Below are 144179 nucleotides of genomic sequence, written 5' to 3'. Positions count from 1 at the left end.
CAGTTTATTGCTGCACCACTAGAGATGTTTTTGTTGTCGTTGTTGTTGTTGTTTTCCTGTTGCTGCCTTTAAGATATCCTTTGTTTTTGCTTTTCAGCACAGTTTACCTCTGATTTGCTCATATACAATTTTTTTTTTACATTTATGGAGCTTGAGTTCATAGAGCATTTAGAATTTTTAGCTTGCCATGCCTCCTCAGTTTTGCATAGTGGACATTACACTCAATGAAAGTTTTTTTAAGGTGAGAATTATGGCAGACAACTTGATATTCCATAAAGCAACAAATGGAAGTCCTAGAAATAAAACCTCAATTACTCGATTAAATAACAAAAAGGGTAATTTAAAAGGAGATCAGACATGGAGACATTTAGTAAAGTGGATGATAGTTCAGAAGTTATTCAGAATGATGAAAGGAAAGTAAGATAAAAGAAAATACAGTAGATAAATAAATAGATGCAACGGGGACATTTAACATACATATATTTGGAGTCTCAGGAAAAAAAAAGAGGGTACTGGATACTGGATAGTATCAAAATCACAGCTAAGTCTCTAGATTCTCAGCTACCTCCCTCAGAAGACATACATCCTAAGGGAAATGCAACTTCCAAATGCCACTGACAGAATCCACTTTTACATAATTTTAATATAATAAACAAATTTTGCACCTTTCAGAAAAGCCAAGCCTTGAAGTTCAAAGTTTTCTGATAAGTAGAGCTATATAGGAGTGAGCCTGTAATTATATTAGGTTTTATCCTGGAGATATTTAATAATTATTTAAGCTGTGCAAAGTAGAAGCCAATAAGGTCAGCAGAAAATGGATGAAAAGCAATGCAGACTTTAGAAATCTCTCTGTGCTGGAGAGAGAGCAATTAGGCATGCCAAGAGAAAAGAATCCATTTTTTTTAAGGCAAAACGAGTAGACTGAACTTGACACAGCTCAAAACCTAATCTGGAATTAGTTTAGAATTTACGTGTATTAACGTGATCTACTCTAGCCGTAGCTCCCCAGAAAAAGGATATTGTTAATCACCTATGAAAAAAGACATATTCCAAAGTCTCAACAATTTTCATGAAAATGTCCAACATTTACTAAAACATTAGCTTGGGAAGGAAGGAAGGAAGGACAGACAGAAGGAAGGAAGGAAAGGGAAGGGAAGGAGAAGGGGAGGGGGAAGGGAGGAAGAAGAGAGGGAGGAGAGAGGGAGAGAGGGAGGGAGGAAGGAAGGAAGGAAGGAAGGAAGGAAGGAGGGAAGGAAGGAAGGAAGGGGAGGAAGGGAAGGAAGGGAAGGAAGGGAAGGAAGGGAAGGAAGGGAAGGAAGGGGGAAGGAAGGGAAGGAAGGGAAGGAGGAAGGAAGGAAAAGAGGAAGGAAGGGAGGAGAGGGGAGGGGAGGGAGGGAGAGAGGGAAAAAGAACCAAGAGGTGATCTGCATATTGAAGTTACTGGACAGGGGCATTAAAATGATTGTGATTAATGTGTTCACAATAGAAAACTTCACTAGAGAACTATAATCTATTTTTTAAAAGTTCAATAATTAAAGTCTCCATGTGCCAGCTGCTGTTGAAATGTAAAATGATGGGTAAAAATATCTCATAGCAATAAAACTAAAAAGAGAGATTGAGAAAACTCTAGGCCCATATTGTTTTACTGGGAAATTCTATTAAACATTTGAAAAGGAAATAGTACCAGTTCTACATGATTCATCCAGAAAATTGAGAAATACTTTCCAACTAATTCTATGAAGCTAGGATTAGTATGAAATCATGCCAAAGACATTATGAGTAAAGAAATTTACAGAACAACAGCTCTCATGAACATAGAAACAAATAAGCTTATTAAAATTATAGAAAATTCTGTTGAAAAATGTATAAAAATGATTATAACTCAATAAATTGGTGTTTATTTCAGAAATACAATATTGGTGTAACTAAGTTGAATCACATTATTCATTGTATTACAAACTAAAAACAAAAGGCATGTGCTCACCCCAATAGACACTGAAGGAATAATTGACAAAATTCAACATCCATTCTTGATACGAATTCTTAGCCAACTAAGGATAGAATTAAAGAATCTCAACTTGATGAATGGCATGCACAAAAATTTGCAGTATATATAATAATGAATAATGAAAGATTGAATGCTATAATGACAAAATAAGAAGGAAAGCAAACATAATCACTCTTTCTGCTTCTATTCAACGTTCAACTGAAGGTTCTGGCCAGCACAAGTAAATAAAGCAACTGGAATAAATTTGTTAAAAAAGTAAACTGAAAATAATAAATGAAAGTGGTTATCCTGGAGGCAGAAAGCATTGTCTGCCTCGAAAATGTGGTGAACTGTACAAGAGTTACCAGAATTTCTTTGTCACCAGATCAATATGCAAAAATCAATTTTATTTCTGTTCGAAAACAAATTATTTCTATGTTGTAGCCACAATGAGAACTTGAAACAGAAAGAGCCGTAACATTTACAATATGATCCAAAATTTGAAATACCTATTTATAAATTTGTCTGAAGATGTGTATGGCCTAAACACAGAAAGTGACAAAACATGACTGAAAAAAATTTTAAAAAGATATAAATAAATGGGGAGATACAGCGTGTTTTTGTATTAGAAAACCAATTTTAGAAAAAGTGTTAATTCTTCCCACATAAATCTACATATTCAATGTAATAGAAAATAAAAAATAAACCTACACATATAGGAAAACCTAATTATGAAGAAATGTCTACAGACAGTTCAGTTGAGAACTCATAATCTTAGTAAATGATCTTGGTAAAAGTGGATATGCCTGTGTCAATAAATAAATAAATACATAAACAAACTTCAATTCACACATTATACCTAAGGAAAATAGTGTATAATGTATTGCATTAGTCATTATTGTGTAATGAGTTATGTTCCAAATACAAAACAAAGAGACGATCAATTTTATTGAGGCAAATAACATTAAAATGGGCAACTATTTTTGAATAGACACTTCACTAACAAAAATACATTGGTTAAAACTCAGAACATACAAAGATGACCAACAGCATTAATTATTAGGGAAATGCAAATTGAAACCGCAATGAAATAGCATTGCATATCCATTAGAGTAGCTCTCTAAAAAGAAATAGATAAACTTAAATAAAAGTATGACTACTAAAGAAAACTTCAGGCCCAAGTGGTTTCACTGGTAAAGTATAATACATATTTAAGGGAGTAATAATGCCAATTCTATATAATATGTTCCAGAAAATAGAAGCGGGAACATTCTCAAATTCATTCTCTGATGATAGTATTACACTAATAGCCTAAACTGAAGTGTCTCTATAAGCCTAGGCATTAAAATACTCAATAAAATATTTATAAATATAATCCAGCAATAAATTTTTAAAAAATGATATGTTAAACCAAGTGAGGTTAATCTTAGGAATGCAAGGTTAGTTCAACATTTGAAAATCAATCACTTCACTACATTAACAGGCTAAATAAGAAATGCTTCATTATCTCAATAGATACAGAAGAAGCATTTTACAGAATTCAAAGAATTCTACATCCATTCATGGGAAACATGAAACACTCAGTAAAGTACAAATAGACAGATACTGCCTTAACCTAATAGAGGGCAATTGTATATAACTTACAGTTATCATCATACTTAATGGTGATAAACTGAATGTTTTTCCTGTAAGAACAAACAAGAAAGGTGTTTTCTCTTACTACTGCTATTCAACATTCTATTGAACTGACTATTAACTACAATATATCAAACAAAATAAATAAAGTCATACAGATTAAAAGCAAGAAAAAAACACTCTATGTTCACGGTGATAAAACTGTCTATATAGAATAATTAAACAAAACTTGAGCTTCTAGTAAGTGAGTTTACAAAGATCACAGTCATTCAAGTCAACATACCAAAGATAGTCATATTTCTATATGCCAGCAATAATATAATTGAAATATGAATTTAAAAAAATCTACTTATGTATTATCCCAAGAGAAATGGAAACTTTTATTCATACAAAGACTTGTGTGCAAATGTTCGTAACGGTTTTATTTCTAATAGCCAAAAGTAGAAAACAACCCCAATGTTCAAATGGTGAAAGAATTAACAAATTTTTTCCTACCAATAAAATAGAATACTATTCAACAAAAAAATAAAATGACTATTGATACATACAAAAATATAAATGAACCTCACAATAATTACAATATATTTAAAAAAACAAGCAAAACTGTTGATATAGTATGATTTAATTTACATAACATTTCAGAAAATATAGTGACAGGAAGAAAATCAGTGATTACTTAAAGGTAGAGGTGAGGGTTGGGTGGGGTGGAATAAAAGCAGGGAAGAGTGATCACAAAAGAGAACTAATTATATAGTTACATAGGAAATAATAAGTCTGTTTATCCTGAATGTTGTCAAGGTTTCTTGAGTGTATGCACACTAAACTTTAATACTTTATGGACATAAAATTTATTGTATTTATGTGAATTAACCTGCTATATAATTGTTAAAAATAAATAAAATATGCAAATGCCAGTAGCTGGTGAGAAATGTATTTGTATGCCAATGGGAATGAGCCAGTAGAGAATTAAATATTGATGATGGATTGCAGGGTTTAATATAAGGAGAGAAATGATAAACAAGGCAAAATAAAATTGAATTCAGAGCATAAGTAGAAGGATTATTATCAATTTAAAAAGCAATATTTCATTTTGAAGGAAGTGATGACAGAGATACATAGATATCAGTGGACTAAAAATTTAAGGGTGGCAAATGAGAGCATTCCCTTCTGCAGTGAAATCAAAGCTCGTGGAAAAATAATTCAGAGTTGAGGAAAAGTATAGCATTGTTTTCTTAGAAAGCAGGAAGGAAAATAACTGCACACTAATTGCAGTATTAATAGAGATTTATTAATCAGTATGCGGGAGGAGAAAACTGAAGGAAATGCTAAAGATTTCAGGATAGAAAAGACGCATAGCCTATAACAAGAAAAAAAATTTTGAAGCTACCAGCATATAACGAAGACCCTTACTTTAAATATTATTTAACATCAGCAGTAGTTTTGTCAAGATTAGAGTGTTGTTTTTCTTTTCCTTGTATTATTGGGGAGGAGTAGGACAGAAATGCTGATACATGAAATGGAGCTCATTAGGCCACATTTTCATCATTATTGTTAATAAGTATACCATACTTATTTTACTAGTGTAAATTCTGCTGTCAGAAGGTAAACTGGAATAAGATGCACAAGTGTTATAAGACTTTTTTATGAATGGTTAAGGCTACATATTTTCAGTCTGTCTTCCGTAACTGAAGTCAATATTCACAACCAAATGTCATAGGTAGCACTGCAGTAAATTCATAATGTTAATGATTATCCTAAGGCTATGACTATTACAGGAAGGAGAACACTGTAATCTTCAAGCCATAGTTTTTTATAGAGAATACTGAAAAAAAAAAAAGAAAATAGAACCAGAGAGAAACCAAGCTTAGTAGAGTGTTAATTATGTGGCAATATCCATTCTTCTCTTCTTTCTTAATAATAGAGTTTTAGATGGTCATGTGACCACCCATCTAAATGCTATATTTATTATTCTTCCTTGTTGCTAGGTGTAGGCATGTAAATAACTTTCAGCAAATCTGATATGTGTCATAGAATGGTTCCGATTCTACTTCATATTTGTAAGAGGATTAAATACTTCCTACTCCAATCCTTTTCCCCTTTTCTGGTAGAAAGATGACAGAAACTGGAATAGCATATTTGACCCAGAGAATGACAAGAATGCCAGAGTAGCCCAAATAGCCCTAAATACTTACCTTTCTACAGTTACTTACCTGTACTTTGTTGAAGCCATTGCATTTTGTAGTCTTCTTGTTAGAGTAATTCATCCAAATCCTCCCAGGTAACTCTCTAATATGTGAAAGTTGTAATGGCTGCTTATTAAGATTTCACAAGATGCCAAACATTCTCTTGTACTAAAGTTATGTGTTGCTTAATGACTAAGGTACATTCTAAGAAATGTGTCCTCAGGAGATTTTGTCATTGTGCAAACATAATGGAGTGTACTTATATAAACCTAGATGGAATAGCCTACTACACACCTGAGCCATATGGCATAGCCTATTGCTCCTAGGCTACAAACCTGCACAGCTGTAGATGTTACTAAAAGGAATACTGTAGACAATTACAATATAATGGTAAGCATTTGTGTAGCTAAACATATTAAACATATTAATAGAAATGGTAATAGTGAAAATACAGTATTGTAATCTTATGGGACCACTATTGTATATGCACTCCATCATTGGCTGAAGCATTGCTATGCGACACCTGACTATAGCTATATTCTTAAAATAACCCTCTAGGTTATTTATAGATAGAACAATAAAACTAGGAGAAAGTAGCAGACATAAATTCAAACACCTACCAGTTTGTAGGTGTGGAATGCAATTTGAACTCTAATCTCAGAGGTCCTAAAGTCCTTGTTTTTTCCATTATGTCTCAGAATCCTTTCAGGAGAAGAAAAGTCAACCTTTCTGAAGTGGTAAGCACTTAGTCTGGAATATGTAAAATTGAAGCCGAGGCCATGGCTTACTCATCTTTGCAATCTAAAATTCCTGAGACATTCAAGAAATGCTTTGTTGAAGATATGTTAATTTTTTAAAAGAAATACTTTACGTTGCTTTAAGTTATTCAAGAGAAATAAATTGCATCTTCTCTGTCTTTGTTAGAAAAGTAGTTGAGTGACTTTGTGGGACATTTTAATAGCAACATTAAAAAACAATTCTACAAGATTTATCATATAAGATATAAGAAAATAAAATTTGTGAAATATGGTCAAAATAATAAGCCTCTTCAGAATAGAAATTGGATCAGGAAGAAAGTCTGTTTCTTATAGGGCTTATTGTTGCTGTTGTTGTTTATTTAATTAAAAAAGTTTACTGATAATTTATAACCATTAACAACTACTGAATTAAGCATGTAACACAATTACAAAGTACCTCAGAAGCATTTGCCCTTCAGGGAGCATCTGAAGGCAGAGTGAACTGTTATTCTGTGAGACTGTATTTTAACACAGTCAGCTAAGGTAGCCACGTAAAAAGATCCAGTAGTTCACAAGCCAGGAAGCAACAGCAGCACATCCAGCCAGCCCTTTCAGAAGGGGTGTGACTTGTCAGTGACGAGATAGGTGTAGCACACTGAGTTATTTAGGAGCACTGGGCATAGTTAGGCTTCTAAGGGTCCACACCCCTTGGAGAAGGGGGAGATGAGAAAACCGAATTTGTCAAGTCATTGCTTGTGACCAATTGGTGACTTACTGATTACTGCCAGGACTCAGGAGAGCAATCCAGCAGCTGCTTCTATTCCCAAAGCACACGTCATGAAAGGACAGATTCTGTGTTGCAAAATGGGCCGATTCCCAGAATACCTGTAAAACTCAGATAAGCCTAACTTTTTCCTTTTAGCCTGAGAACACAAAATGGAGCAGATACAAGATTGCTTTCTTTCTTCAATTTTACTTTATTTTATGTGTCTGTTTTATTTTTCTGGTAAAAGTATACGGGATCAAGGAAGCCACAGACTAAACCAAATAATGACTTAGAGAGATGAAATTTCAAAATAAGTTATTGAAACCAGGCTTAATTATCTCATTAAAATATTGCTTTAAGAAAAAAAAAGAATGCTATAAATTCTTACCATTGCGTTTCCTTCATAGTAATATAATTTACTTCTCAGCTAGTTGTTTTTCCTGTAAGTTACATATTCCATTTTCCATCTAAAAATGGCTTTTTCTCACATGAACCTGGTGTTATCTCATACTGGAAACTGAATTCACCAAAAACATTAAATGAAGTAATAGCAATTATTAAAATATAATAAGAGATGTGTGTGGTTCCTTAAATTTTCAGCTGGTGTATTTACACAAATGCTGAGTTTCCAGCACTGTATGGCATTAGGAATCAGATTATTGCATCAGAATTCCTAATACATTCACCCCCAGACAAAAATACATACACCCACACTTATGTTCTTTTAGAATAGTGTCCTAGTCAGTTAAACTGTAAGTTCCAGCTCATGGGCAGGACCATATAATGTGGATGAGCACGTTCACTTTGAGTAAGGTGGATTTGTACCTCAAGAAATTTGCTCTTGGCCCACACAAGTATTACCCTATGTATGGTACCCTTTCAAGTATTTGTTTAAATAAGTGTATATTTAATTGTGTGCATTTATATAAACTCCCAAGAGAAAAAAGAAATCTTAGAAGCTGAAGCTTATCCATATTTTCAAAAGATTCTATAGACATCAACAAAAATCAGCAAATATTTATTGAGTGACTTCTTATGTGGTTAGTAAAGCAGGCATCATTTCTTTCCCTAGGGCTTAGAGTTTTAAAGACGGCTCTTAATCAATTGCTTAGTAGGACATAAATTACCAGAGTTCAAGAAGTGTCTGTTTTGTGTGCTGTATACACAGCAACCTAAAACAGTTCCTGACATGCAGTAAGCACTGAGTAAATTCTTTAAATCACTCCTAACTACATGAGATTTAAAAAATACTTCAGTTCAATACAACCAAGTCTGTGCAGTCAATAAAGATTTCCCCACAGAAATACCATTAAAATTTAGATTTAGAAGTTATGAGGAAGTTAGTTAGGTGGAGAAAATTTATAGACTGCCCAAACAGAAGAACATCAAGGGAAAGTTCCTAAGATGTTAGCAGGATGCTGTGCAAGAATTCTAACAGCAAGGGCAAAGAGGAACATATTGTGAGAAGATAAGTGGAGAAAGAAGATAAGTGGAGAATATATTAGGAAAAAAGTCTTTTAGGTCACCATAAATACAGAATATTTTATTCTAAAAACAATGGAAAGTTATTGATGTATTATAGACAGGGAAAAATGTTCCGTTTATCAATTTATAATTTTGAGTTCTTGCAGTGGTTGAATGTGCCCCCAAAGTTCATATGTTGGAAATCTGATGCAATGGGATTGGGAGGTAGGGTCATGTAAGAGGCAATTAGGTCATGAGGGTTGTCCCTGTTAACTCGAGTGGCTTCATTGTAAAAGCAAGAGTAGTGTCCCCTCTTGCTCTCTTTCTCTTGAGTGCTCCCTTGTCATATGTTGCCTTCTACCATGCTGTGTCTCTGCAAGAAGGCCCTCACCAGATATGGGCCCTTAAACCTTGAACTTCCTACTCTCAAGAACTATAAGACATTTATTTTCTTTACAAATTACCCAGATTATGGTATTCTATTATAGCAAAACAAAATAATATGACAGTTCTCAAAACTGGTTTAATACTAGAAGAAATAATACTGACTCACAGATCCAGTCTTCCATAGCTAATTCTGTCGTCTGCGACATGTCACTTAATTTTTTATTGTCTCAGTTATATCATTGATACATTTTTAAAGTTTTAATAGGTAAAAAGTTAATACCAATATTCTCTGGTCTAAAAGCCAATACCTCAGTAATGCTGTAAGTGCTTCCTTACAAATCCTTTATTTAAGCTTTGGCCAGCATCAGATACCTTCTTATGGTGAGCAGGATAATCAGAAAGGAGGAAGGAATGCTTACATGCTGATATTGGGACTGTGATTCAAGAGCAGAGCCTGAATCACAGAAGGAGAGGGCAGGCAGGCAGGCAGAAAGTTTATTTGCTGGGAAAATCCCAGAAAGTAGAGGAAATGAGCAGAATGAAGAGTGAAGAAAATTCAAGAAGGCCATTACTGAGCTGGTTACTACAGCAGACAACTGGGACTCAATTTTACTTATAACCCTCTAAAGATTTCTGTAGAATGTCCCTTAGAGTTATCCCTCCTGATTATACTAATGCAGACCAAATATCTACCAACATTTACTCTCATTAATTAAAGACTGAGGACTTTAACTTCCCACACTTTCAGGCTGCACCAATACGGGGGCTAAGGAGACTTTTCTTGCTTTGGAGATATCTTTGGAGCAGAAAAACAAAAAATTCTTAAATTGTGCCTGAAGGTTGTCATTGTGAGGAGTTAAAAGAACCACTGAAGATGTAAAGAGGGATCCTAGAGAACATGGAATAAGGAGTCATTATAGGGGTCTATGGTGATAAGTTATTGCCATATCTGTATTTTAGACTGAATAGTCTGGCTACAATGTGAAAGTGGATTCAAAAGTTCAGGGCATTAGAGACTGAATACCATGCAGGTACATTTCCACTTCCTATAGGAAAAAGTTCACATGACTTAATAGAGCAAGCAATGTTCTGTATATACTGGTCAGTTAAGGGTGTAAATTACTCTAAAAGTGTTACACATAACAGGTTAATAAGACGATAGAATGAATAGAAGATTAGAATAATTAAACATTCTGGAGGTAAAATTAATTGTATTTGAGGACTGAATAGAATATGAAAAAGGAAGAATTATCTAGAATGATTCTCAAGTCTCCAGGATGAGGGACCGGGTGTAAGTTAGCAACATTAATTAATATTGGAGGTATGAGTATACATAAAAGAAAGCATTTGTTGTTTTTGTTATAGTTATAATTTTGTGGGGATAAGAAGATCAGCTTTGAACATGCTGAGTTTGAAATACATGTGGGACATGTATCAATATTATGTGTTGTTTACAGTACTATGAGTCTAAGTTTCTAGCTTGGCCCAGCAATAGAGATTTGGAAGTCATTCAAATACCATGATATTTTTTACTCAAGGAAACTAATGCTTGTAAGAAAATGTTTGATTCCATGTTTTGGACATTTAATACATAGTATAAACCTGAAATATATTGTCAATTCAGAGAACAAAGAACTATCCAATTTCACTCTGGTTATGTCAAAAGGACTTACGAACTAACTAGAAAAGGTACCAAGCCCCAAAATGGGACCTTTGTAGTATCAATTTTAAAAACTATGATGAATTAAGCATATCAATATGTGTGTATTTCTGAGATCATAATGGGACAAAAACAATCTCGTCTATCATAACTGAAGATTGCAAGGGAATGACTCACTGTTTTCGAAAACTTGTAATTAAGGCTGGGCATGGTGGCTCACACCTGTAATCCCAGCACTTTGGGAGAATCACTTGAGCAGAGTTTGAGACCAGCCTGGGCAACATAGGTGACCCATCTTTACAAAAGTTTTTTTTTTTTTTTTAAACATTAGCTGGGCATGGTGGTGCACTCCTGTGATCCCAGCCACTCAGGAGGCTTACATGGGAGGATCACATGAGTCTGGGAGGATCACATGATTCCAGGAGGTCACGGCTGCAGTGAGCTGTATTCATGCCACTGCATATCAGCCTGGGCAACAGAGCAATACCCTGTCCTTAAAATTAAAAAAAAAATAGAAACTAGTAATTAATGGGAAATAATAAAGCACTTAATCCTGCTTTTCCTATACAAATTATACCACTGAGTAACAAACAGTAGACAAGAAATTCTTATTATATAAAAATCCAAGTAAAGGAATGAAAAATGAATGATAAAATTAAAGATTATCATTTTGTAACTCCAATAAACTAACAGAGCAAAGTAAAATCCAAGTGAGGAATTTATATTTTGGCTTATCTCCATAATAGGCATACAAGCCCTTAAACTTTAAAATGAAAGATAATATATATTTTTTCTTTCTTAAAACCCTATCTACCATTTGTGTTGAAACTCAGAGGGAACAGCCTTTGGCAAGAGATTGTAAAATAATCTTGCTTAGTTTTAAAGTGTTAATTCCTATAAAAACAGAATGAAAAGATAGAATCTAAAAACAAAGTAAATCAACCGAGTTAAATAAAAATTGGCTAGTAGTAAATTAAACAGCTGAGTGTTGCACACATACACAAGTCCAAAATCAAATCCATTTCTATCCTGTTAATTGGCTTCAAGTCCATCTTTATTCTGTTACTGTCAAATAAAATCCTTTATAGTGGGAACTTGCTTGCTAAATCCTAAAGTTTCTTGAAATAATACAAGCCTCTAACTATATTTTCACTATTAGTCTAAGAATAAGAGTTGTTTCAGTAAAACTTAAGGTTGACTGTTGATATGTGCCAGCCAACTATTTTGTAGCCAATTTCCAGCAAAACTGGTTGACAGAATGGCATATTTACAATAGCAGAGCATCCATGGATCACTTATGAACTGGAACAAGTTACTGTGGAAATGGCCTTTCATATGGTTAGTCAATAACCACTACATACTCATAATGCAAAACAGTGATATATTGTATACAGCAAAAAATCATGATATTTAGCTGCTTGACATTTTAAAGATATAATCGGGTTATTCATGTGACATTTCAAAAACAGAAATGGTTATCATAAAAAGTAAATTATCAGCTGGGAAAATGGGGAATTCAAAGAATGTTGGTACCTGCTAGAATATAGAGAAAATGCTATATATGACACATGAATTGCTTCAACTGACATATCTATGAAAAAGAACAGTGTGGCTTCTATAGCAGGAGGGAAAAAAATGATCTACTACGGGGTAGCCTTATTTTCAGACTCCATTATTTTCTCTCTTCATTCTGGAGATAAATGTTGATATCAATTGCTGTTGTATAACTACAGAAGAGTAAAGAAGAATGCTATATATTTGAATGGCAGTAATCACCTAGTGAGATTACTGAGTCAGATTTATTATCTTGTTACTATGACCTGTGTTTGCCAACAATAGTTTGGAAATAAATATTAGGTCTGATTGCTCATTTTGTGTATTATATGGATTAGGGTATCTGAAATTTTCTATAATACTTGATAGAAATCATGGATTTCTAATTTATTCTGTCAAAGAAGAATTATAGATGCTCATCTTCAGCTGGAAGATATCCACAAGAGAACTATAAACTCTCGATTTAAAAGATATATTTCTCTTCTCCTTGTATTTATAGGTGTTATGACATCATAATGCTGGGAACCATCATATTTATATGTTTTCTGTAAAGAGATCACTTACAGTAAGACTATTATACTGACTGAAATATGGTCACTGAAACTGAGACAATGAGGAGATTCATATATGAATAATTATTTATATTGGGGGGACATTTCTTTGGGATATTAAATATTAGTATGAGTTAATTAATATAAGTACATAGAGAAATGTGTCTATGCAATACACAGTAATTGAAATGAAGAAGGATATCGGGAGGAGTATTTTCCTAATGACATGATCGTATATGCTTACCTGATAAATTATTTGACCTCCTATCTGTTCTTCTGACACTTTTACTCATGACAGTATCTTATAAAGTTGCATGAATGAATTGAATTGATGCTTATCAAATGTGGGTCTACTCCATTCTCCTTGCTTGCAAATATCTATAATTTGTAAAAAAGTTTGTTTTTTCATGCATGTAATAAAATTTATGCCATGCACTGCAATTTTGAATAATGCTGTGCATATTCAACAGGGCACAGTAGTTTTGAATTGCAGAAATGAATAAAAGTGAATAAAATAATAATCTACATTTGTAGGAAATCAGATTTTAATGAAATTGTCATTTATATTTATGCTAAATGCTATCTAAATCTAAAGAGACATGTTAGCATCAGTGTCTGAATACCCTAAAATTGTCTGAAACTTCATTTCCATGGAAATATTTTGTTTTGTTTCACAAGCTGTCTGATTTGTGTTCAAATGTTTATTACTTTATTTGAAAATACTTTCTTATTTTTGTTCCAGATGTTCAAAGAACAAGCACAGAACATGGTGGATAAATAAGAATATACAGCTGTAAGCATAAGCTGAGAGTTAGTTATATTCACTAACAAGTTGGTCTGAAAAGGTCTTCTGATGACTGAAAAGCAAAATTTTCTTTTCTTTTTTTCTTTTTTTGAGATGGGAGTCTCGCTCTGTCGCCCAGGCTGGAGTGCAGTGGCGCAATCTCGGCTCATTGCAAGCTCTGCCTCCCGGGTTCACGCCATTCTCCTGCCTCAGCCTCCCGAGTAGCTGGGACTACAGGCGCCCGCCACCACGCCCAGCTAATTGTTTGTATTTTTAGTAGAGACTGGGTTTCACCATTTTAGCCAGGATGGTCTCGATCTGCTGACCTCGTGATCCGCTCGCCTCGGCCTCCCAAAGTGCTGGGATTACAGGCGTGAGCCACCGTGCCTGTCTCTAACAGCTTTCAATATCACATACTTGTTATGGAACACGTGACTTAAATTGTCTGATTTTTATACAATAAGCACAGCCTTTATATTTTTAATCCTAAGAGGTGATTTTGGTATTCATTACTTCCTATTTTAAGAAATTATGTTTTCGGAAAATATTATTGTTTTTAAATGGTAGTGTTTACAGAGTTGTGAAAAAGTCATTAAAATAGATAATCTTTCAAAGATGAGAAAATATGATTAAAAGCTCCTGGTGAATAGTGAACAGCAAATTACTTTAATCACGTACAATATTTGGGTAGGAATTTTTGTATATTATATATGCCACATAACTTAATTGATCACGCTTTTATATTAATCTCCTTCCACATAGTGATAATTAGTCAAAGTAATTAGCATGTTCATCAAACTGATCAAACAACTGTTAACTTTTGTTGTTTTTCCTAATTCCCTTGTCTCTCAATGTAATTTTTATCAAAGATGATAATAATCTCTGAGTTCTGAGAATGCCATTGTGGAAACTTTCTCACAATGCTAAAGAGTGGTTACTTTTTCAAATATGAAATGTAAATGGAAACAATGAGTCCCTACTCAAAAGTTAACAGGAGAACCAACCAACCGTTTTTCAAAGTATTCACTTTTAAAGTTTATACATTTACCTCAATAATGCCATTGCTCAAGTAATTTCAGAACCTATTTTAGTAACTGTCTTCAAAACAAGGCTACTAAACTCATAAGAAAATAGGTAGTCTTTATGTGGTTATGATTCTCTTACCAGTTTCTCCTAATAGATCATCATGATTTTTAAATAACTCAAACTTTATACTAGTTTGTAAAACATCAAGTATGGAAAGTTTTTCTTTCATAATCATATTACTGTGAGGAAGTGTGTTCACCAGGGCAGGTACATGAAATCAACCTTCAACAATTCCAGAGGTAGCTGATATTCTAAATGCTTCCTCAGCACACAATGTATGGAAGAATGCAAGTCTCAGTATTACTAAGTATAGCTTATATGATCCACTGACTCCCCAAAAAGCTTTAGACTATAAGTAAGAATAGATATGTTCCAAATTCTATTCTAACCTAAAAATGTAAGAACAAATATACTTACTCCACTCTATTTCACAGGACTATAAAATATACATATATTTAATATTATATATTATATAAAATATGTTATATAAAATATAATTTAATTATTAAATATAATTTTAATATATGATATATAAAATATACAAATGCATTATATATTAAGAATATCACATATAACACATATTAAACATATGTATATCATAGCCTGTAAATTAGAGTGAAATAATAAATATATATAAATACATCACAGCACTGTGTATATAGGTAGTAGAAATATACTTGTATATATTATATATATAAAAGAAATCTATAGTAAAAATAAATATGCAGTCTCATGTTGCTCCATATCATATAATAGACAGGTTAACTTTTAAGGAAGAACTCCCATTTTCCATATCACAGAGTTTTTTGTTTTTAGGTTTTTTATTTGTTTGTCTACCATTGAGTAACATAGCATTGTCATGTTGTACAGGCTTTTATCTCAAAATAAATAAAACAAAAATGCTGCTAAAATTTTTATCTGATTTGTAGATTATTTTAATTGTTTTGTACATTTCTTTAAAGATGAGATGTCCTCTATTTTATTTACTAGATTGGGGAAATATTTTAGAATACTTTGACTTCCATGTAGTGTGTCTTCAAAATGGCAGTGTCAGCCATTAACATTTTCCTTGTGTTTTGCCCTTCGGAGGGAAGATAGTTTACATTTTAGGTATGATGACAGGAGTTGAGGTAATGGGAAGAACGTAAACAATGATTTGTCCTGTTTCCCAAGGCAGGAATGCAATGTTTTTCCTCCTTTCTTTTTCCTTCTTCCTCCTCTTATTTTCTTCCCTCTCCTCCTACAACTTTTCTTTTTATTCTTTTAAAGTTTTCAGATGAAGTAAACTTGCAAGCTTCAATATCAACTTCTGAAAGTTATATAAAAATAACTAAGAATAAACTATAACCTTAATCAACAAATCTTCCTTTGAGCTGAATATAGGTGTGGCTATGAAAGAAAATCTATTATAGGCTAGGGAATTAGAAAGGAGGTCTTATCTACATTAAATACGAATGTATGTAGAGGAAGGATATTTATTTCCCTCTTTTCAGAGAATAATTATTGCTATTGTTTTTGTTAGTAACCCAAAGACAAAGTTGTTATTTTTAATATACTCACCTAGGTCTCTGTCTCTCTCTACACACACACACACACACGCACACACACAATTTACACATAGATATAAATCTGGAATATATCTTTTTATACATACATTTGAAATATAAATCACTATCTCTATATATATCCATATATACTTATACATATATGTTCATATTATTATTTATAGATTTAAGAAAACTACTTTGTTAAACAGATTGCCAAGATTCTTTGAGTAGGATGAAACTTCAAATTGCCTATAAAGTAAATGGTAGATAATACGAAGGTAAACCTGTTTTTTCATTATTAGACCCTTAATGTCTAGGTGTTCTATTTAATTGTCTTTTTGCTGAATTTGGTCTCTAATAGGATTATTATGTAATAAGAAAACCTTTCAGACATATTTTGTTATTCCCAAGTTGTTATTTTATCTGAGAATCTCTTTTCTGGTTAAGAGACATGACCTGATTCATCTTTTGCTCAACTTTTAAAAAGCAAAACTTCCAGAAACAATTCTTAAAAATATGATGGAGAGAACTGGGTTTCTGAGCACAGCCTTTAATAATTGTTACGGTGTACTTCTTAAGAGAGTTGCAGTTAACAATCCTACATGCTAAAGTATCTAGTCATTAGATAACTGACAACCTGAAATAAATTTCTCTTCAATATAATGACATTTCTCTCTATAGGCATATTATTAAATAAATGTCTGGACCCGGCGCGGTGGCTCACATCTGTAATCCCAGCACTGTGGGAGGCTGAGGTGGGCAGCTCATGAGGTCAGGAGTTCAAGACCAGCCTGGCCAACATGGTGAAACCCCGTCTCTACAAAAGATACAAAAAATTAGTTGGGCATGGTGGTGCACCCCTGTATTCCCAGCTACTCAGGAGTCTGAGACAGGAGAATTGCTTGAACTCAGAAGGAAGAGTCTGCAGTGAGCCGAGATCATGCCATTGCACTCCAGCAACAGGGCGAGACTCCATCTCAAAAAATAAATAAATAAATAAATATAAATAAATAGTTTGTAATCATATACTTACATAGTAGGTGATAGTAAGTATATATTAATCTAATGTTTCAATTTTTCTTACAAAAGTTTTCCTCTACCCAGATAACACAAATAAAAATATTTATTTACAATTTTCATACCATTTAAGTGGACAATTGTGTATAGCATCATACCTTTAATACACCAACAATTTTCAAGAAGAACCATATATTAATTGCTTTTGTTACCATATGTGTGTTTTACATAGCTCATTCACCTTTTAAGGATTTGAAGTAGCTTGAAGTAGATTTTTTTTCTTTGTTTTTTGAGACAGTCTCACTCTGTTACCCAGACTGGAGTGCAGTGGCACAATCTCAGCTCACTGCAATCTCTGCCTCCGGGGTTCAAGTGATTCTTGTGCCTCAGCCTCCCGAGTGGCTGGAATTACAAGTGCACACCACCATACCCTAATTTTTGTATTTTTATTAAAGGTAGGGTTTTGCCATGTTGGCCAGGCTGGTCTCGAACTCCGGACCTCAGATGATTCGCCCACCTCGGCCTCCTAAAGTGCTGGGATTACAGGCATAACCGTGCCCCCCTGCCTAAAATAGCTTTAAAAAGTTACAATTCATTTCCTTTTTTATGTATACTTCTCCTCCTCATACCCATGTTTATATGATTCATGACCATAATTGCATTGTTTAAAATTTGGGCCTCCCAACCATTTGGATAAGTTTTTAGGGGTAAAAATGTTGGTAATATTGAGAACAACGAGAACCTTTAAATAAAGAAGAAAGAGAATGGGAAAAAGGAGGAAGGGGAGAAGGAGGAGGAGAAGGAATAAAGAAAGGAAGAAAGAGGAGGTAGAAGGAAAAGAGGAAGGAAGAAAAGAATAAAGAAGGAAATCATTTCAGGCTTTAGTTGCTAGACCATTTTTGTTAGGTTTAGATGATGACATAACAATTATTTTGATGCAGAGTCTACCAATGTTGTCACAAAAAAATAATAATAAAATGATGCTATACCCTCAAAAAATATTATTTTTATTTAAAAATATTTTACTACATCCTAAAGTATACTAAATTTACTACACCTTATGGTCTTCACTTTTTCGATATCCCAAGGTTAACATTTGTGAATGAAATGGATAGTGGCCACCTTGCTGTAGTGTGTGTTTTATAAATAGTAGCATAAACAAGAGACATAATTTACATTCCTCATTAGTAGTATGGAATCCTCACTCCACAGAGAGTCAATGTAATCAATCATTAGAAATACTAAATTGAAGACTGAGTATGCTCTCACAAAACAAATGCTAAATGCATGACAAGTCAGGTATGGGCAGAGTAAGTACTGCTGTAGTCCTTTCCAGACAGCATCTTACCTTCCGGCTAATGGAACATTCCTTCGTCTGTGCACTCTGTTCAGGCATTTATGTGTAAGAGCCCTAGCATGTGTATTGTTTCAACTCATGGTGAATCTGCTTTCCCTAATGCTACTTTTTCACTAAGTCTGACAAACTAATGCTGTTATGTGTGTGTAGCTTGTGGGATCAACCATTTAAAATATTTATGGATGCAGGATTATTTATTTATTTATTTATAAACCTTCTAAAACACATTATAGAGCCACAACCATTATCTAGTATTAACTGTGTAACCTTTTAATTCTCAATTTTCCTAAAAAATACAAAATTTCAGAACTGTAAACCTTAGGGACTACCCTCAGGAAATAAGATATGTTTCAATTCTGTGGACCAAGGATGACACTCATTGCTTTGATTAGAGATCTCTAAGTTTATTTGCTTGTCTGAGGGCTAGCGCCTTAGTAAGACATATTATAACCAATTTCGTTACTATCTTGTAAGCAATAAATGGGAAAGATAAGTCGGAGAAAAATAATTTGAGTGCAATTCATTTTAGATTTCTTATTTACTCAAGTACCTTCTTATGAAAATACCTATCATATTATATAAAAATTGTAAATTACTTTAGCTCTGTGTGGCTCAGGACACTAAAATAGGACCAAAGTCCTTACCACTATTAATTCTGATAAAAATATTCAGTACATTACCAAAATATCAAAATGTATATATACATATGCTAAGATTATATATATATATATATATATATATATATATATGTCAAACCCATTTTCCTCATGGAAATTCTCTGATTTCAAATAGAATAACAAACAGAAGCTCATAACAATATAAGCTTCACTAACCAAATATTTAACAATATTTTAATAGAGAGGGGAAATAGCTAGAATGAGATGGCAAATAGTTTGCTGTACCTAAGCCGTGCAAATAGACACAGTTTACGCATATAACTGGCTTCCAGTTATGCAAACTATCATACGCCAGTATAGTTGGCACACCCGAGACTTATTTTTGCTTTGTTGATCCACATTATAAATTATAAATGTAATGAAAGGATGAAACCCATATCCCATAAATCATTAATTTTTAGCCATGTGACTAGAGGAGCGTTAGTAATCATAGTTGTTTTTCGGAAATGTGATGTATGAGAATGTTGTGGAACAATTTATCATTTAAGAAGATGCAGGATTTCTTTTGAATGGGGTAGGGGAAGGTGAAATTCGGTAATTATCATTAAATTATGAATCATTTATAAGAACTTGAATTTTAATGATTGCAGATCCCACATTCAGCATTCAGGTTGAAAATATTTTATTATTCAATTATTAAACATGTTATGCTGTATTGCATTCAAATTGAAAAATTATCCTGTGTAAACTATTATGCAAGTATATTAGTATGGTCTGTATGTGAGCATTTATGCTAGCTTATACAGTTTGAGGATTTATTTTTTTTAATATAAAAATTAATAGAGAATGCTTCACATTATAAAAATTTCTGCTGATTATCCAGCATATGCAGTCCTTGTGAATATACCCACTTCATAAAGATAAAATTTAATCATAACCTTCATTATTTTTGTAACTAGAGGAAGCATTGCTTGTCATTTCAGATTCTTACACTTTAAAATGGGGACTCCTACATGAAGCGGATCGTATTACCAGATTGTAACAAAATTATGGAGATGTACTTTTAAGTCATGAAATATTTTATAACATTGACGCAGTGATGACTTGGTCTTGAACTTGTACTTTGAAATGTGAGAATTTATTATCAGTTTACCCACGTAGTAGACAAAATAATGATCCCCGAAAGATATCCATGTTTTAATCCCAGAAATCTGTGATTGTGTTCCTTTTCGTGATGAAAGACCTTTACAGATATGATTAAGTTGACCATCTTGAGATAGGAAGGCTACTCTGGATTATCCAGATGGCCCCAAAGTGATCACAAGGGTCCTTAGAAAAGAGAGGTAGGAGGGTCAGAGTCAAATAAGGAGGTATGACAACAAAAGCAGAGGTTGGAAAATTATCATATCTGGAAGGAGACCATGCACCTAGGAATGAAAACAGCTTCTGGAAGGCTCTGGAAAAGGTAAATAATGGACCTTTCCTAGAGTCTCTAGAAGAAATGTAGCCCTGCTGACAGCTTAATTTTAGCCTACAAGACCCATTTCTGATCACCAGAATTGAAAGAAAACAAATTTGTGTTGTCGAAGCCATTAAGTTTGTGGTTATTTGTTATAGACATCAGCAATAGGAAATGAATACACACACACACACCCAGATACAATTGATAATTTGCTTTTCTTTCTTCTCATTTTAAAATTAAAGATCATTCTTACTAATTCAAAACATTTATAGTTTTAGATCACCCGGAACAAAAAGAAAATTACAAATGAGTCAGCAGTACAGTAACTCTGCACATGATGTTCAATGTCACACTTCCATGTTCTAATATGATTATGCATGGGAAAGAATACTTGCAGGCCTAACATTTTTCTGGGCTGTTATGCCTCTGTTTCCTTGACTATTGCACTTTTATAATTTTGTCTGTGTTTTCAATCAATTATAGGAATTCATAAAAAATAACATAAGCTCAGACAAATAACTAGTAATAATAACTTTTTTTCTCAATTTAAGTCATTGTTTGCCTTGGGCACTTGCTATTTTGAAGGGAACAGAGCCTCAGGCTAAGAGTGACAAAACGATTCTATTTCTTCCTTCATCCCTCAGCAGCTCTGTAAAAGTTGGCAAAGCCATGCACTTTATTCTTGCTGGCATTTGTGATGTAACTTTAGATTCCCATGCAAGTATAAAAAATAACACAGGGTAGTTATGTTAATCATCCATTGGCAGTATCTTGCCAGGAAATTTACATTAGCACAGTCCATCAATCTTACTACGATTTCACTAGTTTTACATATATTCATTTGTGTGTATGTGTGTATTTACTTCTGTGCAATTTTATCACATTTGTAAACTTCTATGACTGTCACCATAGTCAAGATACAGAAAAGTTCTGTGACAAGGATCCTTCTCGCTACCATTTAATAGCATTGATATTTCCACCACCCTTTTCTCGATCCCCATATTCCCCTGGCTATTACTATCTCTTCTCCATGTCTATAATCCTGTCATTTCATTAATGTTAATGTTAAATAAATAGAATCATTTATGTTAATGTTAAATAAATACATTAATGTTAAATAAATTAATGTTAAATAAATAGAATCATGTAGTATACAACCTTTTAAGATTATCGTTTTCACTCAGCATCACTTTGAACTTGTATCCTGCCAATTGAATCAGTTCAATTATTTCTAGAAATTATTTTGTAGATAGGTTGGAATTTTCTACATAAGCAAACATGTCATCTGTACATAAGATTTCTTCATTTCTTTTGTTATAATTTGTATGTGTTTTATTTTTTTCTTTTCTTATTGCATTGTCTAAAACTTCCAGTATTATGTAACATAAGCAAAGTGAGAGTAGACATCCTTGTCTTGTTTCCAATTTTAGTGAAAAAGCATTTAGTATTTTACCATTAAGCATGATGGTAGCTGTAGATACTATTTTGTAGATGCTATTCATTATCCCATCTATTCCTAATTTTTTGTGCTTTTTTCTATATTGAATATGTGTTGGATTTTGTCAAATGCCTTTTCTGCATCAATTTATAAGAATTCAGGATTGGTGCAGTGGCTCATGCCTGTAATTCCAACAGTTTGGAAGGAGGCCAAGGCAGGCAGATCAAGAGGCCAGGAGTTTCAAGACCAGCCTGACTAACATGGTGAAACCCCGTCTCTACTAAAAAATATAAAAATTAGCCAGGCATGGTGGCAGGTGCAAATAATCTCAGCTACTTGGGAGGCTGTGGCAGGAGAATTGCTTGAACCCAGGAGGCGGAGGTTGCAGTGAGCTGAGTTTACTCCTTACCTTGTTGATACATTAGATTACATTGATTTTCAAATGGTGAACCACTCATGCATACCTAGAATAAATCCCAGTTAGTCATCTTATATAATTATTTTTATTCTTTGTTGCATTCAGTTGGCTGGATATGATTGATGATTTTTTATATCTGTGTTCATGAGATATATTAGTCTGTAGTTTTTTTAAATTGTTTTTATCTGGTTATGGTTTCACAATAACATTAGTCTCATAAAAAGATTTGGAAAATATTTCGTCTTCTGTTGTTTGGAAAAGTGTGCATAAAACTGGTTTAAATTATTCTTTAAATATTTATCTGAACTGTTATGGAAACCATTTGAAATTTTGTAACTGTTTCTTTCAGGAGGTTTAAATTACAAATTAAATGTCTTCAATGGCTGTAGAACTATTCTGGTTGTCTGTTTCATTTTGGTTGAATGTTAATCGTTTGTGGTTTTTGAGAAATTCATTTTTGTCTTATTTATATGACAAAAGTTGTTTTTAATATTCTTTTATTATACTTTATTCTTTTTCAAAATCCATGGTGATATCCCTGTTTTATTATTGATATTCGTCATCTGTGTCTCTTAAAAATTTGTCATTCTTATTTTATCAATTTTATCAGTTATTGATTTTTTCCTGAAGACCAGCATTTTGTTTCATTGATTTTTTCTATTGTTTTTAGTCATTTCATGGATGTTTTCTAAATAGATGATATATAATGTGATTAATTTCTGCTCTTATTCATATTATTTTCTTCCTTTTATTTGCTTTAGGTCTATTTTCTCTTCTAGTTTTTTGAGGTGAGAACTTACATTTTTGAATTTAGACTCTGCCTGTTTTAAGGGTAAATATATGTGTTCCCCTCTGCACTGCTATAGTTGTAGCTCATGTATCTTGGCAGTATGTCACATGCATTGTATTCATTCCACTTAGGTCTCTGTATTTTATTGTTTATTTTTAAACTTCCCCTATGACCTATTTGGAAGTATGTTTTTTAATTTTCAAGAGTTTGAAGATATTTTGTAGCCTTGCTCTTGTTGATTTTTTCTTTTTATTCAGTTATTATCAGAGAAAACACTCTTCATGATTTCAATTATTTTAAATTTTATAAGATTTATTTTACGGCTTAGAATATTCTCAGTCTTAGCCACTACTCCATGAGGGCTTGAAAGACATGAATTTTGCAGTTGTTCAATGGAGTATTCTGTATCTGCCAACTTGTTGGCTGACTTTTTGTTCAACCATTTCCTTTTGAGCCTCAGTCTCACCAAGTATTTACTGATGATTTCTTCCACTATAAAATGAAAAGAAATACTTTCTTGTCTTTGGAGGATTTTTGAGGACCACATGAAATAACATGTAAAAGTTTTTTGCTATTATTAAGGTACCAAACATACAGATGCCCAGTATAATTTATCTGCAATGAATGTTATAAAATCAAGACCTTTACCTTTGGGTGATTGAAGTTGAATATTATTAAATATTTTGGCACAGTTTTCAATAGAGATAGGACTGTAAAAAATAAGTGACATATGCTCGGCTTCAGATCACTCATAATGTAAAAACATGTATTGGTGCCTCATCTACTTCTCATCTTTCATGAGTTCTACATACAAGCAAAATAGTCTTGCTCTCTATTCTGTATGAGCTTTAAATATAAGGATTCAGCAAGTATTTTTGCAGTTCCCTTTTGTGACATTAAAAAATCGAATAACTCTTCAACAAATGCCTGTTAAGGCAAACCATTTCTACCTGAATTTTACACATCATATTTGGATTTGGCTTACCTGTCTTCTCAAATTTCTCATATCCACATTTTTTACTCTTTTTAAACATTTATTTGGAAATAGAATTACATTATTTAAACACAAAATGCTGTGTTATTAATACATCTCCAAATCAACCACCTTAATGAGAGACAGTGCTTCTCAAACTGTCTATAGAGAAAGACTGATATTTCATTTTTCTGTTTCTATTGCCAACAAATAGGTGTTTTTACTGCCCGTGACTAGTAACTGCCGCCATATTTAACTGACCATGAAAGTTTTACAACACCTAATTTGTTTCCAACCTGTTTAACAATATGTCAAATACCGTTATAACTTTACCTATACCTCTCTAGTGTCCACTGGTAATAAACAATTAGCAAATAGTCATTGCAAAGACATAGTCCCCACTGAATATTTTATTTAACCTAACAAATTTCTTTCAGGCCAGGTGGCAAAAGCAGTAGATAAAAGATGTGATGAAATTAAAACATGTGCACATGGCAAACCTAAGAATCTTTCCAAACAGCATGGAGTTATTTCACAGACATATCACTGTTCGTATGTAGATAATCACTAGCACCCCCAAAAGGATTTTCAATTATTTTCTAGAGATCAGAGCTGTATCAGAGTTGGTAGTTCACCAGGCATTTTGGTATAAATATAGATTGGATTTGGGAAGCCTCAAGATCATGGTATGATTGTGGAACAGAAGATATAAAACAAATTTCAATGATTGTAGAATAAATAGTTATCTTGGGAATTATATGAGGAAAAAAAATCCCAGGTGTGAAGATACTGAAAACATGAATCGATGAGGCATATCCTAAATCTCTTACATAAACAAAAAGGAACCTTGTCAATTTCCACCAAGAAAGTTGTCAGAAACTACCTTAAAAATATCCAGAGGTGTCAGGTGTCCCACCCAGCAAGTCAGCAGAGCTCAGCCACCAGTGACTTCCTCAGTGGTATTCAGTTGTGTATTTCACAGAGGTGTCCAATTCATGTAAGTCAAAATAAACACACTGAGATAGATTAAATCTATTACTGCTCTTTGCGACTCCAAGGCTTTCTGCTAGGCTTTATATTTATAAACATAAAATAGGGTTTATATATCAAAAAAATTTACTGTTTCACTTCTTTCTAATTTTCTTATGATAGAAACTTACCTGGAATTATCTTTTTGTCTTTTTCTAGTATAAAAACTATATAGGTAAAGAGAAACTGCTACTCTAATTTAGACAGTGTCTAGATACCCACTGTCTTTTGTTTCTTTGTTTGTTTTGTTTAAGTGGCTGTTTTGACTTTGGGATCTCTCTCAATGGAAAGGTCCATTTTCCTAACGGGCTCCATCCTGTGTTCCTGGAGCGAACTCCCAGTGCAATCAGAAAACACAGTTAGAAACAGAACAAAGCAAAAATCCCCAACAACTTTAAAGGATTGGTTTTTGTTATCCCCCAGAGCCTGAAAATAGCCTTTGATGTCTACTACTTATCCTGGACACATGGCATGTCACGTGGCCACGCGCAAAGGTACGCCCTCCCTAACACCTGCTGCGGGTGGGCTCTGTGTTTTGTCATTCTCTGGTCAGCATGTGCAAGAGGTCTCCTCTGCATTATTTGATTCTTTTTCCACATCCTGCGCAAGTCGGCAGCTTTCTCGGGCATGTGACGTGATCCTTTTCATGAATACAGCATGTTTTCCTGGCGCTGTCTTGTGTGCATCATGCTCTTCAACTGAATCAAAAGGTTCAATGGGACAGGGGTCTTGATTTGCACTCTGTACCTGCATCTCCAGCATCATGGAAGGCTCACAGCAGGAGCTCAATGAGTATTTGTTGATTAATGGGACTTAAGCCATGAAAGACAGCCCTCTTTGGGGAGCTCAGTCCCTTAAGTGGGTCAATTAGCTTGTCTGCTCCCCTCATGACTGATGAAATATTGTGAATTACCCATGTCTACAATCAGCAGATTCAGGTACTCATCATTGTGAACAGCTTTCCACTATTTCAACAACCAAAAATAGCTGTACAGTAAACTCTCATTATGCAGAATGATGGTGAGATGGGATATTCTAATTAATTAGTCATTCTGGTCAGTGAGAAAAGAACATATATATGCAGAAGGCCAGCTGTAACGAAATGAGAATAGGGTAAAATACACTTATGATAAAATTAGGCCAAACATGATGTAATTGCACCATTCAAAAATGACCTGAAAGACTCATCTTAGACCCTGTGCGGTATGTGTAGGGCATCAATTTGGAGAGAAAAATTCAAGTTCTATAGACACATCAAGTTTAAGATTCAGGCTTGCATCTTTCCTGACCCCTAAAATATCCATGAAATCCCCTTTTCAAAATGTTATACTATCATCATCATCATTTTTTAAAAAATTTTCATAGGTTTTGGGGGAACAGGTGGTGTTTTGTTTCATGAATAAGTTCTTCTGTGGTGATTTCTGAAATTTTTGTGCACCCATCACCCAACCAGTATACACTGTACCCAATTTACAGTCTTTCACCCTCCTCCCACCCTTTCCTCCAAGTCTCCAAAGTCCATTGTATCATTCTTTTTTTATTTATTATTATACTTTAAGTTCTAGGGTACATGTGCACAACGTGCAGGTTTGTTACATAGGTATACATGTGCCATGTTGGTTTGCTGCATGCATTAATCCGTTATTTACATTAGGTATTACTCCTAATGCTATCCCTCCCCCATCCCCCCACCCAACGACACCTTGCATCATCATAGCTTAGCTCCCACTTATGAGTGAGAACACAGGATGTTTGCTTTTCAATTCCTGAGTTACTTCACTTGGAATAGTGGTCTCCAATTCCATCTACGTTGCTGCGAATGGCATCATTTCATTTCTTTTTATGGCTGAGTAATATTCCACAGTGCATATATATATACACGCATATATACACACATATATGTGTTTATATATACATTGTGATATGTATACATACACATATTGTGATATATATATACACATATATCACAATTTCCTTTATCATTCATTGATTAATGGGCACTTGGGCTGGTTCCATATTTTTGCAACAGCAAATTGTGCTGCTATAAACATGCTTGTGCAAGTATCTTTTTTGAATAATGACTTACTTTTCTCTGGGTAGATACCCAGTGGTGGGGTTGCTGGATCGAATGGTAGTTCTACTTTTAGTTCTTTAAGAAATCTCCACACTGTTTTCCATAGTGGTTGAACTAGTTTATGTTCCCACCAGCAGTGTAAAAGTGTTTACATCCCTGCCAAAATCTATTATTTTTTAATTTTTTGATTATGGCCATTCTCGCAGGGGTTAGGTGGTATCACATTGTGGTTTTTATTTGTATTTCCCTGATCATTAGTGATGTTGATCATTTTTTAATGTGTTTGTTGGCCACTTGTATGTCTTCTTTTGGGAATTGTCTATTCACATCCTTAGCCCATTGTCTTTTCTAGTAACAATCTCAGAATAGGTCCAGGAGTAGAAATGAGTCTGACATACTCCTCAATTATGATGCCTAATGCACATACACATGTTGATACAGCTAGGGTATTGGGGTAGAACACGGGGGCTTGTCAAAACACTGCTTATTCCCCAAAAGAGGGCAAAATGCTATAGCAGAAAACAAAGCTGTTAAATACAGAGAGACAGTGGGCATAGTCCGAAAATATCTGATTCTATTTCTTGGAGGTTTTGATAATATTTCATATAGTGAAGTTATATTAATGAATATTTTTGAGGCATTCCTCACTTCTCAAATTAGGTATATTTAAAAGTGTATTGTGTATTTAAATCTAGGGCTTGTTTTATTCACAAAGTTGTTTTTGAAGTGAACTAAAAGTTTATCTTAGGCAATTAATTCACCAGAATCTAATCAATCATAACTTTATGCCTTAACGTTATCTAAATAAACATAATGGGTGTTTACATTGTCTAAATCATAATAGTAGTTTCTCATTACCTCTGTAGTTTTTATACTAGAAAAAAAAGAGACAAAAATATAATTCCAGTTAAGTTTCCATGCCTAAGTCAAGAAATTTTTAAGTAGTAGAAACTACATAGGAGCTTCATTCTTTTAATTTCACTTTTTCTACATTTTATCACAACTTTGTTATTTGGACTTACCAATTTTCCATCTTCTCACTGTGAGACTTAATGACGTAATGCACACACATAAATATACATATTATATAGTTGTAAAACTAATTTTTATGCTTCTATTATCATTTTGTTATATCCCTTAGTATACAATCTTAATGTTTTACAGTAAAATGAAGATAAAAAATGCAAGAATATAGAAATTTTAGTATCCTTTCTTCAGGTGAAAAAATTTTCATATATATTTATATATTGATTGCTTTCTAACTCCACTAATAGATTTTTAAGCTTGATATAACATTTCCTTAGTTATTTTCACATATTTCATATTTTAAATATTTTTCTCCTTTTATAGTTGATGCTTTTGATAAGCAGCTTCCATTTATTGACTAGTGAGTGAGTGAACTCTCTCATTAATCTGTAAAGGCACTTTCTTAATTATGTTACCCTCTTTACACAGTATGCTAAAGATATTTCTGATTCATCTGTCTCTATTATGTACCAAATTAAAAACAATTCCTGACTCCCTCAAACATGACATATATTAATTTTCTGCCCAAATTGTAAACTCTGGTAGAGATATTAATGTCAAATCACCTAGGAAATGATATTAAATTCTTTTATTTTTATTTTTTGGGATGGAGTCTGGCTCGGCCCCCAGGCTGGAGTGCAGTGGCGCGATCTCGGCTCACTGCAAGCTCTGCCTCCCGGGTTCACGCCATTCTCCTGCCTCAGGCTCCCGAATAGCTGGGACTACAGGCGCCCGCCGCCACGCCCCGCTAATTTTTTGTATTTTTAGTAGAGACGGGGTTTCACCGTGTTAGCCAGGAAGGTCTCGATCTCCTGACCTCGTGATCCACCCGCCTCGGCCTCCCAAAGTGCTGGGATTGATATTAAATTCTATTTCTGAAGGCAATATCTATAGAACTGTGTAACATAAGAGAAGGGATTATTTTTAAAGTTTTGGTGGAGAGAAGAGAGCACTTCTTCAATCTCAGAAAGCATTTAAAATAGGGTTCATTTTAATGACAAACCAAAAATAAGCAAGTGCTCAAACGTACTGGAATGTTTAACAGAATAGGAGTAATAGAAAATAGCATTTGTTTCAGATTATCTATTTTAGCTCAACCAGTATAAAATATTAATTCTTAAGAGGACTTTAAAAATGATTATTACTTTCTAAACAGTTAATCATCTCTACATGATATTGGTTTAATAACAGATATACAATCTCAACCTTATTTGAATCATTGAGATAGTATAATTAATTACAAAAAAAATTTAAAATACAAGGAATCAAGAAATATGAGTTTCTTATGCTCTCTCTCTCTCTCTCACATTTGGAGATGATAAATGTAATCTCAGTTTTGTTTGATTTTATTTTTGAAGTAATTAGTAAATTTGGCCATGTACATTTAGGAAAAGCACATGTCGCAATATTTGTCTTTTTCTCTCAGTATCTTCTTGAATTTATTTATACACAGTTCTAATTTGGTCATTTAGTGACTGATTGTCTTTATAAGTATCAGCAAAATCTTGTGGCCTCTCTGTTCAAATTTTTATTATCTGTAGTCTGAGCAATGTGCTTTCAACCTCTCTATCTTCCATTCCAATATGTGTACTTTGCCCTGGGTTATCTTAAACATGAAGCTAATTGTGTCACTGCATGCTTGTAAAATGTTCAGAGCTCCTTGTTGCCTACACATAATATTCAAACTCTGGCTTTTTCATTAGCTTGTCCCATATCACCTGTGGAGCCTATTCTCCTCTTACTTCACAAGTGCCACTTTAGTTCCAGCAATTCAAAACTGGAGTAGCCATCAAATGCCTTCCTGTGTCACCCCACCGCACATGCTATTTGGTTTATATGGAATCTATGTTCCTTCTGAACTGGCTGCAGAACTCCTAGTCATGGTACCTTTTAAATATTCATTTCTCTATGAAGCTTTTTCCAAGTGATCTTTAATCTTCCGTTGCTCTTTACTTTTCCTGCTCCTTATTGTAGGTTCTATATCATATTTTAATTGTGTATTCAAATAATTTCTTCCACTTGAACAACTGAGCCATGAGCCCTTTTAACTCACTTATACAATTTTCATCATTTTTAACTTTACAACATTGGTAAGAAAAGGAACAAAAGGCAGCAGAAGAAGTGAAAAATCAAAAAATTCTGAATAATCGGATTAATACAAAGAATAGGAGCATCTTCTTGTAAAAGTAAATTGGAGCTTTTGGAGAAAGAAGCACCATCTAACCTGATCCACATTGTCTCATTTATTCACTTCATTCCACCTCATTTGTTCATTTATTCAGCAATACTCTTTGCCAGTCACAAGAAAATAGGTGTTGACAGAATAGAAGAACTATGTGACTGTTCCCTAACGAGAGCATTATGATTAGTGACATTTTATCGATAGGATTTGGTTATTACCAGGACCAGGACCTGTAATTGGACAGTATTTATTTCATTTCTTATGTGGGAGTTTAGCAATATATTGTATTATACATCTAAACAACCATATAAAGCAATGCAATATAAAGCAATGTCCTACCAAAACTTATTAAACATCCAAGGACCACAGAAATCTGAAGGCAATTAGCGTGTTCTAGAAGTGTGAGGGATATATAAATTATAGTAAGGCACTGTTCACAATTGCAAAACTACTTTGCAATCTAGATGAAGTGGTAAAGAGAAAAACTTAAAGCATGAAACTAGAGCAAAATTAGATCAATGTGTGGAATACACTGTGGTCATACGCATGTCTTTACAAGTATTGACAAAACCTTTTGAAAATATAGATATGTCCATAATATGGAGAATAAACTTCAGAAACACAAGTCTGAAGAGAAGAAAGCTCCTCATGTTTGCTGAACATAATTAGTGTTTTGATTTGTATGGGAGTAAATGTCAAGCTGAGCTTTGAAGTCTTGTTCATGGATCAAAAGACTTTGGGATCCATGTGGTATTTTTACCTCCTTTCTGGTTAATGTTTTTAGAAAGGAAAATGCCATAAATAGTGCATTAGATAGTATCATAAATAACATTGAATATATTCTGATATCAAAAAATTGAGATTCTGGCAAAACATGAATTGTGTAGTGTGAAGATAAGAAACATATTTGAGGGGAAAAGCGAGATGCACTCAGTTCAAGAAATTTTAATAAATACCACAAATACATGGCTGGAGAAGAAACACAATAATTCTAAGTAGAAAATAGCAGAAAAGAGGGACTAGGATTGGTAAAAAATGCATATTTTAAAATAAGAAGGTGAGTAGAATTTTTATAGATATCACCAAAATTTAGGGTAATAGTGTTCAATAATAAAGTATGACAAAGAAAAACATCTTGTTTAAAGAAATTAATCTGTTTGAGCCATATGCTCACATATGACATGCTTAGTATAAATGCATTGTAGAAAGCATTATATTAGTGTAAATTTAAGATTTAGCACAATTATTATGAGAGTACTATAGCCCGTAATTTGAGATAATATTTCAGATTTGATTTTAGAAGACATTATAGAAAAATTGAGGAAGGAAAGCCAACAGAACTTCATGCTTTTAATATGAAAAAATTAGTCACTTAAACAAGAAAACACAAGAGATTTCATAAAAGATTTTAAGAAATTGTGGTAATGGAAACAAAGAACTGGTAGTTTATTTTGTTTGTGGCTCAAGCAGTCAACATGTATTTTGTCAGAATCCAAGATTAAATAGTGGCTCTGGTCTATTGATAGTATATCTAATCAGTTAACCTTATCTTGCTTTGAAAATATGCTAAAAGTTAGTCACATTGGTAGAAAAAATGTTTTGAATGACCACGTTTTTACTTTGTGCCACGGTTTGCATAGTGATGAATAGAAATAAGGTGACATGCAACTATTTGGATCCAAGAAAAATAAATCTGAGTTAAAAGGAAAACAGAATACAGAAAATGGAATATGTATAAATAAAAAGTTATTCACACCATTGGTCAAAAATAATTAAATTAGAAGAGAAAATATTATTTGGGAGCGCTCACATTTTCCTATTAGGCCATTTAAAGGAATGTTCTATTTTTGTTTTTCTTTCTTTTGAGATGGAGTTTCACTCTTTTTGCCTAGGCTGGAGTACTATGGCGCGATCTCGGCTCACCGCAACCTCCGCCTTCTGGGTTCAAGCTATTCTCCTGCCTCAGCCTCCTGAGTAGCTGGAATTACAGGCACCCACCACCACACCCAGCTATTTTTTTTTTTTTTGTATTTTTAATAGAGACAGGGTTTCACCATTTTGGCCAGGCTGGTCTCGAACTCCTGAGCTCAGGTGATCCACTCGCCTTGGCCTCCCAAGGTGCTGGGATTACAGGCATGAGCCACCGCGCCTGGCCTGAAGAGTCACTTATTTTTATCAACTGTTGTTTACTCTCTGTTTATCTCCTTAAAGTATAAATTATTTCTCAAAAACGGTCTTTCTCAAAGTTTATGAATGTAAGCCGCCCTGGTATATCAGCCATTTGAAAATTAGCACACATTTTATTTTCTCTCCTGGTATTTTAAGTAGAAATTCAATAAAGACTTAAATTAAAAAATCTAAAGGAAAACAGAAAAGAGGATTTAATAACATTAACTATGTATACTCAAGGAGATGAAAAATCCTGAATTCAGAGGGAAATTACAAGAAATGTAAATTTGTCACAGAGCCTCAAATGATGAGTCAACTGTGGGAAAATATGATTAAAATTGGTAATGAAATTAGAGAATACTTTAAATTATATATACAAAGCAAGTTAGTGTAGTATGAAAATCTAAAACACAGATACATATGGAGGGGGAAGAACATAAAATATAACATTTAGAATTATTTTTAAAATTTATATTAAAAATTAGCTTTTTTCCCCTTGTTTCCCATTAAGTACAATCCTATTACCTTATTTCTCACTGGAAAAAATTATAACAATGAATTGGAAGTTATCTATTTAATCTATGCTGAATATATTTTTTTCTATGAATATGTATATATATATAAAATTTTAAAAATATTATCAGCATTTTAAAATGTGTATAATGGAAAAAATTATATGTCTTATTCTTCAATTTGCTTTTCTGACTCAATATTTGAGATTTAGAAAATGTATCCTCTATGATACATAAAAATATAATCTGTTTAAACATAGTGTATTCATTTTCACTATATTGCAATATGTACTATTGGGTGATTTTGACAAAAGATCAAACTAGCTACATTTCTTTAAGCCAAAGTATATGTGAATATATACTAGTTTTATATTATAATATTTATTCTGACATTAAAACACATATACCTGTTTCCTTAGTGCACGTAAAAATGTCTTCCTAGACGCATAATAGCTGAGTAAGTATACTTTAATTTTCTTCTAAATTTTGCAAAACTGTTCACCAAAGCAATTCTAATAACTTACAATAATACTGGAAGTGTATGTAAGGTGCAGTTTCGCCTAATCTTTTTCTTTTTCAATTTTTTTTTTTTTGGTTTAAGTTCCAGGATACATGTGCAGAATGTGCAGGTTTGTTACGTAGGTATACATGTTCCACAGTGGTTTGCTGCACCTATCAACCCATCATCTAGGTTTTAAGCCCCGTATGCATTAAGTATTTGTCCTAATGCTCTCCCGCCCCTTGCCCCCCACCTACCAACAAGACCCAATGTGTGATATTCTCCTCTCTGTGTCCATGTGTTCCCACTGTTCAACTCCCACTTATGAGTGAGAATATGCAGTGTTTGGTTTCCTGTTCCTGTGTTTGTTTGCTGAGAATGATGGCTTCCAGATTCATCCATGTTCCTGCAAAGGACATGATCTCATTCTTTTTTATGGCTGCATAATATTCCATAGTGTATATGTGCCACATTTTCTTATCCTGTCTATCATTGAAGGGCATTTGGGTTTGTTCCAAGTCTCTACTATTGTAAATAGTGCTGCAATAAACATACATGTGCATGTGTATTTATAGTAGAATGATTTATAATCCTTTGTGTATATACCCAGTAATGGGATTGTTGGGTCAAATAATATTTCTGGTTCTAGATCCTTAAGGAATTGCTATACTGTTTTCCACAATGGTTGAACTAATTTACATTCCCACCAACAGTTTAAAAGCATTCCTATTTCTCCACAGCTTCGTCAGAGTCTATTGTTTCCTGACTTAATAATTGTAATTCTGACTGGCATAAGATGGTATCTCATTGTGGTTTTGATCTGCATTTCTCTAATGATCAGTGATGATGAGCTTTTTTTCATATGTTTGTTGGACTCACAAATGTCTTCTTTTGAGAAGGGCCTGTTCATATCCTTGGAAAATTTTTGATGAGGTTGTTTGTTTTTTTTCTTGTAAATGCGATTAAGTTCTTTGTAGATTCGGGATATTCAACCTTTGTCAGATGGGTAGATTGCAAACATTTTCTCCCATTCTGTAGGTTGCCTGTTCACTCTGAGGCTAGTATCTTTTGCTCCTTTAATCTTTCTAAACAAGTGCAATAAGAAATTTAATTTTTCCCTATCTTCTTGGATGTAAAAAAAGATTCCTTTTAATTTGCATTCACTTCATTATTTATCAGGTGGAACATATTTTCATATATATTTTGGTCAAAAATTTGTCCACTTTAGTGAAATACTTGTTTGCTTTTTTCTTCTTGATTTGTAGAAGCTGTTCACATATCTGGATTCTACTATTTTCTCTGTTTTATACCATATAAATACCTTCTTGTAAGGTACTATTTGTCCTTTAATAGTGTTTATACAGGTTTTTAAATTTTTGATGTTAATTGTGGCTTATATTTCGAGGTAGTGTGACTCAGAAATTATTTTTCAATCATGTCTAATACATACTTATTCTGATATTCCAAAAATATTCTACTAGATATTTATGTTACTGATTATTCCTCTTTCTTTAATATGTTCAGTGTTTAATACAAACACATACTAATTATGTATGTGACATGAAGTAAATCTGGCTCAATGTCATATATTGATTAATCTGCCTTTTTCCTAATGACTTGCATTGCCATTTTTATCGTATACCAAGATCCTAGAAATGTTTCTGTGTCTCAACGATCTATTATCTTCCATTGAACTATATGTCTATATCTCTGTTAGTAAACACAGATATTTTAATTCATATACAGGCTCACCTAGTTTTATTATAATTTGCTTTATTGTACTTCACAAATATATATTTTTTCAGAAATTGAACGTTTGCTGCAACCCTGTATCAACCAAGTCTATCAGCACAATTTTCCAACAGCACGTGCTCACTTCATGTCTCTGTGTCACATTTTAGTAATTCTTGCAATATTTCCAACTTTATTATTACTATTATTATTGTTATTATTATTATATCTGTTATGGTAAACTGAGATCAGAGATCTTTGATGTTACTGTTATAATTGTTTTGGGGCTCCACAAACAACACCCACATAAGATAGCTCACTTAATCTATAAATATGTGTTCTGAATGCTCCAGCTGTCATCCCATCTCTCCCGCTCTCCTAAGGCCTCCCTATTCCCCGAGACACTACAATATTAAAATTAAGCTAAGTAATTACCCTGCAATGGTCTCCACATTTTCAAGTAAAAGAAGAGGTTGCACGTCTCTCACTTTAAATCAAAAGCTAGAAATGATTAACTTTAGTGATGAAAGCATGTCAAAAACTGAGAGAGGCCAAAAGCTAGGCCTCTTGTATCAAGTAGTTGGCCTAGTTGTGAAGGCAAATATATATATATATTTTGAGACGGAGTCTCACCCTGTCACCCAGGCTGGAGTGCAATGGTGGGATCTTGGCTCACTGCAAGCCCCGACTCCTGGGTTCAAACGATTCTCCTGCCTCAGCCTCCTGAGTAGCTGGGATTACAGGTGCCTGCTACCACACCCAGCTAATTTTTGTATTTTAAGTAGAGACGGGGTTTCACCACTTGGCCAGGCTGGTGTCAAACTCTTGACCTTGTGATCTGCCTGCCTCGGCCTCCCAAAATGCTGGGATTACAGACGTGAACCACCGCACCCGGCCCAAAAAACAAATATCCTTGAAGGAAGTGAAAAATGCCAGTCCAGTGAAGACACGCATTATAAGAAAGGAAAACAGACTTATTGCTGATATGGAGAAAGTCTGAGTGGTTTGAATAGAAGATCTAACCAGCCACAACATTTCCTTAAGCCAAAGCCTAATCCAGAGCAAGACCCTAACTCTTTTCAGTCCTGTGGAGGCTGAGAAAGGTGAGAAAGCTACAGAAGAAAAGTCCGAAGCTATCAGAGTTTGGTTTATCAGGTTTAAGGGAAGAAGCCATATTCATAGCATAAAAGGGCAGTGTTAGGGACCAAGTGCTGATGTAGAGGCTGCTGAAGTAGTAAAGTTACCGAAGATGACTACACTGAACAACAGGTTTTTCAATGTAGATGAAACAGTCTTCTATTGAAAGAAGATGCCATCTAGGACTTTCATAGCCATGGAGAAGAAGTCAATACCTGGCTTCAAAGCTTCAAATAATGACTGACTTTCTTGTTATGGGCTAATGCAGCTGATGTCTTTTAAGTTGAAGCCAATGCTCATTTACCATTCTGAAAATTCTAGGGCCCTTAACTATTATGCTAAATCTGCTCTGTCTGTTCTCTAGAAATGGTACAACAAAGCCTAGATGACAGCACATTTATTTCCAACATGTTTTAATCAATATTTTAAGCCCGTTGTTGGGAAATACTGCTCAGAAAAAAAAATCCTTTCAAAATATTACTGTTCATTGAGAATGCACCTAGTCACTCAATGTACAATGAGATTAATATTGTTTTCATGCCTAGTAACACAAAATTTTTTATACACTCTCTCGATCAAGGAATATAACTTCCAAATCTTGTTATTAAAGAAATACATTACACACAGCTATGGCTGCCGTACAGTGATTCCTGTGATGGATTTGGGCAAAATAAATGGAAAACTTTTTGTAAATAATTCACCATTCAAGATGCTGTGAAGGACAGGAGGTCAAAATGTCAACATTGAAAGGAATTTAGAAGTTGATTCCAACCGTCACAGATGACTCTGAGGGGTTCAAGACTGTAGTGGAAGAAGTAACTGCAGATGGGGTGGAAATAGCAACAGACCTAGAATTAGAAGTGGAGCCTGAGGATATGACTGAATTGCTACAATCTAAAACTTCAACAATGAGGAGCTGCTTCTCATGGATGAATAAAGAAAGTGGTTTCTTGAAACAAAATCTACTCGTGATGAAGATGTGAACATTGTTGAAATGACAGAACAAATTTAGAATATTACACAAACTTAGTTGATAAAGCAGCAGCAGAGTTTGAGAGGACTGACTTCAATTTCAAACAAAGTTCTGTTTTATGTAAAATGCTATCCAATAGCATGCCATGTTCTAGAGAAATCTTTTATGAAAAGAAGAGTCAATCAACGTGGCATACTTCATTGTTGTCTTATCTTAAGAAATTGCCAAAGCCACCCCAGCCTTCAGCAACCACCACTCTGATTAGTCAGCAGTCATCAACTAGGTAAGACCCTCCACTAACAAAGGGATTACAACTCACTGAAGTCTCAGATAATTGTTAGCCTTTTTAATCAATAAAGTATTTTTAAGTTAAGGTCTGTACATTTTTAGACATAATACTATTGCACACTTATTAGACTACAGTATAATATAAAAGAGTTCTATATGCACTAGGAAGCAAAAAAAAATTACGTGACTCACTTTTTTGCAATATCTTTATTGTAACAGTGGAGAACTGAACCCACAAAACATCTGTGGTATCAATCTTTGTCATATATGGCAGGAACAATTTGCCTCTCTTGCTCTTGTTTTTCAAAATCATTATTTTGTATTCCCATGTGAACTTAAAATAATTATTTTGCTTTCATTGAAAACTACTAATAATTATAGTTAAAATTGCATTGGTTTTATCAATGGCTTTATGAATCCATCACATTTATGGATTCATAAATCCATCACATTTATGGATTTATATTCCTTCTTATCTGCAAGAATCTAGAATTTCAGACTAGGTTCTCTTTTATGTACAATATTTTTAAACTTTTGCTATTCTTACACATTTCTTCAATTTACTCCAAGAAACTCTGCAAGTTTTTGGTTCCGGCTATTATAAATTATATCATTTAAAATATTTCACTTTCTGTGGTATATTTAGATGAATGATACTAATTTTTGTCCATCAAAATTATATTCAGCAATCTTGCTGAATGCTTTAATACTACAAGTAGATTCTCTCTAAATTCTTGAGAAGGCAATGTGAGAAATAATTTCACTCATTAAACAATCACCGTTGTTTGCAATAAGATAATTTTGTTGTTTTTTCTTCCAATTTATATATTCCCCATTTCTTTTCATAAACACTTTTTATTGTCATGGCATCTGATTTTTGAATAATAGTGAAATAAGGAAGTTTCCTGGTTTGTTCCTGGTGTTATTGACACTATTTTAAAGCTTCACTTAAAGTATTATGTTTACAAGAGTTTTTGGTAGATATAATTTATGAGGTTAAGATATTCCTGTAGTCTTATTTTGCTAATGGATTTCCTTTGCAAATCATGAATAAATGTTGAATTTTGTAAAATGCTTCTTCCAAATTTATTGAGATAACCATTTCAACTGTTCCTCTCAATTTGTCTTTGCAATGGACAATTTTATTTATATCTTTATGCCTCATTTCCATTTGGTCATGACGTTTTAAAATACGTAGTGAACTTAATTTGCTAATACCTCAAAAAAGGATTTTTTCATCTTGTATCATAAGTAAAATAAGCTTATACTTTTCTCATTCTAGTCTTACATTGGTTTAGAAGAATAGCCATGCTACCCTCTCCTGTTAGCTTCCTGTGACTACCGCAAAAAAAAATAACAATAATAATAATTACTACAAACTAGGTGGTTTAAAATAACAGAAATGGGCTGGGCATGGTGGCTTATGTCTGTAATCCCAGCACTTTGGGAGGTTGAGGTGGGCAGATCACCTGAGGTCAGGAGTTCGGGACCAGCCTGGCCAACACGGCAAAACCCCCTCTCTACTAAAAATACAAAAATTAGCTGGGTGTGGTGGCAGAATCCTATAATCCCAGCAACTCCTGAGGCTGAGAATAGCTTGAACCTGGGAGGCGGAGGTTGCAGTGAGCTAAGATCGCACCACTGCACTCCAGCCTGGGTAGCAGAGCGAGACTCTGTCTCAATAATAATAGTAATAGTAATAACATTCTATTATTTTTAAGAGAAATGTATTCCCTCATAGTTCTGGAGGTTAGAAATATGAAATCAAGGTGTCAGCAGGACTATGCTTCTTCTGAAGCATCTGCAGAAAAATCCTGCCATTTCCCTTCCTAGCTTCTGATAGTTGTCAGCAATTCTTAGTGTTGTTAGGTTTGTAGCTTCATCACCGTAATCTCTGCCTCTGTCTTCATGTGGCCTTCTTTGCTGTGTGTCAGTGTTGACCATCTGATTGAGTCTTCTTCTTTCTCTTAAAAGACATCAGTCCCTTGAATTTAGGATCCATCCTAACCCAATATGACCTAATTTTAACTAGTTACATCTGCAATGACCCTGTTTCCAAATAAGGTCACATTCGGAGGTATGGATCGGTGTGAATTTTTGGAGGACAGTATTCACCACACTATAATTCATAAAATGAGTTGTATAAACATCTCACATTTTTTCTATTGATTAAGGTTTTTGAATGTTTATAAAGCTTCAGTAAAATCACTTGATTTTGAAGTTTTTCTTGGACAGAGGGAATTTTTTTACTCCAATTTTTTAATAATATAATTTTAATAGTTATTTCAATGTTTATTCTTCTTAGACAATTTCAAGTTATATTTTTTCTTCAGAATTTGACTATCTCATCTACAATTTCAGAATAAGTGACATTTATGATGATTGCTTTGATGATTTTTAGATTTATTTTGTTTGCTGATGTTTGAGTTTTTGTTCAAATATTGTTTACTTGAATAATATGTTTTCCTCTTAGTTAGTCTTTTGGTAAGTGTGTCTAAACAATTACTCTTAAAAGAAACTAGCTTTTAATTTTGTTGGCCCATACCTGCTAAGGGTCTTATATGTTTTTAATATGTCTTACTTGTTAAAATATTGCTTTCCATAATCCCAAATACAATTCAAAATTTGGTTTTCTTAAAACACAAATACTTCTGAGACTAGTATATTAAAAGCTTCTATGTGGTTATAAATTTTAAATATTTTTGTTATAATTTTGTCATTTGTACTTTGTATCTAACAAATTTATGTTGTTTGATGTTATAGTTAGAGGTTTTTTTACATGTTTAAGAATTCATAACCTTATTAGCATGATTGACACCATTTTTTTATTGGTGGCCTTTGTATTATACTCTGTTTTATATACTAACATGACTATATTATCTTTATAGTACATAATATTTCCCTGATATATCATTGTTTATTTTAATATATGCAACTTTTCTGGTTTCTGCAGTAAGCCTGGCTTGGATTCTTTCACCTGAAATATACACATTTTAAATGCTTGCTCTATAAACCCTGTAGATTTATGTCTTTAGCCTGTTTACCACATGGCCTTTCAATTTCATTTTGGTCCACATAGGTGTGTATTTTGTTTTTAAGTATCCTATATCATGTTTTAAAATATACTTTATCATTGTTATATGTTTTGTGTACTTTGCTTGTAATGTCTTGTATACCCGCTTGTGACAGAATACCTGATGAGGACATAATTGAAGTATTGAAGCTATAAACTTTCTTCAAAATGTTAAATGTATGCTCTGTCTTCTAAAAGAGAATGCATACTACTTTGTCTTTAGGTAGGTTTGATCCCCAATAATTTTTTTTACGAACAAACCGTGTTCTAAATCTCTGTTCTCAAGAAAGACTTAGGTACTTTGAAGCAACCCAATTCTTTTTTTTTTTTTTTTTTTGGAGCAGTCAAAACACACACAGCATTTATTAAATTCATTTTACAATAGCAACATCAAAGGTCACTGATGAAAATGTCACCATAACAGATATAATAATATTCAAAAAGCTTGAAATATTGCAAGAATTACCAAAATGTGACACAGAGACATGAAGTGAGTAGTACCAATAGCCTTAATGCAGAATTGCCACAAACTTTCAATTTGTAAAAAACACAATGACGCAAAGTGCAATAAAATGAGATATCATATATATATATTTGTTTAAAAATAGTTAGTTTTTGTTTTTGCTATATAATAACGGTGTAAACTGTATCAGTAGAAGACGACTTGGGGACTTTCTGTGAAGGGCCAGATATATATTACAGGCTTTGTGTCCCCATCATAACTACTCATTTCTACCTTTGAGCACAAAAGCAGCCACACCCAATGAATCAACGAACAGGTGTGGCACGAGTTCAACTAAGCTTAATTAACAAAAAATAGGCAGCAGACCGGATTGGTCCTTTATCGTTATCCATATTTATAACTCAAATTCATTTTTTAAAAATTGTGTACATATATATATGTATATACAATTTATATATATATATAAATAAAAGCAAACCCTACTGAGGGATTCTTAAGATGTTTCTAATTTTTACTCTTATACACAATGCTACAGTAAATACCCTTTTAACTTGTTGATTATTTCTTTATAATAAATTTCTAGAATTTGTGGTTTTAAGTCAGAGTGTGCATACTTAAATATTTGAATCATTACATAGTTGTTCACCAGAAGAGGTGGGCCAATTTATACTAATGTGTACTGGGTATAAGAGTGCTTGTTTCCCCATATCCTCTCCAATATTTGATACTATTTATCTTTTCATTCTTTCTCAACCTACCTGGGGAAGCATTGATCACTCATAGTTGTTTCTTTTTTTTTATTCATTGATTTTTAACAATCTGGAGCATCGTTCCATTTGTTTATTGGTCATTTATTTGTGAGTTCTCTGTATATGTAATTTGCCCATTGTTATACTGGGTTGTTAATGTTTTTCTTATTGATTTATAAGGACGGTTCATATAATAAGGACATTAACATTTTGAGCCTTATATGTGCTACAAAAAGAATTCACCAGTTTGCTGTTTGCTTGTTTTTTTTTTATTTTATTATTATTATACTTTAAGTTTTAGGGTACATGTGCACAATGTGCAGGTTAGTTACATATGTATACATGTGACATGCTGGTGTGCTGCACCCATTAACTCTTCATTTAGCATTAGGTATATCTCCTAATGCTATCCCTTCCCCCTCCCCCCCACCCCACAACAGTCCCCAGAGTGTCATGTTCCCCTTCCTGTGTCCATGTGTTCTCATTGTTCAATTCCCACCTATGAGTGAGGATATGCGGTGTCTGGTTTTTTGTCCTTGCGATAGTTTACTGAGAATGATGATTTCCAATTTCATCCATGTCCCTACAAAGGACATGAACTCATCATTTTTTATGGCTGCATAGTATTCCATGGTGTATATGCGCCACATTTTCTTAATCCAGTCTATCATTGTTGGACATTTGGGTTGGTTCCAAGTCTTTGCTATTGTGAATAGTGCCGCAATAAACATACGTGTGCATGTGTCTTTATAGCATCATGATTTATAGTCCTTTGGGTATATACCCAGTAATGGGATAGCTGGGTCAAATGGTATTTCTAGTTCTAGATCCCTGAGGAATCGCCACACTGACTTCCACAATGGTTGAACTAGTTTAGAGTCCCACCAACAGTGTAAAAGTGTTCCTATTTCTCCACATCCTCTCCAGCACCTGTTGTTTCCTGACTTTTTAATGATTGCCGTTATACGAAAACACTTGAAAATGTTCCTGTTAATCTATTGTTTAGCTGAAAGGAAGAAAAAAGGAAATAAGACAAAACATAAAGAAAGAAAACAGGCCAATATATTAATTTCACATGGTTCAATCTAGTAAATATTTTTGTTTGTTTGTTTTTCTTCTTTTCATAGAGACAGGATCTTGCTATTTGTATAGGCTTGTCTAGAACTCTTGACATCAACTGATTCTTCCACCTCAGCCTCCATAGTGCTGGGATTACAGACATGAGCCATCACACCCCTAATAAATATTTATACTTCAAGCTGAGTAATTCAACATTCTATTTGGAAAATAAACTCCACCAATATTTTGGTTTAGAGAATATTTTGCCTAAAATATATTATTTTATTTAGTTTTTTCCACTGTCTTGGTATATGTGAATGCATGTTTGTGACTTTCTTGGGTTTCTGTGTTTTGATCAGTATCTGCAAGAAAGATATTGGTAAAGAAAAACTGAACTAAAAACAGTTAAGACATGGAGACAATCTTCATTTCATTTTTATTAGAGGAAAGATGGCAATATATCAAATATAGTATTATTTAAAATTGAATAATTCAAAATCTCAGTCACATATAGTTTTATTATGAATATTTAGGCCATATGTCAGGCTAGTTGGAGACAGACACATTACTGGGGGAGTTGAATGGAAGTATCTACTGAAGGAAAAAGAGTTTCATTATATCAGTCATCCTGGGAAGGGTTTAATTTTTGCCAAGAAATGTGGCAGATCTTAGAAAATGAATTGTGTGCAAGGAGCCAGTTAATCTTGAAGCATTTCTGATTGTGAAGATGAGTCAGCACCAACCTAAAGGAGACTATTAACATGGGCTTATCTATTACCAAACTTTCAGAATAATGTCATTGCTACTTACACTAAGGCTCATTTATACTGTAGAAAATTAGCTAAAATATCCACAGCCTCTTTCATATTTTACAGTAGCAAATGAATATTTCAGAAATGTCTTTGGGAATTACAAGGATGGCTGTCTCTAGTGAGCAGACAAATGGACCAAACTAATTTGATTACAGAATGGTAAGATTTGAAATAAATGTGACAAAACAAAGACATTTTCTAATTCAAAATAGTAAAAAGAGTATTTGTTATATCATTCTCTGTACATATGAAAAATTTAATAATTTAAAAGAAACAAACTTATTTTACAGTATAGGCTAAGGTATAAAACCTTCATTATGGTATATATCACTTTATACTAAAATTATTTACATAGTTTTATGTCTGTGGCTTCAACATACAGAAGAAATCATGACTTTTTCATCTTTGTGTACTCAACATTTTTTTTTTTTTTTTGAGACAGAGCTGCAGTCTGTCGCCCAGGCTGGAGTGCAATGGTACGATCTCGGCTCTCCGCAACCTCCCACTCCCGGGTTCAAGCTATTCTCCTGCCTTAGCCTCCTGAGTAGCTGGGATTACAGGCGTGCACCACCATGCCTGGCTAATTTTTGTATTTTAATAGAGATGGGGTTTCACCATATTGGTCAGGCTGGTCTCAAACTCCTGACCTCATGATCTGCCCCCCTCGGCCTCCTAAAGTGCTGGGATCACAGGTGTGAGCCACTGCACCCAGCCAACACTTTTAATAAAATATAAAATCATAAATAATGATTGCATTAATTTGCAAATAATTGGATTAATAAGCAAGACAAATGCAGAGCAGAATGTGTATGACATATCTGTTGGACTGTGAATAGAAACCTGCGTCTAGGTTAAGTGTGTGAGTAGAGGAATAGGAAAAAAATAGATAGAAATAAGTCTATATAATGGAGGGTACCATATGTCTGACAGGTATATAGACTTTAGCCTGAGAAAATAATCTAGGACTGATTATGTGCAAAATAATAACATGCATATAGCAGTGATATATTAGAATAATATATACTGTAGACAAAACTACATGTTTTTTAAAGGATGCAATGGAACTCTATTAGAACAATCTAGATAAATGGAGTTGAGAGTCTGGACTAGCTGTATGTATAAATAAAAGGAAAGAAATATATGTAAATACAAACATTAGCTCAGAATAATGAGATAAAGTATTTAATATAATTGTCTTCATTAAAAAAGAGAAACTGAGGCACACAGAATTTAAATAAATTGCTCAAGGATTTGTAGGCAGACATTCTGGCCCTGGAATCAATGTTTGTTGCAGGGGTTAAATAGCATATAATACTAAATGATGAACAAATTGGTGAAAAGGTGACCCTATTGAAAATTACAGTAATACTGCACAAAGAGATGAACTGGAACTATCAAATAAAAAAGAAAAGAATAGATCAATAAAACTCAACATATGACTAAGAATGTTTCAAATCAGTTAAAAAATAAAATAATAGAAAGATTCTTTTTGAAGAGATAATGACTGAGAATGTCCCAGAACTTGGAAAAGACATTAGTCATCAGGTTTAATATCTCGATAAATGCCAAGTTAGAGTGAAATAAAATAGCAAGTATGTCTACACATGGGTATATCATAGTGTTTTAGAAAACAATGCATAAAGAAGAAAGGTAACCGAAAACAAAAGAAAAATCAGATTCCTAGAAAAAGTGACTGTAAAATTAACATTGGATTTTTAATCAGGATAAAAGAATTTAGATAAAGAAGAGGTATATAGTAACTGTGCTATGAAAAACACAGTAGCTTTGGGGCTGTAATTTTCTACCAGGCCCAAATATAATTGAAGAGAGAAAGTCAAAAATATTATCACAATGGAAAACAAAAAGGATGTGGAATCTCACTTGTCACTCCACACATGTTTGAAATATAAAAAGGGAACTTACCAGTAAGAAGCTGAAGATATGCCGCTCAGAGGGTGACCGGTAGCTAATACATGTCTTAAGTCCTGAGATGCAACTCCTGTATTTGAAGGAATTGAGCTTACTGGCACTGGGCAAGGCATGTGGGTATATAACAGTTGATATGGTTTGGTTCTGTCTCCTCTCCCAAATCTCACCTTGAATTGTAAGCCCCATGATCCCCACGTGTCTAGGGTGGGACCGGGGAGGGAATTGGATCATGGGGACAGTTTCTGCCATGCTGTTCTCATGATACTGAGTTAATCTCATGAGATTTGATTTTTTTTTTTTTTTTTTTTTGAGACTGAGTCTCGCTCTGTCACCCAGGCTGGACTGCAGTGGTATGATCTCAGCTCACTGCACCCTCTGCCTCCCGGGTTCAAGCGATTCTCCTGCCTTAGCCTCCAAAGTAGCTGAGATTACAGGCACTCGCCACCACGCCCGGCTAATTTTTGCATTTTTAGTAGAGATAGGGTTTCACCATGTTGGTCAGGCTGGTCTCGAACTCCTGACTTCGTGATCCACCTACCTTGGCCTCCCAAAGTGCTGGGATTACAGGTGTGAGCCACCGCGCCTGGCCGAAATTTGATGATTTTATAAGCATCTGGCATTTCCCTGCTTGCACACACTTCATCCTGCTGTCACGTGAAGAAGGTGCCTGCTTCTCACTTGCCTTCTGCCATGATTGTAAGTTTCCTCGGTCTCCTCCACAATGCAGAATTTTGAGTCAATTAAACCTCTTTCTTTTATAAACTACCCAGTCTCAGGTATTTCTTCATAGTAGTGTGAGAATGGACTCATACAACAGGGCTTCATATATAAAGCCAGGAACACAACTGTTGCCAGTACAGTTTTCAATAAAGATTAGCGCATGAATTTTATTTCCTTTTTATTAAAAAGAAATTATTTAAGCATCACAACAGAACTTGCATTATCCTAACTAATGGAAGGAAAATGTTTAAGATATACACACTACAACTTAAGAAGTTAAGCTCAATGGGAAGAGTGACATGTACAAAAATAGTTTGTAATGCATTGCCTGATAAATATTCTTTTCAGAGAAGTAAAAACACGCAGTGCAAGCTCTATCTAGAGCCCTAGGAACTTCAGCTGGGAGTGTACACATGGTTTTGTTAAATTGTACATTTTGGAGGTGGCTAGCACAGAAACTGGATTAACTAAACTTTTCTACCTGTGAGATTTTGGAGAGAGGTAGAATCCAAGTATACTAAAATAAATTGGGATATGGAGATATTTGAAGAGATTATTTCAAGTATAGCCTAGGGAGAATAGCCTGGATTGATTTGTTGAGTCAAAAAACAGATTTAAATTTTTGTTTTGTTTTGTTTTGGTTTGGTTTGGTTTAATAGGGGTTGTATTTAGAGAGGGACATTTTGCCTGGCAGAGACAAAAACAAGTGAATATCAACAAATTACTAAAATATAAAAATTCACACTACCTAGGATGTCTTCGGGATGTTCATGGCAAGCATCAAAGAGAAACTAATATTCAAAATGTTTTAGATGTATCATTAAAACAGGAGAAGAAAGAACATGCTAAGACTTGGAGGCATGATATTGCAGCATGTTTGTGGCTGTACAAGATTTTTATAAGATTTAAGCTCAGCCAGTGGAATTATCAGTGATTTGTGAGAAATAAATCCTAAGTCAATTTTAGATTTGAGGTAACCATAGAACATGTGGTGGAGGTATAATTCATAGATGATTAAAATACAGGTCTAAAACTTTGGAAGGAGACTTTTGCCATTTGAAAGGCATTAGTATGTAAGTAGCTCACAAGTAAAGTGAACGAGGTCATTCAGTTAGAATGCATATATAATTGTAAAAGCAAAAGAAAAGTGCATTTTAGGACCAATTGAGTACTAGGTAAGTATGCCAATGGTATTTCATAAGAATACTTTGATGTACATATTAATGTATTATTTTAATAAGTGAGAAAAAAGAAAAAAATGTTTTTCCTTAGATCATATACAATATTTTAGCCTGAGATTCAAATCAACTCATGAAGAGTTCCCTATGATTAGCTGAGAGAGGAAGAGAAGACACTAGCCTGGTTTACAGATGGTTTTGCACAATATGCAGGCACAATCTATAAGTGGATAGCTATAGCACTACAGCTATAGCTGGGACAATTCTGAAAGATAGTGGTGAAGTGGGGAATCTTCCCAGTGGGTAGAACTTTGAAAAATGTCACCCCTTGTTGATATTAAAACAAAAAATAAAAAATAAAAATAAAGCCAGAACTTTCATTGTATAGTGGCTTTAGTGAAATGACTGTATCATTAGAGACTTGGAAGGAACATGATTGGAAAATTGGTGACAAAGAATTTGGAGAAGAGGTATGTAGATGGACCTCCCTGAATGGACAACAAAAGTGAAAATAATTGTGTCTCATGATAATGTTCACCAAAGAATGACCTCAAGAGAAAAATTGAATAATCAAGTGGATTGGATGACCCATTATCTGGACATTAGTCAGTCTCTTTTCCCAGCCTTGCCATTACTTTATAAACTCATGAGCAAAGTGGCCATGAAGGCAAGGATGGAGGTTAGGTATGGGCTCAGCAACATGGAATTTTACTCACCAGGCTAGCCTGGTTATGCCAAACATGGAGTGCTGAATGTGTCAGCAGCAGAGACCAACAGTAAAACTTCAATATGGCACCATCCCCTGGTGTGATCAGCCAACAGCCTGATGGCAGGTAAATTACACTGGACTGTTTCCATTGTGGGAGGGGCATCATTGTGTCCTTACTGGAATAGGCTCTCTGGATCTGGATTTGTCTTCCAAGCATTCAGTGTTTCTGCCAAAACTACCATCCATAGACTTATAGAATGCTTTTTTACACTGCCATTTTATTCCACACAGCATTGCTTTTAACCAGGGTACTTATGCCACAGCCAAAGAAGTGTGTCAGTGGAGTCAGGCTTATGAAATTTCCTGGTCCTACAATGTTCCCCACCATCCTGAAGCAGCTGGCTTGATATAAGGGTAGAATGGCCTTTAGAAGACTGAGTTACAGTGTCAGCTAGGTACAATATTTTGCAGGGCTGGTTCAGGGTTTTCCAAAAGGCTCTATATTCTCTGAATCAGTGTCCAATACATGGTGTCTGTTTCACCCATAGCCAGGAATCACGAGTTCAGAAATCAAAGGATGATAAATGGGAGTGGCATTACTATTATCCCTAGTGACTCCTAGCAAAATTTTTGTTTTCTCTTCCTGTAGCTTTATGTTTTGCTGTCCTATAAATATTAACTCCAGAGGAAAAAATACTTCCACTAGAAGACACAATAATAATTCTATTGAACTTGAAGTTAAGACTGCCAGTCACATTGGGTTCCTCAAGCCTCTGAGTCCACAGGCCATGAAGGGAGTTATGGTATTGACTAGGGTCCCAAGAAGTTCCTAAGTCCCAAGAAGTAATTGAACTACTACTCCATAATGGAGGTAAGAAAGAGTGTGTTTGGAATACAGGAGACCTCTTTTAGGTGGTCTCTAAGTATGATCATGTCTTGTAATTAAGGTCAATGAAAAACTGCAACAACTCAATCTAGGCAAAACTATGAGTGGCCCAGAATCTTCAGGGATGAATGTTTCAGTTTTGCCACCAGGTGAGGAATCACAGCAAGCTTAGGTTCTTGCGAAAGGCAAAGGGAATACAGAATGCGTGGTCGAAGAAGGTGGTTACTATAAGTGCCAGTTATGACCATGTGAACAGTTAAAGAAATGAGCACTATAATTGTCATAAGTATGTCCTCCTTTTATTTTTAATATCTGTGTGTACATATACATGTATTAAGGAATGTCTTTGTTTTCTTTACATTTTTATTTCCTTATCATGTAATGTAAGATGTATTAATTTTATATCAGTATTTAAATATTGTTCATTTTATATCACAGTGTTTAAAGTATGAGGTATCTGGAGAAAAGTAACCATTACTCAAGGCCATTACCTCCTCTTCTGGGGAAGGGATTTGTGCATTTCATTTTCAATTGGATGCATGATACTGTATAATATTAAGTGAAATTATGACCTTATTAGTTTGTTTATATGGAGATTAATTTTGGCTTAAAGAAATGTTCACAGGAGCCACACTGACAAGGGATCAACTAGCGATGGTTAATTTTATATGTCAACTTGACTGGAGTAGGGGCTGCCCATATAGCTGGTAAAACATTATTTCAGGTTGGGATTGTGAGGATCTTTCTAGAAGAAATTAACACCTAAATCAGTAAACAGTAAAGGCGATCTTCCCTCACCAATTTGAGGGCATCATTTAATCCATTGAGGTCCCGATAGAATACAAAAAATAGAGGAAGGACAAATTCTCTCTCTTATCATGACTAAGACATTCATCTTTTCCTGCCCTCAGATTGAAGCTCCTTGTTTTAAGGACTTTGGACTCTGGGACGTACACCAGCCTTTAGCCTCAGACTAGGAGCTAAATTATAGGCTTCTCTGGGTCTCTGATCTTTGTACTTGGATTAAATTCCATCACCAGCTTTCCTGGTTCTCTCAGCACATCATTCTCTTTCTCAGATTTAAATATTGGAGATATTCAAGGTGTTTTCTTAAATTTCTCCTCTTATCTCTTTTCACAGTTTCCTAAAAGATACATATATATGATGATTTCCAAAAGTAATATCTCAAATTAAACTGTACCTTAAACTTGAGATGAGTTTATTCCATTGATTCCTTGGCATTTCTACTTGGACATCTGAAAGATAATTATTTTAAAACATGAGCACTCCAATCTTCTGGCACTTATTCTCTTGGTGTTCCTCACTATGCATTGCCTCTATCCTTTGGGCACATGGTAAAAAATGGCTGATTGGCCCTATGTTGCACTTAATGTACAACAAGGCCTGAATGCAGTCAGGTGCATAGTTTCTTCCTAGGAAAGAGAATCTCAATAGTCTGACTTGGGACAAGTGAATACCTGTAGTCCAATCAGTGATGGCCAGAAAGTGGTATCAAGAGCCTTCTTGGGAAACAATTTCAAAGCAGACTCTGAAGAGAGCACAACCATGTTCTTTAAGCGGGAAGTATAGGAGTGAGAAGGAGATAATAAACAAAGAAAATGATTGGACACTCTGACACAATAGGTAGAAACACCTTTTATGTAGTATTATTTGGATTCAATTTGAGAACTAAAGGCACATCAGAAGAAAAGCCATTGACACTCTTCATCGTATATATTCATTATTGAATTTGCTTTAGCAAATTTCTGTCATGTGTAACGTATAATGATTCTTTCTATAGAGGAGACCTGATGTATACAACTAGAGACAGGGTTCTAAAATCTACTTTTTATTTTCAATTTATAAGATTTGTACTATGTACTAATGAACCTACATAAAGAGTGATTTGGAACCAACCCAAATGTCCAACAATGATAGACTGGATTAAGAAAATGTGGCACGTATACACCACGGAATACTATGCAGCCATAAAAAATGATGAGTTCATGTCCTTTGTAGGGACATGGATGAAGCTGGAAACCATCATTCTCAACAAACTATTGCAAGGACAAAAAACCAAACACCGCATGTTCTCACTCATAGATGGGAATTGAACAATGAGAACACATGGACACAGAAAGGGGAACATCACACACTGGGGCCTGTTGTGAGGTGGGGGGGAGGGGGGAGGGATAGCATTAGGAGATATACCTAATGTTAAATGACGAGTTAATGGGTGCAGCACACCAACATGGCACATGCATATATATGTAACAAACCACGTTGTGCACATGTACCCTAGAACTTAAAGTATAATAATAATAATAATAATCAAGTGATTAATAAACTTAACAAGAACCTGGTGTAATCTGGATGAATCATACTTGATAATGCCCAAATTATGCCACATATCTCTAAAATATTTTAATCCAAAACAAAGACTGAGTAATTTAATTTTAAGGCACTTACATTTTAGATTAACTGACTATATAAGTCAATATAAATATACAAATTGTGGGGAAAAACAAATTTTTCCAAATTTAAAATAAAATAATTATAAATTTTAAAAACTTTAATGTTAACGTAATTAAAATTATGTTCTATTTTGAAAAACATCCCTCAATGGAGTGGCCCACAATCAAAAACTTTGGTGGTAGTTTTATTTGCATCTGGTCTTAGATTTCCTGTGATTTTTTTCACTATGTTACGCTGGAAAAAGAGTATTTCTTGTGAAATATTTTATTGTTTCTCTAAACAGAACATGGTACAAAGTAAATTATGTAATAAAAAACATCCAGGTAAAATTATGTGTGTACATTTTATATATATAAATTTCTGTGTAAGGATGGGTGTGTGTGCACATGTGTGTATGTTTGTTCTCATCTAGGAGAAGGACTTAATGTCTTGAGAGTTAAATAGCTGTAGTTTTTTTTATGCATAAGTAATGCATCATTTCCACACAAATGACCCAAACGATTCTCATTAATAAGGCCAGAATTACTTACATTTCAGAATGATAAATTAGTATAATATGTATTCAGTTGTGTTTATTATAAATAATCTATAGTTCATTGCCTTTAATTATATTAATTTTTATCACTATTTCAGGTAGTTTAAATACTATAACATATGCATTTCAGGGATAAGACATCTTCATTTAAAATGGGCAATACTGGAATATATATTTCAGTTCTTCATATGAATAAGAAATGTGTGAAATGACCAGGTAGAATTGAGTGAGTACAAACAGTACATAGGAGCTTAACCATCTTAGAACTTAACCATTTGAAATAAGATATTCTTCACCTTTGAACAATAATTAAAATAAATAATAACAACAACCATAATGAAATATATAATAATAGCTAAGTCTGTTGAAAACTAAAATATGCCATATATAACTCATTTAATCTATGTAACTGTCATACTGCCTTTGTTTTATGGAACTAGTAACTGAGGACCAAAATATTAAATAATGTGTCAAATAAAGCAATTGGCAGAACTAAGAATCAAATCCAGGCAATTTGTCCACCAATTTTTATTACTTTCAGAATAACAGGAAAGGATATTTAGCATATTTAGCTTGATGGATATTCACACTTTTAGGTATCAATTCATCTCTAAGCACCACTGGGAATTCATTATCTTGCTTCCTTAGACATGCCTTTGAAATGACAAATGAATCACAGAAATGTAAATGAAAATCTTCAGTAGTTTTGAGGTCACATTCCACACAAAATTCTGAGTTTTTAAATCCTGCAAATTTCATCCCTTCATTTTATAAGGCATCCTAGAGGTCCAGTCATTCTCCTTGAGTACCATATTGCTCTCCGGCTCTTGCTTTATTCTGTCATCCAGAAATCCAAAGCTGCAGCTGCCTCTCTTATATTTGCCTCATCCACATTGATTCCCAAACTGCTGAGTTTTTTCTAGAAATTTTCAGTCCCTCTCACTCTTCTCACCTGCAGTTTCCCAACTATCACATCTGTGGTGGTGGGAGAGGAGTCTATCCAGAAATGCCATTCTCAATTCATTTGTTTTTCCCCAAAGCAGTTTTCGTTTTGTCTTGTTTTGTTTGTTTGTTTGTTTGTTGGAGACAGGGTTTCCCTCTGTCACCCAGGTGGGAGTGCAGTGGCCCCATTTGGGCTCATTGCAACCTCAGTCTCTGGGTTCAAGTGATCCTCTCACCTCAGCTTCCCAAGTAGTTGGGACTACAGGTGCAAGCCACCATATTCGGCAAAATTTGTATTTTTTTTTTTTTTTTTTTTTGTAAAGATGGGGTTTTTGCCATGTTGCCAGACTAGTTTCAAACTCCTGGGTTTAAGTGATCCATCTTCCTTGGCCTCCCAAAGTACTGGCATTACAGGCATAAGACACAGCATTTCATTCATTTTCTGTCAAACTTACAAAGATCTATCATTCTTTCTATCAACTACCTTTTATAAAATTGTAAGGCCATGCACGGTGGCTCACACCTGTAATCCCACCACTGTGGAATCACAGAAGTAGTAAAGAAATAATCTTTATCATCTTTACAATTCCAGAATAATCATTTTAAAAATAAAATATAATGATGTCATAATCCTTAAAAAATAATCCCCTAGGTATTTACATCAAAATAAAGTCCAGACTTTTAAATATAACACTAAGACAGAGGCTCCTCCAACAACCTGTGTGTTCATACTTACCCATGTGATCAAAGCAAAGGTCCCTGAGTACACCTGGTCCTGAATAAATGAACCTCTGCCAGTTAGTCCATCGATTTCCCACAATATTCGGGTCTCCACTGACTGTCACCTCCAATGCAGAGGCCTCTTATCTTGTTATTGTTCTTTGATTAATAGCAGTTTATGATACTGTTATGGTTTGGATTGTGTCCCCACCAAAATCTCATTTGGAATTATAATCCCCAGTGTTGGAGGAAGGGCCTGGTGGGAGACAACTGGATCATGGGGGCTCATTTCCCACTTGCTATTTACATGATAGTGAATGAGTTCTCATGTGATCTTGTTGAAAAGGGTGTAGCACCTCCGCTTCAGTCTCTTCCTCCTGCTCCAGCCATGTAGGACGTGCCTGCTTCTCCCTCACCTTCTGCCATGTTGTATGTTTGCTTAGGCTTCCCTAGCCATGCTTCCTGTACAGCCTGGGGAACTGTGAGTCAATTAAACCGCTTTTCTTTATACATTACTCAGTTTGAGGTAGTTCTTTATAGCAATGAGAGACTAGACTAATACAAATATTTATTTGTGAATTAACTGTTTCATGTTTAAGCCCTAATTGTTTATGCTATCTCCAACACATGTGAAAAGATTACTGAGTACAAATGAATTCTAAAACATTTAATGTATTTTTTCCACTGAAAGTAAGTATTTTATAGCCAATTGTACGGTTGAAATAAACTTTATAAAGTTTGAAATGTTACAGTGTGTCAAAAACATGAAGGCACAATTGTTGGTAAAATATTGATAATATGTTACTACATTATGGAATGAATGTATCCTGGCATAAACAGTCTGGCCACAATTCATGAGAGGAGAAATTTCACCAAGGAATGTCCCTCTCCCTCCTGTAAAACATTTTTTTTAATCTAAATTAACAATATGTACAATGTTTATATGGAAAATAATTGTAAAACTTTCGTTCTTAATTATTAGTAACATAAAAAATTGCAATCTATAATATAAATAAAAATGTAATAAGTACAAATTTTGCATCCATTAAACATTTTAGACATGAGAATTTTCAGAAGGTGCACTTTTATTAAGGTATAAAGAATTATGCAGAGAGGCTGGGTGTGGTGGCTCATGCTTGTAATCCCAGCACTTTAGGAGGCCAAGGCAGGTGGAACACCTGAGGTCAGGAGTTCCAGACCAGACTGTCCAATATGGTGAAACCCCGTCTCTACTAAAAATACAAAAAAAATTAGCCGGGCATTGTGGTGGGTGCCTGTAAACCCAGCTATTCAGGAGGCTGAGGCAGGGGAATCATTTAAGCCTGGGTGGTGGAGGTTGTAGTGAGCCAAGATCACGTCACTGTACTCCAGTCTGGGCAACAAGAGCAAAACTAGGTCTCAAAAAAAAATTAAAAAAAAAAAAAAGAATTATGTAGAGAACTATGGTTGCATCAAAATAGCTAATATATAACATGCAAATAGTTGACAGTTACAAGATGGTGAACTATTTACCAAAAGAATATGCATTATAGAGGAATTAAATCTCAGTTGGCCTGAAACAATTTTTCTTGCTTAAGATACAAGTTAGTGGGTCACTTCTTAAAATAATCAATGATTTCATACTATTTCATCTGAAAGAAATGACCTAAAATTTCTAGAGTTGAATCTTCAAAGGTAAGTATAATTTTATGGAGCCATTTTATTAAACATGCTTATTTGCTTTTCTGTTTTAAACGAGATCTTGTTAATAACATCGGTTTTACGTAATTTGGAAATTTAATAATTAGCTATGTTTTCATTTATATTTTATCTTCAATAGAAAATAGCTTTTCCAAACAGAAATTAGCTTCTTTTTCTTCAATCACTTTTAAAATAAAAGTTATCCCATGAATTTTGAAATGAACAAACACATACATGTGAGGTAATTGGGAGGGTATATATATGCTGTTCACATTTTCTATAATGATGGTCAAAGTTCCTAGGAAGTAAACATCAAGTATACTTACAATAACCACTCCAAAGCTCTTAGTGGGGAAATTTTAAATTCAAATAGGATATAAATAACTTAAAGTGCTATAATGACAATTATATTTTATAATACTGATACACAATTGCTTTTTCTTCTATAAAAGCAGAGAAATAATTATTGCTGGATTTTGAACATTTTGTATAATAAAAGTAGTCAAATGTAGTATCATCAATATGTATGCATTTCCTCTTACCAACCCTGCTATTTCTACTTCACTTCAAATTCAAAATCTATGGTAGTGTGGAAGAAAAAATAAATTCACATTTTAAATGGAAGTATACAATGAGAAGCCTTCCTCTACAACAGTGGTTTTAGAGTTGAACAAAAGACAGCAGTATTTTTGGGTATATAAACTCATTCACAGAATGCTAATAAATAAAAAGGCAATAAACATGAAGTTATGTCCTGCCTGATTCTTCCCTTAAAAACCCTAATCGCTGAGAAACCTGAAGTTTTACAAAGCAATTTGAAAACCACTGTTCCATAAATATATTCTGTTTTTTGCTTATTATAGTGGAGTTGTAACTGTTTGTTTTTGCTTTTTTTTTTTTTTTTTTTGAGACGGAGTATCACTCTGTCGCCAAGCTGCAATGCAGTGGAGGTCTTGGCTCACTGCAGCGTCTGCCTCCCAGGTTCAAGTGATTCTCCAGCCTCAGCATACGGCGTAGCTGGGACTACACACGCACGCCACCACACCTAGCTAATTTTTGTATTTTTCGTAGAGACGGGGTTTCACCATGTTGGCCAGGATGATCTCAATCTCTTGACTTCGTGATCCGTCCACCTCGGCCTCCCAAAGTGCCGGGATTACCTGCATGACCCACCACGCCTGGCCTGTTTTTGCTTATTCTTTAAAACTAAAATGGTCTGAAAATGCGTGCAGTATTGTCATAATTGGCAAGGATAGTTTTTATCTATGGTTTCCCTAAAGGCATCATTGAAGAGTTTCCTAAAAAGTTTCTATTTCTGTCGCCCTCTCTTTATTTTCCTTTAATATTTTATCTCTTCCATTATTTGTGCAATAAGGTCATTTGTATGGAAATTAAAATAAATAACTTTGTGTCATGACATTAGTCTGAAGTCTTGTGATATTTTAAAGTGGCTGATTTTCTCCTGAATCATGTTACTGTGACAAACTCATAGGGATTTGAGAGATTCTAACATGGGTTGTTCTAATCACATTCTTCCTTATGTCACCTGATGGCAATTCCATCCTTCCGATTACTCAGAACAAAACCTTTGTGTAATTCTTGATCATTCTCCTTTCCTCACACCTCATGTCCATTGCATCAGAAAGTTCTTTTATTGTGATATATGAAAAAATCTACCCTAATCATATGTCTGCTAGGACCACCTGGTACAAAGCTAACATCATCTTTAGAATAGATTGTTCCATTGCTTCCTTATAATCTATTTTCCCCAAAACAACCAGTCAAAGATCTATGGCTACTTATAATCTGAAATGGCTTTCATTTCCCTAAGAATAAAAGTCAGTATCTTACCAGGTCCTTCGTGGACTGGCTGCCATTTCTGTGTAACCTCATGACTTGCCCTTCTCCCTGCTTCCAGCTGGACTGGCTTGTTTGTTCCACCTTGAACACAGCACGCATGCTATGACTTTAGGGCTTTTGTATTGGTCATTTCCTTTTATAAGAACACATTTCACTCATATCTGCATTTCTGACTCCTTTGCTTTTGTCAAGGCTGCTCAGTGTCATCAAGGCTGCTTTGACCACCCTATTTAATATTGCAACTTTCCCCTGCCCCTGAACCATTCATTCTTCCAGTACTTCTTACTCTTCTCTACCTTTTCTTTTTCACATAGCATTTATTAACAACTAACATACTATATGATTTCCTCATGTTATTTATTTGGTGTCTTCTTTCAGTAGGAAGTAAAATTGAAGGGGAAAGACATTTGTTTAATATGTTTGCTGATGTATTCTAAGCACCAAAAACAGAAGGGGCTGGCACATGGTAAGTGCTTAGTGAATATTTAACTGAATCAATAAGGAGATGAATGTATTTTTATATGGGTGAAAATATTCATTCTCAATGTCTCCTGAAACTTTTTTCATGCCTTTCTGCATTCTAATCAAACAACCACTTTTGAATTAACAGTTAATAGTTCATTGGTGCTATAAGACACCATTCACATCGGCATTATAACAGACTTGGAGTATGCACCAGGAGACATTTCAATACTGTAAGGTTTCCCCAGGACAATGATATCTGCACATGATACACTGGTATTTGAGTAATAAGTCTAAGTATTAGGAATAATGAATTCAGAGTATAGAAGTATTTTTTCTCCATTATATATAAATTGCAAGCTGTTTTTTATAAACCTTGGCTACAGATACTAAGAAAAATTCATCACTACCCATAGTTATTTATTCTTTACTAATCTTTGAAGGAAAGATTGCATAAATTTACTGTCTTAATATGTTAAGAGTGAATGTTAATTTTGAATTGATCTGAATTAAACTCAGTACAACAAACTCCTTGTACTGTGACTGCTATACTAATCACATTTTCTACTAAATTTAATATAATTCAAGATTTATTCTTCATATAACTTCTAAGAAGGTAATTATTGCTATTGAGGTAATTGCATAGTGATAAAATCGTACAAGAAAGATTCAGTGACCTAACCAAGCACAAGTGGTGTGCTTCAAGGATAGAAAAAAAAAAGGAAGTATTTACATCTGTGAGATTATAAGACACTCTAGTCATCTCAAATCTTTTAATATTGTATGTAGTTTTTTAAACAATTACGGGCATTTATGCTACTACTCTCTTTTTAAAAAACTGCTTCAACAATGAAAGGTAAACTGAAGTTTGTGGGGACGAAAAAAACAATTCAGGTGTTGAAATACGAGAAGTAGGTTTTACCTCTAAGTGCTCTGGCATTTTCTACACGGCAATATTATTGCCCAACTGCGAGGTTGTTTGTTATCAAATTTGAAAAGGTTACCTCATGACCAAAGAAAGCCTAAAACACTTAAACCTCTGCTTGAATTTAGAAAAGAAAGCTATTCATTATATTTCACATTTTTCTGTCTTGTCTTCAGACACAATAATCTTGTTGAATCCAACATCAATTGTATTCTATGAATATTTCTTGAAAGTGAATATAGCAGTATCAGGCAACTGCTGCTGAAGGGTGACTTAGTTCATCTTTCTTCCTATTAATATTTTCATGTTTTTGGACATAGGCATTATTTTTGTAGCACTAGATGTCCTCAGGGTAAAATATCACAATATGGGTACTGAAAACAAAAAGTTCAATATAGCCATTTCAGTTTTAGTTTTGCTGTGTAATACATGAGGCAATCCCAAAGTTGAAATTTCCTAGTTCTTGTTAGCTTACAGAAGTCATTCAACATGTGCATACTGAAAACTGAAATTTGCCTATACACATGGTATGATTTCTTTGTTATTTATTTGATGTCATCTTTCACTAGGAGGTAAATTAGAAAGGGAAAGACATTCGTTTAGTGTGTTTGCTGATGTATGCTGAGCACCAAAATCAGAGGGCGCTAGCACATTTTAAGTGCTTAGTGAATATGTAACTGAACAAATGAGAAGATGAAATAATTTATATATGGGTGACAATGTTAATTTCCTTCACATTACTACTACACACACACGCACACCCATCATTATTTTCAGTTAATTTAACTGTATCAATCTCTGACTTCAAATTTTCCCTAATTCTCTTTCAGCGCCACTGATAATATTCTGCCACTCACTGCATTCTTTTCTACTTGTCTGACCTTTGGCATGGTTTCTTTCTTGCGCCTTAGTAAAATTTCCAATATTTTCTATTACTTAAGAATACATGTTGTTGGGAAAAATTTTCCAAGTTCCGATATTATCAGTTATCAACAAGTGGACACTTTTAAATGTCACCATCTTATTTTTAAATAAATACATTTTCTTTGGAAAGACATACAATCCATTTGTCACAATTAAGAAATTAATAAAAAATTATTTTTTAAAAATTACTAACTAAAAATTAACCTCAATTCTAGAAACTAAGCTATCTTAAGAGTTCAATTATAGTAAACTAAGAAATAGTTATCCTCAATGATGGGAATTTTATACTTCCCTTAATCAAATGTTTAAAAAGAATTTTACTCAAATTTCAATAATTCGACTCCTAAATTAATAAGACTATAAAATTCTAAAGCTGAAAGAGATCTTCAAAAGAAGAGACTATAGAAATCATTAACTGAAGGGGTTGAAATTTGAGACTCGATGAAGAAAAAAGATTTTTCAAGATTCCGAATCTAGTGAATGGCCAGAGCTGAAACACAAAAATAGTTCATCAGACTTTTCATTTTAAATTTTAATTAGTCATCACACCACTCTCCTCTAAGGTAGTACCAAATAATAGAGTGTAATAGTCTGTTATAAACACCAACATCAGTTGTTTCAGTCAACTGGTGGATTCACTTATTCTTTTTGTAAATTGTATTACAGCATAAAAATAACCAGTAATGTGCAGGATTCTTAAGGGAATGACTTAATATATTTTCACAAGCCAGACACACTCAGAATAAAACAACAACAACAAAATCCTGGAATATTGCATTAAAATTCATTTTATGCTTCTTTCTGTCACAATCCTACCCCACTCCCCCAAGAGTAACTTCTATCCTTACTTCTAATGTTATAGATTAATTTTTCCTGTTCTTGTACTTCACATATATGAAATCATAATGTTGACCTTTTTATGTTTTCCCTTTCTGTTCTTTTTCTGAAATCCATCCATCCATGTTCCTTGCTATACAGTAGTCTGAGGTGTAAATGTATCAACATTTATTGGCTCGTTTTGTTATGTTAATTTGGGTAACTTACACTTTGGAGATATTATGAATGGTACTGTAATAAACATTATTGTGCAGGATTTTCATAAACATAAATATTTTTCTCTGAGTATTCCTGGGGCTGAATTGTATTCCACTCCACAAGTTCAGGTGTCAAAGACTTAATCTCCAGTGGCTCAAAATGTGACTGTTTCAGAATACAGGGTCCATGAAGAGGTAATTAAGTTAAAATAAGGTTCCAAATGGGCCCTAATCCAATATGAGTGTTCTCCTTAGAAGAAGAGGATATTTGGCCACAGACATAGAGAGAGGAAACACAATGTGAAAATACAGGGAAAAGACAGTCATCTACAAGCTAAGGGCAGAGGCCTGAAACATTCTTCCTCAGGGTCCTTGGAAGACACTAACTCTCCCACAATCTTGATCTCAGACTTCCAGCCCCCAGTACAGTGATAAAATGTATTTCTGTTGTTTAAGCCACCCAGTCTGTGGTATTTTTTAATAGCAGCCCTACCTAGAAAATTAATACAATTATATTCCTAAGAAAGAAGTCATGGAGCAAGCTGTGTATATATGATCTACTTCAATGACAAAGTTTTCTAAAGTGATTGTACAAGTTTATACTTCTAGCCACATATGAGCATCCCAAGTGTTCCAAAACTTCTCTCTTTGTATTTTCTTTTTCATTAACCTTTCCAGGTGAGTGTGAAGTGGTATCTTATAGTTGCATTTTGCATTCCTATGAATGATTACTAATGTTGAGCATAGTGTCACATGCTTATTAACCATTTAGATACCGTCTTTGATACTAATCCTCTCTTTATTACTGCATACTCATCTGTAAGCCTTAAATTTAAGGGGCATTAACTCTAGGTTCTTAGCTAGGCTGAGCTATAATCTCTATATCCAGCCTTCCTATCAGCTGTACAGACTAGCCTTTGCAAAGTTTCCAGTGTGGGAAAAGCAAAAAACTCCCAGGTAAATCTCTTAGATAATGACTTGTGGTTATATTCAATAATATTTGCAATTACCCCTTCACTCTATCATATTTTATCCCTTAACCGGAGAGTCACTATTGATCCTTTTTGTGCTTCTAGTGAGTTATACCATTCTCTACACTATAATCCTATATTTCACTCACATTAAACTATTTGCTATTTTTTGGATTAAATGTGTTACTCTCTAGTGTGCAGGCTGCTGATTCTTTATTTGAATGATAGTCACTTACTTCTTTTCAGTTAGAGAATATTTACATGATTCCTTTTTTATCCTGTTACACTTAGACTTTTAAAGAACCTAATGAGGTTATGATTCAAACTAAGTCAACTAAATAGCTTCAAGGTTAGAGATGGCTGTGGTGTGAAACAAATGTTTTTCTTGGAGAGCTATTGGTTTAACTTCTTGAAAACAGGAAAATGATCTTTTGAGCTTTTGAGGCAGATATAATGAGTTAAAAAATAAGGTGCAAAGGTTCCTTGCTCATCAGTTATTCATTAGTTTATAATTAATTGTATTTATAATTTGTTGAGACCATTTGTTTTCTTTTATGCCATGTGAAATGATCAAGTGCTGTCTTGCTCTTGAGTACATCCATTCAAAATTAGACAACACAATCTATACACAAAGCTCTCTGGGTAAAGTAGTGGGAGTCTAATTTCAAAGCAGTACATATATTTAAAAAATCATATCTATGCTTTCATAACATAGAATTTGTCATTATTTTCCTACTACTTAAACATATATAATGTTATGTCAAGCACTCATCATTCTTTTTTGAACTCTGAGATATATACTGGGATATTATCTAAATTAGGTAGTTTATGAAATTTAGTGTTTTTTTTTTTTTTACTAAATCGTTTCCTCTAAGAAGAATTTTGATTAGTTTTCTAGTATAAACTTGTTGCCTGTTCTAAAATGCCTTGCTAACTTGTTTAGTAAAATATTATTCCAACTGGAGAGATATTTTAAAAGCCAAGAAATATGACAGTCTCTCTTAACTGCACAGGTGCTTGTTCAAAAACAGAATTTGAAATTTATGGGCATTTTAAAAGATGAACATAGAAATAGTATTATGTATGTATGTATCTACAATTTTGTTGCTGTAGTATCACTTCCTCTTCTTAATTATTTTATTGTATTAGTTATCAGGTAAAAGAGATATGATGATGGAAAATTTAATAGAAGCGAAAAGTATGTAGTGAGCTTTGTAAATGACCTGTGCAATCTTTCTCTCAATATCTAATGTTGTATATAGAAGTACCGAGAATGAAGCTCATACAAGACATCTTCACCTACCTACTCCACTCACTAATTCCTAGCTCTTTCTCAGGGATGTGAAAAACTAAATTTATGTTTAGATTGAAGGTTCCTTAGTAGAAATATTGGGCTTTAAGTAGTTAATGCATGGTAGTTTTTCTCTTGCTTCTTCCTTATGCTCTGCTGAAATAGCAGGTAGCTTGTTGTATGGAGCTCTGGAAAAATACCAATAAGAGAATCTAGGCAGAATACCATAGGATATTGAAGTACATGTCTTCTTCGGTAATTAAATATAACACCTTAAGGATAGATTCTTTCTTGATATTGGGCATTGGTAGAAACGGAATATTAATCATAAAACTTCAAGTAGCCATTGACACCTGATTTGTTTTTATAATAGGATCTTTTTAATCCACAAAGTCATACATTTTGGTGAAAATAGCAGTGCCCAATTTTAAGAATGAAGTAGTATATTTGACATTGGACCTGAGTAGATTTGAACGCTCAAGTAAACTGCATACCAAGCTTCTTATAGTTCCACTGTGACCACTTCTGCCTCCTTAGAACTCCTCCTGCAATTGATTCTTACATCCTCATGGGAAGTTCTCTATGACCAGAGGGCAGAGGAAAAAAAAAAAAAGTAAGATGGTGTCCTATTTCATAGTGGCCTAAAACAACACAAATTTGTTATTTTACAGTGCTGGAGACGTTCGAAATTGTTCTCCCTGGACTAAAAGTGTCTGCAGAGTTTGTTTCTTCTGGAAGCTTCAGGTGAGAATGTATTTCTTTGTCTCTTCCAGGTTCTAGAGGACTTCTGCATTCCTTAGCTCATGGTCTCTTGCTCCATCTTCAAAATCAGCAGAGCAGCATAGTATTTAAAATCTCTCTGACTGTGACCATCTTGTTCCACCCTTTCTCTTATGACCATTGTGATTATACTAGACCTACTTGCACAATCCAATATACTCTTCTAATCTCAAGAAAAGCTGAATAACAAGCTTAAGTATGTATGTGATCTTAATTCTACCTTGCCAAGTGCAATGGACTGAATGTTGTGTCACCCAAAATTCATGTGTAAAAATGCTAAGTCCCAGTTTGATGGTATTAGGAGGTAGGTAAGGTTTGGGAGATAAAATTAGTTGAGGGTAGAGCCTTTATGAATGAAATTAGTACCCTTAGAAAAACAACCTAAAGACTTCTCTGGCCTCTTTTCTGCCATGTGAGGATACAACAAGAAGAAGGCATTCTGTGAACCACGAAATGAGCCCTCCCCAGACAACCAAACGGTCTGGTGTCTTGATCTTAAACTCCCTAGTCTCCAGAACTGTGAGAAATGTTTGTTGTTTAAGCCACTGAGTCTATAGTACTTTGTTAGAGTGGTGTAAAATGGCATATATACCATGTAGCATAATGTATTGACGAATTCTCTAAATGAGAATGTGAATGTATTTGAAGGTTTTTCTTTTGCCTAACACACATGGCTTTGCCCAACTGTTTTGTGTGATTTAGAAGTAGACTGCCAAAATATCATCACTTTCAGGTATAGTCCTTAAAGATAAAGGCAAGAAAATCTTCTCAGTAGCCAAAACTTCTAAGATTGTATTTGGTTTAGGGCTGATAAAGGGAGAGATATGTAGTTATTTATAGTTTTGTGGACACTGAGTAATAAATTTTCTCCATGTCATGGATTTGAAAAGATTGGAAAATTGGTAATAAGTTGGTAAGGGAAAAAGATATAGAGATGTATTTTTAAAATTTTAGACAGAGTAAGAGGTTTGTGTCTAAGATAAATTATAACATTGCATCCTATGCAGAAGATGACATCATGGATTATGCAGTAAATCAGCCTCTTTATTTTCTCAGAAATGTAGGTGCCTTCTCAGTGGACTTACATGCAAAGGGGCCATGATGGCAGAGATGCAGCTTACAAAAGAGCTCAACATGGATTGCCTCTTACCAAGTCTGATTATTTTAACGTTCTGCTAAGTGCACATCCCACGTATAATTGAGGTTAACACTGAACCCTGAAATAATTATATTCTGCAGTAGGGAAACTAGTCTCATAAATGATATCAGGTTTACATTAGATCCATAAAAATACGAGGAAGGCAAGAGAATTGCAAGCTCATCCAAGCCCCACCAATCTAATATCTGCATTCCGACAAACTCCTCATGTTGCTGATTATACCTTAAGCTGGAGAACAGTTCACAGGATGGGTATTCACTGCTTTTAGGATACCAAAATTGTTGATATTTATTATTACAATGCCATTTCATTTCATAAGTGATACATATTATCTGCCCCCTTGGAGCACATCATATGATATAGTGGATGCAAAACAACAAACAAAATAAATGAAAAACACTTAAAAGTGCACAGAAACTTTATTGTAGCAAACTGACGGATGTTTATGATGATGATCATTATAATTGGTCTTCTCAAAATTTAATGTAAATGCAAATCTTCTAGGGAGTTTACTAGACTTCAGAAGGCTGGGGTAAGAACTGAGGTTAATCACTTTTAAAAAGCTTTCAAGTGGCACTGATGTTGCTAGTCCAAAGACCATACTTTGAATAACAAAGATGATGATAAAATAAAGATGCTGCTGCTGTTACTGCTGCTGCCGATAATGATTTTAGCCATGAAACATAGGAATCTAACTCTCTACAATGGATAAAAATGTTTATGCTTTATTAATATATTTTCCCATGATTAAAAAACATTTTTATGATTCAATATGTAATAAAATATTTTAAATTTATTATCAGTGATATTTAAAAGCAATTTATAGAAATGTTAGTAATATCAGCATATATTAAACTCACGTCAGAAAATCATCATTCTAACCAGATTTATTCCATGGAAACAATGATGAGCTTATCCTCACATTAATTAAGCACAAAATCCTCTGTAATTTAATATTGACAAGAATTAACCATGCAAAAATAAGAAAAGGGCAAAGCTATAAATTAATTTACCAATCCAAGTCTTGCCCTCGCATAAACATTGTTACACAGTTGAGTCATTTTAGTCTTGATATTCCACTGCAATGCTATGGACTTTTGAATCCTAATATGCCCATTTTATTGAGTAAACTATTTTGCTGGTGGGATTGAGAAGCACAAAGTTATGCTGCTGTGTTGTTTGTTTTACCAAAAATAACTCCTTGGAGGTGTTTGTGAAATTGTGTCCGGAATTGGTGGGTTCTTGGTCTCTCTGGCTTCAAGAATGAAGCCACAGACCCTCGCGGTGAGTGTTACAGTTCTTAAAGATGGTGTGTCCGGAGTTTGTTCCTTCTGATGTTCGGACGTGTCGGGAGTTTCTTTCTTCTGGTGGGTTCATGGTCTCAGCTGACTTCACGAGTGAAGCTGTAGACCTTCACAGTGAGTGTTACAGCTCATAAATGCAGCATGGACCCAAAGAGTGAGCAGCAGCAAGATTTATTGCAAAGAGCGAAAGAACAAAGCTTCTACAACGTGGAAGGAGAAAGCACTGGTAACCTGCCGCTGGCTTCGGTGGTCTGCTTTTATTCCCTTATTTGGCACCACCCACATCCTGCTGATTGGTCCATTTTACAGAGAGCTGATTGGTCCATTTTACAGAGTGCTAATTGGTCCATTTTGACAGAGTGCTGATTGGTGCGTTTACAAACCTTTAGCTAGACACAGAGTGCTAATTGGTGCATTTACAATCCTTTAGTTAGACAGAAAAGTTCTCCAAGTCCCCACGTGACCCAGAAGCCCAGCCAGCTTCACCTCTCAAAATCAGTCCACTAGCAAAAACCAGCATGTCACGGTTGTTCGGAAAATGGTATCTCTGAGCAGTGCGTCTTTCCTTTCTTAAAAGCCTAACTAGAAATAAAACGGCCATGATTCTCTGGATCCTGAATGAAAGCAAAATTTCAGTGAATCCATAAGTTCACCCTTCAGTGGGTTTATTCCAAAACATTGTAAATAACTTGTATTTGCTGTATTGCAAAGAATATCATATATAATCTATCAATGAATCAATTAATTAACTAAAATTAAACTGAACATCTTAATTGAATTCTAAATGAAAATCTGTATTTATTTCTATATATCAGGGAGTAATTGGATCATATAATTCACCTAGGAGCCAGGTGGAAACTTAGAAAGAATAGTTTCCCACCATCCCCTTTTAAAAATAAGGGGATACAGAAATAAACATTTAAATGGTGATGTCATCAGCTTGCAGTAGTATCACAATGATAGTAAGAATTTGAGAAAATTAGACACATTCCTGGGCCAAAACAATTAGGGAAGAAAATCAAATTCAATCGAGCTGGTAACAAATTTGTAGGATTTTGCTAGATAAGGAATACAGTGTGGGTGTTACCTTAGTCAGTTTATGTTACTATAACAAAATACCATAGACTAGGTAATTTAAAAATACTAGAAGCTTATTTTTCAAAGTCCTGAAAGCTGGGAAGTCCAAGGCCAGGCACTAGTATTTGGTGTCTGATGAGGACTGCTGTTTCCAAGATGACACCTTGTTGCTGCATGCTCTGGAGGGAAGGAGGGGTGTGTCCCCACAAGGCAGAGAGTGGAAGAACAAGAGACACAAACTCTCCCTGAAGCTTCTTTTATAATATAAGGTATTGATTTATTCATGAGGGTGGAGCCTTCATGACATTCACTTCCTAAAAGGCCCCAGCACAATGGGGATTAAGTTTAAACATGTATTTTGGAGGGGACATACACATTAGGTATGTGCATGTACATATGTGAATTTGTGTATGTTTATGCATGCACATGGCATGTGTGCATGTACCTGTGTGTGTTTCACACAGAGAAATGCATGGTCAAAGGTTCTGAAGTAGTAGTGTTTCTATTAACTTAATTAGCACAGAAAACCTACTATATGCCATATGTTAAGCTAAATATATAATAATAATAACTATTATTATTATTATTTTGAAATGGAGTCTTGCTCCGTCGCCCAGGCTGGAGTGCAGTGGCGCAGTCTCGGCTCACTGCAAGTTCCGCCTCCCGGGTTCACGCCATTCTCCGGCCTCAGCCTCACAAGCAGCTGAGTAGCTGGGACTACAGGCGCCCGCCACCACGCCGGCTAAGTTTTTTGTATTTTTTGTTTTTAATAGAGACAGGGTTTCACCGTGTTAGCCAGGTTGGTCTCTATCTCCTGACCTCCTGATCCGCCCGCCTCGGCCTCCCAAAGTTCTGGGATTACTGGTGTGAGCCACCATGCCCGGCCAATATATAAGTATTAATAAGTCCTGATTCCTACTATAAAAAGTGGGAAGACTAATTCAAGCACAATGATTTATAATGTATCATAAACAAAATACAATTGAGTTGAGAGTCATCATCTCCACTAAGGATGAGTATGAAGGAGCATTAAGGTGGTTGCATATTAATGTATAAAATATTGACAAAAATAAAATATTAATATGTAAATGTGGGAGATGATGTAGTCAAGATTGATTGTGACCAGATTCTAGAAGGTATTTTAGTTTTTTATATTTTGTTTTATTTCTTGTTTGTATTTTTCCTTTTGAATAACAAAGATTATGCCAAAATTTTTCAATATTTGTGTATGCAGATTTCACATTTTTTATTGTGGTAAAAATACACAACATAAAATTTGCCATCTTAACAACTTTTAAGTGTACAGTTCAGTAGTGTTCAGTACATTTACACTGGTGTGCAATCAATCTCCAGAACTTAAACTCTATGCCCAGTAAACAACTCCTTCTCTCCCACGCCAGCCTTTGGTTATCACCATTCTACTTTCTGTTTCTATGATTTTGACCACTAGAAACCTCATGTAAGTGGAATCAGATAATATTTGTCGCTTTGTGACTGATTGACTTCACTTAACGTAATATCCTCAAGGTTCATTTATGTTGTAGCATGTGATACGCTTTTCTTCTTTTTTCAGGTCAAATAATATTTTATTAAGTATACATATGTATACTTAAATACACAAATTTATAGGTATACCTATCTCTCCCACACTAGCCCTTGCTTGTCACCATTCTACTTTCTATTTTTATGATTTTGACTATATTATAAACCTCATGTAAGTGAAATCAGAAAATATACATATACATATAAAAGTGTATATATATATATATCTCTCACACACATATCTCACACACACACACACACACATATACATTCATACCCCATTTTGTTTATCCATTCATTTATCAGTGGACATTTTGGGTGCTTTTACCTCTTGGCTATTGTGAATATCACTGCTATTAAGCTTCAATATACTGTTTTAAACTATTCTGAATATATACTCAGAAGTAATATTGCTTGATCTTATAGAAATGCTATTTTTCATTTTTTGAGGAATTGTCATACCAAATTTCACAGTGGCTGCACAAGTTTACAATCCCTTCTACAGTGCACAAAATTTCCAATTTCTGCACATCCTCACCAACGTTTATTTTATGTTTTGTTGCTATTTGCATGTTTATTTGTTTGTTTCCTACAGTAACCATCCTACTAATTATGAGGGGATATTTCATTGTGGTTTGAAATTTCATTTTCTTTAGTGTTTTTGAGCATCTTTTCATGTACTTATTGACAATTTTCATATGATGTTTGGAGAAATGTTTCTTTTACTCGTCTTTCACTTTGTGTTATTACTCTAGACCAGAGATGCTCAAAAATTAAAGTATAGTCTTGCAAAATGAAGATTCTGATTAGTTAGCCTTTGGATGGAACACAATCTTCTGCATTTCCAGTAAGCTTTCAGATGATATCATTGCAGCTGAACCTAGCATCATACTTTGAATAGCAATGATTAAATATATGTATATATATTAAATTTTTCATTCATGACAATTTTAATAATATGAATGAAGATTATAAATCAAGCATAATTTTAAGTCATATACTGTTCAGCTCTCAGTTCATGTATTATAAGTTCTTCATATTTAAACTCTGGCCTGAAGATGAAAGTCAAGGCTGAATTCCTTAGTAAATCAGGTGTCTTGATCAATGATGTGTTCACTCAGTATAATTTCTGGCAGATTTATACAAGTTGTAGTATACCTGAATAGCCCCTTTTTGCATTGTTAAGTAGTATTTCATGGCATATATTTACACAGTTTCTGTAATAGGAAACTGTGAAAAACAGGATATGGTGTCACATGCTTGTACTTTCAGTAGGAGGATTGCTTGAGCCCAGAAATTTCAGGTTGCAGTGAGCTATGATCCTACCACTGCACTTTAGCCCAGGTGATGGAGTGAGACCCTGTCTCCCCCAACCCCCAATAAAAAAAAGACCGAAGTATATATGAGCTGATTATGTTTTTATAAATTTTTGGTTCTTATGAATAAAGTTATCAAAAACATTCATGTACATGTTTTTGTGTGAACTTGAATTTAATTTTTTTTTCTGAAATAAAGGCCCAAGAGTGTAATTACTGAGCTGAATGGAAATTGTGTGTTTAGTTTTATCTGAAATTTCTGTTTTTCAGGGTATAACATTTTTAGGCTATAATATTTTATATTCCCACCAGCAATGCATGAAGGATTCAGTTTTTCCAAATCAATGACAACATTTGTTATTGTCATTATTTTTTATTTTGCAATTCTTCTAAATGTATAGTAACATCCTTTATGTTTTTATTTGCATTTTTCAAATGGCTAATGATGTTGAACATTTTTTTGTGTGCTTATTGATCACCAGTTATACCCTTGTCAGTGGAATGTCTGGTCTCATATTCTGCTTATTTTCTTATTGGATTATTTTTAACTGCCGAGTTTTGGGAGGTTTTTATATGTTTTAGATATTAGTTCTTTGTTAGACATGTAATTTGTATGTATTTTCTTCCAGTTAGTAGCTTGTCTTTTTATCCTCTTCACATGGCTGCCCACAGAGCCAGAATTTATAATATTCATGAGGTCAAATTCAACAATTTTTTTTATTTTATGTATTATGCTTTGAATGATAAGTCTAAGAACGCTTGGATTTGCCATAGTTTACCGTAGTTTTCATCTATGTATTTTTTTTTCCTAATAGTTACATTTTCCATTTAAGTTTGTAGCCCATTTTGAGTTAATTTTTGTATAAAGTCTGAGATTTAGGTAGAACTTTATATTTTTACCTATGGATGTCCAATTACTCCAGCAGCATTTGTTGAAAAGGGTATCCTTTTTTATTTGAATTGCTTTTACTGCTTTTAAAAAATTATCTGATAGAGTAATTCTCACAACAATATTATTCTTCTTCTTTTTTTGTTTTAGCTATTCCAGATCTTTCATCTTTCCAAATTGAAAAATAAGCTTATATATGTATTGAAAAATCTGTGAATTTTGGTTGGTATTGCATCAAAACTCTAGTCAAATTGGAAATAACTGACATCTTTATAATGTTGAATCTTCCAATACACAGACACAATTTATTCTCAGGTTACCTAGGTTTTGTTTATTTCTTTCATCAGTATTTTATAATTTTCATATACAGATCCTATAAGTGTTTTGCTAAGTGTCTACCTAAGTATTTTGGGGAGGATGGGAGGAACTGCAAGTGTGTTTCTCCTTTCCTTTCTTTTCCTTTCCTTTCCTTTCCTTTCCTTTCTTTTCCTCTCCTTTCCTTTCCTTTCCTTTCCTTTCCTTTCCTTTCCTTTCCTTTCCTTTCCTTTCCTTTCCTTTCCTTTCCTTTCTTCTCTTTCTTTCTTTCTTTCTTTCTTTTTCTTCTTTCTTTCTTTCTCTTTTCCTTTTTTCATTTCATTTTCTTTCTGTTCTATTCTTTTCTTTTCTTTCTTTTGACAGTTTTGCTCAACGAGGCTCTGTGCAATGGTGCAATCATGGTTCACTGCAGCCTTGACCTCCCAGGCTCAAGCAATCTATGCTTCCACCTCAGCCTTCTGAGTAGGTTGGACTACAGGAACATGCCACCATGCCTGGTTAATTTATTATTATTTTTGATAGAGATGTGGACTCCCTATGTTGCTCAGGCTTATCTCGAACTCCTGAGCTCAGGCAACCCTCCTGCCTTGGCCTCCCAAAGTGCTGTGATTACAGGTGTGCACCACTATACTCAGCTGGTATTTTGTTTTTAATTTTTAGTTTCTGTGTGTTTATTGTCAGCATATAAAAATACAATTGAGGGAGTGAAGTCACCAAGATAGTAGATTTGGAGATACCAGCCTTCACCTCCCTACAAAATAATAATAATAATAATAATAATAATAATAATAATAAAGAAGAAGAAGTATAGCTATCCACAAATGAAATTAGCCCTGAGAAGGCTCAGAAGCCCATTAATGAATATGCAGCAACACAGTGTAGAAAAACAACCAACCAAACAAACCCCAGAATATTCACACCAAAAGAAACTCTAGAGAGCTCATTATTCTTGCAGTGCCAGATGGTTAGTAAAAAAGAAGAAAAATAGAGGCTATCAGTAGCAGCCATGCAGTGGGAACCATTGTGGTCTTCTGAGTCTTGATCCACAGAGAATATTGGTATCTTATGCCACTGAGGTAACCAACAACCATTCCACTATGAAATCACAGAGAGGGATATACAACTATAACCTCCTCCTAGAATCAACCTCTGTTGAGCCACTTTGGGAAAGGAGCCACTACTGTTCCTAAATGTACATGCGCCCTGACCACCCCAAGCTGTGTCTACCCAACGTATGCTCTCCCTTCAGACCCGAGCTCTGTAGCTGCACAGCAAATGCCTAACTCTCAGAAACCAGAGCCATCACCATAGCAAGCTAGTTTGTACTCTGGGTCTTGGTGCCAATGTGTCTCTGAGCATGCCTGTGTGCTAAATACCAGTTCAGTCATCACAGAGATCAAAACTTCATTTAAAACCTAAAGTCACTGTAAATTATGCACATGCCTCTGTTTCCTTTCTTGACTCTCTGACTCCTTTACAAGGATGCTTACCTCACCTCCAAACATAGTGGCATTACTACTACATATCCAAGAGCTGTAGCCTTTCCAAGTGTGCCCTTGCTTCAGGTCTCACCTTCTTGACTGCTCCAATGGTACCACCACAATATGATTAGGTTAGCAATCCAGACCCAGTGCCCACAGGGGTCCTGTCAGTGACAACTTCCCTCATGGGAGCAAAAGAGGTCTGCAGAATGTCAGCACTCATTCCCACTGAACATTCCAATAGCCCTCAACACAACTGCAGACATCCACAGCGATGGCTACTGAGAATCCCTGTGATCTTCATCAGCACTGAACTCCTCTGACAGCACAGCAGAGATCATATAAAGATGTATCCTCACTGGTGCCAGAACTGCTGTATTGCATCCAGTCAGCACCCTTGAGTGGCATGTCTTTTCATAACAAAGCGAGCTAGTAAAGTCTGAAAATGGTGACTGTTCCACCAAATGCACCAACATCAATGAAAGGCAACAGGAAACATGAAAAACCAAAGAGACATAACTCTACCCAAAAAAAATCTAATAATTTTCAGGTAACCAATCCCAAAGAAATGGAAATATACAAACTACCTGAAAAAAATTAAAAATAATCATTTTAAGGTAGATTAGCTAACTTTAAGAAAATACAGCAGAATTCAAAATAAATTTTTTAAAAGTAATAATGAATGACCAGAGAAATTTAACAGAGATACTAAAACTGTTCAAAAAAAAAATGGAGCTAAAAAATAAAATTAAAAATTAAAAAATACAGCAGAAGTCATCAAAATCAGTATTGTTAAAACAGAAGAAAGAAGCTATGAACTAGGAGATGTGTTATTTGAATATATGCAATCAGAGAAGAAAAAAGAAAAAAGAAAAAATGAAGATAGCTATTGGATTAGGGGACAGCATGGAAAGAGCAAATATTCAATTATAAACATTTAAGAAGAGGAGAGAAACAATAAAACAAAAAGGTCACTTAAATAAAAACAGCAAAATGCCTTCCAAATTCGAGGAAAGGTATAAATATCTAGATACGGGAAGGTCAAATTTCTCCAATCAAATTCAACCCAAACAAGACTACACCAAGGCATATCATAATGAAACTGACAAAAATCAAAAACAGAGATATTCTTAAAATAGAAAAAAAAAGAGCATATTACATGAAAGAAAATTCTGATAAAGCTAACAGCAGACTTCTCAGGAAAAAAAAAAAAAAAAAAAAAAAGACCAGGTGGGACGTGGGATGTTACATACAAAGTGCTGAAGGGGGAAAAAAAAGAAAGAAAAATGAAAAAACTGCCAACTAAGAATGCTTTACCTGGCAAAGATCTTCTTCAGAAATGAAGGAAAGATAAATACTATCTGACAAACGAAAGCTGAGGAGTTCGTCACTACCAGACCTGTCTTACAAGAAATGCTAAAGGAAATTTTTCAAGATGAGAGAAAATAATGCTAGTTAGTAACACAAAACTACGTGAAAGTATAAAACTCACTGGTAAAAAAGTACATGGTTAAATTCAGAATATGTTAATATTGTAATGGTGATGTGTAAATCACTTGTATCTTTAGCATAAACTTTTAAAGACAAAAATATGAAAATAATAATGGCAGCAATAACTTTTAAAAGACACACAATAAATGTCTTCTTTTGAGAAGTGTCTGTTCATATCCTTTGCCCACTTTTTGATGGGGTTGTTTGTTTTTTTCTTGTAAATTTGTTTGAGTTCATTGTAGATTCTGGATATTAGCCCTTTGTCAGATGAGTAGGTTGCGAAAATTTTCTCCCATGTTGTAGGTTGCCTGTTCACTCTGATGGTAGTTTCTTTTGCTGTGCAGAAGCTCTTTAGTTTAATTAGATCCCATTTGTCAATTTTGTCTTTTGTTGCCATTGCTTTTGGTGTTTTGGACATGAAGTCCTTGCCCACGCCTATGTCCTGAATGGTAATGCCTAGGTTTTCTTCTAGGGTTTTTATGGTTTTAGGTCTAACGTTTAAATCTTTAATCCATCTTGAATTGATTTTTGTATAAGGTGTAAGGAAGGGATCCAGTTTCAGCTTTCTACATATGGCTAGCCAGTTTTCCCAGCACCATTTATTAAATAGGGAATCCTTTCCCCATTGCTTGTTTTTCTCAGGTTTGTCAAAGATCAGATAGTTGTAGATATGCGGCGTTATTTCTGAGGGCTCTGTTCTGTTCCATTGATCTATATCTCTGTTTTGGTACCAGTACCATGCTGTTTTTGTTACTGTAGCCTTGTAGTATAGTTTGAAGTCAGGTAGTGATTTATGCAGCCAAAAAACACATGAAAAAATGCTCATCATCACTGGCCATCAGAGAAATGCAAATCAAAACCACTATGAGATATCATCTCACACCAGTTAGAATGGCAATCATTAAAAAGTCAGGAAACAACAGGTGCTGGAGAGGATGTGGAGAAATAGGAACACTTTTACACTGTTGGTGGGACTGTAAACTAGTTCAACCATTGTGGAAGTCAGTGTGGCGACTCCTCAGGGATCTAGAACTAGAAATACCATTTGACCCAGCCATTCCATTGCTGGGTATATACCCAAAGGACTATAAATCATGCTGCTATAAAGACACATGCACACGTATGTTTATTGTGGCATTATTCACAATAGCAAAGACTTGGAACCAAGCCAAATGTCCAACTGGATTAAGATACACTGGATTAAGAAAATGTGGCACATATACACCATGGAATACTATGCAGCCATAAAAAATGATGAGTTCATGTCCTTTGTAGGGACATGGATGAAATTGGAAACCATCATTCTCAGTAAACTATCGCAAGAACAAAAAACCAAACACCGCATATTCTCACTCACAGGTGGGAATTGAACAATGAGATCACATGGACACAGGAAGGGGAATATCACACTCTGGGGACTGTTGTTGTGGGGTGGGGGGAGGGGGGAGGGATAGCATTGGGAGATATACCTAATGCTAGATGACGAGTTAGTGGGTGCAGCGCACCAGCATGGCACATGTATACATATGTAACTAACCTGCACAATGTGCACATGTACCCTAAAACTTAAAGTATAATAAAAAAAAAATCAACCATATAAAAGCAAAAGCAAAAAAAAAAAAAGAATGCAAAAATCAAAAAAAAAAGACACACAATAAAAAAGATGTAAATTGTGGCATCAAAATTATAAAATATTGGGGAAATGGAGTAAATGCCTAGAGGTTTTTTAAATACACAAAGTTATGTAGTTATTAGGTTAAAATAGCTTGTTATAACTCAGAGATATTTGATATAAACCTCATGATAACAAAAAAGCAAACACCTATACTATTAGATAAACAAAAGATAAAACATATTGATATGGTTTGGCTCTGTGTCCCCACCCAAGTCTTATCTTGAATTGTACTCCCATAATTCCCACGTGTTGTGGGAGGGACTCAGTGGGAGATAATTTGAATCATAGGGAGGTTTCCCCATACTGTTCTCATGATAGTGAATAAGTTTCATGAGATCTGACAGTTTTATCAGGGGTTTCCGCTTTTGCATCTTCCTCATTTTTTCTTGCTGCCCCCATGTAAGAAGTGCCTTTTGCCTCCCGTCATGATTCTGAGGCCTCCAAGACATGTAGGATGGCAGGTCCAATTAAATTTCTTTTTCTCCCCAGTCTTGGGTATGTCTTTATCAGCAGCATGAAAACAGACTAATAAAGTAAATAGTTACCAGTAGAGTGGGGTGTTGCTGAAGAGATACCTGAAAAAGTGGACTGACTTTGGAACTGAGTATCAGGCAGAGGTTGGAACAATTTGGAGGGCTCAGAAAAAAACAAACAAAACACACACACACACACACACACACACACAGAGGAAAATGTGGGAAAGTTTAGAATCTCCTAGAGACTTATTGAATGGCTTTGACCAAAATACTGATAGTGATATGAACAATATGTCCAGGCTGAGGTGGCCTCAGATGAGATAAGGAACTAGTTAGGAACTGGAGCAAAGGTGACCCTTTTTATGTTTTAGCAAAGAGACTGGTGGCATTTTGCCCTTGCCCTAGATATTTGTGTAACTTTGTACTTGAGAGAGATGATTTACAGTACCTGGCAGAAGACATTCCTAAGCAGCAAAGCATTCAAAGTGACTCGCGTGCTGTTAAAAGCATCCTGTTTCAAAAGGGAAACAGAGCATAAAAGTTCAGAAAATTTGTAGTCTGACGCAGTAGAAAAGATAAGCCCATTTTTGTGGAGAAATTCAAGCTGGCTGCAGAAATTTACGTAAATAAAAAGGAGCCAAATATTAATCCCCAACACAATGGGGAAAATGTCTCCAGGGCATGTCATAGGTCTTCATGGTAGCCCCTCTCATCACAGACATGGAAGCCTAGGGAGACAAAATGGTTTTGTGGTCCAGGCCCAGGGTCTCCATGCTGTCTGCAGCCTAGGGACTTGATGCTCTGTATCCCAGCTTCTCCAGCCATTGCTAAAAAGGGCCAAGGTAGAGCCTGGCCCATGGTTTCAGAGGATGCAAGCCCCAAACCTTGGTAGCTTCCACATGGTGTTAAGCCTGCAGGTGCACAGAAGTAAAGAACTGAGATTTCGGAACCTCCACCTAAATTTCAGATGTATGGAAACACCTGGATGCCTAGGCAGAATTTTGCTGCAGGGGCAGGGGCCCTCATGGAGAACCTCTTCTAGGGCAGTGCAGGAAGGAAATATCATCAGAGCTCCCACCCCCACCCCCAGAGTTCCTACTGGGGCACCATGTAGTGGAGCTGTGAGAAGAGGACCGCTGTCCTCCAGACCCCAGAGTGGTAGATCCACTGACAGCTTGCACTGTACACCTGGAAAAGCCACAGACACTCAACGCCAGCCTGTGAGAGCAGCCAGGAGGGGGGTCACAGGGGTGGAGCTTCCCAAGGTTATGGGAACCTACCTGTTGCATCAGCGTGATGTGGATGTGAGATACAGAGTCACAGGAGATCATTTTAGAGCTTTAGAATTTGACTCGCCCTGTGGATTTTGGACTTTCATGGGCCCTGTAACCCCTTTGTTTTCACCAATTTCTCCCATTGGAAACTACTGTATTTACCCAATACCTATATGCCCATTGCATCTAGGAAGTAACTAGCTTCCTTTTGATTTTATGGGTTCGTAGGTGGACGGGACTTGCCTTTTCTCAGATGAGACTTTGGACTGTGGACTTTTGAGTTAATGCTAAAATGAATTAAGACTTTGGGAGGCTGTTGGGAAGGAATAATTGGTTTTGAAATGTGAGAACATGAGATTTGGAGGGGCCAGGGATGGAATAATATGGTTTGGCTCTGTGTCCCCACCCAAACCTCATCTTGAATTGAACTCCCATAATTTTCACATGTTGTGAGAGGGACCCAGTGAGAGATAATTTGAATCATGAGGGTGGTTTCCCGTATACTGTCCTTGTGGTAGTGAATAAGTCTCATGAGATCTGATGGTTTTATCAGGGGCTCTTGCTTTTGCATCTTCCTCATTTTCTCTTGCTACCACCATGTAAGAAGTGCCTTTCACCTCCCGCCATGATTCTGAGGCCTCCCCAGCCATGTGGAACTGTAAGTCCAATTAAACCTCTTTTTCTTCCCAGTCTCAGGTTTGTCTTTACTGGCAGTGTGAAAATGGACTAATACGCGTGTATAATCAAGGCATACCTCTAGAGAAAATCATTTAATTACAAAAGAAGAAAGGGCCAAAGGATCTACAAAGCAACCAGAAAGTATTTAATGAAATGCCAAAATTAAGTCCTTATCTATCAATAATTATCTTGAATGTTAATAGATTAAATTCTGAAGTAAAAAGATACAGAGTGGCTGAATGAATAAAAACACCACATCTAACTATATACTGCCTACAAGAGACTCACTTCATCTTTAATAAGATTTAAAGTAAAAAAAAAGACAATTACATTTTACAAAAATACGAGGATAGCACTCTCTCTCTCTCTCTCTCTCTCTCTCTCTCAATAAAATAGACTTTTAGCCAAAAGCTGCATAACAAGACAAAAAAATTCATTATATAATGACAAATAAATCAATTCTTCAAGAAGACGTATCAATTGTAAACATGGATTTACCAAATATCAAGTCATTTAAATATATAAAATAATTATCAATAGATCTAAAGAGAGAGATAGACTGCAATATATCTAAAGTAGGGCACTTCAATACATCACTCTCAGCAATGGACATATTATCCCTATGTCCCTATTAAGAAAGAAACATTGGATTTGAACTATGATATAGACCAAATGGACCTGACAGAAACGTACTGAGCATTCCATCCAACAGCAGCAGAATACACTTTCTTCTTAATTGCACATAGAACATTCTTCAGGATAGATCACATGTTAAGCTACCAAAAAAGTCGTAACAAATTTAAGAAGACTAGAATCACATTAAGCAACTTTCAACCAGAATGATGTGAAACTTTAAATCAATAGTTGAAAGAATTTTGGAAAATTAACAAATATGTTGAAATTGAAGAGCATGCTTTTAAACACCCCTTAATCAGATAAAAAATTAAAAGAGAAAAAGTATGTTGAGACAAACGAAAATAAAAACACAATATATCAATGCTTATGAAATGTAGCAACAGCAGTTATAAGGGAGATGTTTGGAGATGTAAATATCTACATGAAAAAGAAGAAAAATATCAAATAACCAAGGTAAGATTACACTAGAAAGTTTAGAAAAAGAAGAACAAACTACATTCAAAGTTGATAGAATAAAGGGAATAGTAAATGTAAGAGCAGAAATAAATAGAGAATATACAAACCATAGAAAAGATCATAAAACTAAGAGTTCATAATTTTTGAGTAAACAAAATCAATAAAACATTAACTAGACCAAGGAAAAAACAGAACTCTAATAAATTCAATCATAAATAAAAGACGAGGCACATAACTGTTACCACTGAAATAGAAAGGACTATAAGAAACTGCTATGAACAACTGTACATCAAAAATAAGGCAATCTATGATATTTTGCACAGAAATAGAGAAAATGCAAAAATTTGTTTGGAATCATAAAAGATCTCAAACAGCCAAAGCAATCTTGAGCAAAAAGATAAATGGTAAATAAAATGTGGTATATACAATTGACTCTTGAACAATGTAGGTTTGAACTGTGAGGGTCCATTTATATGCGGATCTTCTTCTGCCTCTGCCACCTCGAGACACTAAGACCAACCTCTCTTCTTCCTTCTTTTCCTTGGCCTACTGAAGGGAGAGCATTAAGAAAAATAGCTAATGCATGTTGGGCTTAATACATATGTGATTGGTTGATAGGTGCAACAACCAACCATGACACATGTTTACTTGTGTTAACAAACTTACACATCCAGAACATGTACCCCAGAAGTTATAATACAAATAAAAATAAACAAAGACAAGAATGAAGGCATTGATAATGATTCTTTTTGACTTAATGAATAGTAAATATAGTTTCTCTTCCTTATGATTTTCTTAATAATATTTTATCTTCTTTTGGTTACTTTAAGAATGCAACATTTAATATATATAACATACAAATTATGTGCTAACCAACAGTTTATATTATTATTAAGGCTTCCAGTCAAAAGTAGACTATTAGTAGTTAAGTTTGGGAAGAGTTAAAAATTATATGCAGTTTTTTGTTGACTGTGCAGGGGGTCAGTAGTCCTAACCCCCACATCGTTCAAGGGTCATATATATATATATATATATATATATATATATATACACATACATATATATATATATACACACACACACACACACACGCACACACACACACGCACACGCACACACACACACACACACAATGAAATACTGGAATCTCATCCAGCCTTAAAAAGGAAGGTATTCCTGCCATTTGTGACAACATATATAAACCTGGAGGACATTATGCTAAGTGAAATAAGCCAGCCAGCAAAATATAAATACTGTATGATCGTACTTTTACGTGAAATCTTAAAAAAAAAAAAAAGTCTATCTCTTAGAAATAGAGAGTAGAAAGGTGGTTATAAGAGCTTGGGGGATGGGACAAATGATACATCAGTAAACATCGAAGCGCAAATCTCTTCAACATACTGATTTCATATTTTTAGATATATAGCCAATAGTTGGATTGCTGGACTATATGGTAGCTTTGTTTTTAGTTTTTTGAGGAACCTCCATGCTATTTTTTATAGTGGCTGCACTAATTTACATTCTCACCAACAGTATAAAAGAGTTCTTATTTCTCCGCATCGTCACCAACATTTATCTTTTATCTTTTTTTATCATCGCCATTCTAAAACTTGTAAGGGGATATCTCATTATGATTTTAATTGGAATTTCCCTAATTAGTGATATTGAGTATTCTTTTATGTACCTGTTGGCCATTTATCTTCTTTTGAGAAATGTCTATTCAGGTAAATGGCCATTTTTCAATACATTTGTCTCCTTATTTTTGAGTTATTTTAGTTTCTTTGTATTTTTGATAGTAACCCTTTATCAGATGTATAGTTTGCAAATATATGCTCCCAGTTTGTAGGTTTTTTCTTCATTTCGTTGATTGTTTTCTTCGTCTTTCAGGAGCTTTTTAGTATAATGTAATCGCATTTGCTTATTTTTGCTTTGTTCCTTGTACTTTTGGAGTCATGTCCAAAAAAAGCATTTCCCAGATGACTTTTCTTTTATGTTTTCTTCTATTAGTTTTACAGTTTCAGGTCATAGGTTTATGTTCTAAATCAATTTGAGATTGATTATTTATACATTGTGAGATAAGAGTGTAATTTCATTCTGCATGTGAATATCCAGTTTTCCCAGCACTGTTAATGAAAAAGTCTCTCCCTTCCTTTTTCTTTGTTCCTGGCATGTTCATCAAAAATTAATTGACCATAAATGTTTAAATTTGTTTCTGAACTTAATTTTCTGTCCTCGTGGACTCTGAGTCTGTTTTGATTACTATAGCTTCATGATAGGTTTTGCAATCAGGTAGTATGATGCTTTGTCTTGTTCTCAATCAGGAGGAAATAATTCTGTCCTTCACCATTATGCATGATATTAGCTATACGTTTTTTGTGGATGTTATTTATCAAGGTCAGGAAGCTCCTCTTAATTCCTCATTTGCTGAGCATTTTTTATTATAAATTTGTGTTAGATATTGTCAAATGTTCTTTTTAAATGAACAGATATGGTTGTTCATGCAGTGAAGTGTACGATTTATTTTCAAATGTTGAAACTTCCTTGCGTAAATGTAATAAATCCACTTTGTCATGCCGTATAATTATTTTATACATTTTGGATTTGATTTGAATCTGATTACATTTGGTTAAAAATTTTTGTGTCTAAGTTTAGAAGAGATATTGACGTAACTTATTTCCTTCCTTCCTTTCTTCCTGGCCTACTTCCCTCCCTCCCTCCCTCACTCTTTCCTTTCTTTCTTTCCTTTTTATCATTCTTTCTTTCTGTCTCTTTTTTCTTGCTTTCTTTTCTTCCTTCCTCCCTCCCTCTTCTTTCTTTTCTTTCTTTCTTTCTTTCTTTCTTTCTTTCTTTCTTTCTTTCTTTCTTTTACTTCTTCTTTTCTCTCTCTCTTTCTTCTTGCTTGCTTCTAACTTTTGTCTTGTTTTCATAAATATTAGCCTCATAAAATTATCTGGGAAGTGTTTTTGTCTTCTGTATTCTGGAATAAATCACGTATAATTAGTGAACCACCATATCTGTTTTTTATTTGATTACATATATCTTTGAGTGTAATAATTTTAGATATTGGGTTAATGATTGCAGTCCATTTATAACTGTATGTAAGGCTAACTGGGTAGTTCAATGCAAAGCTATCGAATATAAACATGGAGGAGCTGCTCCCATGCTAAGTATAATAAAAGAAACAATAACTTCCATTGTTAGGTACTTATGACAGTTTCAGCTTTGATATATTCTCTTTTGATAAAAAAGAGTACACTTAATTTCTTCTTTGAAAATATTTATTTATTATGGTTAGCAAAGCTAAGAAAATAATTATGAATACTTGAAATGGTTCTTTGATCCTGGGAAGTGAAATTATTTCCATTTGTGCATTACAGTATAGCCAGGACACTGGACATTTTCATAATATGAACCATAATAAAACAATATTTGGTATAATTAATGTGAACATTTTTAAAGAAATAAAGAGCTGAAAGTAGACCACATGCTACTTGAACCAATATTTATTGAGGATTCGGTGTGTAGAAGATACTAGATTAGATGCTAAGGAAATTGCAGTGATAAACAGTCATGGACCATACAGCAGTGAAAAAAGAGAGAAGAAAAGTATACTTGACTATGTACCTAATTAGAAAGGTATTCTGCTAGATGAATGAATAAATATGTTTGTGTTTGTGTACATTCAAAAATACGTTTAAACAAACACTCTCATGGTTAGTTACTTCATAAGTATTTCAAGGAAGAACATTTTTATCCAATAGTGGCAGACAGAGTCCTACCTCTATTTACAGTAGGAAAAGTTTGCTTCCAGAAGAGATGTAAATTCTGGGAACATTTAAGAGGTGAGTGGTACTTTAAATAGTCTGTAAGAGACAGTTGGGACTTACACATGTCATGGAGGAGAGAAAGCCATTCCAGTAATGAATGGAAGAGTAATTACTTTATAGTGATTAGTTTGATTTGTTTGAAAAGACGAAACCTTGAAATGTTTGGTAATATTTTTGAACAAATAGATTTAAATCAGAGTATTAAAATACTTGATTCAGTCTAAAGATTTAAACTTCAGACTGTTGGAAAGTAAAGCTCCTAGTGTTGGGGAGCTGAAATGAGTCATGAACACAAATGCAGTTCAGGATGTTGAGCCTAACAGTAGTCTGTGAAGCAAACTGAGACAGGAAGTGACTGGAAATGAGATCATTTAAAAAGCTATTAAAATATCTCAGTAATAAGTAGCAATGGACTGAAGTCTGATAGTAGTATAGGAACAGGGAGGTGGGCCAAGGTAAGATAAATTATCAGATAATGTCTCATATTCCTGTTCCATTTCTATTTGTCTTGCAAAATGCATGTCAGCTCAGCTTTTTTTCACACATTCGTATATGAAGGCAAATTTAAAGTTAATAATATTCTAACTTCCTATCACTGTTTCATTTTCATTTTATTATGTAGAAATTATCTTGCATTTCTCTATTTTTTACAAGTTAGCAGTTGTAAAACATAAATTGAATAACAGTATTTTACAACAATCTAAGAATATGCCACAAACCAAACAGCACAGTTTGCAATTACAGTGATAAAATGCCGGCTTATTGTAAATCTCCTTATAGTGTGGATATAGGAGCCCGAATTTATCCACAAGTTTCATGTGAATGTCTGTTACTTCTTAATTCATTTTGCATTACATATTTTATCAGATTTATCATTACAGAAAATTTGCTTTTCTAGTGTGCTTATTCAAAATGTGTATGGTTAACTTCATAAAACTTCTATGAAAGATAATACTTTGACTGAAACATGCTAAGCGGTTATCATGAACATATAACTCAGACAAATAAAGCAAATGTCAAACTCAATTCAGCAAAGCAATAGAGTGCATTATGCAGACACGGGAAGAATATTATCAAATTGCACTACCCATTAAAAATTATCATAAGAAGATGTGTTGCCTCTAACGTGATTAAGGGAATCATTAATTCCCTTAATGAGGGACTACCATTGCAGTCCTCTAGATTTTTTTATATATATCCAATAGAACCTCTGAAGGTGATACAAAAGGATGGGAACCTGAAACCGTGACATCCCCATGAGTATATTGAAGGCCATCCTTTATTTACAAAGCTATTAAAATGTGGATACCAGGCTTGTATAAGATGGTTTACCTATCCTCATTCAGCCTTTTTATCCTCTTTCTGAACTTCAGACGATGGATATAGAGGAGGGGGTTTGAAGCAGAAGAGGGGACTCACTGGGTATGTAGACATTATTCACATCTCTTTTGCATTTTATATTTTTATTTTTTCAATATCTATCGAAATTTGTTTTAGATGTGCTTCGTCTCAAGAGAGTAGTTGAATTATTTAAGATTTATTCATGGGTTCTTTTGAGAAGTGTCTGTTCATGTCCTTTGCCCACTTTTTGGTGGGGTTGTTTGTTTTTTTCTTGTAAATTTGTTTGAGTTCATTGTAGATTCTGGATATTAGCCCTTTGTCAGATGAGTAGGTTGCAAAAATTTTCTCCCATTTTGTAGGTTGCTTGTTCACTCTGATGGTAGTTTCTTTTGCTGTGCAGAAGCTCTTTAGTTTAATGAGATCCCATTTGTCAATTTTGTCTTTTGTTGCCATTGCTTTTGGTGTTTTAGACATGAAGTCCTTGCCCATGCCTATGTCCTGAATGGTAATGCCTAGGTTTTCCTCTAGGGTTTTTATGGTTTTAGGTCTAACATTTAAGTCTTTAATCCATCTTGAATTGATTTTTGTATAAGGTGTAAGGAAGGGATCCAGTTTCAGCTTTCTACATATGGCTAGCCAGTTTTCCCAGCACCATTTATTAAATAGGGAATCCTTTCCCCATTTCTTGTTTTTCTCAGGTTTGTCAAAGATCAGATAGTTGTAGATATGCGGCGTTATTTCTGAGGGCTCTGTTCTGTTCCATTGATCTATATCTCTGTTTTGGTACCATACCATGCTGTTTTGCTTACTGTAGTGTCACTGGCCATCAGAGAAATGCAAATCAAAAACACAGTGAGATACCATCTCACACCAGTCAGAATGGCAATCATTAAAACGTCAGGAAACAACAGATGCTGGAGAGGATGTGGAGAAATAGGAACACTTTTACACTGTTGGTGGGACTGTAAACTAGTTCAGCCATTGTGGAAGTCAGTGTGGCAATTCCTCAGGGATCTAGAACTAGAAATGCCATTTGACCCAGCCATTCCATTGCTGGGTATATACCCAAAGGACTATAAATCATGCTACTATAAAGACACATGCACACGTATGTTTATTGCGGCATTATTCACAATAGCAAAGACTTGGAACCAAGCCAAATGTCCAACTGGATTAAGATACACTGGATTAAGAAAATGTGGCACATATACACCATGGAATACTATGCAGCCATAAAAAATGATGAGTTCATGTCCTTTGTAGGGACATGGATGAAATTGGAAATCATCATTCTCAGTAAACTATCGCAAGAACAAAAAACCAAACACCAAATATTCTCACTCATAGGAGGGAATTGAACAATGAGAACACATGGTCACAGGAAGGGGAACATCACACTCCGGGGACTGTTGTGGGATGGGGGGAGGGGGGAGGGATAGCATTGGGAGATATACCTAATGCTAGATGACAAATTAGTGGGTGCAGCGCACCAGCATGGCACATGTATACATATGTAACTAACCTGCACATTGTGCACATGTACCCTAAAACTTAAAGTATAATAATAATAAATAAAATAAAATAAAATAAAATAAAGGAGGAAGTAGAAAAAAAGATTTATTCATGGGTAAAATAATATCATTAAAATTATATCAGTATTTCCTGAACGTCTAAACTACTTCAATAATACTAGTTTTCATTTATTCAGGATGTTATAGCAAAATCCTATAGAGGGAGTAACTCATAAACAACAGAAATTTATTTCCTACAATTTGAATGCTGGGAAGTTCAAGATAAAGGCAACAGCAGATTCATTGTCTGATGAGGACTTAGTTCCTTGAGCCTTTCTAATAAAGGTACCAATTCCATTCACTACTGCTCTGCACTCATGATCTAGTTGTCTCCAAAAGCCCTACCTCTTAATATCATCACCATGAGGATTAGGTTTCAACACATAGTTCTTTGGGGGACACATACATTCAGACTACAGCAATACTGAGTTGAAAAATTTTATGCGAAAGATTTAGAAAGCTTCTGTGGCTTTTGATTCTTTATGCAAAAACTATATTTTGTAAACTCCCCATATTATTTACATTGTCAAAGTATGAAATGGTATTTTCTATGTATGTGTATATGTATATGTATATGTACATATTAAAACAAGAGAGATAACTACTGTCAATACCAGAATATTATTGAAGCAATCTCTGTTTCAAACTAAATTGCTTCTGAGCTTCTTAATAACTATGATTTAAGTATATAAATATGTTGTGAAGTAAGCCATTATATGGAAATTTTTAAAAACATTTTTTTTAAATTATATTTTCTAAAGATAAGGCTGTGTGAAACATACATTCTGTTTAAATAAATTTTAAAATATCATATCTAAGTAACATTAAATATTTAACAAATTCATCCAATATAAAGAAGGCCAGATATTTGGAATATTTCTTTGGATATACAAATGAATTCTCTAGAAAGCTTATAATGAGTATTTATACTTACTGTTCCCTAGAACATATTTACCTAGCTCTTTTATTTTTTTGCATAAAAAATTTGCTTTATATATACTCAAAGGTAACTCAAGAAGATTTACCATTAGTTAATTTTTATTAGGAAACTTTTTCTACCCAATTAAGCCTGAAAGTCAACTCTTGAACTCCTATTAGTGTTATTTATGTGTTGAGATAATAAAGTCACATGGCTGCAAGAGGAAGGCAGTAAATAAGATAATGGAAATCAGATGGATTGCAGAGATATTAGAGCATAGACACAAAAAGAATAAGCCCAAAACTCATGTCCAAATTATTGTCCCCCACATTATAATTCAAGACTAGTGTTACAAGATAAACTGTTTTATCATTTTTAAAAATAATCCATAAATGCCTATATTTAAAAATGAAAAGTGAAATATTAAGTTTGTGGGTTTTGTTTTTTGTTTTTGTTTTTGTTTTGATAGGGGAAGTAGGTTAAATAAAACCCGCTGTTTGTAACTGGCTAGTCTCCTCTCACATGGGCAGCCAGTTTCTCTAGAATATCCACTGGATTAGTAAAATTGCCAGGTATAAAATTCATGAGTAATTAAATAATAAAGGCAAACATTAGACTTCTAAATAGACACATATTCCTATTGAAGTATGATATCCAAGTCCATCTAATTATTATTAGAAAGACTTCATAGTGGAACATCTAATTCATGATCAGTGAGTTATACATTATACTTAATAATTATCTCATCTCTTGGTATTAAGGAATTTGGATTTTTTAAAGAAGTAGACAGCGAAGCTATATAAAAGATTCATTATTTCCAAGTTAGTAGTAGTGTGATCTATTAGTCATGGTACAGGGGAATGTGCAAGACTTTGTCTGCCACAGGACTTGGAGAAGAGAAGACTGCTTGTGTTTCTCTTTTGTTTTAGTCTTTCATATTTCAATTTTTTAATCATCTATCAACCAGGAATTATGTAATGATCATGTGTCCCACTTATTGCTTAGGATTCAAAATATAACTGTGAACCAGCAAGAACATAACTTGGTGTTTTTTATTGAAGCCAGGCAGTAATTAAAACATGATAAGTACTCAGAAAAGAGACTTATAATGTTCCATCACCGTCTCTAATATATATCATGGATTATTATTCACTATGTAGTTCATGGTTCAATATTATACTTGGAAATGTGGTGATGATGATGATGATGATGAAGATTATTATTATTATTATTATTACTATTTTGAGACAGGGTCTTACTCTGTCTCCCAGGCTGGGGAGTAGTGGCAGGTTCACAGCTCAGTGCAGCCTTCACCTCCCACATCCATGCTATCCTCCCACCTCAGCTTTCCAAGTAAGTGGGACTACAGGCACACTCCACCACACCCAGCTAATTTTTAATTTTTTTATAGAGATGGGATCTCGCTATGTTGCCCAGGTGGTCTCAAACTTCGGGGCTCAAGCCAGCCTCCTACCCTGGCCTTCTAAAGTGCTGGGAACACAGGTGTCAGCCACTGTGCCTATTTTTTATGTATGCAAATTTATCTAGCTGAAATTAACTGAAGTATAGGCCTCGACACTCAATTCTGAACACAATTCTACTCAAAAAGACCTGAAACCATATGCATTCAGTTTGCTCTGCCTGTAGTTACTATGCAATCTTTATGAATTCTGGAAAATTTAATGTTACTGGAATAATATTTGCATTATAAAACATTCGCTTAGAAGACAGTGACACTTTTTAAAAAATTATTTGAGGGGATTAAGATAATTCCCAGCATGGTATTGTTGTGACTATGATGCTCAGACATTGAAACATGTTATCATGTTGACTCTGCTTTCAATGTAAGATGTCTGAGCAAAGTAGACCTTCAACAAGGTCTGTGGGAAATGTTTGATTTGCTTGAGATAAGTATATGCCCCTAAGTTAAAGCTCAGATAAGGAGGTGATGGGATGAGGATTAGTTCTACCTAATTCTCTTCTGTAATACCTTACAAACCTTATGATAGTCTAAAACGAGAATCTTCTTAAAACAGTTTTCTGCTATTACAAAATGTTTATTCCCAAGAGGAACTAGATGAGTGCTTAATATTGCTGCAAATTATATTCCCTTTGCTTATCCAGTGAAAATGTCCACAAGCCCAGGCTTGCTGTTGAACTGGAGGTGCCATCAGCAGCTTCCTGCTATCCTTATAAAATGTGAGCAGTTCTGTATGTCTTTCCCAAACACTCTTTACTTGTGTGCTCCTCTTTAATGTGTGTCTTTTTGGTGACTTTGTAACACAATTTGAATTGCTTTAAATAGAGTCATTCTTAACAATTCCCAAGAAGAATAAAAGCAATTTGCACATACTTAGGTCTATCATTTCAGGTGGATACATTATTATTTATCTAGGGGGCTCCTTTGCCAATAAATGAACTAATAAAAAAAAATACCAAGGAGATTCTCTACATGAATCAGGGAGTGAGATGGCAGTTATAGGTAACTCAGTTATCTTGGTTTAATTGTCTAATTTATCAAAATCTTAATGTCTTTTTCTGTAAAATGAAGACAATAAAAACATGTTGTGTTGTTGAAGTTAATGCCAGTTAAAAATGTGGGTGAAATATATTTAAAAAAAAAATCCTAAACAAATATCAGGTAATATTGAAATTATTCTATGAATTTTTATTATCTCTCTGATAATGAGGGCTTGGTGCACTTGGCAGAAGAGGGTCAGCTTGAATAGACATGCCAATATAAATGGTATGAGGGGCTCCAAATGAAATTACAGGAAAATGAGATTAAATACAATTTGCTTTCCCATTTCACAGATTGAGTTGTGGCTTTAAGGGATCTTTTGAAATGAGCTAGTTTGGTGAGAATATTTAGATGGCCCTTCCTCTTGAATTTCAATCAGAGTGTTGAGAACTATAATTCCAATGGCATTTAGAAGAATCCCTATAGGTGCTGGGTATCATTTAAGATTATAGCACAGCTCTTCTGCCTGTATTTTGAAATGTCAGCCCACATATTCTTCATCAGTATATATTCAGGACCAGTTGATGCCCTTAAAATAATAGACTAGTACTAGAAGTATTGACAGATTTTGGTATGGTTATCCAACAGCAGAATATCTCCGAGATAATGCACTTTCACTTGATTGACTGTTGCTCTCTCATGACATTGTGCAGACCTTCAGACTCTCATATCTGCCCTGCAGAAAGACAGGCAGGCCTCCACACACATTAAGAAACCTTTGCTCTTTCATTCTTTCTTGCTTCTACTTCAATGCATACTGAAAGAGTTTGTTCTAGTAACTTTCTTTATAACTTCAATGTGCCTGATTCCATTCTTCAATAGAGCTAGCCAATTCCTAATTAATTATTAATATTTGGTCTGAGAGATATTTTTCCTCAGTGATTTATAAGAAGTTCTGCTCTAAATAGTATAATAATAGTAGTTCTGACGTAGACTACAAAAGGATAAACGTTTGAACTATTTTGTTTTCTACTCTAGTATCTTGTCCAGTTCAATATTTTAGGAAGCGATACAGCTTTAATTTTCAGATTTAAAAATAACTAAAAAAAAAAGGAGTCATTATAAGATGTAAAAGTCATTGGATTGTTATTATTTTTGTTGTTATTGTTTTGTCTTTTTGTGAAATATTTTTTCGGTATTTAAACTTTGCCTACTTCAGGACTCAGTGTTGTGGTACATTGAGAAGAGAGAAAAAGCAAGCACACTTTGGTGTAGAAAAAGTTTACCATTGAGTTGAAGAAACCTCTTTATAAACAAAAAAATTGAGGCCAACCTAATATTAATGGATTCTTATTTTTTTTCTCATGTTTGTTTCATTTTACTTTTAGATAAGTTAAAAGATGAGGCTTTTAAATTTTTCATTTATAGGGAGGAGGGTAAAAATAAAACAAATAACAAAATAATTCTAGAAACAGCAGAGGCAGTCTAAGAAACTGTAGAGGCAAGTGCTTCTGTTATAAAATCAGCATTTTAGTAATGTGCTTTTCAAAGACTAATATACTATTATTCTGCAAGCTGTTTATAGTAATACATTATCCAGGGTGTGTGTGCATGTGTGTGTGTGTGTGTGCGTGTGCACACACATGTGCATTATCCTCTGACAATAAGAAATATCACCGCACTAAGTAATACCCATTGAATAACTGGATATTTTGTTATTTTTTGTTAATTTTTTGTGATCAACTTGTCTTGGATGTATCCAGCAATTCAAAATTAATTCACGACTTCACCTCTTTGCATGGCCCAGATATTCTTCTTCAGGAAAGAGGATCAACCTGCAGCTCAAGCTTACTAACCTCCAAATATTAGTGACCTACACCACTTCTTTCTTTTATTTCTGATGTACTGGAACCAACTAACAAACTTTATTTTTTTAAAAAGGAAGAAGCAATGAAACCAAACATGTAGACATTGTCCAAATGCTGTGGGAAAGACTATATCATGATCTTCTCAGGCACTTAAAAGATTAATTATATGAACAAGTGCTGTCCTGAAGTGAGGGGAAAGGGACTTTGGCAGAATTCAGTGCAAATAACTGGGGCCATCAAACAAGTGAGCCTAAACTCAAGTCTATTGCAAATATTTTTAGGTACATGGCCCTTAATGAATATTCTGATTTCACCTTTAGTGGCCCTGAGCAGTATCTTGTTATTCCAATGGTTGAATAGATTTTAAATAACCAGTTAAATAGAATGAGAATTTTAATAGTTTAAAAGTTTATACAGATTTTAGAAAAGTCAATTTCCAGAGTGATTCCTAAACCAAAATTTTTCCTTTCCTTTAGTTGCAATCTTTTGTTTGTAGAAATTATTCTTTATTTCTTATAGCCTTTCCTATGAATTAGTCGGGTAAAGGTCGAGCAGCATATGAGGGCAGTGAAAGTAAGTGGGATTTTTATCTATTTTTCTATTAGTTCTTGCTTCATAATGATTGGTTCACCACTTGAATAGGAAAAAGAACTTGGGCTACAGATAGCCTGGGGCTGCAGAAAGAGCCAATAAATGTTATTACAAGAGGAGATGGAGAAATCTCCACTGGGTTGTGGCAAAAGGAGTCTCAGTTGGTAAGAATAAGATGATATTATGTGATGGGTCAGACTAGAAGAAAAGGAACAGATATGAAAGACAAGACTTGAGTTCTAGTCTGTGTGTGTGTGTATGTGTGTGTGTGTGTCTGTGTGTTTGTGTGACCATGCACATTATATATATATATATATATATATATATATATTCTATTTTTTTACTTAGGAATTAAATGACCTTAGGCAAAACATTTAACATTTTAGAGATGTTTTTTGCTTGGATGCTATGGGGTGCTTATTTTCAGTGATGCTTTTGACACTCAAATGAGATAATGTGTGCTGTATAGAAGTATCTTCTCTGCCTACAGGTATCCTACAGGTATACTTGTTTCCATTACAGATAGGCTACAATTGCAAAGAGAAGTGGGTAGGAATAAAAAATTTTTGGAGAGGTATATCTGACCTTTTTTTAAAAGAAAGTAATAACTATTTTCTTTATTCATATAAAGGTTCTAGCTCTTTTATAGCTAAGAAAATACCTTGGTCATTTCTGCTTTAGTGTCTATTTTCTTATATTTTCAGCCTAAGTAATTCGTCGAGAGGGAAAATTCTCTAAGACTTTAATATGTAAATAAGAAGATAAGATATGGATGCAATTTAGCAGCATGTTTTGTCTTTTCTTAATTTTTAAACATTCACATGGACTTTTTTATCCTCTCTTCCTAGAATGTCCTTATCTAACAGCATTCATGTGATTAAGTCAACCTTGCACTCTCTGTATAAGCCACATTCAAAAACAGCCTCATAGCTTCAGAGGCAGCTCTAGGCAAAGTTTAGAAGTCCACACATTATTTTAGGGTGGCTCTCCTGTTACCCCATTCCTTTTAGCCATGTATGATCTGTATCACTCCAATAGCACCATTTTCTTAGCTTGTTATCCTCCTTGTTTTCAGATATTACTCTAAGATTCATCACAGCTTAATAAATAATTTTTGGAGATCATTGATCTATTGAGATTCTGATTAATTCCCAAATGTGAAATTTGAAATCAGTTATAATAGTAGGAATAAATATTGGGAACAGGAGGTCTTCTCTTATATGAAACCCCCAAACTATATCACTTCTGTATCCTAAGGCTTCCATTTGCTAGCTCACTCTGACTGTTTATTTGTCATTTTTTATAAACACCAAGCTTTTCCATCAAGGAAGTGAATATTCTTGATGTGGCTTCTTTATACGCTGTTAGATACTTACTTATTGCTAAGATTGAGATAAGCAATAAAGGAATGTTGGTGTTAAAGAAATCTGATTATGTAATGCATATTGAATTTAATGTCAGACAGATATCGTGTATCAAAAATACAATTTGGTTGGGATTTTACCTTATTACATATACCACCTAGCATTTGTTCTTGCCTAGTTGTTTATTTGTGTAACATGATCTCTTTTGGCCCTAAAAACTGTGCAACTTTTATACAGAAATTAGATATCTTCACTAGATTTAAGTAATGATTTGCATTCAATAAACTCGTGAGTGCCTTATCCATATTTTTTTTTCTTTTTTTATTATACTTTAAGTTTTAGGGTACATGTGCACATTGTGCAGGTTAGTTACATATGTATACATGTGCCATGCTGGTGCGCTGCACCCACTAACTCGTCATCTAGCATTAGGTATATCTCCCAATGCTATCCCTCCCTCCTCCCCCCACCCCACCACAGTCCCCAGAGTGTGATATCCATATTAAAGATGCCCCGACTATCAATGTGGAGCCCTTCACAGTAGACAGCCAGCTTGCTGCTCCCCTTCAAAGTAGGGTAGCATTCTATCTGTGACCTTGAATTCTCAGTTGAGAGCATAATGACTTCTACTTAATTTTCTCATTCCCTTTTTATTCTTTTATGGTAATTGGATGCATGAGGTGTTAGAGACTGCTCTGTTTACTTGAGAAAAGCTGTTCCTCTTTCATGACTTAAATATGTATTTAGGATGTTCCATCAAATAACATGTCCTGGGGCTGTGATACACAATGTAATATATTTTCTAAAAGCTTCTTTTAAAATTACATAATAGAGTCTAATTTATCACCTGCTTCTGGCTAAAGAGAATCTTTGGGTGCTCAGTTCTTTTGAAAATGGATGCAGTTTATCTTCTAATCTCTGACCTGATTCATGAACTATGAAGTATTTTCATGCTATTTTTGGGGGTGAAAATTTAGTTGGAAGCAAGGGAGTAAGGTTCTTATTTGAAACTATGTTTACACAGTTTCCACATATGTTACAAAGTTTACACGTATTGTGAAACTATGTTTACACAATAAAAAACACATTATTTTTATTTAGAGGGTAGATAGATAGATAGATAGATAGATAGATAGATAGATAGATAGATGATAATAGACACATACATACACATAGATCAGTTAAAAACAGCAATATTTTCTAAAGGTGTTTTTAGCACTTTATGAAAGACTTAGGAAACCTCACTTTTCATAAACCATATCATATAAGGTAGCTTTGGCAAAACTGATCAAGATCCATATCTAGAGTTTTCTTCAACTCACCTATCCTAACTACCCCTAAATATGATTTCAGTTGAATCCATGCTTTACATATCTTCTGATTTATGCAGGTTGTAGTTCAGGTCACTGTGTGCTCTTCCATCTGCCCTAGCAATTAGGAGACTTGAAGCAGAAGGTATTTTGAGACAAATTTCTTTTAAGAGAAAATAAGGTAATATTTTAAACAGATTTTTGCATGTGCATGAGTGTTAAGTTCTTAGCTTAACATTAATATGATGGACCATTAAATAACGGTCCATTATAAGGGGACATATGAACATGGTGCAACTATTCCTTTAGCCATGTGCACTATTAATAGTGTTTTTAATTAGTTAAATAGCCTGGGGAGATATTTTCCATAATGTACATATTTAAGATGGAGACTTTAAAGGAAAGTCAATTAAGTCAATCTTGGGTTACTTTAAATAATATATGTAACTTAATTTAAATGGCATTTTAATTTGAAATTAGTATTGATTTTAAAATAGTAAGGTGATGCTGGGCTTTTTGAATAATTTTTACAAACTTATTTTCTTTACTGTTGAGGACTTCTTTCTTAAGAAACTAACCAAATAACATAATACCGTTGATCCTCATAATTGGTGATTTCTATATTTTCAATTTTGCCTACTTGCTAAAATTTATTTTTAACCCCAAAAGTAATACTTGCAGTGCCTTCAAGGTCATTCAAGGGCAGGCACATATGTAGAGTGGCAAAAAAATATGTCAGGAAAGTCTGAGGTCCAATAAGGCACAGCTTTGCACTTATTTCAGCCCTTATACTATAATCCACGTCCTTTTTTCCATCTATTTAGGGCCACATTTTCTGTATTTCTGTTCATTTTGTTTGGATTTCACTGTTTGAAATGTCCTCCAAATTTAGTGCTGAAAATGCTGCCTTGTTTTCCTGAACTCAAAAAGGCTATGTAATGTATCTTATGATGAAATTATGTATGTCAGAGAAGCTTCCTTTAGGCATGAGCTCTGGTGCTGTTGGCTGTGAGTTCAATGTTAATTGTTCAACAAAGTGTCTTTAAAGAGAAACAGGCATAAAATAATCTATCAATCAGTTTGTGAAAATATAATTAGAGGCTCTCAATTGCTTAACCCTGTATCTTCCATATGGGGTAAAACTTCAGTATACACTAATTCAGTGTTTCAGACTACTAGACCATTACTAGGTAAATAATAAGCATCGTCTGTGTATGTCTTAAGTATCTAAGCACCAGTGACTTTGTTAATATTAGTTTGCTTTATGTAGTTCCCTGTACAAGGCCATTTGTAGAAGCATATTTGGTTTAATATATCTGATGTGACTGGGGCAAGTGGCTTTTCCATTTTTAGAGAGAGGATAAATAAAGGGTTTTAGTTCATTTTTCATATTTTTCACCGCTCTGCATTGATCTCCTCTTGACTTCAAATGTTTCATCACAGGCCAGATTGTAGACATGAAGTGGGAGAATGGCCCAGTCCTATAAAAAATATTTGTAGTTGTATTTGTGAGAATGGGTTTTATACCTTAGGGTATAAATTAATCACTACCTGGGGTGAGAAAGACGTTTGCTTCTGTTCCAGGTCATGATATACTTTGAAGTTATATGTGCATGGGGGGTTTTCTTCTTTATTTGAGGATTTTTTTATGGGATCGTAGTTGTGATAAGACTAAAAAACTCAGCATCACAGTCGACACCAAGATTATGTTTACTGATTCTTTTATTTCCCTTCATGCATTACCTATATAGCAAAAGTCTCCCTTATGGTTACCTTTTATCCACAAGAAAGGAAGGAAAGATACTATCAAAAATCATACATCTCAGATAAGATTCAGCATTAAAGAGCTTATGAAATACAAACCTTAGAAATTCTTATTAGCTTTGCTTTGGTGATTGAATTCATCCAACCATCAAAGAGAAATCTTTTGCTGTTGCTACAGATGATTCATAACTTCTGTTCTGAAGACAGATTTGTATTTGTAGAGCTATATATGCAGTCAGATTTTATGCTTCCTTTATTGGTACCCAAAGATTTGTTTGTAATTTAGTGCTACCTTTGCTCTCTTGCATTAGATGTCTGGAGAGAGGAAATAAGGAGCTGGAGTCATGATTTTTTCTCTAAGATTTTGGAAGCTGTTTACTTACCCAATATCCTTTTGTTTGACTACAGCACTATAAAACTCTGGAAAAAAATGTTCATAGAAAAAAATGCTGATGTGGCCTCAATTTAATCAGCATGAACAGTGGCACTATAATAACTTCCGTGTAGCTAGTAAACCTCTCTTGTTGTAACCATCACAAGAAATATTCTGATGAAACAGAAAGCCACTAAGTCTTTGGACTGGCAAAAGTATCTTTGATAATAAATACTGTTGTCTCAGTTGTCTCTAGATAAGAGTTTAATGAGTTAATAATTATTTGTGATTTGAAGTTCAATAGTGCATTGAGCTACATTATAAAACTTTAAGGTCATTTCTAACGATTGGAGGTTAGGATTCTATATTTTAAGGTTTTGATTTGTCATTACAAAAGCACTTACCAGGTCAGGGTAGAACCAGGTCAGAGAGTCCAATAGCATATTTCTTTTTATGATTTATTCTCCTCCAGAATGCCAATATATACAGTAGAAATGCTGATGGTTTTTAAAATTTTTATTGTAACTCTATCTATAACCATTTAAAAAGTAAATATTTTGCTCAGTAGTTATCTTTGGCATTCACAGAACACATTGAAATAGAGCCTTCTGTTGCCTGCCTTTTGAGGGCAGATACGCACAGTCATCACAATTCATAATTACGTCCAAAACCTCATCAATGTGTTTGGGTAATTAAGACAAGAGTTAATGATAAAAATAGGGTACTTATGGAGAATGAGAGCCTCTATAAGTATGAAAAACATGAATGTTTTAGCAAGGGTTGCTATTATTTCCTTGGGACAGCAAGGTACAGATTTAACATGTCTACTTTTCTGTCTTTCAAACACATGCCCAGCGGCTATGTTGAGCCCAGATAGATGCCTTTGCTGAAGCTTTAAGCCAATAAGACTGCATGATCCCTGATAATGAAGCTTGGTTACAAAATCACAAAGAGACTTAATAAAAGACTTTTTACCTTAATTCATGACCATAGTCTTTTCACCAGCAATTTTTTTAAGTTGGCCACCTCATATCAGAGGTCTTTTTGTTCCTTGCTTTAGAATATTTTTTGATATCTGAATAAAATTCAGTTCTTACTCCACCTTATAGGTCTCCATGTTTAGGTAGCTTCTGGCTGCTTCTTTGAGATACATTTTATCAATCCATCTGCCCTCTCTCTGCAAAGTATTCTCTTTATTATTTCTTATTGCCTTTGTACTTTATCTTCCCTTTGTCAAGAAATTCTTTGCAGATATTTTCATGGCTCGCATCCTCACTTCATTAAACTTCTCTTAGAAAGACCTTCTCAGACCACATATTATACTCAATACCCTTACAGTACTTTATTTGTATTCATAGAACTTTCAACTACCTGAAAATATAAATTATCTATTTATTTATTGCCCACTAGAAGGTAATCTCTTACAAAAATTGACATAGGTTTTATGCTTATTGATTTTTCACGGTATTTCATCATCAAAAATGTACAAAGTACATTGTAGGTACATAATAAATATTTTTTGAGTAAATGAATAAATTAAACAATTTCATTGCCATATTTTTCTTTTTATCTTTTTGCTTCGTTTTCATCAGCAGCAGGAAACATAGAAACATTGCAATTAAAATAAGCCACGATTATTTAAAGTAAGAATGAGATCATGTGTATGTATTATTTAGGCAACAGACCCTGACAGTGGAAGAGAGCCACATCAGGTTCAAATCCTGGCTCTTGAGCTTGCTAATTGTGCAAACTTCGACAAATTATTCAACATCTCCGTATCTCACTTTTTTCCTCTGTAAAATGAAGCTAATCATAGGACTTACTATTTATTTCATTAAATTATTTTAGAGATTAAGTGGACTAATTTAGGTAAGGCCTTTGGACAAGTGTCTGTCATACAAATACTTATTTAGTTGGCTACTATTGTTAGTCTCTGGGTTAAAATATTTGGATAAGAAAAAAGACTGCTTTTGTATACACTAGAGAGAAAAGTTTTAGTAGCATTTGTATCCAAGTGGGGGTTGAGGTGGAGTTGGATGATGATGATTGGAAAGAATTTGATTAGAATATATAATTAGCTCTCTGCTTTTGCTAGCCAGTGAACTAACAAAGACAATGAATTTTATTCCAAATCTTTCAAATGCCTCCTCTTGTTGAAATGAATGAGTAATTAAAAAAAAAAAACCTCTATATGCCTAAATCTGTTAACATGAGTTTAACAGTTTTTAGTTCACCTGCACAAATTAGCCATTTACATTGTTTTGTTTAGGGAAAATGTTTACCTGTGTTTCGTCTTTGGAAGCTAGGAAAATCCAACTTGGAAATAGGAGACAGATGGGAGGTGGATATTTACAACTTGTACCACTCTGTCAATAAGCAAATGCCAATCAATATCTCTAGGTCAGACCTACCTCTCAACAAAACATTTACATGATGCATGCATTCAGTGACTGATACTGCTTATCAATCATGGTTCATTCCTTCTGGAGAGCTAAGATGCCTTTAGGATCCTTCCTCATACAGCATCCCAAGCACACACTCTACCAATCAAAACTGATGTACATTCTCCATGAGCATGGAATTTTGTTTCCTTGGTTTCTCACCAGAGATCTAGAACAGTCCCAGCACTGAGTAGGTGCTCAGTAAATATTTGTTGAATAAGTGACTACATCATTTTCTGTGATTTAGTTTTTTTTAAATTTCAGGTAGTAAAATCATGTTATTAAGGCAAGTTTTGATGTTTCCACACACGCAAGAGACACTGAGAAGGTAATACCTCAAGTTGTTTACATTACATCTAAGGTTTTATAAATGAGATAAAGAATGTTATTTATATGACTTCTGTCAATCTACCTGCTGTGCTAAACTATTTACTCCTCTGCTTCATTGGCTCTATCTATGGCTCAGTTTATGGTGGTGGAAATAAATTTTAAAATCTTCCCAGCTCTTCACCTCAGCCCAGGTATTTTTCCATGACCTACAGCCCCACTCTGACATTCATCCTTATATTTATTCAGCCTCTTCTGGTCTCTTAGTCTTATTCATACTTTTACTTCCCCTTCATTGCCTCCTTTCTAAAGATCTGAGAAATCACCTTGGATCACCAACATGGCTCTAATCTAAGACTTTCTTTTCCACCCTTCTCTAGTTCTGCTCTCTCTGCTTCTGGGAACCATCACTTCATTGCTCAGCCAGGTGACCTGGTATACGAGCCATGCTTCCTGGGTATTCTACCTGAACAAAGCCTCAGCTCTCATCTTCTCAAACTTGATCTAGATACAGAGTGAATAAAATCATTCTCATAGAACACAAACACACACCTTGTTCTTCACAGTTGGAACCACCTAAAGCTCAATGACAGCAAGATAAGTGTTAAGTTCATAGTTCTGATGCCACACACATGTAATCTGATGTTTTGAGAATTGTCCCATTTTAGGGGATATAAGTGTACTTAAAAGGTCACACAATAAAGACATTTCACTGTTTCCCAAATCGTTTCTTATTTCAAACAGCCACTGTGTGCATATAATCTACGTTGAGGAATAAAGGTCCTTTGTACATATTTATTCAACACAGTACTAAAGTTTAACATAGAATTTCTGTAGGTGTTGCTCAGGTCTTGCAGAGGTAATTATTGGAATTTTGCTATAATTTGTTCTGAGTGATAGAATATATGTTGCTATTTAAGAATTTATAAGTAAGACCAAACGTATCTTAATGAGAAATTAATTTTTTTGATAAGAACCAAAAGAAGGGTATTTGAAAATTTCTGTCTTATTCTACCTAATACTATAGTTTAGGAGTCTCCTCCATACAGTGGGTAACCCTGGATGCTGGGACAGTCACTCACGCTTCTCTGTGCCTTGATTTCATCATCCATAATGCCTGGGAACACCTAACTCATATAGTTTTTGTGAAGATCAAAGATATTTATATATGTAAAGCACTTAGTAAAGTGCTGGAAACATAGTGAATACAAAATATATGTTAGATATCATTGTAATTATAATTCTTATTACTACACACATTTTAATCCATAATTAAGTCTTAATCAGTTTTCTGGAATTAAATTTATAGAATATAGACTTGCAGGGGTAATTTTCCCTAAATTGTAATACATAATTATGTTTCTTTGAGTATAACAAGTGTGAAGTGAGAGGAACAACAAAAGGATCGAAGACTGTTTTAAGAGATACTCTAATTCTTCTCTAAACATATCATTTTGACACGACAAAAATCTTATTTTCCATAATTATGCTTAATACAGAAAGGAAAACAAAGAATAAAAGAAATTATGTAGCTTGAAATGGAACAGAGACATTCCTAGTGTGATTTTCCTTGGTATTTTTAAAGCATGAGAAATGAGCTGTGCCATAAATCTGTGGTTAGAAAATACTTCAATTGTAGACAAAGAAAAAGAATGAGAAGCATACCAGATTCACCTGATGGTTGTTGAAAACTCCATCTTCCCCATGATCTTTACATGGCTTCGTGTGGGAGAGTGAATGCTATTATACGTGAAAACCATTAAAAGACATAAGTATAACTCTTCAGCTACATTTCCCCTATCATTAGTGACAATGCAACATGAAGAGTGACTTCTATCATATGGGTTTTTAATTCAACTCTGATAATTTCTGAGGCTAAAAACATAAATGAAACCCAAGGGAAATATAGACATCTTTGTCATAAGTCATAAACCTTAAACCTGATTTGGTACTCAGGATCAGGAATGTAATACGCAAGGCCCCATGCAAAATGAATATGCAAGCGTCTTGTTAAAAATTACTAAGAATTTTAAGATGGCAACAACAAAACCTTAAACCAAGGGGGCAACACTTCTGTGTTCAGTGTTACTGTGCAGGACCTACACTCATTAAGCTATCCACATTTGTACCATAGTGATAAGCAAGAAATAAACTGCACAGAAATCTCAGTACAAAAGTCATGACACAGTGCTTGATCTTAACCTGTTACCTAATAAAAAAAGTGTAATGTATCAATTTATTAAATGAATCACACTGAGGGATCATAAAATCATGAAAAAGTATCTCAAACACTCTACATTTATTATTTTAAAGGATGAGTACAAAGACATCCCTACCTTCCTAATTCTCCTGCTCAATAGTTCAAACTGATTAGAGAACACCTACCTGCATAGCTTTCCGGAGATGTGAGTATTCCTCACATACATCTATAGAAGTTTGTCTGAAATTTTGTTTTTAATACTCCAACATCAGAATCACTGCTGGGTGCTTGCAAATTTTCAGATTTCTGGGCATTACTCCAGACCTATAATATTTCCGGGACTGGGTCTAGGAAACTAAACTTTATACAAGTTTATCTGATAGTATTTATCTATACAAAGAAACTGCTGATCTGGAGAATCATGGAAATAATCATAATTTAAAAAATGGCATGTTAGTGCTGGTGCAGTATGAGTCACCCAGTGTATTAGTTTGCTGGGACTGTCATAAGGAAATACCATAGACTGGGTGGTTGAAGCAACAAAACATTATTTTCCCATAGCTCTAGAGACTAGAAGTTCAAGATCGAGATATCAGCAGGTTTGGTTTCCTCGCATGATATTTCCTCTGTGCACAAATATCCCTAGTTTCTCTCTCTCTCTCTCTCTCTCTCTCTCTCTCTCTCTCTCTCTCTCTCTCTCTCATTCCTGCATGCATGGGCAAATTTCCTCTTCTTATAAAGATACCAATCAGATTAGATTAGGGCCCACTCTAAAGGGGCCTTCATTTTAACTTAATCCTTCCCTTGAAAGGTTCTATCCTCAAAAATAGTCAAATTCTGAGGAACTAGGGGTTAGGGTTTCGTGACGTAAATTTTAGAAGGACACAATTCAGCCCATAGTACCCAGGCATCGAAACTTCCATATATCCTTGTCAGATTAGAAACATTTGACCCTTTCTTACTTTGCTGGTATACTTTCTTCCAGATTTATCTCTTTTTTTTTTTAATTTAAGCTTGCTGGCCCTAAAAATTTTTATGAAACTCTCCCAGGATTAAAGATATCTATTCTCAGAATTATTGTGCCTATGTTCTTGCATTAGCGTAATAACAGTGATTGCAGAAACTGTAAACAATTTCCGCTGATTGGGACTGAGTTGGCAAATTAGTTCTAAGGGAACCTCTGGTCCAGTTTTACTCCAATGTACATCACTACTCTAATTGCACTAAAATAGTGTTGCAGCACAGCTTGTATTGACCTATATTTTCTTTTGCTTAGATGACCCAACTTCTCACAGTCTAATATTCCATACTACACCACTGTCTTCAATTGTCTTTTGCTTTTGAACTTTTTTTTTCTTATACATAAACTTTAAGTTCTGGGATACATGTGCAGAACATGCAGGTTTGTTACCTAGGTATACATGTGCCATGGTGGTTTGCTACACCCATCAACCCATCATCTACATTCGGTATTTCTCCTAATGCTATCCCTCCCCTAGTCCCCCACCCCACAACAAGCCCTGGTGTGTGATGTTCCCTTCCCTGTGTCCATGTGTTCTCATTGTTCAACTCCCACTTATGAGTGAGAACATGCAGTGTTTGGTTTTCTGTTCCTGTGTTAGTTTGCTGAGAGTGATGGTTTCCAGCTTCATCCATGTCCCTGCAAAGGACATGAACTCATCCTTTTTTATGGCTGCATAGTATTCCATGGTGTATATGTGCCACATTTTCTTTATCCAGTCTATCATTGATGGGCATTTGGGTTGGTTCCAAGTCTTCACTATTGTGAGCAGCACTACAATAAACATATGTGTGCATGTGTTTTCGTAGCAGAATGATTTATAATCCTTTGGGTATATACCCAGTAATGGGATTGTTGGGTCAAATGGTATTTCTGGTTCTAGATCCTTGAGGAATTACCACACTGGGTCCACAATTGTTTAACTAATTTACGATCCCACCAACAGTGTAAAAGCATTCCTATTTCTCCACATCCTCTCCAGCATCTGTTGTTTCCTAACTTTTTAATGTTTGCCATTCTAACTGGTGTGAAATGGGTTTTGAACTTTTTACAGCCAATTTTCTTAAGAAAATGAAGACACAGTTTCTTCAAAAACAGAAGATACTTTTCCTAGACTTATCTCTTAGAGTGTCTTCTTCCAGAACTGAGAATGCTTAACAAATCTCATCAATACACTTCCCTGGACATAAACCGTCTTTGCAAAGAACTAACGACAGTTAGCTAACATTAGTGTAACTCTTTGTTTCCCTACCCACAGCATTTCCAGTTTTTTTCCTCTTTCCCATAATTTAGTTGCTTACCTAATTGCTGTTGTTGTAATTATTTAAAATTTCTGCCAAATGTCAAAAATCTAAAGCAGTCTGATTTTCCTAATGTCTTTCTGTATTAGTCAGGGTTCTCTAGAGGGATAGAACCCTGACTAACATGTATATATTGGAGTTTATTAAGTAGTATTAACTCAAACAATCACAAGGTCCCACAATAGACCATCTGCAAGCTGAGGGGCAAGGAAGCCAGCCCGAGTCTCAAAGGAAGGTAATCCGAGTCTCAAAGGTGAGAAACTTGGAGTTCAATGTTTCAGGGCAAGAAACATCCAGCATGGGAGAAAGATGTAGGCTGGGAGGCTAGGCCAGGCTAGTCTTTACACGTTTTTCTGCCTGCTTTATATGTGCCAATAGATTATTAGATGGTGGCCACCCAGATTAACGGTGGGCCTGTCTTCCCAGCCCACTGACTCAAATGTTAATCTCCTTTGGTAACACCCTTACAGGCACAAGCCGAATCAATACTTTCCATCCTTCAATCCAATCAAATTGACACTCTGTATTAACCATCACAAGTCCACCCCTTGTCAACTTGAATCCATACACATCTCTTGAGATCATATATACTCTTCCAATAAAGACAATAATAAAGTCCTAATTATGCCTAATATAATACATCTAACTATCCTTTGTACAACCGGAAACACACCAATCCTCAAGCCAAATGCCGTTACATAAAGCTAACAATGCTTTAATTTTGATATGAACTCAATAAAGGTTATGTCATATAATGAAGGAAAAAGGAAATAAAATGAAGATAATTTATTAGTACAAGTGTATACATGCACTAACATGTTTTTAACAAAATAAGGAGGAAATATTCGTGACAGAGTGGGGCACTGCTGAGAAAATACCTGAAAATGTGAAATGTGGAAGCGACTTTGGAACTGGGTAACAAGCAGAAGTTGGAACAGTTTGGAGGGCTCAGAAAAAGATGGGAAAATTTGGGAAAGTTTGGGACTCCCTAGAGACTTGTCAAATGGCTTTAACCAAAATGCTGATAATAATATGGACAATGAAATCTAGGCTGAAGCTGTCTCAAATGGAGATAAGGAACCTGTTGGGAACAGGAGCAAAGGTGACTCTTGTTATGTTTTAGCAAAAAGAATGGCAGCATTTTGACCCTGCCCTAGAGATCTGTGGAACCTCAAACTTGAGAGAGATGATTTAGGTTATCCGGCAGAAAAACTTTCTAAGCAGTAAAGGATTCAAGAGGTGACTTGAGTGCTGTTAAAGGCATTCAGTTTTAAAATGTAAACTGCATAAAAGTTTGGAAAGTTTGTGGCCTGAGGATGCGATAAAAAAGAAATCCCATTTGCTGAGGAGAAGTTCAAGCCGGCAGCAGAAATTTGCATAAGTGACTAGGAGCCAAATGTTAATCCCCAAGACAATGAGGATAATGTCTCCAGGGCATTTCAGAGGTCTTCACAGCAGCCCCTCACATCACAGGCCTAGAGTGCTAGGAGAAAAACTGGTTTTGTGAGCTGGGCCCAGGATCCCAGTGTTCTGTGCAGCCTAATGACTTGGTGTCCCGTGTCCCAGCTGCTCCAGCCAGGGTTGAAAGGGGCCAATGTAGAGCTCAGGCCATGGCTTCAGAGGGTACAAGCCCCAAGCCTTAACAACTTCCACATGGTGTTGGGCCTGCAAGTGCACAGAAGTCAACAACTGAGGTTTGGGAAACTCCGCATAGATTTCAGATGCCTGGGTGTCCAAGCAGAAGTTTGCTGCAGGGGCAGGGGCCTCATGGGGAACCTTGGCTAGGGCAGTGTAGAAGGGAAATATGGGGTTGGAGCCCCCACAGGGAGTCCCTACTGGGGCACTGCCTAGTGGAACTGTGAGAAAAGGGCCACTGTCCTCCAGACCGCAGAATGATGTAGCCACTGACAGCTTACACTGTGTACCTGAAAAAGCTGCAGACACTCAACGCAAGCCTGTGAAAATAGCCAGCAGGGCTATACCCTGCAAATCGCAGGGACAGAGCTGCTCCTGGCCATGGGAGCCAAACTCTTGCATCAGTGTGACCTGAACATGAGACATGGAGTCAAAGGAGATCATTTTGCAGCTTTACGATGTGACTGCCCTGCTGGATTTTGGACTTACATGGGGTCTTTATGCCCTTTGTTTGGCCCAATTTCTCCCATTTGGAATGGTTGTATTTACACAATGCCTGTACTCCCATTGTGTCTAGGAAATAACTAACTTGCTTTCCATTTTACAGGCTCAAGGCAGAAGGGACTTGTCTTATCTTGGATGAGACTTTGGAACAGTGGACTTTTGAGTTAGTGCTGAAATAAGTTAAGATTTTAGGGTACAGTTGGGAAGGCATGATTGATTTTTCAACGTGAGGATGTGAGACTTGGAAGGAGCTAGGTGCAGAATGATGTAATTTGGCTGTGTCCCCACCCAAATCTCATCTTCAATTCCCATGTGTTGTGGGAGGGACCCACTGGGAGGTGATTGAATCATGGGGACAGGTCTTTACTGTGCTGTTCTCATGATAGTGAATAAGTCTCATGAGATCTGATGATTACATAAGGGGGAGTTTCCCTGAACAAGCTGTCTTCTCTTGTCTGCCACCATATGAGATGTGCCTTTCACCTTCTGCCATGATTGTGAGGCCTCCTCAGCCACATGAAACTATAAGTCCATGAAACCTTTTTTTCTTCACAGTCTTGGGTATGTCTTTATCAGCCGTGTGAAAACAGACCAGTACACTTTCCAATTAGAATAAATATAAAACTATTTTCTCACCTACATTCTGGTGCTCTTATTCTAGGATATCTAACCAGTACAATGCCTGCATCTCCATTTCCCCCAGCAATAGTCTAGACCCTCCTACTGTTTGAATCAGGGAACTATGGTAAGCTTGTGAATGCCAGAGTTTCTTTGTTACCTCCTCTTCTCAAGATTCGTTTATTCAGCCTCTGAAGTAAATCCTGCTCTGTATCTGAGTTTTGACTTGTTTTCTTTGAGCACTGAAAAAGATCAATTAATTCTATTTTTCCTTGCTGATACCATTTATGGTTTATTTTTTCCTTTCTTTTATCTCTCAGAGCTCTTTAGTAAAGTGTAGGGTAAGATACAGCCTTTGTGAGATCTGATTATTTGTTTTGCAGCTCCTTTAGAAATAATGGGCCAGATACAGTGGCTCATGCCTGTAATGTCACTCAGCACTTTCGGAGGCCGAGGCGGGTGGATCACCTGAGGTCAGCAGTTTGAGAGTAGCCTGGCCAGCACGGTGGAACCCCGTCTCTACTAAAAATACAAAAATTGGCCAAGTATTCCCGGCTACTTGGGAGGCTGAGGTTGGAGAAGCTCTTGAACCCAGGAGGCACAGATTGCAGTGAATGGAGATTGCACCATTGCACTCCAGCCTGGGCGACAAGAGTGAAACTCCATCTCAAAAAAAAAAAAAAAGAAAAAGAAAGAAATAATGAAGCCCACACAATTTTCTAATGTCTTCTGGAACATGTCTAGTTTTACATATCCTCACTTGTCACGGAAATAATGGTATGAAATATTTGACCTTGGGTACAATATCACCAAGAAAAATGAAGAGCCATTATGATGTGGCCACTTTGTGGACACTTTTGACATTAACAATTATCATGCCTTAGACCAAAAAGAAAGAAAGAAACTTTCACGGTGAGATGGTTGTCCACCCAAAAGACTGTTTGTTATGAGAATTTCTCTTACTTCAGGTTCTACACTTTCTAGGTGAATAAACAACGACTTTTTAATCTTGTGGTTTGATAAAATTGTCAAGGCCCTGGGACATTGTTTAACCTAGCTGTAATTGATTATTCCTTTCTCCTTCTCCCACTTCCACTTTCCTTCCCTTTTCCTCCCACTCTCTCTCTGTCACGCTTTTCCCCCTTTCCCTCCATATCTATATCTCTATATGACCTTTATTCTTCTATTTCTATCTTCTATTCCTATTTCTTAGAAAACTGGAGATTAATCAAATGAAGGGCTGCCAATATTTGTACATGCTAGAAATGGTCAAGACAGTGTTAAAAATTTCTAAAAGGAGTAAGTAAAAATAAATAGTTTTTGTTTTGATCTTTAAAAATGTTTGCTCTGCAAGAAATTGTTCATTCTAAAATTTCACTAAGAAATATAATTAAGTAATATCTTTGCTCATTGTTAAGACCACTAGTTCTAAGATCAGATGACAAGGAGATATTTTAAACAATATTTAAAGAATTAAAAATTAAAGACAAGAGTTAAAGCTCATGAATTTTGTTAGAAATTTTTATTTGATATCCATGATAAATAGAGGAATTTTTGAAAATTTACAGTGAGGTAATTAATTTGACCAAAAAATTATTATCTGTCTTCTCTTTCATTTAATTGTATATATCTAAACTCAACATTATATTCTAGATTTTGAAGAAGTAGAATCAAACTCTATTTCTTTAAGAATTCTAAATGTGTATATCAGTTTTATGTTATCAAGTTATTGTTCTTAAAAATTAAAATGATAAAAACAAAATTCTGCTTAATTGAATGAATTTGTAATTTGTAGATCTTTAGTTCACTTTAATATCACTACAAGTTTTAAATTTAATAAATTTATAAATATTTAAATAATTTTGGTATTTAACTTCGTAACTAAATTAGTTCTACATTTTTAAATGGTTAGAAAATCAGGTGATGTGCAAATGATTTTGGACAATGTTAGTTATGTGGGAGTTTTTGCCATTTTTAAATTTGGAAAGCTAATATGAAATGTGTGCTCCTGGAAAAAAAACAGCTAGATATTTATTGGTTTCCTGTCTTCTACTGTTCTTTGGGTCAAGAGATAACCAAGAGTTGGTCACTTTGGTTAAAGGTGATTATATAATGATTAACAATATGTTAGGTATAATAATTACAGGAACATATGAGTTTTCATACAAGGTAACAAATACCATATGTCAGTTTGTTTAGAGAATCGCTACATATAAAATTATAAATTTAAATGTAATATGTGCATTGTCTTATTTACTATGCAGATAAAGTTAATTAAACTAAATGTAAAAGTTCTAATTTTATTATTTATTTATGTAGTTGTACATTTGTATATGTCTATCTACATATATAAGGTATTGTAAGATTATTTCAAAAGCTTATGAATAATAAAAATAAAATTTAAAAAACAAATATCTTAAAATTCTTAATGAAATCAACTCAATAACAAAAGTTTATTCATAAGAAAAATATTTAGTAATAAATTATTTCTTCAAGTTGTATGTGGATGATATACAAAATGGGAAGAAATTGAATTTGCATTTGCTTTTGTGAGGCAACCAAGTTATTTTGTACCCAGACAACAAGTTTTTATTTTCAAAATATGTTAACTCTCTGTATTTCTCATAGTCTCTTGAATCATTTCAATGTTTCCCTATTTTTGAAAGAAAGGGTAATAATCACTTTTACTAATTGTTTGTTTTTCAAATGTTGCCTTTAATTATTTACTAATCTTTAAAAATTATAATTTATTTTCAAGTATTTTCTCCTCTTTCAATTCTTAATCTTTCTTTTCTAAAACTCAATCCTCATATTTAGAATCAACATATTAAGAAGACTTTTTTTATGTCTCAGTTTTTCTTTGGGACATAAGCCTTTTAACTAATCTTACCACACCTTATATATTTAGGTAGACATATACAAATGTACAACTACATAAATAAATTTGCAGCTTTTACATTTAACTTTAAGCTTAATGAATTTTATCTGGATAGTAGTTATCACAATGTACACATTATATTTTAATTTATTAGTTACATAATTCAAACATTTGCTCCTTCACCTTATAAAAAGAAAGAAAATTTTTTTAAAAAGTTTATCTTTGCATTCACTAAATGCCAATTAACTAAAAACTATTATAAAAAAGTACTTCACTTACCAAATTTAGGATTAAAGAGAAAAAAATAGACACAGTAAAAGAGAAGTTTAGTCTTTATTGATTTACTATGTAAAATATGTATTATATTCCCTTTATGGCTCAAAAGCTATGTTCATATCATTTTAAAAGAAACATTTGCAAGAGTAATTCCTGATTCAGCAATTTTACTTCTGGGTGTACATCCAAAGGCAGTAAAATCACTATCTTGAGGAGATATCTGCACTCCCATTTTTATTGCAGTACTATTTGTGATAGCCAAGATACGGAAAATAACCTAAATGCCTACTGATGGATTAATAAAGAAATTATTATATATGTGTGTGTGTGTGTGTGTGTGTATGTGTTTGTGTGTGTATACATGTTTGCAATGAGATAGTATTCAGCTTTGAAAAAGAAGGCAATTCAGCCATTTGGAACAAGAGAGATGAACCTGGAGGATGTTAAGCCAAGTATATGTTAAATCTAAAAAAGTCTGTTTTATAGAAACAAAGAGTAGAAGGGTGGTTACCAAGGGTTGGCTGGGTGAGATGTTGGTCAAAGGGTAGAAACTTGCAGTTATAAGATAGGAAAGTTCCAGAAACCTGATGTACAGCATGTTCACTGCAGTTAATAAAAACGTATTGCATACTTGACATTCTCTAAGCAAGTAGATCCTAAGTATTCTCAGTGTGCACACACACACCCCCACACACACCCCCCCACATACCCCTCACAAAATGAAGCAACTATGGAGGCAATAGGAATGTTAATTAGCTTGATCATGGAAATTATTTGACAACATATACAATATATGTAAAAATTGTATGCCTTGAATAGATGTGTGTATACATATTTGCAATGAATATAATATGCCTTGAGCAGATATAATTCTTACTTGTCAATTATACCTCAATAAAGTGAGGAAAATGAGAGTGAGCAAAAGAGAACACTGTCTATAATTTGATTTTGTTTTCTAGTTTCAACAACTTGTTGATTATGGAAAGAGAGTCAGGTACCCATCACTAGATGCTCTTTGCCCTGGCAGTTGGCTACTGTACTCACTGTTCATAAACTGTTCTTACTGCTGTAGTTGTCAAGGACTGCATACTTAATTAACATGCATTTCATAGCAGGAGGGCTTTCATTCTCTTCCTTTCTAATAATGCTTGCTCACATACTATATCAACAGCAATTGTTCTTGGCCTGATGCCCCTTGCTCTTTCTCCATAGTGCAGTGCTTTGACATCAAGTAGCTACTGGTGGTTGTTGCTTGCAGACATTGACATTGAGAAGGAGATACAAACTTGAAAGTGTTTTTTCAGTTTCTGTGATGGACTTCTCCTGATACACACACTGCCATTTATTTCATTTCTCTGATCTCCTTTTCAACAATTGTTAAGAGCTAGAAATTGTAATGATAAAATATGAATAAACATTTTTTTCCTGTAAAAAGCTTAATGCATTCTATATACTATTTGCAACCGTAACAAACCCTTTACAAGCCTCCTATCAGTTGTATGAATAAAAATCCATTTTGACTTTTTATTTATTGATTTTAAATGATCACTCAATTCAAACGCCTGCAATATTTTTTAAGAAAACTGATTACTAATCTTTTTAAAGCTATTGTGCCAGGATGAACCACTGCTCATGCAGTCACTAGAGATTTAAAGGTCAGAGCTGCTGTTTGTGTTTGGCTCCCAAGCGCTGAACCATTTCACTTTATTTTTTTCCTGTAATTTTAGCTGTTGTAATTATGTGTTCCTGCTGAGTAAAGGGCAGAGTGGAACTTTCAGCATATCAGGTACCTATCGCTACTAGTACAGCCCTCTAACTGAAGTAGGATGTTTTGTTTGTTTTTTAAAAAAATATTTATTTAGAGTGTGTGTGTGTGTGTGTGTGTGTGTGTGTGTGTGTGTGTGTGTTTACCCTGTGGGGACTTTCAGCAATTCAATGTATCTATATTTGTTTCTAATTATTTTTCTCTCTTCAGTTCCTTTCTCCTTCTCATCACATTAACTCAGATACAAAATAATATGTGCAATACATTTAATTATTTCCTCAGTGGAAAATTTCTGCTCTATGATTTAATTTTTCAAGATATAGGAAAGTTAAAGGCATTTATTTTGTTTCTTAGAGAAAATTATATTGAGGAATGTATTTGGGGTCTTAATGGGAGAGATTTTTCTTCAGATCTGGAAGCCTATGGTAGTCTAAGAAATCACATAACAAACATCCAAGAAAAGCCAGATTTTAATGAATGGTCTTGTGTCATTAAAAACCCCCAAAATGTAACACTTAGGCTCTGCATCTAAGACAAGGCCTTAACAAACCCTTGGGCTTGTTTTAAAAACTGTCATTTTGCAAAATACACTTGAGTTTTCTCATTGCTCCCCCAGTTTCTCCCTTTATTTCTTTCTGTGGTAGTCTTCTATGTGATTGAATACTTCAGTAGATGATGGTAAGCTTTTAGTTATTTTCTGTAACATATTCAGCTTCTTGAAGTCATCATCTTCTATGCAGAAGGCACAAAGGAATGAGACAACCTTATAAGAAATTAGAAAGGTACTATATATTTAAAGTATCAGAGGGAATAATTGCTCCTCTCAAAAAAAAAAAAATAAATCTATCCCTAGGTACTGCCAACTTCAAATCCTGCATTTTCTCCAGTAAGCACATACTATCTATTTTTGTTTCTTTCAAAGGCCCTCACACTGCAGGGGCTCTGATATATTCAAATGAAACTTCTTGAAAATAATACTTTGCATCTTTTCCCTGCTGTACCAGAGGCATATAGTCTCAGACGGATATATGAGTTGTGCACTAAGAGTCTGTAAGTTGGTTATGTTGAACTTGAAATAAATCTTCCCACTGAGGGGGGGAAAGAAAAAGTTCAATAAGATAGTTGTGTCTCCAGGCCAGCTCATCAGAACAAAATGTAACTAAAGATGAAATTGTTTTGCTATTTTAGCTTGATGATCTTAAAACTACCTGCACATCAGAAATTTACCTTTGGTGCCTACTCAGATAAATAGATTTCTGAATTACTGTAACCTGTAACCTCCATCTTACCCAAAATCAGCACAGTATATCTAGAGAAAGTTTTCCTACAACCTGACTAAAATAATAATAATAATAATAATAATAATAATAATTCCACAGTAACTTAATATTTTAATGTGAAATCAATTGTACACACAGTGTGTATATTATGTCTAGAGCTAAAAGGAGGCTACAATGACTCCTATGCATTCCATTTAGCTTAAGAGAGTATTATTATTTCCTTGGAAAACTTCCTGTATGACTGTCCCCATCTTGTTTCTTTTCTTCTCACCTCATAAGGAAATACCAACTTGAATTTTGTTATAATTTTTCCCTTGATTTACTTGATGGCATTTCAATGCATACATATATTCATTTAGATGAATAGATATCTATTTTTAAAATTATATAAATGGAAGCATACTTCATGTGTTTTTCTATGACTTTATTCTTTCAGACAACATTGTATTTTTGAGATTAATGATATTTATGAACTTCAATTTATTCATGTTCAATACCGTACTTTACTTGATATATCAAAATGTATTAGTTTAGTTTATTACTAACAGCTATTTGAGTTCATAACATTTGTATCCAAAAGCCACTGCTAGATTCTAAACTCTTTCTTTCAAATACTATAATTAATCTGCAGATTTTGTACATTATTTATATGGACAATTTGCCAACAGTTAATGGCATTTTGATTTCTATTTTTCAGTCATTTCCCATTTAATTGATTTCCCTTTATTATTACACTGACTAGGAACTTGTTTAATCCAAGTTTTCTAGAAAACACTCAAGCACTAAGTATATGCTAATCTTTTATTTAAGTGGGATATAGTGCTAAAAGTGAAGGGAAAAATAAAAAGATAAGGCAGAAAAGTAATGACAAAATAGTATGCTACCTAGCTGCTACCAAAATTAAACAAACAAAGACAAAACATATTGCTGTGGTATACAAGATATTTGTAGAGACACATAGATAACCTCTGTGTCTTGGGGCATTCTATCAACAGGAGGAAGGGAGCAACATTTTTCTGCCAGTTCTCTGTCTTGCTTTGTGTGTGATGTAGTTCTATAGGTCATTAACTCTCCTAAACTTTTTAAAAATTAACAAGTAAGAGTTGGATATATTTATGGAGTGCAATGTGATATTTCAAAATGTGTTTACATTGAGGAACAACGAATCAAGCAAAGTAACATACCATCACTCTTAAATTTTTGAGTTGTGTTACCAGACATCTTAAGAAGCCTTGGGGGAAGCAAGATTCTCTGCCCTACACTCTGGTATTTTATATAAATCTAGATAAAGCAGAGGGAGCCAGAACTTCCAAGGGTACAATCAGTTTGATCCTAGGTGTGAGATCTTCTGCACCTCTTGTCCAGGAATACTAAAAAGTCTAATCCTGGAAAAGACAATGGCAGCCAAGATAGTTAACAGACAAGAAGGTGGCCGTGATCCACTGGCAAGCAGGGAAGGTGGGAAAGTGACACCAAAGAGGTGGGGGTGAGAGAAGATGAAACTGAGTGATTCTGGTACAAATTGTGTTGAAAACATATGCCTAGAACAATTTTGAAACAGGAATCACAGTGATTCCAGACATCTTTTTAGGTATTTTTCTCTGGCCTTAGGGGACGTTTTGAATCCTTGCTGTAGATTTTGTATTTGTTAATACGTTTGTTTTTGCCCTTCTTCAGATTAAGAAAATTCCCATGTAGTTTTTTTGGTTATGGCTTTTGAAACTACAAATGAATACTGAATCACATCAAATGTGTTTTTAAAAAGCTATTTGGATAATCTTATGGTTTTTCTCCTGTTAAAATGTGATATATTAAAAGAGCAGTGTCTTTTAGTTTATCTTTTTCCTTTAGATTAATACATATTATTAATATTTTGTTCAGAAATTGATGGTGTAAATGCATTCTCTGTTTCATAATTTGCCAGCACTGGTTTCTCCGGCTTCACTGATGGAATCCAGATCTTCATCCTTCAGGTAGCTGAGCCCTCAGTTTTCTTGCCTTTGTTGGGCTTAGCCCAACTTGACAGGTCCTTTCAAATCGATGTGAGCCATTTACACTCTGCAAGTTTACTTTCTCAGAAAGAACTACACCATATCTCTAACATGTTCTTTTACTGCTTTGGTCACATGATTGGTCCTTTTGCTCAGATTATAAACTCATGGAATGCAGAATATGTGCCGAAACATCAAGCCCTTCAATATTTAAACAAAATAATGAACCAATTTTAGGTGTGAAAAAATATGAAGATAAATTCGGGGATACTGCAAGGCCTGAGGAGCAAATTACCTAGGTATAGGAAGAAAACCATTACTTGACCATTTCCTTAAAGGAACACAGTGGTGGCTTTTGGGTTGAAAGTGCAAGGATAAAATAGTAGATGAAGATTCTACCTGTGGTATAATTCTCAGGTTGGCAAAAGCATATTATTAGGAGCTGCAAGCATGAAGGGTGGCATTAGCTTGTCTGTTTCTCATATTACTTTCTCCTTAAGTTCTGTCACTATATATATCCCTACCTAGTAGTCACACTAGGTATCCCAAGATGTAGGTATTGGAGTTGGGAAGGTGAAGTGGAAAACTCTGTTGAGTGCCACAAATTGGAAAAAAAAAAAAAAAAAGAAACTAAATTTGAGAGAGAAAAAGAGTTCCTCTAATGCCAAGCAGAAGGAGCAAATCCTCCTGCACATTTCTACACAAAGAACAATACACAAATAGAGACAAACACAGGCTTAGTGATATTTTTCTCTCACTCATATGAAGCCTCTTTTTTCTCGTTGAGTATCTCTGTGTGTGTGTTTGTGTGTGTGCTTGTGTGTGTGCATGCATTAAGGATGTAAACTAACAACTTTCTCATCAACGACAAAAATTATATTTTCAAACATATTTGAAAAAAAAAATGTCATTGGTATGTCTTAACATCAAGATTTCAACTCATTGCCAGCAAGTGTTACCCATATTAACCTTTAGTTTAACTGTGATCAAGTGAAGAAATACGTCAGGGAATATATTACTTTCATGATTGTCTCTTTTTCTAGAGTAGAAAAAATAATCGAGAGAAATATGTAATGAGGAAATGATAATGCATGAAACCATCAGTGAATAAAGAAGTCATCTGGCAAATACTACATTTGAATGATAATGAAACAGGAAGAAGGATAAATACTAGATCAGATTTATTCAGATTACATTAAAGAAAGCTATTAGAAATTATTTTAAAAATCACATTACAGTTTATAATGACCAGTTTTACAATATCTCCCTCTATTTCGTATAGGTAAATTTGTTATAATTCAATGAAGTGCCTTTGTTTTATGGCAATTTCATTTTCATCTTCTATATTTGGCTTTTCAATTAAAGAATTTGGATAATTTATATTGTACTGACATCTGGTGGACTTGGCCTTGATACAGCCAGGAAAAAGTAATGATTGGAAACATCCATTAAGGTCAATTGAACAATCCATGGTAGCCTGCAAGTCATACACTAAATCAAACAAGGATAAGAATGCTATTTTATGTTTGATCAACATCCCCTCACTTCATTTGAAGGGAAACAGCTCTTGGCCACATAATGAAGCTACTTTAACAGCAAACTCTTCTCCAATTGTCTCCATCTTTTTGAAATCCAAAAGGTATAGTATTTAAGATATTATCTTATGAGAAACCTGTTACTTTCTTATTTCTTGATTTCTAAAATTTTTTCATGGTGGTGTTTCTTCCACTCTGGACATACTTAGAAACCAAGTAGATAAATGATACACACACACACACACACACACACACACACACACACACACATACGTGTATATATGTGTGTGTATTTATATATATATGTATATCCTAAACACACATATATATGTGTGTGTGCGTATACCTGTGTGTGTCTTTCCATATATATATATACTTATATATATCCCTATATATATATATTCCTATGTATATCTCCCAATATATCTATTCGCTGATATATACATCTCCCTATATATATGTAAAATCCCAAAATATATATCCCCTATATGTGTTCATATCCATATTTATATTTATATATAGCCATATATATATATATATATAGTAGGAAGCTCTTGCCAAACTACTTGAAAGCAATTCAAATATGCACGATATAAAGAAGGCTCACAAATTTCAAAATTATTGGATTGTATTCTATCCAGTTTGGTTTTTTCCACTTGACTAAATTTAGTTAGCCAAAAGCAGCATGAGAAAATTACTTTTCTAAAAACAAAAATTTTCCCTACTTTTTTTTCTTTGTTAGACTGCTGGGATCTACCTCTCGTATCCATTAGAACTAGAGGGACTCAAAATCAGTGAAATGCATCTCCAAAGCTTTAGTATTTAAAAAGGCCTTTACTATTTTATGCTATCCCACCCCAAAAGGATTTCGTTTGTTGTTTGCAAGTTGTAGAGGAAGAAAAGGGCATAATTTTTGAATAATAATAAAAAGTAAAATTAGAACCATTATATATGATTTTTCAATAATGTCAGTACTTCATTATAATTGAATTATCAGTCCATGACACTGCTGTCAAAATTATGGATAAGAAACCTGTTAACATATTTTATTTAGGCTGTTTCACTGGACCTATTCTCTCTGCTTGTGTGGAATGAAGATAATGGCTTCTTGTACACTAAACTCCTCAACACACATAGGTACTTAGAACAAGAGTATAATTGTGATTATTCTAATGTTGGAAAATGCAAAATTACTGAGTCAAAAAATTGTTTATTAAAATCTATATCACAAAATTGGCAAGGTAATTCATATCTCAATATCTTTTAATCTTAATTCCAAATAATATTTAAAACTAAGTTTTTATTTTTGGGAACTTATCTAGCACGTCCTCACCAGAGCACAGGTATAATTCACAAAGATGAGAAAAGAAAATCAATAGTTCCCTGTCTACAAGAGATTTATGAGGGAAATATTTAATTGAATTGAGTGAGCTTACTTAAGTGGGGATTTAGCCCATGAAATCATCCACTGTTTGCAAAGTGTTACAAACTTAAAAATTTATGTATATGTATTTATACATGATCTATATATGGATATAAATGTAGCCTGGTTCATACATAAACCATTAATTTGGAAACTGTTCAGTTAATTTCATTAATGAAAATGTCATTTTGAGCTAAATAAGTTAGTTTGAGCATATAGGTAGATTATATTAAGCAGGTAATTACAAATTTGCTCAATCTTTTTTTGCAGATACAACTTTGTATATTAATATACTGATGCAAACCCTACATTTTATTTTATCTCATAGTATCTGTTCAAAGCTGCAATACTATTTGTCTTTCCTGAAATTGCCAATTTATTGTTTTATTGCTTTCTATTCCAATGCTTCCAGATATAATTGTGACAATTTTCTTCCTTCTCATTTATATTATTCAATTCTCATGAAAAATCCTATTATTATGCTGCTTTTTCTGCCTTTTATGCTCAAAAATGAATATTGAGATATTATGTGCAATGTTTTTCTTAGGAAAAAGAAATTTAGTGAGTACTTTTCAAAAGCCATCCCAGGACACTTACCATAAGTTAGTGAAAGAAAAAAAGGAACTTTAGGCATCATTTTTTAGCTCTTCTTAAACAATCAAACTATATCTATCTATGTATCTATCTATCTGCCTGTCATCTGTCTAGGTACACACACATATACAGTTATGTGTGTGTACATATATAACTACACATATATATATATATATGTGTGTAGTTATATAGTTATGTATTTGTATTGTTGTGGTTGTTAGGACTGAAGGCACCGGTTCCTGTTAGCATTTGTGAATAAAAATATTATTATGTATGTCTTCACTAATAATTTCCTTAGAGGAAAAATGATGCATGCTAAATACATTTGTTGTCAATTTGAACAGTTATGTTTATTACTCAAGATACACTGTGTAATGCATCCATGTTAACTGGCATCAGTGACTCCGTCTTCACAAACTGCAAAAACCTGTGTAACTTGGACAAAGAGTCTTCACTCTGAAGGGCTTATATATCACTGAAAAGAAAACTTTTTCAGAGGCTCATAGAACATTGTTTTACTCTGCAATTGAAGAATTTGTGTTTTAGCAAAGTGAATTATCTAAAGGCGTATGAATAGTGATAGAGTGACTTCCAGAACATAGTTGGTATACTTTAAATTTTTTAAACCATGGAATGTCTTTATATCATTAATTTATTCCTAAACGTGGATATCCAGGGTTAAGTATCATCACTTAAGGAAATTTACTGAAAAATACGGTCAGTTGCAAAAACGAACAAGCACTATAACAAAACAAGCAAGTGACAGTAGTTATGAATGACTTCTGCTTACAGTACAAATTCAAGGATCCTTATGTCATTGACCTTTTTTTTTAGAAGTAAAGATAAAGAAGAGACTTATTCCACCTTTATAGGCAGAAGCAGAATAAAACCAGGTATCAGTAGAAGGATAGTAAAAAGATGATTTGAAAGCTCAAAATATAATCACAAGGTTTTTACCACACAGTAGTCACATACATTTAGGTGTGAAAATTGAAAATATAAAGAATATAGTATTTATCAGAAAATTACCAAAATTTTTTTCAATTATGCACTGTATCACAGCATATACTGTATTGAATATCATTGTTAATAAATCAACAAGGAAGCTAAGTTTCCTGAAATTGCATTTAATATTAATACCGTGTTCTGACTACCATAGCTGGAGCATGATGTTACAACACCATCAACCTGTGAACTCTCCAGTTAATTATCCAGCCACTTGATCAATGTAATGGCTAAACTTGGTGAAGTAGGTTGAAGGTTGTGTTGTTCAATGTGAATTATCTGGTTTTGCTCTACTAGCAAAGTACTTTCCTCTTCCACTTAGCCGCAGCCTGGCTCCTAAATGGAAATATGTACAAAATAATTATTGGCTTATATTCCTATTTCTAACCAGCACAAATATAGCATCCAGGTTGCATCACTTGACCTTTTTGTACTCATATATACCTGCTTTTATATTAATGCATCATCTGGATTTAATTATAATGGGCCTAACTCCATTGTAACGAAGATGTCTCCTTCAGGTATTGAGTTGGAAAAATAAAATCTGAGGTGTCAGGACTATCTGTAAAATCCATTTTAAACCTTTCAGCTGTGTTTATATGAAAATCTGATCACTGAGATTGGACATTGAAATAAGTGACTATGATGAACTGATTTAAAGCCAAGATCAGATATTCAAATCAAACAATTTACATTTTTTAGGTCATGCAAATAAAAAAATGTTTTCTACCATAGACAAGGTAAAACATACCATTCAATTTTTTAAACATTCAAGCCCAGTGCAAAGCATTGCCTAATTGACAAGCACAGGACATAATATTCAAAAAGCATCTTGGATTTCATCATAGCTTCAATTTTGACGTATTGGATAATGTATATAACTTTTCTGAAATTTGGTTTTCTCCTCTGGAAAACAGAAGTGCCAATGTCTCTTGACCTTCTATTCAGGTTTCTCTAATAATCAAATATGGTAATCACATTAATTATCTATTGATACCTAACAAGTTACCACAAACTTAGTGGCTTAACAGAATACATATTATTTTGTAGATACTGTAGGTCAGGAATCTAGGCATGGCTAAGCTGGATCTTCTGCTTCAGGGTCTTTCAAAAGGCTACAATCAAAGCACAATTTAGCACTGGGGTCTAATTTGAAGATTCAGATGGGAAAGGATATGCTTCCAAGCTGATGTGGTTGTTGATGGGATTCTGTTCCTCCTGGGTTGTTGGACAGAGGACCTCAGTTCCTGACCACTTGTTGACAGGAGGCTGCCCTCGGTTTCTTGCCAGATGGGCCTCTCCATATGGCAGTTGAGCAAAGCCAGCAAGGGATAGAGTCTGTTAGCAAGACAGAAATCACAATCCCTTGTAGCCTAATCACAGAAGTAACATCCCATCACCTTTGCTATAACATATTAATTAGAAGCAATTTGCTAGGCAAGCCACAGAGGAGACTGTGATCACTGGGGCTGTCTTTCTGCCATAGGAATCTAAGAGTACCTGGTAAGCTTTTAAGAACACAAAAATGTAAACTTTTAAGTTGCATATCTGAAAAGTAAAAAATATCTCTGCCAAAGCATGTGTTTAATGGCAAGAAAAGCTCTAAATGCCCAAATTTCTGATATTTCCCCTACTGAAGTTAATTTTTCATTAATCTGTACATTCTTAACATTCATAGCTAAGAAACACTATCACGTACTGTCTATTCCCCGCCAAATTACTAAACTCAGAGTTTTAGCCTTCTCATCTGTAATAGTTCACTGTGGATGATTATTAACTAACATAAAATTAAGTGGCCAGGCATGGCGGCTCATGCCTGTAATCCCAGCATTTTGGGAGGCCGAGGTGGGCAAATCACTTGAAGTCAGGAGTTCGAGATCAGCCTGGCCAACATGGTGAAACCCTGTCTCTACTAAAAATACAAAAATTAGCTGGGTGTGGTGGCTGGTGCCTGTAATCTCAGCTACTCAGGAGGTTGAGTCATGGGAATTTCTTGAACCCATGAGGCAGAATTTGCAGTGAGCAAAGATCGCACCACTGCACTGTCCAGCTTGAGTAACATAATAGGACTCTGTCTCAAAAAAAAAAGTTAAGTAATGAGTACTACTAAAAACATTTTAATTATATTTTAATAGTAGAGTTAATGTTATGAGTATAATATTGTTGCTATTGCCTTACATGTTCATCACCATAGACTAAGATTTATAACAGCAAAAGATATTAAATCATTTATATTTCTCCACTTTTAAGCCTAAATTCTCTTTCTGCTTTCATGTTTAATTGCACTTTGACATTCGATATGAGGATGAGAAATTATCTAATACATTACATCCCTTTTTGAAATTTGAAGAAGTATTGAGTATAAAAGTAATTTTTTTGTTGTTAGTGGAGCTCATCACAGGCTAGTTTATTATTAGCCAGAACTGCCAACTGAGAGGCCTCTAGAATGAACTCTTCTGCTTCCAGCCAATCCATGCTTTTGTGTGAATCATGCTTCAACGGTGTGTCTAGCTGGACCTAGGAATTGAAGAACATCTTTAGGAATTGAAGAACACTCTAGCCCCACCAACCTCCTTTCTTTATGAATTTTAAATGTAACTATAGCCAGTTCTACACAATTTAATATCTAAATATGTGATATATATTTTTTCTACATTTAAAGGGCAAACTCTTTCAAGGTATGCTCATGAGTATTTTGTATTTATAATTTTCTCCACTACTTACCACAATGATAATAAAAGTAGGCAGTAAATAAGTATTTATGGACTTTATTACTAACAATCTAAATGTAGTTAGTAATTAAAAACAAAACAAAATTTAAACTTGGATTAAACACTATAGGAATTGATGGAGTCATCTCACTGAGAAGTCCAGAAGTTGGGCAGGCTTCAGGATTTGTTGGTCCAGAAGACTCGATGAGGAGATCAAAGACTTGGTTTTCCTTTTCAAGCATTTCTAGAAAGACTTCTCAAATTCATGTTGACATTAGTATTAATTAGGTTATATCCCCACCATAGACAAATATTGTAGGTGAGAGACTGTGTGTGTGTGTGTGTGTGTGTGTGTATATATATATACATAATACATATTTGATTAAACTTTATCCATATATGTAATATATTCTTTATTTTATCTTATTTTATTTTAACCAATTTTAATTTAAATAGCCAGGCATGGCTAGTAGCTACTATATTGCACAGTGCAGGTTTAAAGCTTATAGGCTCCATGGAAAAGAAAAAGACACTCATAAAAACCAAAGAATACTCAAGAGGTACTATGGGGAAAATGGATCATAGATAGACAAAAAATAATACTCAGTACATAAACTAAAAATAGGTTGTTTCAAACAACTTGAGAGCTAATTCATGGTATACTTGAAAACACTTAAGTTATTAACCTGTAGCCACAATATTCTGTAGCTAATGCTTTCATAAATAGATTATAACAGTACATGTCATCTCTATTTTCATGTAAAAGCCAGGATCTTAACAATACTACCCAGTCAAACATAAATTAACCAAAACATGAGGTACTTAACCTCTGCCCCTATAGCTAAGTAAATCTAGCATAGTAAAATAAATAAAATGTTATTAATTATTTGGTAAATATTAAGAAAGGAAATCAGCTCCCAAAAGTTGGCTTTCTGGATTTGTCCATGTTCATCAAATGAGCCTGATAAAAGTGAAATTGTCCTTTTGCTTTGTACTATATTTCAGAAGTCCTGGTGATTATACGCTGCTTGAAGAGAAAAACTATTTTGATTTGCATGCACGTGTTCAATTTTTGTGCTATATTTATTAGAAAAGTAACAGGTATAAATTTGCCTTGGTGACACAGTGGCTGTGAAAGGTAACTGAATTATTTGGCTTAGAACTATTAATGATTAAAAATGTCAACGTTAATGTTGCATTAATGTGATATTTAAATTTAACTCTTTAAAAAATTTAATCTTGGCATCATGTAGATTGGCAAGTTCAGGAGCAAATGGATCACTAGGAATTTAAAAAAATCTACTTTTGACAGACGGCACAATGCTTTTCTAGTATATGTTGAATTTTCTAGTATATGTTGAATTTCTCCCTTAATCTCCAAATTGACATATATTGTACTGAAAATGGAGCTTGATTCCCACAGTTTTCTTGAAATAAGCACCATTTTAGTTCTGCACGGTATAATGACTATAAAATATGTATAAGAAGAAGATAATGACACGCAGTCGCAGTCTTAGTTTTGTTTTCTGTTGTAGCTGAATTGAATCACTGCCCTAGAGGTGCCTGGGTGCAGCTTCCACTACAACATTCAGCTCCTTGCACTTCAAAGGTAATTGTATCATAGAGTTTCACTCTCTAGACATCATGGTCAGAAATACAAGTTGATAAATGTGAACATAACTTGCTGAGCTGAATCAACAGATACATTTTTGGGTTATATGAGATTGAAAAGATTTCAAAGTTAAGATTGCATCTGTTCCAAATAAACCCTGCCAACCAGGTTTCCACACACAAAAAGATAGTAACTAGTGCAAGATATAATTTAGATTTGCTTACTTAGGTCCATTCTTTAAAAATTAGTTTTGAAATATCCTATAAGCCCTGGTAAAAATATTTCTAACCGTAGAGTGAAGACAAAATTACAGTAGTAGCAGTCTTCTGCATGTTATAGATAGGCAATAGGTGGTTGTTAAAAAAAAATGAATTTTCCTTTTTTTTCACATTCAAAATATATTTTATTTTATGTAAAATGATTATATAGGTAAATGAAATATTCATTGTACTGCACAAAAATTTCAATGTACGCACATCCAACAATGTATGGGCTGTATATTCTTTACATGGAATGTTCTTTCCTCAGATAACTGCTTGACTAATTCTCTCACTTCCTTCCAGTGAAGGAAGATTTCACCCTTTCAATGAATTTTCTTTTGTTAAGAGTTCAATCTCTGCTTCTTTATTAGAAGTCTTTAATAGTACTTAATATTATAAAATAGCTGCATACTGTACTAAGGTTTGATTATTTCCATTAGTGTGCTCATCACTATGGAGAATAAAACAAGTAAAAGCCAGGGTCCCTAACCTCTAGTTGTTTATTGTGGGCCAAGGCAATTATTTAGTTTCACAAAAACGTCTCTGCATCCTCTTCACCCTCTTAAAATATCCTACATTTTCTCATCTTACTCAATGGGCAATGTGAAAAGAACAGTCTCAGACTGCCTCAGCTGTATTCCTAAATCCAACAGCTATCAACCTTAGTAAGCATGAAAGAATTGCTATGTTAAGGTTGGCTGCAAATACTTAAAGAAGTCCCAAATGAAGAAGAACACTGACAATATAGATTATTGTGGGAATCTCAAGGCCTATAGAATTCTTCAGCAGAAGGAAAGTTAGAAGTTCATATGGCAAACAAGTGAGGAATTTAAGTTCAAAATTAAGTTCAAATAGAGTAAATATCTTGCTCCAAGTTACCCACTGACTCAGTGGCAGCCCCAGGAATAGATATATAATCTCTGTTATATGTATATATATGTTATATGTAATCACTTGTTACCAAGCCCAACATTCACTTTACCTCAATTAGAGTGTCTCAATGTAGAATTAAATTTTAAAGCAGACCTAGAAAAAAAGTATTTATTTTTTTATTATCATGTGCCAAAATTGATAAGAAAACGGCCTCTCACACAGATATGAATACATTTTATTAAAAGTAGCCACTTCATTGAAAATGTTATTAATTTTTATGAAATTTTTCTTCATTGAAGCCTCATCAAATTTTTTTTTTCCTGCTCAGTTGTGCTTTCCTATTCTTCACAGATATTCCTGAAAGTGTTCCCAATATACCTCCCATATGCAAGTCTCAAAGTCTTAGATTCTACTTTCCATAGAATCTGACCCACAAATTCCTACCATTTTATTAAAAATGGCCTCAATTAAACTGCACTAACTGCAGTCCAGCTGAGCTGCCAATAGATGTTTTTGCTGGAAGAGTTCTAGTGGGTCAGCTGAAGCATGGAGTGCAACCAAATGCCTAGTGAAGCTTGATCTGAATCCAGCTCACTGCTTTAACATCATATTTTAGCCACTTTGAGTGTAAATTCATTGAGGCAGGGGCCATGCATCACTTGTTTTATCTTGTACATCTATGCCAGATAGAGTACTGGCACATATTAGGTGCTCACTGAATATGGGTTGAATATAGTTTAATGAATCTATATCATCACCACAGTGATTTTAAATGAATTGTTTTGCTGTTTTCCTATTTTCTGTCCTACTCAATGTGATCAGCTGGGATGTATCATGACGTAAAATTTCAGAATTAAAAGCTTCTGGATTTTCTCTTGGTCAGGATAGATGTATAACCCACCACTTGCGGGATTAAAGATGTAAAAGCTTATCTCTTATTACGAATGAAAAATCTGCATTGAAGAGATTGCATAAATTTACAAAATTATGAAATAGCTGAAGATAAAAGGAGGATTAAACTGATGTCATTTGCACTCTGATTTCTTTACTTAGATCTCATTAGCCACATTGGCAAACATGCTGCAATGCGGAACCTGGCCCAAGTTCCAGAGTGAAGCCCTCAGTAAATATGTATAAATTAATTGATTGAAAATATACTCAATGTAATTTACCTTGATGGCCTAAACATTTTTCAAAGCAAGTATACCGCAAAAATAGATTTTGCAACTTCTAATTTTTCACCTTTTGTTCTTCCTCTCTTCACTCTTTTTGTAACTACCCAATTCTCTAAAATTGTCTACCCCCTTGTGAACTTTTCAAGGGTATATAGCATCCAATAATTAAACATTATTTACTTTCTCAATTGAGCTTTTTCTATTCATCACAGCTGAAGATTTTTCTATCTCTTCTCATACCATAAAACTTACTGCCTTATTCCATGTATTTAGCACCTATTATTATGCTCCTGGATTATTAAATAACATTTTCATATGTATGTGACAAAATTTCTTCACAACCCTTGAAACAATTGCCACAGATTTTTACTTAAACCCAAGGCAGGTTAAGTTATTGTTGATTATAGCTAGTGTAAGAATTTTTAAGGTATAAACCTATAATTACATGTAATTATAATCTTTATGCAGGTGATTTCGGATTATCTTAAGAATTAGAAAATAGAGGTCATTTATATCCATATTTAGATAAGTATGGTTGAGTAAAAAGTAAACTAGACTAAAAGTGAAAAAAACTCAGGTTTTAATATCTAATTATATTTCTGACATTGGACATTGTTTATCTGAGAATACCAAGATAAAAGACAGTTGTGAGAACAAGATAAAGTTAGCTATCATAAAATGCAGTGTTATATTTGCACAGAAAAAGGAAGGGTCACCTAACTTACTATTTTTAAAATGTGAACTGGAAGAAAATACCTGAACTAAGTCCTGAAGAACAGAAGAAATGAGCCAGGGGAATATTGGGAGGCAAAAGCATTTTAATTAAAGACGTGTGTTACCAATGGCCTGGTGGCATGAAAAGGAAGGACGGTTCAGAGGATTGCATATATTTGCACAGCCAGGTTAGGCTAGCACACTTGGGTAAAATACCAAAGAAATTTGATTTCATTTTATAGGCTATAGGGAGTAGTCCAAGAGTTTAAACTCTATTTAAACATTCTATTCTGAAGTCTGTTTGAGCTATTATAATATCAATACTGACATAAATGGGAAGATTTAGGGAAAATGGTAATTGGAAGTAGTTCAGGGATAACTAAAGGAATATTTGGCTACAAAATCCTCTTCAAAACTAGGAAGGGAAAATCACCTCACCAAACTGTGGGACAAGTGCCTTCATCACTCTTCTGGGTTTTTTTTGTTGTTGTTTTTTGTTTTGTTTTGTTTTTTGTCACTGAAACCCCAAACTCCTGGGATCCAGGGTTCCTCCTGTCTCTGCCTTCTGAGTAGCTGGGACTCCTGAGTAGCTGGGACTACAGATGCGTGCCTCAAAGCTGGGCTAATGTTTTAAAATTTTAGCAGAGATGGGGTCTTGCTATGTTGCCCAGAGCGGCCTCAAACTCCTGGCCAAGGAATCCTTCTGCCTCATCCTCACAAAATCCTGGGATTTCAGGCATGGCCACCACTTCTGGCAAAATAAATTTTTAAAAGACTTTCTTTCTTGCTCTAAAAGGGAGATGCTACACAGCTGAAAATTTCTAAACATTTCAAACTCTCCAGGTCTGCTCTCTCATCTGTGGAGAGAGACATTCACCTGGGGAGTCTGGATTAGATTTCTGATTTGCAGAGCTTGTTTTATTTTTTTATATGTAGTGGGCTATATTTGACTTGTTTTATTTTTAGTCCTTGATTTGCAGAGCTTGTTTTATTCCTTTACCTGTCTTGGGCTATATTTGAAGAAATAAATGTGTTGATTCCAAATATAACTTATTCTTAGTCCTTGGCAGTGATTAAACATTCACAATTGTTCACTTCTTGGAGTATGATTTTCTTTGTGATAATCTCTTCTATAGCATAGTTTCCAGGACCCTATCATAAAAAGTAAGGATATTTAGTGAAATATACAATTTAATTTTAATTTCTAATTCTTTACCCTCTTGTCTGATTTCTAGACAACTTATTAGGAGCTATTCTTGTGGACACAACAATGGATAAATAATGAGGTCATACTCTAAGTTAGATCATATTGTCTCCAATACTTAATTTGTATTTCTCACAATGCCTAACATAATAATGGACTCTTACTAATATCACTTTTTAAAATATGTTGCTGAATGTCTATTATGTTCCAGTTGATTTGATAAGGTGATTTAGCCTCTGCAACAATTCTATACGACTATAATATTCCCATTTTGCAGGAAAATCAACCATGTCTTAGAAACCACTCAAATGACATAAGTTCAACTACTAAATCAAGACTTGAAAAGAACAGTAGCTTAAATAAGAGATGGGATTATATAACATTCTCAAAATCAGAATAGACACCCAAGGGTAAGCAGGGTGGCTCCAGGGTATTGGTGATATAGGCTACTTCTTTTTCTCCACATGTCCGAAGATGAGTCAGCACCATATTCACTGGGTCCAAATTTTGAAAAGCATGATAGAGGAAAGACATGAAGGGCACATGCTTTCCCGTGAAGAAAACTCGGAAGTTGCATACATCGCTCTTACTCATTCCATTGGCTAGGACTTAGCCACAGAACTATACCTAGATATGAAGGATGTTGGGAAATGTCATTTTTAGCTGTCGGGAAATGTCATTTTTAGCTGGCAGGAAATTATGTTTGATGTTAAAAAGCAGTCTGAGCTATGTATTTGTGGAGTAATCATTTAAAACTTTCCATCTTAGTCCAAGGGCTATGCCCTAAATCAGGGGCCAAAACTTATTATTGTAAATAATGTTTCTTATTATTGTAAATAATAATAAGCTGCTTATTATTGTAAATAGTGTAATGGAACTCAGCCACACCTGTTCATTTATGTATTATCTATAACCACTTTCTCTATACAGAAGCATATTTGAGTAGTTACATCAGAGACTGTGTGGTCCACAAAGCCTAAGATATTTACTGTCTGGCCATTTACAGAAAACATTTGCCTAAATCTCTGGGCTAACTAATCTTGTTTGGTTCCCTTTGCTTGGTTCTCACTCTCACACCTATTGAATCTCCACCTTTTATGAGTGTATGACATTGCCCTATGCTTTGGATATGGGAGATTCTGACCATTATAAGCTCCATGGCCATGCTTATGTAGTTTCCTATAGGATCTGGCCAATGGAATAAATTCGTGAGATCAAAGTGCTGGAGAAGAGGAAGGTGTAAATATTTCTTTTTTCCACAAACTGAATGCGTTGTTGCCACGGTTCTGAGTGCAGTTGTATTTGCCTACAGCAATAGCTCAGGTAAGGCAGTGCCCCTTCTGTGTTTTCAGCTCACTCAAGGCTCCAGTCATACCATAATTCTCCCTTTCCTCATCAGACCTGGGAGTGTATTCTGTTCCCATTGTTGCTAAACCTTGAATGCATTCACTCAGTTTCCCTCAATAGCTTCTCTCCAAAATCATTTTCTCCTTTGCTGATACCATGATTGACAGTCATGTCTCTTCCAGATGACGATTCTTTTAAGTCTTTGGGCATGATAATATGTATTTTCTTAAATAAAAGTAATAATGAAAATAAGAAGGCTGGGCGCGATGGCTCATGCCTGTAATCCCAGCACTTTTGGAGGCCAAGGCGAGTGGATCACTTGAGGTCAGGAGTTTGAGACCAGCCTGGCCAACATGGTGAGACTTTGTCTCTATTAAAAATACAAAAATTAGCTGGCCCTAGTGGTGTATGCCTGTAATACCAGCTACTCCGGAGGCTGAGGTAGGAGAATCCCTTGAATGTGGGAGGCAAAGGTTTCAATGAGCAGAGATTGTGCCACTGCACTCTAGCCTGGGTACAGAGAGAGACTCCATCTCACCAAAAAAAAAAAAAAAAAAAAGAAAGAAAAAGAAAAGAAAAGAAAAGAAAAGAAAAAGAAAAGAAAAGAAGTAGAGCAGAACAACTTAAAATGCTTGAAAGAAAGCTATCATTCTATTGTGGATCACACTGGCATGACCCGAGGCAGGCAGATCACAAGGTCAGGAGATTGAGACCATCCTGACTAACATGGTAAAACTCCATCTCTATTAAAAATACAAAAAATTAGCTGGGCTTGGTGGCACGTGCCTGTAGTCCTAGCTATTTGGGAGGCTGAGGCAGGAGAATTGCTTGAACTTGGGAGGCAGAGGTTGCAGTGAGCCAAGATCACACAACTGCAGTCCAGCTTGGGCAACAGAGCAAGACTCCGTCTCAAAAAATTAAAATAAAATAAATAAATAAATAAATAAAAAGTCGAAGTGAAGGTAAAAGTTTGGATCAGAGAGGCACAACAATGGAATCAAAAGGCAGGACAGATTTGGAGTGTGAAAAGGAATCAACCTACCATTGCCAGCTATTAAGATTCAGGAAGAAGGTCATGTGTAAAGGCATGTGGACAACCTCTAAAATCTGGGAACACCAGCAAAATAATGGGGACGTCAGTCCTACAACTGCAAAGAACTAATTATCAATGACCGAAATGAGCAAGAAAATGGATTCTTCCCTGGTGCCTCCAGAAGGAATGCAGACTGGTGAGACATATGCTAGACTTCTAACCTAAAGAACTATAAGATAATAAATAAAGTTTTAAGTCATTAACTTTATGGTAATTTGTTACCTTGGTGATACAAAACTAATACAAAATTATTCCACTTATATTGAATATTCATGAAACTTCCATTAAGAAATTTTATATAGACAAAAAAGAGCCATCAGGTTTATTTACCATTTATTCTATAATAGATGCTTTGAAAACACTTTAAAATGGATAAGTATAGATAGTTTACGTTCAAATCAGTGTTAAAAGCGGGTGAGTATAAATAGGTTACATTCAAATCAAAGTGTTATTGAAATGGCCATATTTGTGATGAGCAAATATAGAACATCAGAAACATGGGACGATGGGAAAAGGTAAGAAAAACAGTGCAATCAGTGGGTAATGGAGTCGGGCTGATGGAAAGCAGAAGATAATGATTAATGCAAAATCAGGACAAGTTGGAAGTAACGCAAATTGATGAGTGAAAGCAAATCAATTAAAATGGAAATTTAAAATAAGAACAAAGGAATAGAGAAAGGATAGAGGAATAAAAAAGGAAGGAAAAATGAAGGTAAAGGTAGAAAAAAGGTAAAAAGTTAGAAGATGAAAGGTAGAAGAAGCATACCTAATAAAGGAGAATCTCTTTTGTAAAAAACACCTAAAAAACCAATGCTTAATTCCAGATACCTGATATCTGATCATTTATATAGAGAGTCTGGAATCCTCCCTTTGTAGATTTACCTGTTTATCAAGAATGCAAGAGGCCAGCTACTCTTGACTCCTATCCCTTCATTCTGGCTCAAATTTTGCATCCATACTCCAAATTCTCTTTGCTTATTTCTCTACAAACTATTACCTTCCACTTGCATCTTTTTTTTTTTGGAGGATTTATATTTCAGATTTTGTAGCCTCACTTTACCATGTGACTTTTTCTTACTCACATTTTTTTTTTTTAATTTAGATGTTTGATTTTATCCTGACAACAATCAACTTGTGTCAGGCATGGATCCAAGATTACCAGGCAGCAAGGGCATGAAAGCAAAAACCAGAGATGAGGGCAAATTGGGGTCACATGAGACATCAATCATTTGTGTGGAAAGATAATTGCAGGTTGCTTCATTTCTTGGATTCTCACCTCTTGGAGCAATAAAACACAACAAAATGCACTGTCTGGGAAGGAGGATAAATAAGAGTGACTCATTTCAGTGGAGAAGGAAAGCGGAGTGCATTGATGATTGTAGCTATGTTATTTGGGCAAGTATTAGAATTGTGAGGACGTATTTTCAGTTGGAATTAAGTTCAATTTAGGTCTTATTATTTTACAAATATTTTGAGGCTGATTAGCTCTAAGTAAATAATCTAATAAGTGAAACTTATTTTTGCTATCACCTTCTGAATGGGTTAGTAACTTAGAAAACCATGCATAATTTGAGCAGATCCTGTATAAACAGCTATTTGCATATCGAGGATAGTACTTTAACAGTAGATCCATTTTATGCTCTAAATCATGATCAATACTTGGAGTTAGACTGCATTTATTTTATCTTCCTGTTTATACTGACATATTTGGGACCTCTGATTACATGTATATTTTTCACATGTAACTCAAACATGTCTGTTTAAGTCTCTTGGGAAATTATTTACTTTTTTAAAGACCTTGAAAAAAATCCTTCAGTATGAAACAGACTTGCATTTTTTCTTTTCTGTTTTTTTTTTTTTTTTTTTTTTTTTTTACTGTGGTAATATATACATAAAATAAAATTTACCTTTTTAACAATCTTAGGTGTACAGTTTAGTAGCATGAAATATATTCACATTGTTGTGCAATCAATGTTACCATCGATCTTCAGAACATTTTTATATTCCCAAACTGAAACTCTATACCCACTGCACAATAGTTACTCATACCTGCTTCGCCCAGCCCCTGGCATTCACCATTCTACTTTCTTTCTCTATGAATTTCAGGTTCTCTAGGCACTTCACATACACTGAATTTTACAATATTTGTCTTTTTATGTCTGATTTGTTTCCCTTAGCAAAATTTCTTCAAGATTCAACCATGTTTTAGCATGTGTCAGAATTTCATTACTTTCAAGGTTAAATAATATTCCATTGTATGTATATAGCACATTAGGTTTATCTATTGGTTTGTCAATAGACATTTGAGTTATTTTCACCTTCCAGCTGTTGTCAATAATGCTGCTATGAATGTGAATATACAAATAACTAACTGTTCAAGTCCCTGCTTTCAATTATTTTAGTCATAGAGCCATAAGTGGACTTGCCGGATCATACATTAATTCGGTGTTTAACTTTTTGAGATACCTCTGTACTGATTTTCACCAAGACTGCACCATTTTACATTTGACCAGCAATGCACAATGGTTTCAATTTTCCCACAATATTGCCAACTTTTGTTATTTTCTGCTTTTTTTGGTAATAGCTATCTTATTGGTTATAAAGTGGTATCTCAATGTGGTTTCAGGATTGCATTTTTTAGGAGTACAAAGATGATCAATTGTATTTCCAATCTAAGAGTTCCCCTGTGGAATTCACAAGGTGAGGGGTGCAGGTCACCTGATGAGGTACAGAAACAAGATAACATATACTAAGAGCCAGTTGCAGCTTTGCTGGAGGTGTTTCATCTGGTGATTATTATTAGCTTTATAGCCTGCAGCTTCTTAAATACTGCTTCAATTACTATACTGATTTTGTGTCAAATCCATTTGTAATGTTATATTGTGCTCAGAAGGTAAAACAGGGGTTGTTAAGTGACAGCTTCAGTTTCATAGATGCAGAGAAGGTCAATATAAATAAGCTTTAACAGTAGAGTCATCCAGGCTGGGAGAAGTGGCTCATACCTGTAATCCTAGCACTTTGGGAGGCTGAGGTGGGTGGATCACCTGAGGTAAGGAGTTAGGGACTAGCCTAGCCAACGTGGTGAAACCCCGTATCTACTAAAAATAAAAATAAAGTAAAAATTAAAATTAAAAAAATTATCCGGGCGTGGTGGCACACGCCTGTAATCCCAGCTATTTGGGAGGCTGAGGCAGAAGAATCACTTGAACCCAGGCGGTGGAGGTTGCAGTGAGCTAAGATCATGCCACTTCACTGCAACCTGGGTGAAAGAATGAAACTCCATCCCAAAAATAAATAAATAAATAAATAAATAAATAAATAAATAAATATAGTAGAGTCATCCAATGGAATAACAGCTACTAGGTCAAATAGTCAACACCCCATCACTGAAATATTCAAGAATAATTCACAGCCTATTTAAAAAGAAATTCCTGCATTGATTAGAGACTAATCCCAATAAACGCCAAGACCTCTTTTACTTCTTGGATTTTGAACATATTAGTTATCTTACATTGAACTATCTACATTACACTCCAAAAGTTGAGCACTAACCTTAAAAAAATAGTCTACCTCACGTCTGTGACATACATTTCAACTGCTCACTGATGTCTGGCTTTTATCTCCTTCCAGACACAAAGAATATTGTATTTTTCTCACCCTTTTGAACTGAAGTATGACTACTTCTGGTGAATGACTTATGGGTGGAAGTGATGCAAACCACTTGCATGCTGAAGTATTTAATTGCAGAAGAGAGATTCTGAAGCTATATCCTTTCTATGTCACAGTAAACATGGAAGAGTGTTTTGAGAAGGAGTTTCCTCGGCCTGAGCTCCTAAGTGATCACAGCAAATAATGCTCACGTACCCCTCTTCCAATCTCTTCTCACACAATCCAATTACATTAGACGTTTTTGTGTGTGAGTAACTTAAACAATTAAAGTAACAATCACATTGTTTTAAGCCACTACATTTGAGGGTTATTTTAGCTTATTTTTCACCACAACAAAATCTGACTTACACCGACAAATATAGCGTATGCTTGAAGTTGGCTTCTTGTTTTTATCTCTGTGTTCCTATATTCTGATTTACTGGGAATGCTCATATATCCTACAGCATATTCTAATACCAAAATCCTAAAATCTATAATTCTAATATATAAAAATTTGCATTAGGTTATTACAGGTACAGGCAACCCACAAAAACTCCTCCAGGTAACCTCAGGCATTATATCAATTTCTGGTTTAAACTCCCAGGAAGCCTGTAACCCTATCAGAATGTTCTCATGAGAAAAGTGATATTCAAGATAGAGTGTCAGAAAAAAGATCATTTTACATTGATTTCTTCACATAACTTTGGGCAATTCATAAACTTCTCATAGTCTAAATTGATTAATTTGAAAACTGAAGCATAATAATAATTTCTCTAAAATATCTCTTCCCAATGTGGTTGTAGGTATCAAAAGAGACAATATGTAAGCATTATAAGTATTCTAGAACGCAGAAGCACATTCTGAAGGAAGACAAAGCCTTTAAAAAATAGAATCCAGCTTACACAGATAGCTATGCAGAAAAGCAATTTAAAACTAGCTTTCAAGAGCTTAGAACTTCTCTACAACCATTCAATGCATGCGTCATCAATAGATGTAAACTGACTTCATCATATTTCAATGGTACAATGGTAGAGCATGCATAGGTCTACATTATTCCAGTAAAATAGAAACAATGCTATGTGCACAACTATATGCCTCTAGGAGGCAATTCATACCAATTTACAGACTGACAAAATTGATTCAGTGGACACCGTAAACCTCTACTCTCTAGTGTAGCCTGTGGAAGAATCTATTAAGTTTTAAACAATCACTTTTTAAATCGTGAACAAGGTATCCTAACCCGTCTAAAGTACAGTATAATATTGTATGTGCTTGTTACTGAAGTACTGCCCAGTAGAGTCCTATGAAAGCATTAAACACTACACTCAATATAAAGAAAGATTCCATTTTCAGGACATTCAAGTTGCTGCCTGAATTTGGCTCTATAGATTCCTGGCTCAAGCTGAACACTTAGTCATCCTGAGTTAGAAATGTCCCCTGCATCTGACCTCATACGTTATGCCCAAAGCTATAAATTGTTGTTGAGTTGTAATGTTCACTTACTCTGCTTTATTAGATACAAAATGATTATCATTGCTCAGGCTATAATTGCCTTTATCGAATTTGACCACTTGAAGACAATTGATGAGAGATGCTCTGTTGCTCGCATGCTGTAACAAATTTTAGTCAAAAAGCCCTATCTATTCTAGATAGGGAAAAAAAATGTATGAGAAGAATGGCTTAAAGTTCACATACTCATAGTCTAAGTCACTTTCTCAGAACCACAAAAACTGATAATTACACACATGGGTTGAAATTGTCTAATGTTCATATGCAGATAGGCTTAAAATATCCATTTATATGTAAAATATGATAATATATGCCCTGTGAGCATTTGTTCAATTTTTAAATGCAGTATTTTAGAATATAAGGGCAGACCTGACACATTATTTGTATTAGAAAATAAGTACATTTTCCATAATATGATCACATTTTCTATATGAAATTTTGAATTATGTAGATTTTAGCTTAGGTAAGTAAAATATAGTATTTGTACAAATACCCAACTATCTGGAGGAAGAAAATGATATATGGTGGCTTTCTTACAAATTACTATCTTATGTAATACTTTGTATTGTTTTTCTAGGGCTGTTGTAACAAATCACAACAGCTTAAAAACTAAAGAAACTTGTTTTCTGACAGGTTTAGAGGGCGAAGTCTAAAATGAAGGTGTCAGAAGAGCTACACACACCCTACAAAGGCTCTAGGGGAGGCTCCTTCCTTGCCTCTTCTAGCTTCGGGTGGCTCCTTGGCTTGGGGCTGCAAAGTTCCAGTCTCTTCCTCTGTCTTCACATGGTTTGCTCCTCTGTGTGTTTCAAATTTCCCGCTGCCTTTCTCTTATAAGGCCTCATATGGACACCTGTTACCAGATTTAGTACCTACCCTAAATCCAAGACAATCTTATCTTAAGATTCTGAATGTAACTCCATCTGCCAAGACTCTATTCAAATAAGGAAACATTCACGAGTTTCAGGGGTTAGAAAATGAACATTTTTTGGGAGGTGGGGAATGGCACCCTCACTATTCTTTTCTAAACTCACTATACTCTTCTAAAATGTTTTAAGCATTTTTTAAATATATTTTATGTCACAGAGGTTATTCATATAAAAGCTGTAAACGTCTTTTAAAAATTAGTTACGGCAGCTTAATCTGTAAGCTGAAATAGCCATTACTTGCTCTATCTATATTACAAGAATGTTATAAGAATAAAATAAAATATTAAATTTAGCAATAAGGTGAAATAAAATTATATATGTGAGAGAACCATGAAGCGTGAAAGTTTACTAAAATAACAGGCATGAACAAGGGGTAGGATTATTATATCTTCATTTTGCTTGGTTTATGATAGTCCCTCTAGCTTGAAAAGCAGATGATAAGATGGAAAAAGAATACTCTGTCAATGATAGCTTTCAAATATCAGTTGGACAGACAAATTAGTTGAGGTGATACATTTCATCTAAAATATGCGCTATAAAGGAGTATCACTAACTCTCAAATCTTTTAATGTACTATTAATAGATTTAGTATCCATAAGTATTAGCTTTATTCACAGTCTGAATTAATTTTTTCAAATAGAAAGGATATGGTTTAACTCTCTTCAAAAATTTTACTTAAATTGTCATTAAATTTCAACTATTCTGTAATATTGTTAAATTACTTACATGATGAATAACATGTTTTGAAATATGTTCTTCAAAATATGCTGCCATTTGTCAAATACATAGTCTGTTCTTAGGATAGATTTTCTAAGAGATTCCCTAACTGCTGTGATTTGGATAATTGATAAATTGTTCTGTGCACTGTGGCAGTTTAGTTGGAACTGCTTAATTCAGTCCACAATGCTTTAAACCTCTTCATACCGGTAAATCAAGTTTACTATCAACAGACAGACAATTTCATTTATCAAAGATAACGAATTTGTAATATACACATTTATATTTAGACAATATTATCTTGCTGATGATTTGACTTAAATACAATGTAATGTCTTTCTCTAGTAATTATTATCTGTTTATCAATTGACTCGTTTCTAATTATATATTTTGACTTTTTCCTCTTGTGGTCTCCTCCCCTGTCTCTTGAGGTTTGCATGCTCATATAGACTAACATCCTCAAATGCCTGCCCTTCCCCACTTATATGTCCTTGCTTTAGTTCAGCTTAATGCTTTGGGTGTAGTTAATATTCTTATTTTTTTGGTAATCACCATTCCCTGCTTCTATAATAGTTAACCGGATGCTCGGTGTAGCTCAGTGTAATATGCAGACAGATTTAACAGTCTGCTACTCTCTGAAAGTTCATGCCTTTCTACCTCTAACATGCTAAACTTTGAAGACTGAAAGAGAATTTGGCAATTCTCTAAAATATTCACAATTATATCACAGAAAAATATTCTAATTGTGAAAAGGCAGAGTAAATGGAAAAAACAACAATAAGAATGTTTATGTGAATGTGGTTCAATTCCATATATACAAAAACCAAACACAACTCTATAAGTTGAAAAACCATATTGTCTGACATCTCTAAATTTTTGCATGAAGATGCCTTTTGGTGGGAAAGTCCTCTCTAAAAAATAAATGTAATTAATTATAGATCATCATATTCAGCCTTTTTTGAAGGTGAAACATAAACCTACAAGATAAAATGACACGTACGACCCCAACATTTTATACCATGACTTCTAGATAGGAGAAACCATGAACAACGCCAGCAAATGAACTAATGAGCATTTCTCTTCTTCTCTTCCCTATGTATCATCAGCAATAGAAAGGGAAAAAAAATCAGCATAATCTTATTGATAAATGAACACTCTTGATTCCTATCCTTGTTTCCAGATGCTCATAAACTAAAATTCTATGCTTCTAAAATTTCCAAACGTAATAGTTTATAGGATCCCAGAAATCAAGCTTTGGGGTTTTTTTTTTTTTCTTGTTAAGTGAGATCAGGCAATGAAAATAGAAACTCATACAATATAAAGCTTTTACGTTCCTGTTAGCCAGCCAATTTCAGTCAGCCAATTTTTTTTCGGCCACTCTTGGCAGCTGATATGCTATTTCCGTGTTTGCTCTTCATTATGCTTCAGGAAATACGAACTCTATCAAGGCAGAAGTATATGGTGGTCTCCTCAACTAACTTCTTAGCTGAATTAAAAGTAACGTACCTGTAATTTGCACACAAGTTTTATGACTCTAACATGGTAAGCCGTGTTTGAGTTTTCATTAATGATCTCCTGAGTATAGATCTATGTTCCTTTGATGCTTTCTCAAGTGATGTCAAAATCAAATAGAGCATGCATACAAGCGGACACTAGTGAAAAAGCTAGATCTCTCTAATGATATATTTTTTAAATATTCTATCATATTAGAAAAACACATAAAATTGACTTTTAAAGGACATTCCAATGAAATATGCATAATACATAAATATGAATTACTAGTAACTGAACAAGACAGATATATTTCTTCTACTTATTAGAAGTCAATTTAAAACTTCAATATCCTAGATAAGACTATATAATCTCCATTCATAATGAGATCATCTTGTCTGCAAAGTACATTTCAATGTTTACTTTGTACTACTGCATGCTTGAAATTCATTTTTCTTCTAATATTTTACTTAAAGAATCTGTATCCCCTTCATTTCTGATAAATTATTAATTTCTCTTTGGATTATTCTGTCTATTTTTCTTCCCTTCTTTCAATAACAGTATTTTTACAGTCATTTCTATCTGGTAGGAATTCTGATAAGGCTCTGAAGTAACTATGATGACTAAGATCTGGTGCTTTCTATCAAGTAGTCAACTACCGCAGAGCTTAAAGAAGGTAACAATTATAAACATTGATTATCTTTCTAGTTCAAATAGAGATAAAACACATTTATACATAGACATGCACACACACAAAGGAATATCCTATGTTGGCATGGGGGCTATTTCTAATACAAGAACAGCAACATAAATTTACAAACGCAAATTTAGGAACAGATCATGAGCATATGACAGCCCTGAAGGTTAATTCTCTTCAGCGTCTAGGTAAATTCATCTCTACATGTGTGAACCTGTGTGTGTGTGTGTGTGTGTGTGTGTGTGTGTGTGTGTGTGTGTGTGTGTGAGAGACAGAGAGAGACAGAGAGAGGAGGGGGAGAGGAAGAAAAAGAGTTTTGCTATATTACAGCTTTCTTAGGAGAAACAAAAACGGCAGTGTTGAAATTCTTAGCTATAATATACTATGTTGAATGAACTCTTAGGAAATATAGCCTATATTGTTACATATTAAATATGGCACCTGATAAAATAGTAATAGAATAAGTGCACATGATTTTGGTTTTTCTGAATGAGAAATCATTAATCCTTACAGCCCCACTAAGCAAGTAATTTAAGACAAACTGTGCTCAACATTTTAGCCACCCTTATCTCCAGCGAAGGTACTTGACATCCCCTCACAGATTTCTCAAAGCCATATTTGTATTTGTTTGCTAGGGCTACCATAACAGAATAGCAAGACTAGGTGGCTCAAACAACAGAAATTATTTGTCTCATAGTTCCGAAGGACAGAAGTCTGAGATCAAAATGTTTGCAGGATTGGTTTCTTCTGGGGTCTCTCTCATTGGCTTGTAGATGGCCGCCTTCTCCCTACATCTTCACATGTTCTTCCCTCTGTACATCTGTTTTTTCTTGTAAGCACACCAGTCATACTGGATTAGGTCTCACCATACTGACTTCATTTTAATTTAGTTATCTCTTTAAAGACCCTGTCTTCAAATACAGTCTACATTCTAAGGAGCTTAGAGGATAAGACTTCAACATATGAATGGGCAGGGGCACAATTCAGCTCACAACGCCCTGTTCTGTTGCTTGGTGGAAACAAAAGCACCCATTTGATACCAGACACAAGATCAGAATCTTGACATTTTGTTGTTCTAAATTTGACCCATAAAAATTTATCACACTTCTTTGAGATCTTGAAATCTCTTGAACAGTAGGTTTTATATTAAAAAAAGTTAATCAAATCCTTTCAATGGCATCAACCCAGCTAAGAAGAGTATTAGGAAGCATTTTGAAAACTGAAAGAAAATTTGGCAATTCTTTAACATATTCACAATTAGGTAACACTGAAAAATATTCTAATTGTGAAAAGGCAGAGTAAATAGAAAAACAGCAATAAAAATGTTTATGTGTTTATGTGAGTGTGGTTCAATTCCATATGTACAAAATCCAAACACAGCCCTATAAGTTGGATAACCATATTGTTATGGTCATCAGTGCGGAAGACCAGAACTTAAGAAATTATAAGGTAGTAGCTAGGGAAAATTTTATGTATAGTGGTCAATTATAGCCACTCAAATTTCACTATATAGGAAATAATTTACATCACTCAGTATAAAGGCCAGCTCTTCCCTCATTAAAATGGAGAAATCAGCAATCCAGTATTATGTCTAGATAAGTAAATAAATAAAAATCCTAAGAAATAAGCATGGGAGCTTATTAGGGATCATAAGTATTTATGCATTATGGCTTTTTTATGCCCAGCTTTGCAGTTATTTCAGTTTAAAAACTGCACTTCCAGTTACCTTTCCTATAAGGTGAAAGATGAATACCCTCCAAAAACAATATTAATCCTTAATACAATTTACCCACCATGCTGGCAAGTGAAGTCACACTACTCACCATCTGTCTTAGTGAACATAGGAATGAAATTATTGACATAATTTAAATAGATGTTAGGATAATATCCTCACATTTTTGCCCAAATTATTTCTATCTGTTCAAAATAACTTTATAAACATACATTTAACACTATAGTTTATGGTTGTAAATTGGAAAAGTCATCATATGTGTGCATAGTATATCTGTGTGTATACATATATTTTCCAATTATCATTCTATAACACAGAAAAAATTCTGTGTTTGGGTATTTTGATTTTTCTTGTATAGTGTAGTGAACACCACGAATTAAATAAATCAGCCATCATTCCATTCTTTTTCAATCTGTAAATTAGGCCCCATCTATTTAATGCATTTTCATGGAATTTGAAACTGCAGGTAAATGAAAGGGAAGCCAGCTATTTGCTCTTTGGGGGCTATTTTGATTTTCCTTCTTGCACAAAACAATATTTATTAACATGAAGATTCTTTACACTAGTTTCCAGTGCCTATGGTATCTATTCTCCAGCTTTCTGGATGTCAAAAGATAGAGTAGTAGCAATGCCTTTGGATTTCTAAATTCTAGATAGCAGTTGAGGGCACAGAGTTTATTCTTAAATTCAAATTCTGACCTTCAGAGTAGCTTCCCTGGGGGGTCAGTTCTAGTAGACAAACCTGCAGTTTAAGATTAAGGTCTACCTCTCCTCTAGTCCTTCTAAATTTTTGTAAACATCTAATTGTCTCTATTTAATCTCGATTAAAATACCTAATTTGGCTCCTGTTTCTTACACTGTATTTTGAGTGATAACAGTGGTTGGTAAGTGAGTGTCAGCCTTTAAGGAATGAAATCTGGTTTCATTGGATATCACAGCAGAGAACATTTTCTTATCCCTAAAAACAGAATAGTATTAATATATGGCATATACAGGCAATATAGTTACTTAAATTGTCCCCTAGGGTTATATGGAATAAAGAACCTATTTATCTCACTGAGGTAGAAAGTAAAATGATGGTTACCAGAGGCTGGGAAGCATGGTGGGAAGAAATAAGAGAGGGATTGGGAAATAGGTAAAAACATACAGTTAGATAAAAGGAATAAGAGCTAGTGTTCAGGATCACAATAGGGTGACTATGGAGTTTGGAATGCTCCCAACACAAATAAATAAATGTTTGACTTGATGGATATCTTAACTATCCTGATCTGATTATTACACATTGTATGACTGTAATATCACATGTATTGTGTAAATATGTACAAGTATGTGTCCATGCAAGTTTAAAAATTTTCAAATTTTAAAGAAGAAACTATTGTAAACAAGAATTTAGTATAATTGATAGATGATCAAAATACTATTATAGTGGAATTAATGAACACAAGAATGAAAAATGTGACAGCACTGAGCATTTTTAAAAATAAAAATTTTAGGGTTTTACATTCTCAGATCAAGATATGGTCAGAATATCAGAGAGTTTCTGTGAATACATACACATGCACATAAACACAAACACTCATAGTTCTTGTAAAAACAAGGTCAACAAAATGAAAATATCAGGAACAGAGTCGAATCGTGTAAGTTACTTAAATACAAGTGGAATTCTCACCCTGTTCAGGTTGTTTCTGTAGAAGTTAAAGTATTTGGAAACCATCTGGCAGCTGGAATAAAGACATTTAGGTGATATCAGCATCAAAACACCCTGACCTCCCGAAAACACACTGGCTATCACTGATTAGTCAAAGTCCCTAATTCCCCGTCTGATAAATTTATTTCTGCCTTGTTTTGAGACCTCTCCCGATGCAGTGTTTTATTGCTATTTTTGTTTTCTAAATTGTTTTTGCTTTGTTTTGTTTTATCATGTTGATACCAATTTCCCTAACAGCTAATCTCTACCACTCCTCATTTTTTTCAGGAAAATAACTAGACTGAGGTTCAAATGTGCCTTAAGGACACAGGTAGAAAATTTTATCCAGGAGGTAAAGGTTTACATGACAAGGGAATTATAGAAGTTTACTAATTTATATAGGCAATATTGTGACCGCCATACACAAAAATATATTTTAACAGTGCTAGAGTAAGAAAAAGAAATATAATATCAAATTAAGCCAAGTGTATCAGTATAGATACACCTATCACAGTTTCTGGGAGAAAGTCTAACAGATTGCTCAGCTGTTTAGCAAGAAACTTAGACCTAATGTTGTACTACACTAAATGAAGTGAAGAAATTCATTGGTATAATGAAAAG

Source organism: Gorilla gorilla, chromosome 2, assembly GCF_029281585.2.
Source record: "Gorilla gorilla gorilla isolate KB3781 chromosome 2, NHGRI_mGorGor1-v2.1_pri, whole genome shotgun sequence".
In the NCBI taxonomy this organism is placed as follows: Eukaryota; Metazoa; Chordata; class Mammalia; order Primates; family Hominidae; genus Gorilla; species Gorilla gorilla.
Note: the sequence above shows the minus strand (reverse complement) of the source record.